This window comes from Rattus rattus, chromosome 1 (genome assembly GCF_011064425.1).
Source record: "Rattus rattus isolate New Zealand chromosome 1, Rrattus_CSIRO_v1, whole genome shotgun sequence".
Lineage (NCBI taxonomy): Eukaryota > Metazoa > Chordata > Mammalia > Rodentia > Muridae > Rattus > Rattus rattus.
The window spans coordinates 32,565,475-32,709,240 of NC_046154.1; the positions used below are offsets into that span (position 1 = coordinate 32,565,475).

At 50.5% G+C, this 143,766-nt stretch overlaps 1 protein-coding gene across 1 annotated transcript; it reads right to left on the reverse strand.

The window, feature by feature from the left end:
- Positions 1–26,206: 26,206 nt before the first annotated feature.
- Grik3 (glutamate ionotropic receptor kainate type subunit 3) lies at positions 26,207–109,702 on the reverse strand. The gene is made up of 15 exons (XM_032898210.1): positions 109,532–109,702; positions 98,846–99,103; positions 91,802–91,983; positions 89,832–89,885; positions 81,290–81,463; positions 80,181–80,324; positions 75,438–75,545; positions 72,122–72,235; positions 63,820–64,023; positions 48,565–48,788; positions 43,972–44,090; positions 41,462–41,679; positions 30,625–30,847; positions 29,886–30,136; positions 26,207–27,238 (listed from the first exon to the last, which is right to left on the reverse strand). Exons 1-15 carry the CDS (start codon positions 109,665–109,667, stop codon positions 27,044–27,046), a joined length of 2,604 nt encoding a protein of 867 aa, XP_032754101.1. The 5' UTR covers positions 109,668–109,702; the 3' UTR covers positions 26,207–27,043.
- Positions 109,703–143,766: the final 34,064 nt, after the last annotated feature.

The window sequence follows — 143,766 nt, forward strand, 5'->3', positions numbered from 1 at the left end:
GTTGTCAGTGCTCAGGAGCCACCCACGACTCTCCTGTCTGACATACAGGATCTGGAAAGTCCTCTCAGGAAGTCCTCCCAGGAAGTCCTCTCAGGAAATCCTCCCAGGTAGTCTTCCCAGGTAGTCCTCCCAGGAAATCATGTTTGTGCACAAGGCCAAGCAATGGCCTGGCTCAGGAAGGGAGTGAAAGGTGGCATGGCATTGTCGCCTACTGCAGACTTCTGTTCTCCAGGGCACAAAGCAGGATGGTGCTTGCCCAGAGCCTGCTCTAGGGGTAGTCACATGACTCTGTCCCAAGAATGGTCTGTAATAGCTATTCTTTTGGTTCTGAATGAGTGAGGTTATTGAGTACACAGCAAACAAAATACAAGAATAGGTGGTGAATGGCAGACAGAAGCAGGGGACAGACAGCTAAACATAGTCTGCTCAGATGAAGAGCTAAACGTCATCTGCTTGGGTGCTCAGAAATCTAGAGATGACCGAGGAGCAAACGAAAGCTTATGGCATCAGATCAGGAGCAAACACCCAGCAGAATCTGACTGTCCCTACAAAAGGGGTCTTAGAGAACACTGGAAAAAAAACATGTTCACATTGGAAGTGTGTGGGGTCTCCTGAGCCAGCTTCTTGTTGAGCTCAGACAACACATGGCAATTTACCAGTGTGAGCATTGGAGCAGGGATGGGGACGTGAAGCTGTGTGTGTGTGTGTGTGTGTGTGTGTGTGTGTGTGTGTGCAGGTGCGTGTGTGTGTGCGAGCGCACATGTATATGGGCACACACTCATGTATGCAGAGGCCAGAATTTGACACTGTTTCTTCAACTACTATTTTGTACCACAGGTCATTGGTGGTTTAGCTTCCTGAGACCTTGAAGTTGCTTGCCACCACCTATAACTTGGCCTCTGTTCACTATTGTGAGTTTATAGTTGAACCAAAGACTGTCCACCTATCACCCAGAGGTACTCAATGGTACCTCCTAAAGCCAGTCCCCTAAGTTCCCTGAATGAGGATAGACCTTGCCATATGGTCCCTCAGTCCTAGTGGGGGGTCCTGATGCCAAGTCTCTGGCCTTTCTGATGATGTGGATCATGGTGAAGGAGTATGGGATGGCCATGTAGCACCTGGCATGGGAAACAGGGAGCTACTTGGCCCCAAGGGTTTCGAGCTGGGTGCCAAGGATGGATTGGAGCCCAGTGTGTCAAGTTGCTGAGGTAGGAAGGGAATCAGGATGAACCCTAGTATCCTGTTCTTATGCTTCCAAGAAATGTCTTCAGGAAAGGTCCTTGTCACTCTGTCCCTATCTCCAGCCCTTTCTGAGCAATGTCTGCATGGGTTTGGGAGACTGAGCTTGCTTTGTTTGAGTCCCCCAAACCCCAAGACAGGCTTTCTCTATATAACAGCCTTGACTGACCTGAAACTCACTGTAGACCAGGCTGGCCATGAACTCAAAGAGATCCACCTGCCTCTGCCTCCTGAGTGCTGGGATTAAAGGTGTGCACCACTACCATCTGGCTTTCTTCTCTCCAGATGTTCTAGGAATCCAGGGCCTGAACTCAGAAAGCCAGAGGCCACCGTGTACCTTTCCCTCAAAGCTGGGGTTCAAGAAGCTTCCTAGCTGACCCAGGGTAGGCTAGATGGTGAGGTAGGGGTGGGGTGGCCAGAGAGTGGATTAAGTTCAGAAGAGTTTTAAAACATGCTAGGTTTGTGGCTTTAGGTATCCCTCTGGAAGGAAGGTAGGTTGGAAGACAAGGACAGAGGACAGGAAAGCAGTTAGGAGATGGCAGTTGGCAGGGTCTTGGTGGGAGAAGATGGCCGAGGAGTAGGAAGAAGGGCAGGGCAATCTGAGAGAGGTGTTACAACTTGGTGGAGGAGCAGTGTGAGGGGCTAAGGGTCTCTGTCCTCTCGGGACCCCATTTGATACTCCTGCCTTGCCCCCAGTCTGTCCTAGAACTCTGGTCAGCTCATGTTTGTGAGGGCTCTACATCCTCCTGACATAGCCACGAGGCAGCCATCACTAATGGAGTGGCAGTGACACAGAGACCTGCTGTATTTGTCACCCTGGAACGGGTCAGTCGCTCTCTGAACCAAGGAAGTGTGTGGGTGGCTGTTAGGACATCTTGGTGGCTGTTTTTCATGCAACCTGGATCTCAGTTTGTTGCACTTCCATAGGAAAACACCAAATGGGAGATTTGTGAAGATCAGACACTTAGTTCTCTCAGTTCTGGACTCTGGGAGTTCAAAGTCGAGGGACTGGCATTGTCTAGAAGAGCTGTTCTCTGCTTCCGAGGTGACACTTGAGGCATTGTGTCTTCAAATGGTGGAAGGCAGAGGGCATGGTGGGGAGTCTCTGCAGTGAGGACCTAAATCCAGGCACCAGGGCTCTCCCAAGACTTTGTCACCTCCTCATAATATGGCTACACCGACTGTTAAGTTTCAGTACACATATGGTGGAGAGAGAAGCGCACCATTCACTACAGCATCGGTAATCATGTGTTCTAGGGTCCTAGGGTGTCAGCCCCAGGGTCCTAGAGTCTCAAGACAGGCTGCAGATATGTGGGAGCCTCCCAAGGGGAGGGGCCTTGGACTTCAGTGCAGAGTAGGAAGCTCTGACCTTTTATGGAATGCTAACCCCCTGTCATTAATGAACACTATCCTCTGAGTCTCCAGGTATGTGTACACTTTTCAAAGCCACCTCTGTCCTCAGACTTTCCCAGTATCTTGGTTATTTCCAGCCAAAGTCATCCTCAGGCCAGGCGCGAAGCTGTAGCAGTGTGCACCTCAGAAGGATCAACTGAGGTCAGTGTGGGTGAACCTGTAACTGCTGGAGACTCCAATGATGGCCACCGAGCAGTCTGTTACCACTCCTTATGAAAGAGCCTGCTTCCACAGGGGAGGGGAGGGTCATTGTGGAAGAGCTTCTGTGCCATGGAGCCTCTCTCAGCTGCTGGATATAGTCAAGATGGCTTCTGGGCTCGCCTAGAAAGTCTCACGGCAGCTGACCCGAAGGCTGTGTGTGTGTGGCCACCATACAGAGGGGCCAAGAGAGGGTGTATGGTGGATGGCCAAGAAAATGGTTCCTTCTACTCTCTCTCTCTCTCTCTCTCTCTCTCTCTCTCTCCTCTCTCTCTCTCTCTCTCTCCTCCCCCTCCTCTCTCCCTCCCCCCCCCCTGCTTTTCTTCAGTTTGTGGTGGGAGGAACTTTTGTGCACCACCACCACTGGTTTCCAGGGAGAATTATTGCGCAGAAAGAATGGCGTGGGTGGACCCGCATCTGTACTCCCTCACCTTCAAATCCACTTGGGAAGAGGAGGTGGGTTTGGGAGGAAGCATTGGGAAGGCACAGCTCAGTGCCCACTCCTCTGGGCTCCACCCGCCTGCTAGAGAGGTTTCTGCCTTCTTTTCTTCTTCCTTTGGGGTGTATTTCACAAGAGGGAGAGTTTGGTTTCAGTGGGGCTAAGCCTAAAGACAGGAGTCTCTTATTCCTGGATTATATTTACCTCTGTGCTAATGTGGGAATTTTCATCTTCTTTGATGTGGTTCTCTTTGGAAGGGAAGGGTGTTTTGATTAATTAATTTTATTGTGTTCTCTTACGAAGCGTTGGTGTTAGGGGGTGGGGAGAAGACAACTCAATAAAATGCTTGCTGTGCAAGCATGGGCCCTACCTGAGTTTGATCCCCAAACTCACATAAAAGTTGGGCATGGTAGTACCAGGGTCTGTTACCCCAGTGCTTGGGGAGTGGACAGGAGGATCCCCGAAGTTCCCTGATCAGGTGGCCTAGCCAATGAGTAAGTTCTGCTTTCCTGCCTCAGAAAATAAGGTAGAAAGCAATCAAGGAAAGATCCGGAGTTGGCCTGGGCCTCTCCATGAATGTGCACATATGTATACCCATTTATATGCATGAGGGAGTGCTCGTGTGCACACACACACCACACCACACACAGACACCTCATGTACATAAAATCATTGGTATTGAAAGGTTTTTCATTACAAAAAAGAATAGGGTTCGTGTTTTTAAGTGAGGGATTTTTGCAAAGTGTTTGGCTTTCCATCCAGTGTCAGATATTCTGTCAAGAATTGACAGTGATCAGACTCTATCACTAGGTCCTAAGTGACAGGGAAAAACCAAACCAAACCAAACCACCACCACCAACAGTAACAACAAAGAAAACAAAAACCCAAAGCAAACACAGAAAGAATCTTCTACCCTAGATGTGGTTAGGTAGCAAGGTCAAACATGTCCCCCAGCTGATAGGAAGCCTGTATGCCATTCACTACCACACGACCTCAGATCGGGCACTTCAACAAGCTGGGGTGCACTGGGGAATCCCATTCTTGAGGTTGAGTCTGTTTTTCTTGCTTGCTGTGCAATTTTAGGACACTCATTTAACCTCTCTGAGCCTCAGCCATCAAGTTTTCCTACCCAAGAAGATTCAAGAGTCTCCATGAATCTCGCAACGCTGAGATTGCCTTAGGGTAGGTAGTGACCGGTGCGTGCCTGCTGGTGTCCCTTGGATGAAGTGGTCATCTCACCGAGGCACAGGCTGAGGGAAACACCAGGAGTCCTGAATATGGCTGCCTTCCCCTCCTCCTTTCTTTCCATCGTCTGCTTGCACTACATGCAAAAGCCCACCCTACCACCCACCACCGTGGCCCGGAATGTGCTCCGTGGAGAGCATTCAAGTCCCAGCTCCGTGTTTGTAGCAGATTTCACGCCAACGCGGCTTACCGTTTTGACACCGCCAGATCGCGCCTCTTTATTTCGTTGCGGATTTGTGGGTTTTTCCTCATAAAGTGTTTACTGCGTATGTGAAATATAATCACGGCTTTATGAATATGAACTAGATTATTTTAATGATTGCAGGTAATTTGAAACTTAAGGGCAATCACATTTCCCAGACATCTACAGCGTTTTTGGAGACACGAGTGAGCGGTTCTGAACAGCCGCGGTCGCGCACGTCTGCCCCTCTGTGGTCTCCCCGCTCCAGCCCTGTGTTACGGTGATCTGATTATTGTAATTGATGACATTAGGAACCAGGAATCGCACAGAATAATGCGGGCGCCTGTCATGCCAGAGCGCTTTTATTCATTGTCAGCGAAGTTCATAAAGTTGAAAGGGAGCATCTCCGTGGGCTGCGACAGCACAGAGAGCTGCATTCAGTCTGTAACTCACCAATAAAAAGACGAAAATGCAGAGGCCCACTTGAATGGGCAATTGAAACCAGTCCTTGGCGCCCCTCCCCCTGCCCTGGACCCCTGGGTGTTGTATTCTGCCAACCCCAGTCAACCTCAGCGGGAATCCCCTTGCCCTGGGGCCTAAGCATTATCCACAGGGACCTGACTTCTTTTGTTCCTGTCCCCAGATTTCAGCTGCTCTTTTCCAAGCGGATCCCCACCCACGCCGTTGTGGGAGACTCTCCTCAGTCTGCCTCTAGGCTGGGGAATTTTGTTTGTGACCGTTGAGGACACAAGACTGGGAGCTCTTCTAAGTCACTTCCAGAATCCTGGATCTTGCTTTTAAGGTGCAACTGAGATCTCTGTGGATTTTAAGTGTTTCCACTTTTCCCTCTCCCACTTCTTCATGTATGTGTGTGTAGGCAGGTTTGTGTATTCACAGGCGTGTGTGGGAAGCCAGAGATCAACCTTGGGTGTCATCAACCATCCGCTTTGTTTTTTGAAATAGGATTTCTCACAAGGACCTGGCGCTCTCCAACTGGGCTAGCAGACCAGTGAGATCCAGAGATCCGAACGACCCAACCTTCTGTGTCCCATTATTTTTGGCTTTTTACATGGGGGGCGGAGGATGGGAGATCGGAACTCAGATCCTCAAGTTGGTACACGACGCACTTTACCAATCGAGCCATCTCCCTTCTATCCCCACCTCTCTCCTTTGGCTCTTCCTCTCTTTTGGGTGCTGAGATGTAACCTAAGCTCTTGCACTGAGCTCTGAACTCAGCCCCATCTCTCATTTTTGTCTTACAGCTGAGCACAATAGCCAGGCATCAATTACCAACTGCCCAGCGTGCAGGTGTGGCTTTAACCCGCTCACCTAATGGATGCCTCCAAGCCACTTCCTACTGTGGCTTCCGGTATTCCCATTTTCCAGACAGAGACAGTGCGGTTCAGTAGGGTTAAACCACTTGCTAAGGATTCAAATCCAGATTTGTGTGGTTCCCAATGGCCACAAAGTAGCTTCCCTCAGAAGGCAGGAGGCAGAAAGGAAGCAGGTGCACGGTGTGGACCAGGGAAACCTGGAGAGCCTCCTGAGGAGTGGAGCTGGGATCGGGGCTTCACAGATAGACTGGAGATTTACCCGGAGCAGAGGAATTCTGCAGTGTGAGGAGGAGGGGGTAGGAAATTGTTCATCAGAAGCCCAGAATCCAGGGGAGTGCTGGGATGTTTAAGAATGGGACAGACCCCCCACCCCCACCCCAGCTACATAGCATGTGACCTTGACCAGTCGTCACTGTGAGAGAAGGACAGGAAGAAGGTATCAGGTTACCTCTCGGTCCCCCAGGCCAGGGAACAGAAGCGTCTTACAGGGCAGTCCACTAACTATAGGGAGCTGCCCCCCAGACTGCTCTTCCCCCTTCCCCTCCCCCACTGCACCATCTGCCCAGAGCCTTGTTCTGCAAGGTAACTGCAGCTCTCCAGCTCTGGGAACACGGTGAAGGCAGGATGATTTTCTTCTCCTTCCTGCTAATTTGCTGCTTCTGCTTAAGCTTGTAAAAAGTTTCTGAGCAAAACCACCGTGGCCTGCTGGAGCCCGCTGAGCCGCTGTAATTAAGCTTTGATTAGCCAGCTATAAACTCCCCTTTGGAGGCCAGCTTTGCCCTTGGAGGCCTTCTGTGGCATGACCTGGTCCTCAGGCCCCAGGACTCTGGGAACTTTCCCAGCCATCATGGCCCATGGGTGTGTATCCTCAGGAGTGGGGGTTCCCTCTCAGTATGCTCAGTCTTCTGAGACAGGCATAGCAGGGAAGAAATCCAGCCCCTCCCCACTTCCCGGAAACAAGGTGGGCAGGGGGACTGGAAGTGGGAGGAAGCCCCTGGCCTCTGTTTTATGACTGCAAACAATAGTTCTTGACCAAATCTATTTTTCTACCATCACAAGCTTGTTGCAAAGTCAGTTTTATAGGCGCACTAACCCGCCTTTTAAATTATCACCAAGTGTAATAAAAAGGCAGAAAATCATCAATTTTCCTGAGAATGTGAGTAAAGTGAAAGTTAGTTACACGGTGGCCTGGGAGCTGTGGTCCAGCTGTGTCTGTAATCAGAATTAAGGCCTGCAAGACCTCGGGGAATTTCCCGGCTCTCACTTGGGGGAGGTGAAACGGAGCAGTCCCCGCAGGGAGATGGCCAACTGAGGACTCACCTAGAGAGCAGCTAGAAGGGAGTAAGAAGGGCTCAGCCTCCAGCTCCCTGCAGCCTCACAGCTTTGAGGAGAGCCGGCTAAGATGGGCCCGGCTCTGCACCGGGAACAGGTGGTAACGTGCTGTAAATGTTTAGTAACTGGCTCTCCAAGCAAAGGCTGATGTGTAGTGTCTGCCAGGTTCTAGGCAGTAAACACTTGGAATTTCAAAGTAGCAAGTGGTGACGCCACCGAGCACAGGGAGCTGGGAAGAGGTGCAAAGCTGTGCAGGTGACATGTTTATTCCAGCCTGCACGCACACACAGGAGCACACAACCTCAAGGGCACCGGTAACGGGACAGGAGAGCATCACAATTAAGACACTGTCCTGGATTTGAGCTTTTTTTTTCTTACCTGTGTTTCTGATACAATGTATTTAACTGCAAATGAATGTAATTGAATTTTTAATCATGGCCCTGTCCAACAGCTGGCTTGAAAATTCTGGGGCAATTAATGATGGGCTCCCATGGGTTCATGTGTGCCTGCTCCTGCAGCCCCCAGAGGGGGTCTGGGAGCCACCTGCAAGACCAGCTCAGTCTGTCTTGGTAGAGTTCAACACTCAGTAAATTTGTCTGGAATTTATGAATAACAGGTGGCAGGAAATGTCTCTTGCAATTTATTTTTCCTGATGGCAGGCCTGGTTCAAAGCCAAGCAGCATTGTCTGCCTGATGCCCAGAGCTGCAGGGACTGGGCAGGTCATCCCCACCTAAGAAGAGGGAAGGAGCAGAATGGGAAGGGGTGGGGTTAGGGGTGGGGTTAGGGGTGGAGCTAGGGGTAGAGAAGGGAGGGGTGGGAGGGATTAGGAGAGGTGGAGAGAGGCAGAAATAGATACAGAGTACCCAAACACTAGACTTAAACTCTGGGAAGCTGACTTGGGACATTTGGCGTTGAGAACTGTAAGATACAATGTGAGTGACTGTGTCCGTGTGTCCGCGGCTTAAGGAAAGGAGCACCCCTACGTCATTAAAACTTGAATTGTTTTGTGGAGCCTGGTAGTCCAGGCTCCTGGAAAGGCTTAGATAGGAGGATTTTCAAGGCCTGTGGGAGCTATTTAGACAGCGCCAATACTTTTTAAAAAGCAAAATAGGGCCGAGGGGAAAAATTTTATATATATATGGCTCCGTGGTAGGTCACTGGCCCAGCACACACAAGGTCCTGGATTCATCATCCAGTATCAGACCTAAAAGGTGGGGAAATTGTTTTAAAGTGAGTAAACCTGTGGTCATTCATTACAGCAGTGAGAAAAGCTATCACACTCCTGAGACAGGCTCAGTTCCTTGTCAAGCTCTAGCCTGACTCTGACCTGCATCAGGAGACCTCGTTTGGGGTGAGGGTGGGGTGGTTTGAAGCTCTTGTTTTAGCCTTCACCTCTAGAGGTTCACCTCTCACCCCTTGAGTATTGGCTTGGTACCCCTAAAATTCAGCTCTGCTTCTTATCTCTTGAGGTTCACTTCCAAATCCCAACCAGCCACCCTCTGTCCCCCCAGACCTCTTCCAGACATTCGAGGCCAGTGTGGCAGAATGATGGGCTCTGATTTCCCAAGGTTTATAGGGTACCAGAGCCACATAGCCCCTTACACCTTATACTGGCCCTGGGAAAAGCCTGCTATTGTCATCCCTGGGAGCAGAGAATGGGTGAGCTCTTTGACCATGTTCCCTAATGATTCCCACCAAGAGGGATGGAAGTACTGAACTGACCTGAACAATTCACCAATAGTGAAAGGCACTGTCTGTCAAGCACCTAATGTCTGAACAGCAGTATGTTTCCATCTAAGGCACAGGGAAGACATCTCTTCCGCTTCATCTGTCTGTCTGTCTGTCTATCTATCTATCTATCTATCTATCTCCTTTCTTTGCCTTTTGTCCTCTCTCTTCTCCTCTCTCCCTCCCTTTATCTCTCTCTATCTCGGTCCCACCTTTCAGACAGGCGTGTCCAAGCTGGCTTGGAATACATCATATAGCCCAGACATGCCTCAAACCCCACTTCTGGTACCTACTTCTGTCTTAGTGTTTCCATTGCTGTGAAGAGACACCATGACCATAGCAACTCTTCTAAGGACAACATTTAATTGGGGCTGGCTTATAGGTTCAGAAGTTCAGTCCATTATCATCATGGCGGGAAGCCTGGCAGTGTCCAGGCAGGGATGGTGCAGGAGGAGATGAGAGTTCTATACCTTGTTCCGAAAGGAAACAGGAGAAGACTGGCTTCCAGGCAGCTAGGATGAGGGTCTTAAAGCCCACCTTCACAGTGACACTTCCTCCATCAAGGCCACACCTCTTAATAGTGCACTCCCTGGGCCAAGTGTATTCATGCCACCACATTCATGCTGAACCCCTTGCCCCAGTCTTTTGAGTACTGAAATCATGGATGTATACCACCATGCCCAATTTATCAGTTTATTTCTCTTGTATCACTGGAGAGAAAATGAGGTCAGAAAGACTATGGGAGTCAGCACAGAAGACAGAAAAAGATGATTTGAACCATACTGTGGTCCAGTTCCCCTCTTCCCCTTCCCTACCTCCCTCTCTCCCTCCCCCCACCCCAAGCTTTTCTACTTCTTGAAATAAGATCTCACTATATAGCTTAGGCTGGCCTCAAAATTCTCACCCTCCCGCCTCAGCCTCCCAAGGTTTTGGATTACAGATGGGAGCATCACCCCTAGCAGCACCGACCTGCTTTCCCCATAGTCTTTACTCCTTTGCTTCCCTCAAGCCTCACTTTGCCCCTCTGTGGGCTCAGGGCTGCAGGATTTCTCTGAGGCTCTGGAAATGCCAAGGTGTCCAAACACTATTCCTGAAGTTTCTGATGCCAGTCTGAATGAGTACCAGCTGCCTGAGAATCCACTGGGACTTCCCATTCCCAGGGTGTAGCAACCTCTTACCAAGGAGCTCTCCTTGTTCTCTTCCATATCTGGAACCTTCTCCTGGTTCCTCAGGAGATGCCATGCGTCTGGGAGTACAGAGAGCTGGACATCATCAGAGACTGGCACCACCCATAATCCGGCCCCAGCACTTCTCAGGAATGCCCTTTAAATAGCATAGGTACCTATGTCTCCCCTGCACCAGCGCAGGATGATTGCTTCCAACACCGTTGGCTGCCCTCTAATCAAAAGTGCCTCATGGGCTCTGGGAGGTGAAAATGTTCAGCATGGTGGTCTCGAGATAGGGACAGACATGGAATTCTCAGAGAATCACTGTTGACTCCTCAGGGACCCATTCCCTGTAACCTGCTCTCCTGGTGGCCTGGGTAAAAGGTTCTGCCTTCTTTATCTTGGCTGGCCTCTCAGGAAATAAAACACCATGCTCTTTCGATACAATTCTATGCTATTTTGCTTTTTACAAACGTTTCCTTTTAAATGTGTTTAGTTTTAAGCTCCTCAAATCCTGTTTAAGTACATGGGGATAAGCCTTCCATGAATAAAGCAATAAACAGAAGAATCCGAGAGCTGTGTGCTTCCTTATCCTCTGTCTTTCCCCCCTCCATGAAGCTCTGACCCACGGCAGCTGGGGCGAGGCCCTCAGTCAGGGTGAGAGGTCACTACAGACCTCAGCCTCTGGGCATCAGGCCTATCTACTGCTCGGCAAGTGCAGCCTTGAATCACAGCTGGTCTTTAGGGTCACCTGTAGGCATTTGTACCTATTCTTGGTGTCTCATTCAGTTCTCTAGATGCCAGACGGTGAGCCTGAGATGTGTCAGCGTAGCTGTTGTGACTGAGTGAGCACTCCTGGGAAGAAGGGGCTGGGGGAAGCCCAGGAGGCTGGTCCAGAGGCTAAGCAAGGAGGACGTTACAACAGAAGAGTAGATTCAGGCTGACTCTACCCATCGGGCTCCAGAACAATGGTTCTCGACCTCTGGGTTACAGTCCTTTGGGGGTAGAATGACTCTTTCATAGGGGTCGCCTAAGACCATCAGAAATCACAGGTATTTACATTATGATCCACGACAGTACAAAATTACAGTTACAAAGTTGCAACAAAAAGAATTTTACTGTTGGGGTCACCACAACAGGAGGAACTGTATTAAAGGGTCGCAGCGTTAGGAAGGTGGAGAACCATGGCTCTAGAATAAAGAGTCTATCATGTCTCATCTCAGGAAACAGGAGCCTTGCTGAGGCTGCCTTACTAGCAACTGGCTGAGCTTCCTCCAGTGACGCAGATGGGGAGAGAGAAGTGTAACCTCATGGGGATGAAGGTGTCTGTGAGGATGAGGCTAGCTCATGCCCCAGAGCACTGGAGGGATAAGCTTGCTGTGGATCAGGTAGGGGGATAGCCTGGTCTGCCATGGTGGTTCTGCGCCTATGGAAAGGAACTCTCCTGCCTCTCCCCCCAGGCCGATGAGCCTGTAAGTCAAAGCAAACGCATCTCCCTGCACATCAGCAGTTCCCAAGGTTTCTCCATTAAAGTATTCAGAGAGTGAACAGATCTTAGCTGCCAGATGCTGCTTTACCTGTGCACTGAGGCTCTGTGGTACACACCTTCCTCACAGGAAGGAACCCCCTTTTTACTCAATGAGGCTTTATCCATCCACCAGGAGCATCAACTGCCCGAGTTGTTTATGGGGGCACATTGAGGGGCAGAGGCCTATGTCCTCTCTGAGGTATCTGCCAACACCTCCCCCACGTGCATCCTTCTGGCTATGACAGACGTCTGTTCCTGAGTCTCAGAGGCCATACTACAGTCAGAGACTGGAGGCATGCTTGCTAGGATGTCACCAAATTGATGACAGCCTCTTCAGTCACAGAACAGGAGCCAAAGGGGAGACTTCGGGAACACCTCCCTCCCCAGGTTGGGCACAGTGGTGGCTTGTATTTCTGCTGTTGCACCTTGGGAGAGCATAGGACAGAAGCCAAGGAAGGAATGTAGAAATCTGAGTCAGGTTGAGAGCCAACTATGGGTCTCGGGTACAGGAAAGGGCCTGTGTCAGTGAGCATGAGGGAAGGGTCCGCTGAGCCTCATTCATGGCCAACCTCTTCGCCTTCCGGACCTGCTAGTTTAGTCAGCTCTTGTCTCTGAGGCCAGGGTGGAAGGACTGTCTCTTACTTCAGCTCAGGTTAGGCAGCAATGAGGAAGGCTCCCTGCTGTCGTAGAATCTCAAGATTGCCTTAACCCTGCAACCCCGCCATGACTGCTTTTCACAATAGAGAACAGAAGGATAAATTCATGGGAGAAATAAAGATGTCTATGCCAAGTCACTACAGGGACCGGTTGTGGTCTCAGCATAGCCTACCCTATCCCAATTAACGCAATTACTGTTTATTAATCACCTACCATGTGCCAGGTTCAGTCAGCCCTCCTCACCCATGGGTTTACCCAATTACAGGTTGAAAAATTAGAAAACAGTAGTGTCTGGACCTAACATGTAGACGGTTCCCCAGACAATACAATATCAGGATTATTGACATAGAATTTGCATAATGTATTAGGTATTGTAAGTCATGTCAAGATGATTTAAAGTCAAGAGGGGATGCATGCCAAGTCCGTGCAGACACTGTGCAACTTCACATGAGGGGTGTTGAGCATCTGCGGGTTAGACTGGGAGAATCCTGAAGGCATGACCATGGGCCCCAGGAATGATTGCATCATATTTAAATGCTTACCACACATCATCTCCCAAGTCCTTGGAGCAACATTCCAACAGGACCTATTGTCACAGAAGAGGAAATTGAGGCTCAGGGATGAAGCACCTTCCACAAGTTGTCACGTAGAGAGTCAGTAGTGGAGCTGGCTCCAGACCTGTCATTTTTACTGCATCAATTCCAGACAAGCCTGCTGGATTTTCTGCCCCATCAGGTACCCATGAGCACATGAAAGTTGTTCATAGAGTGTCCCAAACCTGAGTAAAGTCCCTGTGCTGTATTTGGTTCAAGGAAGAAGAATCAAGGGCTTTCGGCACATAATGAGTCTCTGCTCAGTGGAGTTGACTTGCTGGTAGAGGACACAGCTGGGCACAGATGTGAAGGTGGGATTGCATGGTGCAGGTGCATGGTACAGGTGCATGGTGCAGGTGTATGGTACAGGTGCATAGTGCAGGTGTATGATGCAGGTGCAGGTGTATGGTGCAGGTGCAGATAGGTACAGGTACATGGTGCAGGTGTATGTGGACACAAACATGTATGTGTGAAAGAGTGTAGCAGAGATGGTCAGCAAGGAGACAGAATAAGCTTGGAAGGGAGGAGAAGAGGACCAGGCAGAAAAAGCAAATACTTCTCCAGTAGAGATGTTGAGTATGACTGGTTTTCTTTATCCACTCAAAAGCCTCCCCCTCCCCATACGTCAGGAGGACCCCACCCACTGAAGGACTTGCTACCCCGCCAGGCCTGCTGCTGGCCATGAGCATAGCAGCATTCCTGGACTTAGTTTTGATTTTTGCTAATCCAAGGGCTGAGTCCCAAGTTGAGCCAAATAGGCAGACAGACACGTGTTCAATTCCAGATTTAACCAGTTCCCCATGGTGACCTTGAGCACGTCTTGGCTGTATGTCTTCATTTGATAAATGAAACAATCACGTTTCCCTGGAAAGCCACTTGTGAGGACTCCTGGTGAGTCCTCCCTGTCTTCCCACACTGTGACTGCTCCTGTGAAGGTCCTGGTCCCTGTTGACAAGGGCAGCCTTAGGCCTCTGCCTTTGAAAAGACCCTTCTGGGACCCGTTCCTGAATCCAGGAAGAGGTCCTGCGTGAGGGGGACTCAGGGGCCATCTGTGGGTGGCCCTGCCTTCATCTGGAAAAAAAGAACCACTTGAGCATGAAGCTCCCCCAGCCTCTCCCAGCACCACATCCCCGGAGGGAGTCACAGACCCAGTAATGTATGGCTCCATTTTTAGATGTTGCCGAATTCCATTTGCTGGAGATCTGTGTTTTATTGCCGTATCAGTGTTTCTAAATTGCACTATATTTTCTTAGCTTGATGGGAATTTACAGCACCCGGATTGGAGCAAAATTGGGCTCTCCCCGAGGCTCGGAAATCACTGGGGTCGATTGCTATGGTTGCCGTCTCCCCCTCTGAGTGTTTCTGCTAATTATTCATATTAAGAAGGAATCTGAGTCTGAGAAGGGAGGCTGGCAGGCCCACTTGGGGGAGACATCCATCAGGACTAGGAGTCGGTGGCTGTTTCCTGCAGGATCTGGGCCACCCAGGAGGAGGTGGGAGGGCCAATGTGTGGGGTGCGCAAACAAAGATGGATTCCAGGCTGGAGAGCTGGGAGAGACCCAACTAAGAGCCAGCCACGGGCCTGGCACATCCGAGGGAATATTAGACATCAGAATGCCAGGCTTAGTAACTGGAGCGGGAAGGATTCTTGCCAGAGGACCCCTTGGGTGGTCTCCAAGCGCTTCCCCATCTTCTTCATTTGCCTGCGAGGAAAAGAGGCCAAGGGACACCAACTCCATTTTACAGATGAGGAAGCTGAAGACCTAGGGGATGAAGTCACATGGTAGAGCTGAGCTTGCAAGCAGGCTGTCTGACTCTACAGAGGCGCTTGCTTCACCCCCATAGGTGGCTGTCTCTGCCTTTGGTTACTGTACAGAGAAAGGGAAGGACTGCTCTTATTTAAAGAGCTTCACTCCGCATGCGCCAGACATTGCACTAAAAGTTCCAGGCATTATCGTTTTAGAGGTGGGTGCTGGCCCATTTTATGGGCCAGGCTCAGGATGCTCCTCAAATTTGCATAGTCACACACGACTCCTATGTGGGAAAGCTGAGATTCAGCCTCAGGTGTATCTGCTCAGAACCACTCTGAGCCACCGTGTGCTCTCCTGCATCTGATGACAAGGGCTCTTCCAATGTCTGCTGAGGTAGAACGAGCTGCCTGTCTCTGGGTGGCAGTCCTGGTGCATTCTGGGAGTCAGATGGAGCTGTCTGCGGCTGACATCCAGCAGACCGCAGGTTCGCACACTGATGGCCGGGAGCTTGGGCTGCACCTGTGTTTCGAAGTCACCGTCTTTCTGGCTCCCTTCTCCCAAGGTAGCATAATATGACTACCCGGGGCATCGGACAGTGAGAGGAGAGAGTACCGGAAGTCCCAGCTGAGGCCCATCCCTCTGGCAAGTCCGGGCAGTTTATCTCACTTGGCAGTGATGCTCTGTCTAGAAGCACGTCTGACGTTCTGCGCAATAAAGTTAATGGACTTCTCCGTCGCGGAGCAGCAGCTGAATTCTCTTGGAGCAGATGCTGAGGGTTATGGATGTTCTAATTAGGAAGCTGCCTTTGGCATCGGGGGAAGGGAGGGGAGGCCGGGGATGAGGCTGCACACCCTGCAAAGACCCCCTGCTGAGGCGCGCTCCTGGAGCTCCTAGAGCCAGACCCAACCTGCTTTTTCTTCCGCTTTCATCTTCTACTTCCTTTCCAGCCTCCAAGGATCCTCCGTGAGCTGGAAATGACGGGCTGGACCAGGCAGGGTGACCACAGCCTCTCGGCTTAGAGCAACCAGCAAATGGGGTTTAGTGTCAGTGGTCAAATAAAACTTGCAACCAAGTTAATCTGACACATTTATTGATGTGCATAATTGTTATTGGGTTGCACTGCAATTAGGAGTAAATGGTAGGTCGTTCCTGTGAGCGACTGTAATTAGTAATTCACATTTTGGGGCCCAATCAAGTTTGGATCCCCTCCCCCTCCTCTCGCCCTCCCCTCCCCGGGTGGTGTGTAAATAGTTTTGCTGTGGCCTGCTTTCCAGTTCACTCCTTTGTTCGGTTAGCTTTTCATTCGCCACATCTACAGACTAGAGGCCTCAGACCGGAGTCTTCTTCCGCTGCCTACTGGATCGATGTGGGTGATTCCTCTCCCCACTTCCTACATCTGCAGTATGGGGAGAGGATCCCAGAGCTCAGAGAGTGGTGTCAGGTGAATCTTGTGAGCAGGAGAGGCATGCAGGGGTCCCAACTGACATTTTCTTATTTGTTATTACTATTTATGACAAGTCCCCTTGCTAAAGCGTCAGGCACCAAGACCTCTTAGATCAACCCTCAGACGGGAGGGGATGGGGATTCTGAGTGTCCTCTGGACACCTAGGGCTAGAAGGTCATGCAGGAGGGCACAGAGCTGGTGACACTGGGTCCTGAGACTGCTGGGTCCTCATCCTCATCCTCAGCTGGTGGATCTTGGGAAATACTTGGCCATCCTCCTCTTTCAGGAGATGAGTTGTTGGAGTTATGAGACTGTGAGTTATGGGGAATGAATGTTGCTATGTCTTGGATGTGTTTTAAGAGGTTCGTGCGTTGGGAGTCGCGGCTTTGGTGGCTAGGTTTGAGAGTGCATATGTGGAGCATTTAAGAGCTAAGTCCGTGGTAGGAGAGATGGCTCAGCGGTTAAGAACACTGGCTACTCTTCCAGAGGACCTGAGTTCAACTCTTAGCACTCTCATGGCAACTCACAACTGTCTGTAACTCCTGTTTTCAGGGATCTGACACCCTCACACAGACATACCTGCAGTTAAATCACCAACACTCATAAAATAAAAACACATAGATTATTTTTAAAAAGAGCTAAGTCTTTAGATCAGTTGGGGGAAGGGTGTACCCCTGAGAAGTTCCTGTAGGAAGATTGTTGTCAGAGCTCTCTCTGTGCCTTGGTGTTCAATGTGACATCTTGCCACCCCCTGAGCCCCAACGCAAGTCCTGCCAGTGTCGTCGACCATTATATGGCCCTCACTAAAGCCAGATAAGGCACCCAGGAAGCCTCTGAGCCTCCAGACCATGAGATCCAATAAACCTCTATTCTTTATAAAGCTCAGCCACGTTAACCTGGCTAACACACAGAGGAAACTGGTCTTTGCAGTGAAGTAAAAGGCTTCAGACACACACGGAGACTGGAACAGAGGCTCCTGGGCCCTTGAAGAAAACTTTCTCTGTACACGGAAGCAGAGAATTCTCTGGGGAGAACATGTACTCTGTTCTCATGACAGGAGCATTCCAGATTCGAGTGGGAAGGGGGCTTCTGTACCCCTTGTCCACTCGGACTCACAGACAAATTCTCTTAGAGCCCTTTAATACAGTCCTTCATGTTGTGGTGACTCCCAATCACAAAATTATTTTCATTGCTACCTCATAACTTTAATTTTGATACACAGGATTATGAATCTATCATAAATATCAGATATGTAGGATATTTGACATGGGGTCCCTGTGGAAAGGTCATTCACATCCCCTCCAAGAGGGTCATGGCCCCCTAGTTGAGAACCACTGACTTCCCTCAGATTTTTCCAGAACTTTCCATGTTGCACTATGACACGATCAGCAAACAGCCGGTAGAGGTTGAGGATTTTCCACTAGGCAGGTCTGCCCTCAACTTTCCCAACGGGCAGGCCTATGCTAAGCTCTCAAGCCTGTGTAATTGTAATTCCCAGGGCAGTGAAGTGGCTTGGCTCTGACCACCACTTGTCTAATCGAGTGTGACCTGAGGAAAGAGGGCAGTCACTAAATATAATGGTGAGACACAGGCTCGGGGCATCCCAGGGTCTGTGTGAACTGTCAGTGTCCCGAGATACTTATCTTCCTCTCCTGTTACCTAGCAATGGTTAGGCAAGATCCCAACAGCCAGTGGGAGGAGAGGCACCCACGACCCTAAGGGCTACAGTGTCGGCCTGGTAAGGAGGATCAGAAAGGTGTTAGATTGAAAGATAGCTGACCATCATTGGGAGAAGAAGTCCTGGGGGGTGAGCATACCGAGCTTCACTCTAGGACCAGCAGAGAGTAAGGAGAAAGGAGGCCATGATAGGGGTGAGGTAGAGCCAAGGAAGCCATGGTAGGGGTGAAGTAGAGGGGTGCTGCTCATCCATCCATCCACCCATTCATCAATCCATCCATCCATCCATCCATCCATCCCTTCATTGAAGACATTAGTATTTTATGCAAGAATTCCAGTTCCATCACCTTGAACAATCTACTGTCTATCCTCGGCCTCAGTTACCTCATCTGTGGAACATGTGATTGTGAGGACTGTCCACTCGGATGGCGTAAACTGCTCGTTTAGGTCCGGCCTGTCAGAAGTCAACAATATATAAGCCATCTCCAAGGCAACCAGGACAGATGACGGGGACTCGGAGCAGGGGCTTAAGTATCAAATCCTCTCACGTCTGCCTTGATTTTGGCAGGTGACTGGGCACACCCCATAGGATTGGGGTGCTTCTCCTGTGTGATGGGAATGCCTCCTCTGCTGCCTTGGGGCGTTCACATGGACAGGAAGGAAGAAATCCAAAAGCCACATTCTGACCCTCAGCTGGGCTCCTGTCCCTTGCTTCTGTGCCCAGCAGCGGGCCTAGGAGAGGAAGTCAGGGCTGGGGGATAGGATAGGATGGCAGGCTGGACTAGATCCCGCCCCTGGGGACTTCCTCTGGAAAACAGAAGCTAAGTATTTAAGAAGCATCTGTCATTGTGGAAACAAAGTTGCCAGGCCATTTTTTTTCTATTCCTATTTTTACTGCGGGTTCATTATCTTATGCAAATGAGGCCGCTGATGAGGCCTTTCTGCTGGGTGGCCCATGCTGGGACCAGCTCCACCGAGGGGATTTATTGCCTGCCTCAGCCCCACACAGGATCCAGGATGTGGAGACCCCACAGAGATGGCTTCCAGAGCAGCAGCCCCGGCCTGAAACAAACCTTCATCTGGACCGGAAACAAGGCCCTAACACGTTGAGATCCTTCACTTCCAAAGGCCCAACTGTCAACCCCGCAGGAGTCAGGCCTCTGTCTCAGATTCCCCTATATCCAGAGCCTAGCAGACTGAGTGGCCATGCCAAACACGATCTGAGGGAAACAAAGTGCAGGAAGAAACAGGCAGTGTGAGCCTGCGTCTGAGACAGTCTCGGGCAGACCTGTGTGACGCAAGAGTTCTCGACTAAAGGTCAAGAGAGCTGGGGTGTGCAGCCACCAAGTCTTCAACGTCTTTGGCTGGACCCCTGCACCAGGGCAAAGCCTCAGGCAGAGCACTGGTGTGGTAATGGTTAGATAGTGCTGACAGTGTCTGCTGTGGGACTGCTTGATCGGTGAGGAAACTGGGGTTCAAAGAGACCAACAACTTGCCTGGGGTCTGAAGGAAGAGATTCAGAGCCTCACTCAGGACCCTAGGCCTCTCCTACTCTAGAAACCAACACACCTCGCCCCCTTTCAGTCTCCCTGCTGTTCACAGCTCACCATCAGATTCCCCCCATCTCCCTGCAGCTCAGGCTTACTGACATTCCCCCACCACCTCAGCTGGCTCTAGGCTGTCTCCCGGGCTGTCTCCTCTGTGATAAACATGTTGACAGAGCACATGTTCTCCCCAGAGAATTCTCTGCTTCCGTGTACAGAGAAAGTTTTCTTCAAGGGCCCAGGAGCCTCTTATCCAGTCTCTGTGTGTGTCTGAAGCCTTTTACTTCACTGCAAAGACCAGTTTCCTCTGTGTATTAGCCAGGTTAACATGGCTGAGCTTTATAAAGAACAGAGGTTTATTGGATCTCATGGTCTGGAGGCTCAGAGGCTTCCTGGGTGCCTTATCTGGCTTTAGTGAGGGCCATATAATGGTCGACGACACTGGCAGGACTTGCGTTGGGGCTCAGGGGGTGGCAAGATGTCACATTGAACACCAAGGCACAGAGAGAGCTCTGACAACAATCTTCCTACAGGAACTTCTCAGGGGTACACCCTTCCCCCAACTGATCTAAAGACTTAGCTCTTTTTAAAAATAATCTGTGTGTTTTTATTTTATGAGTGTTGGTGATTTAACTGCAGGTATGTCTGTGTGAGGGTGTCAGATCCCTGAAAACAGGAGTTACAGACAGTTGTGAGTGCTAAGAGTTGAACTCAGGACCTCTGGAAGAGTAGCCAGTGCTCTTAACCGCTGAGCCATCTCTCCTACCACGGACTTAGCTCTTAAATGCTCCACATAGGCACTCTCAAACCTAGCCACCAAAACCCTGACTCTCAACACACGAACCTCTTAAAACACATCCATAGCAACATTCACATCCAGCTTCCTGGACAACAAGACACAATTAGCCGCTTTTCAATCTAGACTTCTAGACTCTTGGATTGCAACTCCCGTGTCTCTCCTTCCAAGCTCTTGTGCCAGGCTCAAGGGAAGGAGGCGGCTCTCACTGCAGCAGCTCTGTGTTGTCTCAGGAGCCATTCCTCAGCCACCCAGGTTGGCTTGGCTTTCTCATTTCTTCCGCTGACAGCCAAGTCTTCCTGCCTGAAATAATCACCCTGAACTGGGACATCAAATGTCCATCTCCAGAGAGTCACCCGCAGGGCCTTTTCCCTCCCAGCCGAGAATAGCTTAGGTGAGATACAATTAACCTCATCAGCTAAGACCAAAGGGACCGGATCACCTAGGGTCACAGCAGCTCAGAACCTGTGACGATGGTGTGTTATTGAGGTACATTATCCAAGAGAGGACAGGACAGAGATCAGCCAGTCTCGAGGTGACACTGTCACCCTGATGTCTGAAATGGAATCAGGAGCCTGAAGTAGCTACCCTGCTCAGAACAGGGTGTCCTTCTCTGGAGACCTGTCATCCCTGGGAAGAAGATGGCCAGCAGGGACCGCCTGTGACCTCTGGTTCTGAAGGGAGATGAGGGACAGAAAACACACCTCTGGAAGGGACCCATTTTCTAAAAACATTTATTTAAAATTTAAAACCATATTACTTCATACAGCAAACTGTGCACTTTGATATATCACAGTGTCTTAAAAAGGAAAATAATCAGATTTGTTTGGAAATTTATTTACATCAGCTTAGAATGATTGGCAAGTAACACAGTTACTATGAAACCCAAATTGTTACAAAATGTTTACAAAAAACTATATTCATAGAAATTCTGCATGTCCACAAAGGGCACCCCCTGAATGGCCCAGAGACCAGTGTGTGGGAACCTTGTTGAGTGGGAGGTGGGGGAGGGGGCGTCCAGGCACTCTGGTCTGGGTAGTGGGACAGGCCAGGGCTCTTGGAGTCCCATGGTACTGTCTTGGGGCTCAGCCCAAGAGCTGGGAGCTGAGGTCCCCACCACGGAGGCCCAGCCAGGAAGTCAGCCCAGGCAGGGATAAACTAGGGTTTCAGAGCACAGTGGCGTGAGGGCTCTTGGAGCCTCTGGTCTCTGTGGAGCCGGGACAGGACCCTCATCAGCGGCAGCTGGAGATTTAGATGCGCTTGGCCGTGGCTGCAGGAGCAGGCCTGGCTTTTAAGTGCAGATGGCCTGAGGGCTGGGGTTGAAGCAAAGGGCAGACTGCAGACCACACAAAAGCAAAGCCCAGGTCTCCTCTCCCAGCACACTCTAGAGATGCTTGGACCCAGGAAGGGGCTGAAGGCCTCTGGCAACAGACAGATCCAGGTGTGGCAGGGACAGAGGTCTGTGACCTACCTGACAGGGGCTCTCTACCAGCTGTCCTGTTGGGAGACAAGCAAGGGGGACTGGCAGACAGTAAGGGCTGTGCAAGGCCAGGCTCTGCCATCTTGAATCTCTCCGGTTCCTTGATAGCTCCCTCCCACCTTGTACCTGTCTCAGAATGAACTGGGGCAGACTCTTGGCTAGCATCTGAATCTATGCCTCTTCCTATCCTGGGAGGCCTCAGAGTTTTGGTCTATAAAAGTAAACCAGACAGCTATGGGGTGATCTGGGAGCCTCTATTCTAGAAGGCGGGAGTAGAAGAACTAGATTCATAACTAGGTTATCAGGATGCTGGATGAGCTTGTCGGAAGTGCCCTCAGGCCTTTCTCTTCAAAAGAGACACTCTAGCCATGATGTGTGGGCACCTTGCATAGGTGAGGCCTCTGCCACCCAGGATCCTCTGACATCTGGGCGATTTCAGATGCAACTTGACACCTTCTAGGTCACTCTCAGGAGGGTTAAGGGCAGGCCTGGGGAATATGCCTCCATTTCCCTCCATCTCCTCTCTAGCACTAGATACTGGGATTAGATTGTGATGTTGGCTCAGGGATCAAGGACTAGCAAGGCCGTGTTTCCCAGATATGCCTGTCTTAGACAAACTCCTAGGTGGAGACTCCTCACCCATGGCGGTCCCTTCCCTGGTTCACCTGTCAGCTCCATGCTATTCTGCCTTCTTTGACATGGTCCATAGTGCTGATGCTGGCAAGGCCCAGCTTATTCTAGAGGGCTGTGTAAACCTGACCTTTCTGCTGCAGCCCCCGTCTCTCACTGGGTCCCCACCCATACTGGCTGGGTTCTGTACACTTTGTGTGCAGACGTGCAGGTAAGGGTTGTATACACAGGGGTTGTGGGTCATATATACACTGTGCATATATATAAGCATATATATATCTTACATTCATATATATATATATAGTACAGAACATTAGCCTTCTATCTAAAACAATTCTGTGACTTCATATATACCTCAGCTCTAAAATTTCAACTCCAGAACATGGAGACAAGAGGGCAAGGCCCCTTCCACAATGGCAAGTGATTAGGCCTATTCCAGATGTGCACCCTGCCCCAACAACCTGGGACATCCAGATGTATCTTACTCAGAGTTACACAGGACTGGACCCGATTTTCAAATCTGTCCACTGGACTGGGTGGGTCCCGGATGTTAACTCCATATAGCTGTTTGTCCATGACATGAAGGCCCTTCCAGGTGGGCATCCACGCCGGCAATTCCAGAGGTGGACCATGGAGCTTGTTGCGTTCAGGTGCTGGTGCCTACAGTAGAGAATGGCTTTGGGGTGTGTGTGTGTGTGTGTGTGTGTGTGTGTGTGTGTGTGTGTCGCATGGCCTCATGCGGCATGAAGCAGCAGCAGCAGCTGCACCCCACTTTCAGCCCTCCCTGGACCAGAAAGGAAGGTAGGTAGGGAGGGACAGATGGTTCTTGGTGAACAAGGGCCTGGTCTGACTTCGGCTTTCTCTTGGAGATATTTAATCAGCATGCCCCTCCCCCCACTGCATGCCACAAGGACAGGGCCCAGGATGTGCTCTTCCAGCTGTGACAGTCCAGGCTGAGGTGGGGCAGTCTCCTACCTCAGGGATTCTAAGTCCAACTCACTGGCCAACACCTCATTTTCCCTCTTGCAAGACGCCTGCCGAGGGGAGCCACCTTGAGCCCCCACAGAGTGCTCAAATTTCACCATCTCTCTATAGCAGAGAAACCAGGTGCAGAAGGTAGAGGCAGAAGGAGGCTCATTGTCCAGAGCCTGGACAGGGTGGGTGCTGCCCCTCCACAGGGCTAGTATATGTAGGTGGAGCTCAAACCCAGGCATCGTGGTGTGAGGCATCCTTCTATTCAGGACTGGCCTTATAGGATTAGACAGAGCTGGCCAGCCAGGCACCTGCTCAGGAATGCCCCTCCTGCCCCATCCAAACCAACCTCTGTTATTTCCCATTTGCTCTTCAGAGCATCTGTCTGCTCCGGCCTCAGCTCTGTGCACCCTTTAGGGCGTTGGGACAGGTTTCCATTTGAGTGCTCTATCCCCCTCTTGATTAACTTCCCTACCTACCCTGGCAGAGACACGGCTCAGCTGGGCAGGGTGGTCTCCAGGGTGCTTGGCACTGTGTTGGTCTCTAGGACAAACACAGGACTTCAGCCAGAAGGCAAGCATTAGTCACACCTCTGGATATAAGGCTCGGGTGGGAGGGGAGATCCTGCAGCACACCACCCCTCTTCCAGGAAAACGTCTATAAACCATCCCCCTGACTGCTGTCACCCAGCCCCCCCACTGCTGTCACCCAACCCTCATTACCTCTATGAACGTCTTTCCCACCGACCACGCCCCGCCTCTTCTCTCATCACAGTCTACATATGTGCATAGCCTTAGAAGAACATGACACGTCTGCAGTGTCATGCACAAAAGCACACGTGTGATATGGACACGGATGTGGGTGTGTGTTATAAAACGGTTTTGGACAACAGAAGACAGTGGTTAAGGACTACAGTGGATGAGAACGGAGTGGACAATGGTTTCATTAGAATCCTGTCAGCAGGGGTGATTTAAAAAAAGGAAGGAAGGAAGAAGAAGCTTTCCCCTCTCAACAGGACACTCTATGAACAGCAAAGGAGAAGGCATCACCCCAGAAGGTGAGCCCCAGAAGGTGTCTCCCCATGCATTTTCCCATGAAGCCTTGGGAAAGCTGTGGCAAATGATTCCTCCCATAGCAGGCATGCAAACAAACCCTGGTACCCTGCCTCACTGATTGCTCTGCTGCCTCAACTCAGGATGCAAATTGGAATTTAGGTACATGTCTGCACATATATGGGTATGAGTACACGCACGCACGCAAGCACGCATACACTCACCTGCACGCACGCTCCATTTTTACGACTCCTCCTGTACAGTACAAACATTAATGGGCACAGCAGTCTGGTCTGCCCTCCCGTGCTGTCTTCAGGGCTCACAAGCCTGCATAGGAGTGTGTGTGCACAGGCACTCACACAAGGACCTCTGATGACATGGCTTCTCCTTTTACAAGTATTTGGCTATACTGCAGGCTGTGTATTGGCACAATCCTCTGCCATTCAGTACATAGGTGCCCCCCACTCTCACACAGACACACACTCACACACTCTCATACACATACACATTCACACACACCTTCACATACTCATACACACATTCACACTCATACACACATTTATTCATGCTTACATCCATCATATACTCACCAGAGCCCCATGTCCACATGGCTTCTCTTGTTTTTACATAGATGAGACTCTGTTGCAGGTCCTGACTGAGCTCTTTTCCTATTACACACACACACGCACGCACGCACGCACGCACGCACGCACGCACGCACGCACGCACGCACACACGCACACACGTCCTAAAGGAGGCCCTTAGTATTGCCTGCTATGGTGTCCATTATCACCAGCTCCTGAAACTCTCACACAGAAAGCAAACACACAGACTTGTGCGGCTCCTCTCTCCAGCCAGCATGGCTTTTCCTATCATTGTGTGCCCTGGGCTTGGCTGCAAGTCTCTCTTCCCCCCCTCCCCCAGTGCAGCCAGTCAGCCAGAGCTCCTGAGAACCGGCATGGTGGGAAAGATCACATGTGCCCACATGGGGGTCCCGTGATTGACTGAAGGGGTTCCTTCGCCTCTGCTGAGAAGACTTGAGATTTAGATGTAACTCATCCAAGCCTGGACCCCCTGGCAGCACCAGAAAAGTGAGGGAGTGTGGGTGACTGGTGTCCTCAGTTCTCAGTTCTCAACCCATATTGCCCACCCTGGTCCCTGATCAGAGATCAGCATCCACCCTTAGCTGTGGGGGCCCCAATGGCCCTGTCATGCTCTCTGTAAGGACACTTTTTGCCTAACCCCTCACATCTGAATCTTTCTATGACCATTACAGTTTCTAACTTCCAGAGATGGAACCACGGGTCATCTGCTCACCCCTTTGGCTGTCCCCTCCCTTGGCTTCTCCTCTGGGTCTCCCTTAAATCTCCTAAGACCATAGCTGCTCCAGAAAAGAGACCAGGGCCAGGATGGCCTTGTGTCTCTGTGTTGGGTCTTTGGTTAATCTTCCAGGAGGCAGCTACTCCTTCACTATCCTGGGGGCCTCTGGACGTCTCATATCCTGCCCCTGAAGGCTTTCTTTCTTTAGGGGGATCATTAGGTTGGGCATGCCCAAAAAGTTCTTTGGGTCCCCTCTGACTTCTCCCACCTACCCCAAAGTTAGTCTGTGCAGTGGGGGGGTGGGTGTGGGGACAGCAATTCCTCTTTTGAGGAGCTGTGGCTTGGCTCACATTTCAGCTGAGGCCGGTCTTCTCTTTTCAAGATGACAAAGGGAGGCCAAACTCAAATGGCCGGAACAGAAATCACCAGGGAGTAGATGGTAGAGAACCCAGGGTCCCTATTGCTGGCTTCTTTGCCAGTGAAGTTGTCCTATTGGTTCATGGGCCTGTGGGGTTTTCATGGAGCCCACATTTCTTCTGCAGACTTTCCAATGTCAACTGAGCCTTCGGACAATCTTTGTGAAGGAGGGCGCCTTCTTTGCTCTGTGCAGATGTGGAGGAGAATTCGCTGTGACTACGACTTTCGTTCGCATTCCTGGGGACTCTCTAAACGCTCGTGGCTCAGGGACACTGACCCGAAGCATCTGAGACGGCAGTCTCTGTCCGAGTGCCCCCTTCTCCCACGCCAACCCCCTCCTTCCCACACCTCTTCTCGTGTTGCCGAGGGGCTGCTGTCGGCGAAGCCACGTTGGGAAGGGCAGAGCCAGGTGAATAGCCCTTAAGGGCTGAAGCTTTGCTTCTGTCCAGGTATGGATGGCTGCCTTTGGGCTCCCACTGGCGGCCTCCTCAGAACACCCTCAAGGCGTTCTGAGCTGGAGTCTCTGCTCTCATGGGTGCGTGCTAGAAGGCCTGGACTTGAGGGGAAGGAGGGAGGTGTAAGAGCCATCTCTGGTGTTCCGAGGCCTCTGCAGAGCCCTGGCCGAAGTAGCTGGCTATGGAGATGGTCGGTGAGTGGAGCCTGAGAGGCGTGTGCTTCCGCTGGCCTTCACAGCTTCAGAAAGCCACAGAAAAGACAAGAGGAGATGAAGCCCAAGCAGCTAGCTGAGGGCCCATGGGTTTCCCCGGTAGGTAAGAGCTGATGGTTCACAGCCGGATGCGGGCAGCAGCTCCATCCCCAAGGCCAGCATGAGATGAGGATGTCCTTTCGGGTCTCCTTTGCCTTCCTCTGTGTGGACCGGGCCTGAAGTCCCCGCTGGACCCAAGTCTAAGGGAAGACAGGGGCTAGCGAGGTGCTGCAGCTCATGCTGTCCTTGCCCGGAAGCCTTCGGTCATTAAAGGTGTGCATGTTGATAACCGCATCTGTCTTGACCATCATAGGAGGCTGTGGCTTGTGCTTGAGACGCCGCTGGCAGGTGAGGGAGAAGCGGATCTCGTCGGCCACTGTGCTGCAGAAAGAGCGCTGGGGAGGGACAAGAGGTAGGGTGAGACAGATCCTCTCCTCCTCCTGATACCACCACAGCGCCACCCGCGCTCTTTTACACCTACATCCCACCAACGTCTCGAGCCCCAGAAAGATGACTGGGAAGTCCTCTGTAGACTGAGGGGGAGGGGCAGATGGTATCATCTTTGTGCTTCACAGAGAAGTCCACAGCAGCCTGAATGGCCTGCACTCAGAGCCTAAGGGGCTCTTATGAGCCTGCTGGGGGGATTCCACTAGACTCTAAGGTTTTCCTCCCATGAATCCAACCTCTCCTACACTAGGCCTGACCTGGAATTGGGGCTGCAGAAGCCCTTGAGACACACCTTGGGTGACCTGTTCTGGTGGGTCTTCCAACTACTGTCTCCTGCTCAGCCTGTGTCTAAGGTGGGGGCCTGGTGAATAGGTCTACTTGAGGGCCTTCTGAACATGGTTCCTGAAGCTAGCAGGGGGACAGTATAAGCTAGCATCCCCACGGGGGTTTAATGGCCATAGCTCCTAAGATCAACTACTGGGGTCACCTGGACTGAGATGGTGCCCAGTAGGGCAGGATGACGACCCAACTCAGACAGTAAGGCTGTGAAGCATCATCGATGGGGTATGTAGGTTATGGTCCAGGGGAATGGAGGCCTCTTGTTAGTGATGACAAGCCCCCTCCCTTTCCTGCTCTATGTAGGACACTGGTCTCTTCAGCCTGCCTTTTTGCATCTTGTGTTTCCTACATACAAGGCCACATGCTGGGCATGAGGCAGAGAGTGGTGGCGAAGAAGGTGAGGACTCCAGGATCTGGGAACTGTTGTCTAGCAATGGGACGGGCACAGACAAGCATGTGCATAAGAAAATCCTCCAGCCAGTCATGGCTATTATGAAGAGGCTAAAGCCATGGGGCTGGAGAACACTGGCTGCCCTTTCAAGGACCCAGGTCCAATTCCCAGCATCCATAAGTCAGCTCACAACTGTCTGTAAATTCCATTTCTAGGGGACCCGATACCCCACACAGACATAAATGCAGGCGAAACACCAATGAACATGAAATGAAAGAAGAAAAGGCTACAGCCATGATGTGGAAGAGATGAGTGGGGATGAGAAAAGGCTATTTAAGGAGGTGATATGAGTTAAAATCTACATGCCAGATGCAGCTAAGAATATGGTGTAGTTCAGGCCCAGGTAGGTGAACCGACATGTGCAAAGGTCCTGAGGCAGAAACATGCCGGGTATGTTATAGACTCAAAAGGAGTCGTGTGAGACGCAGTGAGGGGGAGGGATGGGAAAGAACCTGTAATTTAGAATTCCGTTCAGTCTTAAAAGGGATTCCTAAAGACTCTGGCAACTGCTCTTTCTCAACGTATCCTAAGTTTTAACTGTTCCCCGTTGGACATTTAGGCATTTACCCAGTCTTTTATGTTGTGGTTCATACCTAAACAAACATCCTTGCGAATTAAACAACCCATATCCTTGGCCACTTCAGACAACAGCTAGTCAGCCGCAGAGCCGGTTTCAGAGACTCAGTTTCCCCTGGAGTGGCCTTCTGGGATTATACCTTTTCAAGCTCCCCTTAGGCGGTGGCTAACTCACATAGCCAGAGCTGTCTCTCCCTTCTCTTGGTTGACTTAGCCTTGCTGGTTGTTAAACAACTCCAGTCCATTTTGATGGATCTATCAGGCACTGATTGTAATGAGCCCTCTGCCTGTGACCCAGCGGCAGCCACACTGGGCTGGGATGCTTTTGAACTTCTGCCGGGAGAGGCGACTCCCTAGCCCAAAGGCTCTTGGCTCAGGTGCACGCTTAAATCACCCCGTGGGCCTTCTGCAAACTCTAGAGTTAGGCTCCACCATGGGCCAATTAAAACAGACTCTCTGGGAGCGAGGCCAGGGTATTAGCACTTAAAACTCTCTCTCCACGCTTCTAATTTGCCACGGGACCCGGGGCTCCTGCCCCGACCGACCACGCTTGAATTAATCAGGCAGGGGAAGGCTAGCTTTACTGTTTGCACACTTGGGCCATCCCTCAGAACTTTGCTTTTTTAAAACTTTTCATTATGGAAATTTCTCAATATATGCAAAAGCAGACTGTACAATATAATGAACTCCTGGGCCTCTGTCACCCAGCTTCGACAATTACCCTGGGGGTTTTTAAGAGGGGAGCTGACATGGTTTGAATTAAGTTTGAAACAGGGGACTGGCTGCTCTGGAGCTCAGAGATGGTGGTAGAGAACCGTGGCAGGCAGGAGGCACCGGAGGCTGGGAAGTCAGCCTGGGGGTACGGGGGGGGGGCAGCCAATGTAGAGAGAAAGGATAGAGGCTTAGGAGGCCACGTGGATAGAAGGCATGGAATTAGGTTCCTTCCACCTCCAGGTTGGATTGACAGAAAAGGTGCGTCAGCAGTGTGGAGACTGGGGCATAGCTTGGGCTGCACACTGGCCTGGGACGGAGTGGAGTAGGGGCTGATGGGAAAACATGCGCTGTCAGGACAGAGGAGAGCTGGCTGGATCCTGGTGGACTGGATGCAGGGGGGTGGACAGGATGGTGAGATGAGACAGTCGGAGTGCATGCCCTCAGGAGGACGAAACCAGCTTAGTCTTGTCCTTGCCTTCCTTCCCTGTCCAACGCAGCCTCCTCCAGGGCCTCACCTGCTCCCGTTCCGCTGTCTTGCGGAGTTTGTATATAAACTCGCCCACTGCCACCAACACGGACAGGACTAAGCCGGCAGCCAGGACGATGAAGATGCCGCCAATCTTCTGGATGCCCAGAGCGCTGGCCTCCTTGTTCTCCTCCTCAGGGCACCCGCTGCCTCGCCACCACTTCTCCTTCATGATGTGCAGCTTGTCCTCCTCCTGCAGCTGCAGAATGGCGATGGTGATTTTGTCCCGGTAGGGGGAGCCTGTGGAGGGGGAGAGGCGGTCAGTGGGGGACAGTTTACCAGAGTTGCCTCTGACAGCTTAAAAAGGGGATTCCTGGGTTGGGGATTTAGCTCAGTGGTAGAGCGCTTGCCTAGCAAGCTCAAGGCCCTGGGTTCCGTCCCCAGCTCCGGAAAAAAAAAAAAAAAAAAGGATTCCTTTCTATAAGGCCCTCTGTCCACGTCCAGGTAAGGTATTTTGGTGGGGAGGGGTGTGTGTGTGTGTGTGTGTGTGTGTGTGTGTGTTGCATCAACAGGGAGAGGGCAAGGGAAGGAGGCTAGGCTGTCTCTGTCCTCGAGGCCAGGCCTGACCATGCCAGGCTTGTGTCTCTATCCCTCTGCTCCTGGCTGAGGAAACATCACCTCCCCAAGTTCAGTGACACCACTCTGGGGAGTCATTGTAAGCAGAGGGTGGAGGGGCTCAAGATCCTGTGTCTGTAGTGCAGCCCTCTCCCCTCGCCCAGCTCGCTCACCCATGGGCGTGCCGATGCCGTAGCCCTTGGAATCGATGAGGCCGCCGATCTGGGTGAGGTTGCAGTTCCTTTGTGTGATGTACTCTATGGTCGTGGACTCCATGAGCAGAGCGTAGTCGGCTGTGAGTGTCCGCTGGATGCCCTCCTCATTGTTCTTCACCAGAGCCGAGGGCTTGCTGCTCATGAAGGCCCACATCTTCTCAAAGGTGGAGATCTTGGATTTCTGGGTGGCGAGAGAGGGGAACATTTAAACCAAGAGTAATGGAGCCCCTCCCCCATGCTCCACTCCCTTTGGTCACTCAGCATGGCTCCTGCCATCCAACTCTGGGTGTATTCTGTAGGGTGGGGGAGCACCCCCATTGCATGGGTATAGAAACTGAGGCCCTAGAGGTGAGGTGGTGCTGGGCACAGTTGCAAGGCGCTAAACCTGGGGTTCAGACTCTGGCTTCCTTCCTAGTAGCCCTGGATTTTGTTTTGTTTTTTGTTTTTTTTTGCCATAGCACAAACAGTCTTTGGAACTAATTAATTAAACTTTGAGACAGGTTTGAGGCTAGCCCAGGCTGGCCTCACACACCTTAGGTAGCTGAGGGTGCCTTTAAACTTCTGATCCCCCTGCCTCTGCTTTCCAAGTGCTGGGATTAGAGGTGCGTGCCACCACATCTGGTTCGTGTGGTGCTGGGGATTGAACAGCGCTTCATGTATTCGAGACAGACATTCTGCCAACCTAGCTACAGTCTCCGTTCTCAGACTGACTTCTTCAACGTGAGTTTTCTCCAACGTCTGTCAGGGAATTAACAAGCAGAGATCTTGTTCTAAGGGCCTTATCTGTATGAACTCATCGATCGATCGCTGAGATCACATGAAGCACGTGTTATTAGTCCCATTTTGCAGATGGGGAAGCTGAGACACTGTTAAGTAATTCACCCAAGGCTATCCAGAGTTGAAATGGTAGAGCCATGTTTCATATCCAGACCCTCTGGAGACAATCCCTGTGCCTACCCATACAACTGCATTGCACCCCAGTAACCACTAGGGGGCACACGTGAAGGTTAAGCTCAGTGGAGTTTGATTCCCCATGTTACTTCAGGCAAAGCTGGCCCTCCCGTTTTTTTTGCACTCTGTGTCAGGAGAGGACTGAAGCATGGTTCTGGTCTGTTCGTAGTACTGAGAGAGACACAGTGGGAACTGCTAGCAGAGAAAAAGGCAGGTTCCTGGGAGTAGTGGCCTGCAGATCCCTGTGCTGGCTTCATGCCTGAGACCACAGGCGGGGTAGCAGCCTGGTGGGTGGGTTGCTGTGTCTGCTCTGGGAAGATTCAGGAAGGTCCTTGGGACCAGGAGAGAGGAGAGAGGGCTGTGCATAATTGTCCCTGCTGTCTGGTCGTGCTAGGTGTGCACGAACCTTCCTGGGAACTTGATGTATGCCAGCTGCCTGGTCTCAACAGAGACCAGCCCTGCCTTAGTCCCAGGGGAAGAGGTGGCTCTGAGAGCCCCATTGTATCGGCTGTTTCCAAGTCTGGCTGTGGCTTTCTGTGATGTCAGCCTGTCTGATTGGCACCCAGCCCAGCTCTGGTACACGTGACAAGATGGGTGCCCTCCCACAGGCTGGCACAGGCCTGGGGGAAGGGTAGGGGATCAGGCCATGGCTGCCAGAGCGGGCAGGGAGCCCGAGAGGAATATGTACTTTCTTCTCTCTGGGTGCTTCTGGGCTCTGGAAGGGATGGGCGCCCTGAAACTGGCGGTCAAAGTCTATATCACGCCCCAGGGAAGGAGGCCACAGACAGGAATGACTATCAGAGCGGCATGGAACCACTGAGTACTACAGAGCGTGGAATCTTTCACAAAGCCGTCGCTCCCTGCCTGCAAACTCACGTGCCTCAAAGCCAGTGCACAAAGGGTTCTGATGCACCGGATCTCTAGGCTTCACCCAACCTTTCTTCGCCGCAACCATTCCTGCTCTCTCTCAGCTGCCCCACCCCCACAGCCACCTGCCTTCTGCCCAACTCTGCAGCCGGCCACCTTCCAGTCTTCTTTCCACCTCAGCTCCTCCCCAAGTGCTCCCCTGCTAACACCTCTTCCCTCAGAGAGGATTCTCATCTCTGGTTTTTTCTGAGGCTCCAGATGTTTCTCATTTTCCAGATAATTTCTGATATGCAGATTCTCCTCTGGCAGCTTCTCCGGCCCCTCTTCCTGCTTGGCACTCGCCTTCCTTAGCACTGCCCAGTTTCTAACGACTCCTGTCTCCCGGGGGTCACACCCTTGTTCAGTCTCCTCCTGAGCGTGGGCTGGACCTCTTGGCCTGCTTTTGGATCACTCTCTGGTAGAGGTGGAGTGGCACCCCTGAGTGACAAGACTTTGTCTTCATCTCCTCAGCTCTTCTCCCAGGTGGTGGTGACAGTACTGTCACACAGAATCGATTAAGAGATCCCCATGCAAGCGACAGAGGACGGCATCTCAACTCAGTACACAGTACTTCTCTTGCTCAGTCCAGCGACCCGAGGGAAACTGAGCATGCGCTCATGCCATGGGCTTAGAGGCCATGCCTCGAGTGACTGCAGCCTTGGCTGACGGCTGGATCACAGCCCCGTGCGGAACCTCGGGCCAGAGGGCTCTCAAAACTCCACTGGATTCCTGGCCACCGAGCTGCCAAGTGACAGATGTTGTTTTAAGATGTGAAGTTTGGGGTAATTTGGTAAGCAGTATAACTAATACCCTCTTACACGCATGTTCCCAAGAGCTGCACTGTTCCTGATAGAGCTGTGTGTATAGATAACCACAAACTTCCATCCTGTAGCCAAATCATTCAAGTCCAACCAACCATCCCCACTTGGCCAGACACGTGCTCCTCAGACCTGCGTGCATGCTGGTTGTTCCGACCTGACTGCTTTTTCTCCTTTCAAAGACTCCCGCTCCTCAGCTACCTCACGTTCCTGCCTCCTGCTCCCCAAACTGTTTTCTACAGAGGTGGGAACCAGGGTTGAATGAGGCATCCAGACTCTCTTTTACCTCCTAAGGCTTTTACCTGTTAGTTCATCCACTGTTAATCCATGCATTCAATAGTCTCATGCCCCCACCATGCCTGCATATAGTCATCAGTCCAGCCAGCCCTCTAATCCACTCATGCACATATCCATCCCTTTCCTCTTCTTCTGGGCCATCTGCTCATTTCCCCTCCCCCACACTGTCCACATACTAGATATTGAGCTCTGACTCCTGGTCTAACTTGTCACCTCTATTTGCCTGTTCCTTTTACACGTGTCCATCTACTCATCCTCTTCCTCAGCGAGCCATCAGCTACCCACCCGCTCTCCCCACCTCACACCCAGCATATCCACTTGCTGCCCCCATGAAACTATCATCTATAGCTTCTTAGTCTTGGCAAATGTGACCAGTGGCCCTTTCTGTGAGCCTGCCATACTCCTGTGCCTGAGAGTGTGGTCAGAACACCGATCTGTGCCAACCCCACCGTCTACCCTCCCTTCCCTCCTATCCACAGCCCCTCAGGATGCCAACAGACATGCTTCTTTAGATCGTAGTCCAAGGCAGGGAGCTCAGTTGAGTCTGGAGGATGTACTGAGGCGGATAGGCTTTGAGGAAGACACTAGCGGATAGACGAACAAGGAAGGACATGGGAGTGCGTGGGACAGTTAAGACAGGAGATGACACCAGGAAGGAGCCTGCTGTGACCATGCACTTCAAGAATTCCACCTTCCAGTTTCAGGGTTCTGTTTTTGGCTTTTTGTCACAGAAATTCTACAATCTGCTTCCCTTAGATGTTCCTTGCTGTTCTTGACCCAGACCCTGGGTCCCATGGTCAAATACACGTGCCCACAGTCTCCTGGGACAGTTCAATGATTCTGGAGCACAACCCTGACCCCTCCTAATGACGTGTCCACCGTAGAAAGAAGCAAAGCTCCTCTCATCTCTGTGGGCCCCCATCACCACTGCCGTCACCTCCTTGGGGAGTGGAGTCCCACATGCGATGGCCCCAGAGTCATCTGTCTGTTCTGGCTCTGGTGGGAGCCTTAATAAGGATTACTGCAGAGCCAGTCACCTAAATCAATTAATGGAATCGTTTGGAGCAGCCAACACAGGGCAATCTGCCAGGATGAAGATGCGTTTTTTTTTATCAGGAAAAATTGGCAAGAAAGGAAGTTCCAGGCTCACGACTCTCCCATTTCAGCCTCCTCAAAGAAGTGAATTGATTTTCTCCAACTGAAGACACTTAATCTTGAGAATTTAACATTTCTATACAAGAGAATGTATATGGGGCTATATATGCATATATAAACACATATCTATCAGCTTTGAACGCAACTAAGTCTCAGAGAATGTGTGTAGAGAGGCAGCTGCAGTGTGATTCCAGGCGAGACTCTGGGTATTTTCCATTCTGAAGAAGAGACCTTTTCTTAGATTAATTAGCAGCCTGTCCCAGGATGGGGAGTCTTTGGCCCCACCAGAGCCATGTCCTGGAGCAGTTAATCACTTCTCCTGGTTTATTTCCGTGGGCACCAGGAGGCCTCTCTGAATGCCCTGCCCCTGCTGTTATAGTCCTAAGAGGAGCTGTGGCTTTTTCTTCAGAGGGGACCTAGAGATGAGGACTGCAGGTGTGGGTGGAAGATCACAAAGGGGTCAGCTCTACTGCGTGGACCCCTGTGTCACACTAGCTTGTCTTCAAATGCCAGCTCTTTGTGCCAACCACATCTCTGGGCCTCACCTTCCATGTCTATAAAATGGGGCCTTTAAGGGTGCTACTGCACCTGGCTGTCATCAAACTCAGCAAAGGAAGGGCCGTAATGAGCACAAAGTTCTGACCCTAAGGCTCTCTATGTGGCTGGAATTATTATTCCTCAAGGCTCCTCAATTCTCCTTAAAGCCTAGTTTTCTTACTTAGAAAGAGGAAATAATCTTCATAGTGCAGAACAGTTACGGAAAATAAGTGACACAAAATGGAGGAGGAGGTGGCTCAGTTGGTAAAGGACCTGAGTTTGATGCCCAGAGCCCACATAAAAAATATTCAGGTTTGGTGATACATGGCTTATAGTCCAATGCTAGGGAATCAAACAGGCGGATCCCTGGGGCTCACTGGCCCCAGCCTAGCCTATGTGGCAAGGTCCAGGCTAGCAAGAAAGCCGATCTCCAAACAATGGAGCCTTAGGAAGGATGCCTGTGCTGTGGCTGCACACATATGCACATAAGATTCATGCCCTTGGGAGTTGGGGATTTGGCTCAGTGGTAGAGCGCTTGCCTAGCAAGCGCGAGGCCCTGGGTTCGGTCCCCAGCTCTGAAAAAAAGAAAAAAAAAGATTCATGCCCTTGAACTCAAGGGCCACATATGCTCACTCACATAGACACACTCACATGCACACATACATACGCTCACACTCACACAGACACACACTCACATGCACACATACATACTCTCACACTCACACGCACACACACACTCAAAACAAGCACACACATCCATAAACACACAGCACACACACACACACGTGCGCATGCGTACACACATACACAAACACAAGCACACACACATGCACACACGCGTGTGCACACATGCACATTCACGCACACATGGATCGGAACCTCAAGTGCTGACAGGCCAGCCCTAGCACGGGAGATGGTGTGAGTCTGGGCGAGACTGGGAGCCAGAGCCAGCCATCGCCTCTGTGTTCCAGGAGCGGTTCTGCGGGAGTGCCAACTTGAAGATGCCAGATCGTTCACATGTTCAAGAGACTGGAGTTGTGAATATTTCCAACGCAAAAGTCTCAAGATTCCAAAATGCTGACAACCGCTTAAAATTTTTTTTTTTGCATCAAAGCAAGCAAAGGGTGGCCTCAGAATCATGTCTATGAGGTGGATGGGCCTGCGCCACCAGTTGCGTTAGTAAATAGTAAGACTATTTATTCAATGTCATGAGATGTGTCCTATAGAACAGAAAGCCCTCTAAGCTGCATCAAGGAATCCCCTCGTTAATCATCTCAGGAACTCTGTGGCATTGAGGACATCATTTATACCGTTTACAGAAGGTGAAACTGAGGTCCAGGGAAGTCTTCTGAAGCTTAGGCGTTTTCAGGGACTTCCCTACCATCCTTGAACCTTGGCTGTACCTGCTGCTTTCTCCTAGAATCCTTTCTTTTGTTTTGGAGTCAGGGTCTCACAATGTAGCCCTCACTGACCTGGAACTCTTTGTAGACCAGGCTAGCCCAGAACTCATAGAAATTCACCTGCCTCTGCATCCCCAATGAAAGAATCCTTCTAAGACCTGACTCCCTGTCTCCTCAGCTCTCTCTGTGTATGATCCTGCACATGGTCAGATAAGAGGCACACATTCTACCACAAAGCTCAGAGACCCTGGAGAAAGGAGAATCCAGGTGTCAAAGGTGCTTCCTGCTTGAGTCACCTGCCTCAGGAGGGGGGCCTGGGGACAAGATATTCCCTGGCCCTGATGCTCACTGACTCCTGGTGAATGGTCACAGGTAGGAACCAGTATCTACTTTGTCTAGGTGAGCAACTTGGGGATTGGAGCAGTAAAACAACGTGTTCAGAGACACCTATCAGAGACACCGCCCAGGACACATCCTGGTTGCTCTGACTTGAAAGCATGGTGCTTGATTGTACCAGGCTAGACCGTACTGGCGGCTGCCTGGCTTTCCCGCCCTGCTTCTGCTGTAAACTAGATCTGGGGCTGTGAAGGGAAGGAGGGCAGCAGCAGAGAGCAGGCTGGAGATACTGGGGGATGAGGTGTGGGTAGCTTCCTGAGCCCTCCAGCTTGGAGAGACATCTGCACACCTAGGGTGTGCAGGGCAGCCCCTCCATGTCCCTTCCAGGTAAGATGCTGCAGTTGAGGCATGTAAGGGGGGGATCAGCCACTGGCAGGGAGGAGGAGGAGCCCTGCTTTTGAGGATTCAGACTCCCATGCTCCCTCACTACCCCTCCCCAGCAGACCCACTGTGCAGAGCGCCCAGCTCCACCACTCAAAGAGGCCACAATCCCTGCAGAATCCCTTCCAACATTCTCTTCCTTCAAAGCCACCCAGCTCCCCTGCCAAGAGCTCACCTCCCCCACACCCTCCTTTACATTTTTGCCTACATATTTTTACAGCCAAACAGTGCTTTCAAAGGCCTCCTTTTTCATCTCCTAATTAATTTTTATCTTCCAAGACGGAAGGGAGGACAGCACAGGAGACGCTGTTTGTGATGTCTGTTGCTCCCTGACAATTCTCCCGGCAAACCTCCTTCGGAGCCAAGGGGCAGATTCTAGACACCCAGCATCCTGCAAGCAGCTGGCTAAGCTCAGGGGGCTCGGGGCCCTGATGTCCTGCTTCGTGCTGTTCCCTTCATTATGGTCTACTCTTATCCATGGGAGCTTCGTTTACTTATTTGGGGGTGTGTCCACACTTGTGTGTATGTGTGTGTGTGTGTGTGTGTGTGTGTGTGTGTGTGTGTGTGTACGCATGCATATGAAAACCAGAGGCCAATATCTGGTATATTTCTCACTTGTTCTTTATCTCTTGAGACAGGGTCTATCATTGAAGCTTTACTGATTCGCCTGGGCATTCTGGCCAGAGAGGAACAGAGGCTTTCCTCTATCTACCCCCACACCCAGTGTTTGCTAGGTGCCAACATGCCTGGCTTTTACATAGGTGCTGGGGATTCAAACTCAAGTCTTCATGTTTACGTGGCAAGATCTTTACTGACTGAGGCATCACTCTTTAGTTCTATGTACGTGTAGTGCCTAACCAGGCACGTGCTAACCACAGAAATAAATGATCTTGTTTTAAACTTGGGGTATGTGGGGAGCGCTGCCTGCTTGTTATCTGTGCTTACTACTGCTTACCTCCTGCACTGGCTCCTCCTGGCTTTACCACCTTTCAATCCTGTCCCTTCCACAGCACCAGACACCCAAACTTTATTAGTTCTCTGTGTGGCCAGTGTGCCAGGACTGTGCTGGGTTATGGACATGGCCCAACCCACCACAGCTCCATGGCAGGAAACTGATAAGAAGGACAAAAGGTAGAGGCTTCTTCCCAGTCAGGTGTGGTTCAAATCCTGGCTCTGACGGTTTTTTTTTATTTGCTGTTAGGCGAGTCAATTAGCCTCCCAGAGCCTTGCTTCCACTGCATGTAACATGTAATACTCACCTGTCTTCTAGGGCTGTTAGGAGGATGGCAGAGAAACAGGCGAAGTATGGGCACACGCCTGGGACAATGTGGCTGACTGCAGAGAAGTATTAAGGGGTCGGGGAGAATGGAAGTGGGGCTGGTGCAGCCTGGGGTCACTCTGTTGCTGTTTCTGGCAAATGAACCTTGGAGCCCCATAGTCCTGGCTGGGTAGCAGATTCAGTGTCCCTCCTCTGCCCTCCTCACTGCAGGGGAGGAGGGTGGCTGTGCAGTGGCTGCTGGATGCTGAGGACTGGGGCTCAGTGGGGAGCTGGGACTGGGCTGTGAGAAGGCAATCTGAGCATCTCTGCATGGGGGGAGGCGGGGCCTCCAATCAGCCGAGATGAGCCTGCACCGGGCTTATTTATGCCTCTTCCCTTTGATCGGGAGCCCTGCTTAGAGACTGGCTCATGCCTAATGCATGAGATGCTCCAGTAGTCAAAGGGCTGGGCTGTGGCCCGAGGACAGGGAGTGAGCAAGCAAGCGAGTGAGTGTGCATGTGCACGTGCGCACACACACACACACACACACACACACACACACACGCAAACATTCACATCCAAGCACAGATCTACATATGCACATTAGGCAGACTCCCATGCATGTCACATGTGCAGGGGCAAAATGCTCATTAACATGTGCCATCTACACACAGTCAGTCATACATGCGTGTGCATCCTGTCAGACTGACTCACACTCTTGAGATTCCAACAAGTGCCTGACACCTCTGACAACCTTTTATTTCCCCTTGAGCTCACTCTACACCGTGCCCTCCCCAGCAGATGGTGGGACCAGCTTCTATCGGCGGTAGCTGAGTGTAAGGGAAGGAAAGCCCCTCTTTCCCCTTTTCTTTTCAGTATGTGGCTGCCTCCAGCCTCAGGAGAGACACAGGGAGCTGGCAGAAAGTGCTGGGACGTGAGCACCCACGGGATAAAGGCATTTTCCACTCTAATTTCTTCCTTTATTTCCTCAGGCCCCGTTGGGGCTCAGTCCATTTCTTCGAGTTTCCAAAGAGGCAAGGGCTCAGGGATGAAGAAACAGAGCCCAGAGTAAAGGGAAACACTCAGGCTTCCAGACTGGCAGAGGGCAGCTGATTAATAAGCCAATGGATACACCCGCACAGTTCCCAAAGCCTGATGCTTCCAAGGGGTAATTAGAGGACCACTTCTCAAAGCATCCCCAGCCGAAGCCCCAGCAGCATCTGGGAACTTGTTAAAATCCCCCCTTCTCCCTCTCTCCCTCCCTCCCTCCCTCCCTTGCTCTTCCTCACTCCCTCTCTCTCCAATTCTTCCTCCACCCCTTCTCCCTCTTCACTCCCTCTCTCTCCCTCTCTCTCTCTCTCTCTCTCTCTCTCTCTCTCTCTCTCTCTCTCTCCTCTCTCCCCCCCTTGCTCTTCTACCCCCTCTCTCTCCAATTCTTCCTCCACCCCTCCTCCCTCTTCTCTCTCTCAGTTTCCATCTTCTCTCTCCCCCTCTCCCTCTCTCTCAGGTAGCTCAGGCTGGCCATGTAGCTGGGGATGACCTTGAGCTTCTGATCTTCTGGCTTCAACCCCCGAATGCTCAGATTACAGGTGTGCACCACTATACAATTGCTTTGCTGTGCTGGGATTGAACCCAGAGTTTTGCGCATGGATACCCAAGCACTCTACTTCTATATTCTCGGCTCCGAAGGCCCATCATGCTTCCACCCTAGGCCTCCTGAGTCCGATGTGTGTGTGTGTGTGTGTGTGTGTGTGTGTGTGTGTGTGTGTGTTTGGGTGTGCACAGGACAGGAGTGTGGACGGGGAAATGACATCTTTTCTGATGACAGAGGCTCCGTTGTATTCAGACACATATCCAAGTCCCAACACCACTGGCTTAGCACCTAAGTTTTGGAGAGAAGCAGATGAGGATGGGGTCCAGCTCCTCCGGATATGAATCGTCAGGTAAGCCATTGATCTGCCGTCGGCTCAGTTCCCACCCGTAGATTGGGAATAATTACAGTGCTAATCTCACACGGTTTGAGGAGGTTAACAGAGGCCAAGCAAGGAGCAGTCTGGCCCTCTGTGAGCGCCCAGGGCTACAGCTATTGCTGTTCATCTAGAAGCACACCGAACCTACCCCTTCGTGGGTTCGGCCAGAGACCCTTGACTTCAACTAGAATGACAGAAAGGGAAAACCGTGGAACTGAGCTAACACTTTCAAAGCTGGAGGAACAACAAAGTCCTGGCTCCTGTGAAAGCAGTCACCTAGGCAGGAGGAAGGGACTTTCTATGAAGACACTGGTATTCCAAGAGGAGGGGATGTGCTTCTACTCTTGGAAATGGGCAGCTCACCCACCCCAAGTCAGCCTCTGAGAGATAGATGGACTAAGACCCCAAGCCAAGAACAGGATACCAATGGTCCCAGGGCTGTCTGGGCCATTTCTCTCTTCCTGCCCTGTCCACTCTTTTCTGTCTACCCTCCTCCCATGATTCACATCCTTAGCAACTTTCAGAACTTGAGACCAATCTATAGAGCTCATCATCACAGCTCCTTAACCTCAACGGGTTTCACCAGGGAGAGGCTGAGTCTTGTGGTTAGAATCCAGGTCCTCTGGATTCTGAGTAGGGAGGGAAGGAGGAGGGCGGAGCTCCTGCTTTCAGAGAAGAGCCCAGGAAGGTGAGCGCTGGGTGACATGAGGAAAAAGAGACTCTCACCTTGAAGAAGGTCATGGTGGCCCCATCCTTGACAGCACCGTACTCTATTTTGGTCTGCTTGGCCAGGTCATCGGCAGAGTCGATGGGTGACTCCATGCGCTCCACAGTCAGGAAGGCAGCCAGGTTGGCCGTGTAGGAGGAGATGATAATGAGGGTGAAGAACCACCAGATGCCGCCAATGATGCGGGTAGACAGAGCTTTGGGCATCAGTTCAGATCCTGGGAGAACGGCAGAGACGCCTTACAATGTGTAGACCATGGGTGCCCCCAAGCCTGGGTCATGACATTACTCGACACTCCCATAGGTGCAGAGACCGTTTCCACAGATGAGTGGATCAGCCCCACAGTCCCTCGATATCACCGGAAACTTGACTGAAAAGCAAATTCTTGGATCCACCTCAAAACCAAATGAGTCAATCACTGAAGAGAGGGGAAGGGAGGAGTAAACACTGTGTTTACTTAGCCTTTCATATGAATTCCACATGTACACACGCATGCGTGTGTGCACACCCACAGATGTGCACACGCACATGCACACGCACACATGCATGATTTCAGCCTCTCCGATGCCTGTTTGTGGATCATGGTATAGGGGTCAGAACCTATGGGTTTTGGGGGAGGGGGGATCTTATAACCCTATTCCCAGTTCTCTGGGTGATCTGAGGCCAGACAATTCGCTTGTTCTGGACCCTGCAAAGGATGAAGAATTGTCCTTCCTCTGTCCCAGCCAGAGGGACAGCGAAAATACTGAGATACCGCAACGATATGATTTGAAGAGAGACGCATCAGAAATACGAGCGGTGTACCAATATGAGATTGCTGTGAGGCACTTGGCAGGAGAAGAAAAATCAACATTTTTGGAAGCTCTTTGCTGAAATATATCACTCATCCTCCCCGACCTTGGGTGTGGAGCACAATTTAGATGGAACCTTCTAACTGAAGTAATTAACTAGCTGGCTTTCAAGAGATTTAAATAGTGAGTGACTCCTGAACTTTCCAGAATATTTGGACCTGCAATCTGAAAACGTCTGCTTTGATATGGATTTTATTATTTTTTTTTCTCTCTCTCTCTCTCAAAGAAGTCACTCAGGGGAGAGTTTTTTCAAACACTTAGGTTTTTTTCCCCCTCCTAATCAAAACCATGCAGGGGATGCATCGGGACCCGGACTTTGAGGAGCAGCAGGCAGCGCTGGAGAAGTTACGGCAGCAGCGAGGGGGCTTCCGGGTCGTTCTCAACTGTCACCAAACAAAGATGATGGGCAAGGAAGCAAGGTGAGCCTTCAGGATGCTCATTAATAGCTGGGACAGATGGAGGCACTTCCCACGAAAGCTACTGTCACTTCCCGGCTGCGGGAGCCCACGGGTCAGGGGTGGAACAGGTCTGCTTCCTCCTCTGCTGTGCTCGCTGGTTCCAAGCTCCACGGTTGTTTGCAGCCCAGTGGACAGGTGTGTGATGGGCACCAAGGAGAATCTCCCCCCTCCCTCCCTCCTTCTCTCCCTCCTCCTCCCCCTCCCTCCTCCCTCCCTCCCTCCTCCCTCTGCTCTCCCTTCCTTCCCTCATTCATCTGGCGTCTTCGCCTTACCTCCCAAAGACCAGGGTTCCTGCTGGGTCTTGAGGACCAGGGTGAAGCCTCAAGTGTGAGGGACAACGGCCTTGCAGTTAGGTCCCTTGCTTTCCTATCAGGTCATCAGGCTTGGGAGCAGGTGCCTTTATCCACTGAGTCACTCTGCTGCACTCCTCCCCGTCCCCCCAACCCCACTTCTCTCCATGCCTTCCCTTGCTCCCCTGCTTTGAGACAAGGCCTCGCTCAGGCTTACTTGTCTTTGACTCACATTAATCCTCCAGTCCCAGTCACCCAAATGCTGGGATCAAGGGATACGAGCTGCCATGCCCGGCTGCTTTCTAGACATTTAAACATCTTCAGCCATTTCTAAAAGGTTCAACCCATTCTCAGGGCCAGTCAGCTTGGGGCCCTCCCTCTAAGATAGAAGACAATCTTCCTCCAGGGACACTGTCTCTGATGTACAATGGCAGAAGTCCCAGCCTTAGTCAACCTCGCCGAGCCCTGACCTAACCATGTCTTGGAGGTTTCTTAGTCTCCTCAGTCATGCTCTCTCACAGCACTGCCATGTAGAGCCTCCTGCCCAGCCTCTCTGCCTCTAGGGTACCAACCCCCAGCTGGCTTTGATCAACTTCGTTCTGCCATGGAGAAGTCACCAGTCAGCCCGGCAGGCAGCACGGTCTTGTCTATCCCAACGAGAGTAGAAGGTACTGGGAACGTATCTCACATGACACACAAGTCAGGGTGGCTGACGGTTTCAGACCCTGAGCTGGCTCTGTCTACAGCAGTGGAGCAGGCTGTGAATCAGGGGTGAGGGCAAAACCCAGGGGGCCAGCTGTGTTTCCAGCCTTTTTGATAGCTGCCTCCTTAAGGCTGCTAGCTGGATCTGGTCAGGCCCAAGGCCCCTCTGAGGAGTAAAGCTCCCTTCCGGGAGAGGGCAGACACCTACCTTGTTGCATCAGGGAGCCCATTCCAAACCAGAAGCTGTTGAGCAGCGTGAAGTTATTCTCCACCACCTCAGAGCCGGGGTTGCAGGGGTGGGCATCATACCATTCATAAGGGCTGAATCTGCAGCGTAAAGGGAAGCAGTGAGGGCAAGTTGCAGGAGACGACCGCTTAGCAACACGTTACCAGTGTGGAGTACCAACCACTCCAGAGCCCCTTTGCTTCTCGTCTGGCTGGAGCGATAGGCAAAGGCCGACCGGGACCAGGTTTTTCCTGTCCTTCACTGCCAGTGCCCTTTTCTGGTTCTAAAGTAATTCTCAATCACCTCTTCAAATTAAAAGCGTGTGTGCCCTTCTACCTTGGGAAGCCGCAAGTCATTATCCGTCTAGAAAAACCACCCCTACAGGAGCATAAAGGAAAGTCCTCAAGGATGTTTATCAAAGTGTTGTTTGCAATAGAGAGGAAAAAAAAACCTGAAAATAACCTAAATGTCCTTCAGTAGGGAGATGATTAAATAAACCATGTCAGAGCCACACCAAAATATCACACAGCCGTTAAAGAGAGCAGCGTGCGTGCATCGCGCTGTCCCCAGACAGAGAACCATTTTCAACACAGTCTAATGAAAAGAAGGCGATCGGAAATAAATACAACACAGCTGCATTTCTATAGGTTACCTTACAGAACCATTCAGCTCTATAGGTAAATGTATATGTGAATGGATATTCAGGGGTCTGGAAGTTTCCATCTATATTCCATATATATTGGCATGTGCCTGGGGGGGTGGGGTGTGGTAAGAAGGAATTTCAGCCAAATCTGTTACTTTATTTGTATGACATGGATCTTTTTGGAAATGAGAGAGTGCATTTGAATTTCTTGTATAATGACAAAAAAAACTGAAAGGAAAAGATATTTATTATAAAATATTCAAATAGTATACAAGAATACAGCGAGGAAGCCTAAGTGCCCCAGAAGCCTACCCCACGGAGAGAACAATGAGGGATTTAATTTCAGAGTTTTGTGTTTGAGTATATGAACATATGCCTGACGGGAAAAGGTTGCTCAAAGCTGCTATCCCGCACCACCCCTTCGAAGGGAGAGGATCCCCAACCGAGGGAGGGAAGCCTGGCTGACTGGCCGAGCTTTGCCTACGAATGAGTCAGCTTGAAGATGCGAGAGAGAAGCAAAGAGATGGAGAGACTTCGACGTCACTGGGCCGGCAGCTGTGTGTGCTGAGGGCTGACACAGGGCAGGGATGCAGGAGGCAAAGAAGGCCAGACAAGGCCAGGGGAGCTTGCTTCAGTTTTTAGTGTCACTGGGTCAGGACCTTTCCCAGCTCCCTTTTCAAGTGGCTGTATTGCCACCCGCTGCTCCCAGGGCTCAGTTCCACTCTCAGGAAGCAGATGCCCCATCAGATAGGGCATTTCCCTGTGAGGCTTCAAGCTGAGTTGAGGACTGTCAAAGGGGAAGAGCTGGAATTGGTTAGAGACTCTTAAATCTCCAAGAGGCTGAGGTTCAGCAGGGCAGGGCTGAGACACATTTGATGGAGGGGATGAAAACCTTTGGAGAGCCAGGCACCCGGAATAGATGCTCTGTGCAGTTCTAAGGCAGGGCCTGGGGCGTTTGGAGAGCAGGGCTTGGTGGGCGCTTGCGTTCTGGGTAGGAGAGTCCTTGCTGCAGGTCCAGAGACCCCCCAGATTTAGGGGCACTGGGTACACAATGCCTCCCTACTGAGTCTACACAGATGGGAACCTGGTACAGATCCAAGTTGGCGCCATGCTAAGAAAGCAATGGACTTTAACAGGCAGAGGCCATAGGCCACTGGAGACACAGTCGGGGGAGGGATGGACTACCTAAGGAGGCCCTGGGAGGCCCACCTTGGAGCTGAAGAGAAATTGTTAGAGATAAGGCAGCACTCATAAAATCCATGGAACCTGGGCCTCCAGCTTCCAGGTAGAAATAAAGTTTGCAGTTCAGGGAGACCTAGGACTGGTCTGCAATGATTCTCACTGGGCACCAAGAGACCTGCACTCCTCTGGGTCCTCTCCTGGCTAAAGGGCTAGGGGCAGAAGAAAGATAGGACCTGAGCAGAGCTCAGGGGTCCAGCTATCTATTTGTCTGTCTGTCTGTCTCATTAAAACTTGTATTACATTTATTTGTTTATCATATGTGTGGGCATGTGTGACAAGGCATGGATATGGGTGTCAGAAGATAATTTGCAAGAGTCCGTTCTCTCCTACCGTGTGGGACCCTGGGATACAAGTTAGGCCCTCTGGTTTGGTGTCAAGTGTATCTTTATTGGCTGAGCCATTTCCTTGGCTGTTGGTGCTACTTTTAGTGTACACACCCACATCCACGCATGCACACACACAAAGAGAGAGGGGGGCAGACAGACAGACGACAGACTAAGACATATACACACACATTAAAAAAAAAAAACCACATTACCCAAGGATGCTGTCATAGAAATTTCTATGTTGAAACTTGCTTCCCCTTTCCAGATCAGTCCCCCTAAACCAGCCTCTGCCCTGTAATCACTCATGTGTTTTAACACCACCCTACAGGTGGGCATTGAAGCTGACCCAGTTCCCACCGCTGGGGAACAAAGGTCCTGGGGGCCACCTCTGCGGCCACTGACACCAAAGGGTATCTGGGTCCTCTGGAGCTCTGCTGTGAAGACATTTTAGGTTCCAAAGTGTCACTCAGGGGCAAAGCTTTAAGAAGACAATTTCCTGGAAACAGAGCTGTTTATTCTGATGAATGCAATGGATGCCAGAAAGGCCTTTTGGCCATGTTTTCAAAAGTTGAATTTCCTCCAACCAAAGCAAGGTTCACAGCACTGGGTGCCCATTACAGTGTAGGAGAGGACTGGAACCTTACAGTGCAGAAGACAAGAGGACAGAATTGATGGTGGCTGGCAAGGGAGGTGCCATGTACAGTTAACGGGTCCTTCTTCTCTATCCAGCCTAAGCCAGCTTCACCCCACCCAGTGTACCCCACCCGGCCATCTGTGTGCACCGCAGTTTGCTGCTCCCTAATGCCCAATGCTGCCTTTAACTTCAAATGGGACCCTGCCAAGGAAAGCTCTGTGACTTCGGGTATTGACTTGACCTCTCTGAGCCTTGGTTTCATCCCAGACTAGCCTTGGGAAGGGGGAGGCTGGACTCATACCCAGATGCCTTCAGCGGATGGACGGCCCATATCTTTGTGTGTGTGTGCGCACGCACACAGGGAGGAAATGACACACATCAAACAGACAGAACTAAGGCTAGAAATGCTCCCGTCTTGGGGTGGGGGTGGGGGGTGGCTGGGAGGCCACTGGAGCTTCAAGAAAATTACGCTGAGAGCGCAGGAGAGCAGCTCGGCTTTCAAAGGCTTGTTAGACCATTAGTGAAGAGAGGGGTGAGGAAGACCTCGCCGTGAAGCTCGCTGTTGGCTGGGCTGAGCAGGCAGGGCAGCTGCAGCAGCACCCGGGCAGGCGGGCGGGCGCTGCGGCAAGGCCTGGGAGGCTGGGTGATTTTGCCTGGCACACTTTTCCTTTGGTCTCTATCTGTGCGGGAGGAGGCAGAGAGTGAAGGGAGCAGAGGGGAGGGGGGCTTTCAAAGGAAGCTCTAGAGAGAGAGGGAAAAAGAGGCGAAACACCAGGCCCTTGGATCTCAAATTGCCTCTCCAGAGAAGCTTCTCTTTACACTTTGTTAGGCTTTAGAGCAGAGAGGACCCAGGGAAAGGATGGGGTCTGGAGGGAGGGGTGGAAGCTTTGCTGGGAGGGGCTGGGGAGCTTTCGGAGGGGACAGAGCAGTGGCCAAAGACACAGACAAAACCTCAGTGAAACTAAGTGCATATCCTGGATGCGTCTGTTACTGCTTGAATAGCCTCAGTGGGTCTTAGGTGTCTTTAAGGGATGCTGTCAGAGAAAATGGAAGAGTGTCAAGGTGCGGACCAGCGTGCTCGACAAATACCGGGTACTTGATAAACATGGGCAGAGCCCGCTTCCCTGACGACTCACTTCCCACAACCACTATCAAGCATGTACCTTTTCTGTTTCTAATGAATAATGCAACGGGTAGTCAGAGAGCAAGTGCTGATTCCAAGCAGGTGGCACATGTGTGAACGAGGCAGTGTGTAAGCATGGATCCCAGGCACGCGTGCCTGGGTGCCGTGTTTCTGCATGTGGCATGTGTGTAGCGGGTGGGGATTGGTTCTTCTGCTGTGTGGACTGCCTGGATACAATTTGTTCTCCATATCTTAAGCTACTCACTAGGCCATGCAGTGCACCTGGGTCTGGTCCGCTATCCCAGGTGCTTAGCTCAGATGCATCCCCGGGCACTGGCCTGGCTCCTCCAAGTCTATTCTGGGACTGAGAGTGTAATTACCATATCTCAGTGTCACTGGCATGGACCAGAAGGAAGATTGGGTGATTCAAGCCCGTTGGGAGGGGCACTGAACATTCTTCAAGGACAAAGGATCTGAGCTGTGGGGGATGGGGGAATGTCAGGAACCATAGTAATCCAAACCTTGGGCCTTCTGAGCCACAGGGGCCTTGTCTAGCTTCCTATGCAACCCAGATTGGCCCAGAGCTTTGGCCAAGGAACAGGCTTACCTGGCAATGACGAAGAGGACACAGCTGACACCCAGGTAGGCGAGTAGCACGTACATCCAGATGTCTGGGGACAGGGGATTGAGGAAGGAGAAGACACTGGGGTTGGTGCCATTGGGTTTTCGATATAAGATGCTCACTCCGAGGGTCATAAATGGCTTAGAGAAGTCAATGGCCTTCTCTCGGACATGGGTGATGGTCAGGGGAGCCACAGCCAGATCTGCTTTCTGTAAAGACAGACAGACAAACAGATAATGAGCAAAGCCTTGGGATAGAGGTGTTGGAGAACCCACTCATGGATCATGGGTTGAGTTGGTGCCAATAGCCTTAGTCCAAGGTCATTTAACTACTCCTGTGTGTGTGCATGTGTATGTGTGTGTGTGTGTGTGTGTGTGTGTGTGTGTGTGCGTGTGTGCATGGCAATGTATGTGTAAGTGTGGAGGCTAGAGGACAATCTTGGTTTCCATTTCTCAGTTGCAACTGACCTTGTTTGTTGATTGTGACCCTCAGTCTTTAGGTGAGTGCCTGCCTCTGCATTGGAGTTCTTAAGCGTGTGCCACCACACCCGGCCTTTCCTCCAACATGGGTTTTGGGGATAGAACACAGGTCCCTAACTGAACTGTATCTCCAGCCCACTTATTTGCAGTTCGATTTCAACACTGACTGATCCTCTTAGCTGGGCCATGCCCAGGGTGTGAGGGAGGCAAGGACATCCATCAATACAGGCCAGTGTAAGCGTTGTTCTCCAGAGCTGATGGCTTTGAAGGAGAGGACTATGACGGAAACGCACAGCTTAGCGATCGACAGGAAACGAGGACCACAGGAAACCCACAGCTTATTTCATCTAGCTGCCCCCCTCTCATTCCCTTCGTGACCACTTCAGCCCACTCAAGATGGTCATTAGATCCCAAAAGCGACGCAAAAGCTAGTCAGACAAAGACAGTGCTCTCCTTGGAAACTGGGGAGATGGCTCAGTTGGTGACATGGTGGCCGTGAAAGCATGAGAACCTGTGTTTGGATCCCCAACACTCGCTACTCACCAAAGAAGAGTCCATAATCCAAGAGCTCGGGTTATAGACCCCAGAGCTCTTTGGCCAGCTAGTCTAGCCAGGTGGTCAGCTCTAGGTTCAAAGAGAGCTCCTGTCTCATAAAGTAAGGTAGAGAGCTACTGAAGAAGAAAATTCATGTTGATACATGTGTGTGTGATACACACACACACACACACACACCCACACACACCACCACCACCACCACCATCACCCTCCTCCTCCTCCTCCTCCTCCTCCTCCTCCTCCGAGGATGTGGGTAGACAAGAAACCGAGGGGGCAAGTCCAAGGCCTCACTAGCATGGAGGCAAGAGAGGGAACCCTAGAGATGGGATTTGTTAATATAGGTCATTGCATCACAAATTTCATGAGGGATGTTCTTAAGTTTGGTCTGAGGTTTTCCTGATTAATAATTTAAAAGATCCTCCCCCCTGCATCTTATCAGCAGCTCTCTTAACCTGAGGCCCCGCTACGCATGGTGCTGTCCCTACGCCTTCACGTGGCCCACAGTACCTTCTCTCTGTCTGAGTCTTCCCCCAGTCCTCAGTATTTCACACGTGCTGCCGCTTCCAGAACCTCCCTGGCAGCCTTCAATTCTTGATTCTCCTGAAGCTCACTCTTTCCCAAGGGAGGGTCGACACTGCCCAGTGTGCTCGGCTGCACGTCAGTCAGGCATACAGCTTATATGGTCACCGGTTCCTCGCATGCTAGGGCTGTGCCTGACCCACTGTTCCTTCCTCCCCTCAGAGCTCCCTCATAGGCTCTGCAATATTTAGTAGTCTTTCCTGGAGAAGGCTGCCTCTTAGGCTTCTGTGGGTATTTGTGTCTTATGTTGTGAAATAAGTTATCACTTCCCTTCCTTACATGGTCACAACTAAAGGGAAGAGGGATCCTGAAGGCCACTGTTGGTGACCCTTTGTCAGGAGGGAGCATGCTTCAGAAAGACCCTGCCAAAGCAATGCCTCTAGGCAGCCACTTGCTGGCCTGACCAGTCTATCCACCCACCAACCCATCTATTTATCCATTCATCCACTTTCCCTCTATCCACACTTCCATCTAAACATCTACTTGGCCCCCAACTAGGCCCCCCATGTATTCATCCATTATATCTATCCTTCCAGCTACCCATAACCAATTTATCCATTTATCTATCCATCTATGTATCCACCAACCTAAACACCCATCAGCCCATCCATCTACCTGCCCACCCACATTCCTACCCACCCACCCACTATTTTATGAGATCCACCAGGAACTAGAGAGACAGCTGTCACTAACATGCTCTTTGCTATTGTGGCTCCTAAGATCTAGTCGGGAATGTGGGTTTCAATCAATGTGTTTATCAAATCATCACTAACTTAGACTCTACTTATCTCCAAACAGGGATATGTACTTCAATAGAAATCGCATCAGTAGATAAGGGTTGATACATGTGAAACTCCAGTCTAGACCTCCCTGTGAATGCCCCAGGCTTGGGAGACCATGGAGATGCTCTGATATTGCTATCCTCAGTGTTTATTCTTCTCACTCCTACTCCCCAGCATGGTTACTTGGGGCCTAAAGATTTGATGAACCTCAGGATCTAGGAAAATGCCAGCAGGATGGCCCATGGAATACAAGATATCTGCCACCAAGATCGATGATCTCCTGAGTTGGATCCCTGGAACTTATATGGTACAAGTTGTCCTCTAACCTCTAAGCACAGGACATGGCATGTTACATGAGCATGTGCCTGCATGCACATACGCAAACTATAAAAATAAAGGGATAAATGTGAAACCAACCAGCTTCATGGAATATAGGGAGAAGCATGGAAAAGGCTCGTTACACTGAAACTTTTTACAGATTTTTGAGGATGTGAGTTAGAACGTGCCCGGCTTTATAGGCACAAACAAAAGGAGGGACAGGGCCATTGTCCTAACTCTTAGATGCCTCTCAGTTCACAGTTTGAACAAATGGACAAGAGGTGGGGGTGGGGGAGGCATGCTCAGAGCCAATGAAAACTGTCTAATACACAGTGATCTAGACATACTATGCCCAGACGGGATGCAGGAATGAAACAGAGACTTCATCCAGGGATCCCCTGCTTTCGATGTACACATGATTCCTGGGTAGCACAGGAGCTGAGGTGAGCACCCTGAAGGACTCCTTCCGTCATGACATTCTAGGATCTTCTGTAATGATGATGTGAGAGAGATCTAGTGGTCCTTTGAGTCTAGATCCCCGCCTTCCCTAGCCCAGTCCCTTCAGAGTACACTGTTTTGGGAGGCTCTCTTTGGCTAAGGTAGAATGCACTTTGACTCTGGCTGGTCTCTGGGTTTGCAGTGGCTTCTTCAAGAGAACACCCAAGTCCCGGGAAGGAGGTGGGGGGGGGTCCTCCTTGGACTTTTGACAGCAAGCCACATGAGATCAAGGTGTCTGTGCACCACGCTTATTCCGCAAGAATTCCCAGGAGCTGGTGAGGAAGACAGCTGGAGGCCCTAGTGTTGTCTGTCTCGGGGCCTTCAGCACCTCTTTCCCACTCTTCCTGCTTTCTGGCTCTAATAGGGTTGAGCAACGGCGGTGTCCATGGCGGTCTGTGCCTACGGCAGCGAGGTAATTGGCCAACATGACCTTCTCTAGGAGTTCAGATGAGTGTTCTCCCTTGGGCTTCAGGAAAGGCTGGTATTCTCCACTTCATTTTTGGCTTAGGCAGAAAATACTATATTTCACTGTTGGTAACGATTTCCCCGAAAAAGGCATTATTTTGTCCAACTTCCCTTGAAAGATTGGAACAGATGTCAAGCCTTCGCGGTTTCGGTTCATTACTCAGAATGAAAGGCCCAGTCTTCGAGGCTCTTCCCACTCACGCGTACTTCTTCCAGGGAGATTCGTGAAATCACAGGCTGTCAGAGCTGGACGACAGACCTTCGGGAACATCTGCTCCAACCCCACACTTTATTACGGGGGGGGAAACTGAGGCTTGGAGAAGCTGTCTATCCTTTGTTCTCAGGTTACACAAGTCACGACCATGAAGAATATTAAGCTGCCGACCCCTCCCCATATCTTCAGCCTGATAGGTGACACGTCCCTCTCCTGTCTCACTAAGGACCTTTCTGGACATCTTCTAGATGACTAGGCCAATCAGCACGCCTTCTGAGGACGCCGTTTTACTCTGTAAGCAGCTTTCCACTTACCAAGGTTTTATTGGGATGTACCCAACTCTAGTCCTGCTCAGTGTGCCTTCCCCACGTGAAGCCATTTTATTCGGTTCCAGCCCCAGATCTCAAGCTGATGACAAGACATACTTACCAACTCCAAGCTATGGATTTTGGCCCTCGGTATCCAATTATCCTGATGTTAGCCTGGCCCCTGAACTTGTTCCCATAATAAATCCTGAACCGCCTCCTTCCAGAATGGGATGGATCTTAGTTCTGGCAACTTGTCACTAATCGGTCTTCTGGTCTTCTTTTTGGCTAAAGGTCTAGTCCCCAGGACCTGGCCTCAGCTCACTCCCTGGTTTGGGTGCCTTGTTGGCACTTCCTGTTGGATTCTCCAATATGGTCACCACTGGATTCTATATGTCTATTCTCTGCCTCATGCTGGGAACCCCCAGAGTGCCTGCCTGCCCAGACAGCGAACTGTTATATTAAATAGCAAGAACTGCCATCATTACAGGATGCTGCCTACAGGCCGAGCATCACTAAGTGCCTCATGAATTCCTCCCTAGAGCCCCAGGAGGCAGCAGACATTGCCACGTTTTCGATGAAGGATTGGTGGCTGGAGCAGGCAGGAATGCTTGTTCAAGCTGGTGAGCGGCCAAGCCAGTTCTAGTCCTCAATTCACTATGACCTTAAAATCCAACACTTTACTACAGTATTGTCCACGAGTCAAGTATCGTGGGGTGAGGTGACAGAGGCAGGTAGCCTTAATTACATTCCAGTTCTGTGACTGTGACCTAATTTGGAATAAGGTCTTGCAGATAATATTCTTGTAGAACAAAGTCACCAAGTTAAGACGGCATCATACTGAATCAGGGTGGCCCCCTCTCAACGATTGGTGCCCTTATAAGAGAAGATACAGGTATATAGGGAAGAGTGTGCAACAATGGATACAGAGATGAGTGCAATGCAAAGAAGCCAAGGAGCACCAGGGGATGCTGAGAGGACGGAGCCCACTCACCTTCAGAATCTCTGAAAGGAAGCAATGCTATTGATACCCTGATCTCTCTTTCTGCCCAAGGAGACAACACATTTCTGTGGTTTGAAGGCACATGGTTTGCTGTCACTTGTTATAGCAACCCAAGAGAACTCACACACCTGTCAGCTAGACCCTGTGTAGGGTGAAGAGAGCCCTTCTGCCCTTTCCTCTTGACCCTGCTGACTGTGGCCCCTGGGCCCTGTTCTGAGCCCTGTGCTGCATTCCTGGATACATGAATGTCACCTTGACTTCTGACCACACCTGTCACTGGGGCTTTCCTGGGATTTCTTTTGTAGCATTTGATGGGGTTTGGAGTCCTATAGCTATCCAGATCCTTCTTTTGCCTCTACAGTGTCCGAGAAAACAAGCTACATGCCTGACAACCCTGAAGCGACTTGACTCATCCCAGGAGCTCTGCCTGCTGGCTACTTCCCATGTCTCTAGTATTGGGTGTTATAGCTTGGATATAAAGTATCCGCTGAAAACCTCATAAGTTAAAGACTTGTCCCAAGTTGGTGGATCTAGTCATTGAGATCTCTCATGACGGGATACTGAGTGCCTCGATCTTATTAATCCATTGATAGATTTATACTTTAATAGTGTTATTGGAAGGAGAAGCTTCACTGTGGGAGGTAGTTCACTGTGTGTGTGTGTGTGTGTGTGTGTGTGTGTGTGTGTGTGTGTATAAAGGGTATTTTGCCTTTGCTCTCTGCTCATCAGAAGCCAGGAGGCTACAAGCCTCTGTCCCATTCTCCTGTTGCCATGATGCCCTTCCTGCTTCACCACAGGGCAACAGGGCAAGTTGAGCAAGCTGCTAAAATTTCTGAAACCGTGAGCCAATACTAGTCCCCTACTGAAGTGTTTCTCTCAAACACTTGTCGTGTAAGCATAAGGACTTGAGTTTGGATCCCCAGACCCCCCACAGAAAGCCAGACTTGGCAGCATGCATCTATAATTCCCGTGCCCCTCCCATGAGATGGGAGGGAGAGACTGGAGACTCCTGGGCAGTTCATGGTCCAACTTGGGGTATTCAGCAGTGTTGACTCTGTCTCCAAGAAACTGGGAGGTGAGGACCAGCATTTATGGTTGTCCCCTGACTCCCACATGCACACCAAAGGTGTGAGTGTGTCAGCACTCATGCACGCACACACACACACACACACACACACACACGTTCACACACATACAAAAATTTTTTTGAATGTATTTCTCTGTTTATCAGTGGTGAAAAACTTGATTCACACAGGAGCATCCTCAGCTTCTGTACTTCTCCCTGAGTGCTGTTTCTCTACCTAGATGCTTGCCATCCAAGCTGAGGAAACAAGGTACCTCTTGTAGAACCTGGGTAGCAACCTGACAAAGCGTCATCTGGGCCTCCCACATGTCTGAACAGACCCGGACAGGTGTGAGTAACAACCCGAGTACCAGCTGCCAGACCCGCCTCTAAAATTCACCTCCGGAGCTGTGGCAGCCTGACGGCTGACTGAGCAATGATATGTATGCCTTTCCCAGGCCTGAGAGAGGCCCCATTCCTACTTCCATGAAGGCCCCACACTGTGCCAGCATCTATCAGGAAGAATGGCAGGTCCAGTCTGCCCCAGTCACCAGAATCCAGGATAGACAGACCATCTTCTATCACTTTGAGTCCTCTCCCAACTTCCTGATAGTGATATTAACCCAGATGGGTGGGGTCTGTCCTAGCAGAGCCCAAGGGGTATGGGACTGGGACCCCCTCTCTTTGCAGTGGGCCAGATCCCCATCATACACCCTACAGCGCCCGCTCTTCCCTGCCTTGCTCCGTGCTGCTCTGATCACAACAGAATTTTTCTTTACAAGCTATTGTTTAATCTCTGGCTTCCCTGTCAGTATATAAGCTCCAGGAGGGCGAGGATTAAGCTTGTTGCCTTCACTGAAGTACCTCTCAGGATTAGTGCAAAGCCTGACATCATGAGGAGTCTCTGGGAAATTTTGTTGGAAAAACAAACATTAGACTGTCCGCCCAAACTGACCACCTGAGTTTGAGCCCCAGGACCCACATGGTAGAAGAAAACTGACTCCCATAAGTTGTCATGTGACCTCTACATACTTGCCACACACACACACACACACACACACACACACACACACACACACACACACACACACACACACACACACACGCAGACTCGATCCTTTCTCCCCTCCTGTCTCATTGAAAAAAAATTAATGAAAAGGTCATGCTTTGTCCTTCCTCCCAGCCTAATGGGCAGATCCTGGACTCAGTTTCCCAACTCTGCATGCATATTTTTCCTGAAGTCAGAATGACTGTGACCATTTGACCTGCATTTTCCCAGAGTAGGAACTGCCGACTATGGTGGCCCTGATGGGTCAATCTACAAAACTGTTCCTCTCCCTTGATCACTCAACAGATCCCAACACAGTCTCCACCTGCTCTCAGGCTCGCTTTGGGGAGAACCTGGGAAACATCTTCAGTTCTTCAGAGCTCCCTGTCACTGCCTGAGGGCAAACTGGCTGCTGGTGTTCCTGTTGTCTGTTTTCCCTGTCTTTCCGTGAGGGGAACTTCCGTCATGACTTGCTTTGAAGTGTGTACCCTGGCTCAGGGCTCGGAATCGGCTTGGGTAGAACCTTCTCTGGCCTTGCAAACAGGGCATGGGACTCAGGCACGTGGGCCAGAAGCAAGGCCTAGTTCAGGGGAGAGAAGAGACCGCACACCATCTAAGCAGTAAGGGTGTCTCCTGTCATCTGCCACCCGTCACACCTGCAGGCTGGGCGACTAGTGCTCCCAGCCCTGTGGTCATGGCTTCTGCAGTGTCTTCACCATATTCATTACCACAGTCTGCACACTAGGGACCAGACATGATCTCATGCCCTCCTCAGGTTAACTGCTGCTGACTAAGGGGACAACAATGATATCCTTCTGCCTTGCATGAGTCTCTCAGACCTTTTTCTAGGGCAGTGTGTTCTCAACCTCTGGGTCTCAGTCCCTTCGGTAAATCTCTGCCTCCAAAAATGTTTACATTACGGTTCTTAACAGTAGCAAAATTGCAGTTATGGAGTAGTAACAGAAATAAGTTTATGGTGGGGGGCGGTCAGCATAGCGTGAGGGACTGTATTAAAGGGTTGCAGCTAAAGGTTGAGAACCACGGCTCTGGGATGGGTCACACCAAGTCCCCACTCTCTCAGTCCTCAGGATCTGTCTAGAAGCCAGAGAAGCTCTCCTGACCAGCACCTTCCGCATTTGCAGCATTAGCCTGGCTGGAGACTCAATCCAATCTCCTGCTTAGATGAACTTACTGTGGCTGGAGACACACATCCATTATCGGCTCATTTCCAATGCCAGAATGCAACATCCCGAGGCTCAGGGGAGGGACCTTGCCTGTGTTTACTTCTGCATCCACGGAATCTAGCATGAAGCATCGAGTAATAGATTTACTGAATTGCTTGACTACTGTGCACACTGGAAGGCTCTAAAGATGCCGCTCCGCAAGTCCCTCCTCAGAATGATGCTCTCAGAAGTGCACTGAGCTATGGATGGTGTCTTCTGTGACCCCCTGAGCCAGCAGACAATGTTGACAGGGAGCACTGTGGTGACCAGTAACTCCAGGACTGGCATTCTGAACAGCTCACATAAATCTGACCAGATGGGGGACAGGTATTGGAGAATCCCCAAGTGTCAACAGTCAAGTCCTCCATCTATGGTCTATGTTCAAGCCTCGGAGGCTGAGAACTCCTGACAGTTTGACAGTGGTCTCCCCTATGCCTGGCATAGCTCTGTGATTCCCCAAGTCCCCGGGGAGGGCGCTGTACCTGACTCCGAGGATGGCTGGCTGACTGGACAAGTTTCCCTGTGTCATGGTATACATCCCATACTACCATCCCTAAAAGGATCCTTTGTTTCTCATTCCCTCATGTGCGCAGGGTGGAGATCTCCAGCACTGAGAACCACCATGCACTCAGCTACAGCCTCAGCCAGCCCCCGACTGCAGCAACCTTGACTATGGCTACCCCAGTAACACCCTATGCAAGCCTGGACACCTCTTCCTTCTTCTCCAAGTCATAGATCAGACAAACATAAGTCATTGTCCTCTGTTTTGGTCTCCTCCAGGTACCCCCATCTTCTTTTTGCACCAGTGAGTGGCTAAAGCCCTGATGGTATTTTGCTTATCTGATCCATTGCTTCTTTCTGGCTTGGTCATACCCACACCTAACGACACCCCCACCCCACCCCGCCGCCCACCACTGCTGGCCTGTTATTGGTTAGGGCCGTGTTCAGAAACCCTCATACACCAATCTCATGCAGGTATGGTCTAGAAGCATCTAACCCCAGTTCGGGGGCTCTGGATAGTTCCCATGTTCACCAAGTTCAGTCCAGCTGCACAAAAGTCAGGGCCAATGCCTACCCCTGCCTGTTGTTACCACATGGGATGGTCCTAAGACACTATAGGGCTTTTCTACGGTGCAGAGTCCCAGACTGATCCACTCGCCACTGGCTGGTTGATATTGTCAATTTGATACAATCTAGAATCAGCAGGGAGACAAACCTCTGGGCATCTCTGTGAGGAAGTTTCTAGAGAGGGTTGTTTGAGGTGGGAAGACCTGCCCTGTATGTGGACAGCGCCATCTTGTAGGGTCCAGGAGTGAATGAAAAGGAGACGGCTGGCTGAGCATGGAGCATTCACTTCTCCTGAGTTGTGTACGCTCTTGACTGTGTGTGCAATGTGACCAGCTGCCTACGGTTCCTGATGCCCTGCCTTTCCTTCCATGGTGGATGACACCTACAAATTGTGAGTCCAAACCTTTCCTTCTTTAAGCTGTTTAGTCAGGTGTCTTGTTACAGTGATGAGAAAAATAACTAACCCGGTCTCACACTTTTAGCTTCTCTTGCCTGACTCTGTCTTCTCCAGTGTCACCCTCCCTAAAGAAGCCGTGACAGGCTTCTGTGTAGCGCTTCACTCTATGAGCCCAAGACGACAGTGGCGCTCAAGATCTTTGGGCTGGATGACCAGGTCCAGGATCCCTCTGCTGAGGAACTTGCCTGTCCCAGGCACTAGACCTGTTTCCCTGACCATCGTTTTAGACTATGAAGTTCTCATGTGCCTGGCCCCTGCTAGCACCTGGTTGTCTGACCCCTTTGGTGGGCCGCTCCCTAGGCTCATTTCTAGAGCGGAGAATCTCAGTAGGACACTATGTCCTTTTTGCTCCCCGCCTGCCTGCCTAACTGGTCAGCCACAGATTTACTTTGACAGCCTCTTGAGCTTGCCCAACACTCTTCAGATCTAGCTCTGAGCAATCTGCTGCCCTGACAACAGTCCACTTCTGTAGCCATCTGCTTCCCCTGCCTTAACTGCCCTGCCCCTGAAGCATTCTGACCTGTCCCGGGAGAGCTCCCAGCATGCCTTGTGTCCAAGTGTACCAGCCCAGCCTGAATGAGGTAGATTGGGCAGAGCTTCTCCTGGATACAAGAACAGGGCTTGGGTTCCAACACTCGTGCATGTACGCCAGAGTGAGGGTTGCTTACGGTGGGAAAGCAATGGGCCCAGTTGAGGTCACAGTTTTGACTTCACCAGACCTTACTTAATGCACATTTTGGATGTGAAGGTGAATCGTGGCTCACAGCCATGTCTCTGGACAGGGTGAGCAGTCCATACCCATTTATGAGACTTTCGCTCACCAATGCCTGCTTTGCATCCAGGTGCTGGACAATGGCCAAGCCAAGTGTATCAGAGGCTTCCTGTCTAGGAGAAGAGTCAAGCAGAGGGTACAGTTCCTCCAGTCTGTGTCATTTCCCCTGACTGTACTCTGTGACAGGAGAGTAGAGGGGATAGCTGGGCATGGCTACTGCTTCACAAAGGAAGGGTGGCATATCCAGGTTACCTGTGACCATTCTTTGTCCCCTGTCTTGGTGTAAGCTTATCTAGAAATCAGAGGAAACTCTATGCCATACAGCTCAGGCACGAGCCTGGCCCTGTTGACTTCCTTACCCACACTATGCTGGCTCTCCTCCTTGCCAGGGTAGGTATCCTGGGCAGTTTCCCCCTTCATCCTGACCTGGCTCCTTCCTTGTCCTATGCTAACCACTTGCTGAGAATAGGTCCTAACATGCCTCAAGTGACTCCTCTGGAGGATCTGTAGCCAGCATCTCCCCTGAGGTCCATGTTAGAATCCACCATCTGGTCTTTCATCAGTGCTCTCCCCGCACCCCCTTTCACCAAGCACAGCCTTCACGTCTCCTGGATGGGCCTCCAGCTCCTTCCTTTCCCATTGTGTCTCCCTGCTCCTCCAGGCCTCTCAGCCACATGTGCAGGCTGGCCCCAGTTTAATTCAAGAATGGAGTAATTTTCCTTTAGAGCCAGGTTGATGCTGCCCCCTGGCTCTCTTGATGTCCGTCCCTGGCTCCACATCCTCCAGTGGTGACCCTGTAGCTCTCAATACTAACATTAAGTAACTTGGCTGGGCATGTAGCTGTGTGGTGGAATGCTTGCCTAGCATGCATAAAGTCCCAGGATCCACCCCAGAATGAAAACAACAACAGCAACAGCAACAACAACAACAACAACAACAACAACAACAACAACAAACACCCCTCATTATCGCCCAAGGCTCAAGGCTCCCTCTCTTGGCTCCCTCTCCATCTGTGGCTCTCTACCGGCTTCAGGCTCTCTCCTCTCTTGGTTCTTTTCCTTCTCACTCCCCAAGTAGGCTCCTGGGTACTTGTACCAGGACATGGAAACTCTATATAGTAGGTAGGGGCTCCTGGTCTTAAAAAAATGCCAATGTTCCAAGAAAAGTGGTACCTTAATGTAGACCTTGGTGTCCTAGGAGTTGGGTTTATGTGTGTGAGCCTCCAAGGTCATCTAGGAGTCAGCTAGGGAAGGTTGAGGTCCTGGACCGCTAGGTCCTAGGTTACATGGAGCAGGATGACTGTGGCTGGATGACCTCTCTCATTGCCACCATGTCTGAGCACGGACACGTGTGATGGGGAGAGGGGAAGCTGCAACTTACAGAGTAGGCCACCTCTCCCGTGTGAATGCTCACTGCGTGCAAGCCGAGCCTAAGGCTCTGTTTTCATTTGTAGCCGGGGGAATGGAAGCCAGAGGGGTTGGCGGACTCTTCTCTGTGCGAGCTGAAATGAGCTCAACCTGGACTCTGAATCTATTTCCATCAGATTCTAGAGCTGTCAGGACTCCTGGGAGGATTGAAGGCCGAGAGGTGAGTAGAGACAGATGCCTGAGAGGGGATGAGGGGGAGCAGGCAGCAGGGACGGGGCGAGGTCAGAAGACACATGCACTTCAGTTCGCTGCTGTGCAGTGAAAAGCAACCTGGGAAAGTGAGTGTGTCTGCAGGGGGTGTTTGCACCCTCAGGTGCCCACCTCCCACAATGCTGGGTCAGCAGAATGTCAGGAAGGGTCTGCCCAGGACCTCCACGTGGACCTGTGGGGCGGGGGCAGACACTTCCAGAGGTGGGAATCCATCATCTTTCCGCCTCCATTTGGATCCCTAATAAGGAAGTAATAATATTGCCAAGTCTTTACCATGCTCTCTATGAGCTAGTGAGAAGACTAATTATCTGACGACACTAATAAATGGTTATGATGTTATTAAAAATGGCACCAAGCTAGGATTAACAGGCTCATCAATCGTAGGGAATCGGGTTTAACAAGGTCCCCTGCCTGTCACACCCAGCCTCCTGGCCTTGATGGGTACCAGGTCTCCAAAGCACCGCTCAGCAGGTCAGAGGCTGTGGATGAGGCTCCCCGTGCTTCCTCAGCAGAGGGGCGCTGAGGGTCCCTTCAGAAAGTCTGCTCTTCATAGTCTGTGGGCCACTGAGGCACAGCGGGTGGCTGGCCTGACTGCTCTACCCCTCTTACAGAATCTCCCTTCCCATTTTCTTCCTTCCCATTTCCTGTGCAAATGCTGGGTTTCAGAGTCCCACAAACAAGGCATGGGGGAGCCGGTAAAGAGGAGGCGCATCCGGTCCTGCTGGCTCATTTCCATAATAATTACAGTTATTACTAATAACAGTGACAATGCGGCCTCCCATTTACATGGAAGCCTGTAGCTCAGAAGCCCCTTCCCATTCATTGTTGTCTCCCAGCCCCACAGTGGGCAGAGGAAAATGGAGACAGTTATCGTCTTTCTCACTGTGGAGGCAGGAAACTGGAGCTTGGGGGACACAAAAGAACTCTTGAATAACTCCCACCCCCCAACGCATTCTCCAAGGATAGTTGTGAGGATAAAAGTAAGAACAACGCCACTAAGGACTGACGCTCTGCCCGCTACCGCAAGCATGCCTGCTACCGAGGTCCTCACAGCACCCCTGGGAGGCGAATTCTGTGCATATCATCCCCCTCGACAGGCGAGGGGACAGACGCATTCAGAGACTGCCCAGGGACACACAGCCACCAAGTGTCACATCAGTATGGGCTCTTCAGCGTTTCACTCTCCTGCCAGGCTTCCAGCAAACCATGTCTGACATGGTGGGCCTATGTCAGACCGCTTGTGCCTCAACTTTCCTCCCCTCCACGTGCCTCTGAGGTCCCATATGGTACTTTCACCGACATCCAGCGGTGACCAAAGCCTGGTGAGGCTGCCTCTATCTGGAGAGGCAGAGCAGTAAGGAGCCTAGGCACTAACTGGGGTCATAGAGCATTGGAGACTGTCAACTATGAACGTGTCTCCTCCCCGGCTCTGGGGACAGTGTGGCCGCTCTTCTAGAGAAATGAAGGTTCGTTTCATTTCTACTTAGGTTCAGAGCCTTAAAAGACTCCCTGGCTTTGCCTCCAGCCCACCGATCGGTATCTGAGGCTTGGCTACTCTCTCCCTCTTGCCTCAGTTTCCACTGTGGCATCAGTGGGCTGCATAAGGATGCGGGAGACCAGGTCTGAGGAGGGGCCATGGCAGGTCTAGTCCTTGCCTCCGTTAGCTGCAGGAGGATTGCTTTCAGATGGGTGTTGCTTCTGTACTGCTGAGGACCCCAAAATGGAGGTAGGGAATATCACATCTGTGCCCCGTGGGCCTGACAAACAGTACCTGGCTACTGTAAGGTAAGTCCCACACCTTCCTTATCAGCCTTGGTTGTTACTAATTATGCCTATAGACAAAGAGAAGGGGTGTGTGTGTGTGTGTGTGTGTGTGTGTGTGTGTGTGTGTGTGTGTGTGTTTGCACTGAAGAACTTCCCAGGTCACACCTCTTCTAAACATAAAGCTGCCTCTTGAGCCTCAGATCTGCTGGTCCAGAGCCTGAGCTTCAAGATGGAGAGTATGTTTGGTGTTGGCATCACATGGATACCTGTAGCCCTGTGCCCCTGTCCCAGTGCTCCTGGGGTGGGTTCTGGGGTGGGCAGTGACCTGTACATTTCACTGAAGAGGAAGCGGCTCCGAGGTTGGGTCACTTGTGCCCGTGCCCATAGCTGAAGGCCCCGATTCCCTTCTTGGCCTGTGACTTCCTTGTCCTCTTCCTCACAGTCTACAAGCCCAGCCTCCTTATCCCTTCACCCTGCATGCACGGTTCCGTACTCCCCGGGTCTTCCCCCTCCAAGCAGAGTGAGAGGTTCTTGGTGCTGCCCGGTAGGTATAGTTTTACTCATCCCTTCATGCCAGCCCCAAGCCCACTCCTTGAGTCATCTGCCGAACCGATCAACCCACACTGGCTAGAGAAGTGACAGATCAGTTTCATGTCCCTGAGTTGGTGGCATGTTTGTTTGGGGTCTTCAGTCCAGGGCTGGGATATCCTTCAAGGAGCAAACGGCCCCAAGGCTAAAGGAACTTCCCCATAGAAGGCTCAGCCAAGATGCCTTGGGAAAGCCCTCTCATCAGAGTGCCCAATATGTGCACGTAGTAGGCATGCTGGGAGGTGGACCTCCTAGGCCAGACAGACCCAGCGGAGCTGGGCACACTTGGATGGATCTTGATCAGTCCCCAAGATCCAGCCTTACACTGTCACCTGCTGGGATGCCCAGATGTTCAAACGGCACTTTACTGGAACCTCCCACCCTGTCCTCATCCCATCCTCCATGCCCAAGCTTTGGCTTACGTGGTCAATGAGTTCCTTGACCATGCCGTTCCACTGGCCCTTGTCGTCCTGTGCCCCGTACTTGCCGTCTTCCACCAGCCGGATCTCGTAGGAGAAGCCCAGGATGTGCGCCAGCTCCTTGAGCAAGTCGATGCAGTAGCCCTCAAACCGGTCATTGCCGTAAAGGGTCCTATCAGACTTGCGGAACATGACAAAAGGCTCCTCCTGTGGGGACAGAGGGAAAAGAGGGGCTAGGCTAAGTGGGCTCTGCAGCTCAGACTGGCCTTGAAATCAATAAGCAGTTAAGCATGACCTTGAACTCCTGATCTTCCTGCCTCTACCTCACAAAAGCTGGAATTATAGGCATGCACCACCATACCTGGCCCAGGCTCTTGTATGAGCCGGTATGCGCGCGCGCACGCACACACACACACACACACACACACACACACACACACACACACACACACACACACACACACATTCATTGGGTGCATGTGTGTGTATAAATAGGTACATGGGCATATGTACAAGAACATGTGGGGGGGTCAAACTCGGATGTCATTGTTTAAGTACCATCAATGTTTTCTTATTACTTTCATCCTAATAATAATAAAACGTGCATTAGACCTAGAGGATATTTTTTAAATATTCCTCCTAGCCAGTTTTGTGCCCTCACTCTTAGCACTCTGGAGGCAGAGGCAGGAGGATCTCCGTGAGTTCGAGGCCAGCCTGGTTTACGTAGAGGTCCAGGTTGGCCACAGTGACAATATCGAGACCTCATCTCAAAAAGAAAAACTGCTTAAAAAGAAAATTATTTGCATTTCTGTGGATGGAGTGTATATCATGAACAATTTTGTCCTACACTCTGTCCTGGAGACAGGGCCTATCACTGACCTGAACTGGACTGAATAAACTGGACTGGCTAGCTGTAGAACCTAGGGACCCTCATTTCTGCCTCCCCAGCACTGGGGCTGCACGGCTGAGCTGCCACCCCTGGCTTTCTGTGTGATTCTATGGGTGGAGCTCAGGCCCTCCTGCGTACTCCTTTTCATTAATCATCCCATCTCCTCAGGCCCTGGACTCTTGTCTTTCTGACACCACTTCAAATGGCTTTGCACCAACAGCCTGGAAGCAAGTCGAGGGCAAGTCTATTTTCTGAAAGCCAACGTGGTGGCTTGCAATGGCGCCTCCAGGGATGGTTCTCAGCACAAGGGGGCGGGGCTCTGCTGCTGCTGACTGACATAGGTGCCAGTGACCCAGAACTGTCAAGAAGTGGGACAGGACTACCTGGTTCTATAGTACAGGCTTTCTGCTGTACCAGTGTCCCAAGCCAGTATGAGCCTGATCTTAGGACCTGTTAGAGAATCACTCTTGGGCCCCATACTAGACCCACCGAGGCAGGAGCTGCCAGTGAGCTTCGTGTCCACTCAAGTTGGAGGGCCACGCAGCCAAAGCCCTTCATCAGGTACGGTGACTCCCCTACTTGCTCAAGATTAGACAAGTTAACAAATTAGTTAACAGACTGGACACACCCCTTCCCAATACCACTCTCTTAAGGTCCCCTCAGCACCCAAGTCAGGATCTGACAGTAAGCTAACAAGTGACAACTTCAACTGTATGTGGGATCAGCGGATCCTCAAGAAGACAGTGCGTGGGGCCAGGGATGTCTGTCCTGTGATGTCTGTCCTGTGTCAGGCGCCTCTTTCCAGGTGAAAGGCACAGAGTAAGGGCTTAGCGCCCTCTGACTTTTCAAAACCACACTCGTTGCTGTGCCACAAATGAAGAACAAGGAGAAGGCAGGAAGCTGTGGGGAGACCTGAACATCATTCAGTTGGAGATGCTTGGAGGTAACATGATCCAGATGTCCCAGAATCCAGGTCAAAATGCTAGTCCTTGATTCTGTGGACCTTAAGCACCCATCCCCCACCCACTCACAACCCCCTGTGTGGAAGTTTGGAATGGTCGAGCTGAATTTCCCCCACCCCCACATTTGTCGAATTACTACGGGTGCACCACGGGCCATTTTTTGACTCTTGCCAGTCTGTTTTGTTTAAGTCTTATTAGATGCAAAACAGATGATCACCATTTAATACATGATGAAACAGACTCAGAGAGGGTCACTACATCACCCAAGGCCACACAGCAATTGAAAATAGTTCCAAGGAGCTCAGTTTCAGATGTACCCAGCCAAGCAGCACTCCACCTGGCTCCTTTCCATTCCATCCCTAGGCTTACGACGGCCCTGAGTCCTGAGCTCAGGCTGAAGGCTACTATCTCCTCACTTGCTTTGATCTCCTAGCGCTCCTTTCTCAGTCCTGACCCATCCTCTGCCCTGGCTTGCTGGCCACCCTCTCCTACACCCACCACAGCACCAGTCTCTTGTCTAAACCCCTCTACTCCTAGCTGAGTGCTGTCCACTGACAGGATGCAAGCCCACAATAACACTAGTACTTGCATAGAGGGGTGTCTCAGCCTCTCCCCCACTGACAGGACCACTTTCTTGAGCCCTTGGGCCCTGGATGGGGTGGGAGGTGGAAGGCTCTGGTGACCATTATTGGATGTCCTCAGGAGTGGAGACCTGACAGTGTCTCAGCCCAGCTTCCTGCTATGCAGGGTGGGCTCTTCCTACCCTGGCTCCCCAGTTTCCCAGTGTGCCACCCCACCTTATAATGACCCTGCTCAGGCTTTAGGGACCTCTTCAGGGGTTTCTGAGACAGAGAGTGTACCAATCTCCAAGGGGTTCCTGACCATCCGGGGAGTCTGAGGACAATGCTTCCAAGGCTAGTCACTCGGGAACGTAGACCTTTCGGTTAGTTCCACCCTAGACCTCAGGGCCTCTGGTGCTACCCTGTAGTCAAGCAAGCAACTTAACATGGGGGAAGGGAGTACAGATGCCTCAGTCAGCTCAAGGCTGAATGAAGGTTGACCCTTTGACCCTTCCTTAGGTAATATGCCCCCATGCCCTGGAGATGGGCTGTCAGCCCATTTACCCCCGACGGATGTTCTTTGCAGTGAGCGGGCACACTTCTGTACTTGGTAGTCCTGACTTCACTCAGAGAACTAGAGAGAAGTTATCATCTTTCCCAGGGAAATCGCCAGGACCGGGAGAGATTCCCACTCCCTTCTGTAGAATGGAGATTCTAACAGAACTTATCCTAACAAGAGTAAGAATAAGATGACCCCATCTAGGAAAAGCGCTTAGTGCCTGGCAAGTGTCATCTGCCGATATTACTACTGCTATTGTTCTTATTGTCACTCATTCCTTCTTCCCATGCACTCTCTGGCCAGTTACTTCAGTGACCTTTCCTTCTTAGAGACCACACCACGCATCATCAAAGGGTAGCAATCATGGCCGCCAGCGGAAGTGGAGGGAATGGGAGTGGGAAAGCCCCTAAGACTTCTCCCTTCCTGACCCGCCCCCTCCACGCCCCTCCGCGGGCCTTAGCCTCTAAAATTAGCACTTCATTTGCAAAGCCGCCACAGCCCCAGAATCTATACATCTCCATCTAAATACGCTGCCTTCTGAGCAGCTGCAAAATGCCATTAATTTCGGGAAGTGCTTTGCGGATGGCATACATATTTAACAGCTGAAGCCCAGGGCATTAAAATGGTGTTCGCCTTAGTAATGCGTCTCCAGTCCAGCAACATTTCCTAGGGGGTAATTCTCAACTCCGAGACTACTTATTCATGGACTATTTCACAATTTATTACTGGAAATGTCCAGACAGCCAGTTCACCGGCTCCCTCAGCTGCTAATCGATTGCTCAGTGAAGGTGCCCTCAATTTCATAACTTCACGCTCTCCTATTGCTCCGGGAGAAGAGTCGTGGGACCAGGGGTAATATTTCTCCTCAACAAGTCTCTGAAAACAGGGGTTCAGAAAAATAACCTTTCCTGACTTTCAGTCACAAGGCTTCGTCTGGGTTCGCTACAATCACTTAGCAATAGAGAGAGGCCAGGCCTAGAGCTAAGCTTCTGCCAGACACAGGGCCAGGAGCTTGAAAGAGGAGGCAGGGAGAAGGCAGCTCCCAGAGAAGACAGATTCAGGGATTAGCCATCTGATAGTTGGGTCCCCGAGTGCCCTGATTCAGGCCATGTCTCCTGAGCGCACGTAAACACACAGGCAATGCGAATCACATGCTTCTGAGTTCTGTCTGCCTGACCCTGCTCGGACACACAAGTGTCCTGCTCCCGAGGCCTTCACCCCTGCTGGACAGAACAAGATAGGATGTTCAGAAACTCATTGCTCCGGTGGGAGGGCTCAGCATAGCCCCTGGCCTGGTCCTCCTGGCCCACATTTTGGTCTTGGCTTTCCCTTCTCCTGCCACAGTGTGCTGGGGGTGGGTGGGGGAGGGCGGGTCCGCGTGCCTTGCCGTTGAGTCTATGTGGGTCACGGTGTGCATACCGACTGCACTGGTGTGTATCCAGAGGCCATCCCGTGGCCCTTTCCTCGGAATTCACATCCACCCACGTGCACCCTGATTGCCACTCGCATTCACAGCCCAAAGTACCTTGAACCTTCAAAAGCAGGGCCCCAGGAGCACTCTGTGTGCGCTTGCTTCGTGTAAGCTGAGGTTTGAGTGCATGCATTTTTCATGAGAGCATAGAAGAGCAGAGCCAGAAGAGAGGCTGGGCCTGCAGGGAGGGTGCTGGGGTAGGCTTCCAGCTTCAGAATGGGGGTGGGGGGGATCTGGCTTGTGATCTGAGCATCCGGATGGCACAGTCAGACTCCCATCCATTTGTCCATTCAGGACAAGGCACCCCAAGGACTTAACCCCGAAGGTTTAGAATAGAGACCAGAAGATGGGGCTGGGAAGCTCACACAGGCTGCTGTGGCCTGCCACATCCCTGGATGAAGGGAGTCCTCCTCAAGAGGGCTCTTGTCCCCTCCAGGTCCTAGTCCCCAGGGGCTGAAGAGTTTGATGTTTCAATCCTGTGCCCTTGGTACCTGTCTGTCACTCAAAGTGTGCTTGCCTGCCTTGGCAATTCCAGGAAAGAGAGGCCAGGGCCTGTGCTCCCAGCAGGAGGTGCTGGCCCTGCACACAGGCAGCCAAGCAAGGGGCTGAGTTTCCAGCCAGGACAGCTTTCCCAGAGCCAGGCTGATCTACTCCCTATGACTTGTGTAGTTGTCCTAGGAATAGATAATAAGGCTGATCCTAGGGCCAGGAGCTGAAGACTGTGGCCAAGAGAGGGGTTGAGGGGTAGAGGTCAAGAGAGGGGGTGAGGGATAGTGGCCAAGAGAGGGGGTGAGGGGGTTGAGGCCAACCTGGAGGTTTATGTGTCTCTGAGAGCTAGGACTCTGAGGAGGTCCTGGGTGGATGTGACAAACCTTAAAACTATACAACAAAGAATAAACCCTGGGCAGATCAGGGGATGTGAGGTAGGCCCAAGAGAATGCACTGGGCTTGAAAAATGGTCAAGTGAGAATTGAATGTTCATAACACAATGTGCCCCAAATGCCAGGAATCATCACTCTGACCATGCTAAGTCTTGGTGAAGTTGAGGGCTCTGAACTTTAGAGCCATACACAGTCATACATGGTAGGCATGTTGTAGACAACTTGAGCTCACTGGGTCGTGAATATGTCATCCACAGCAATACATTGCAATGACTGCTCTCAGCCCGCAACGAGTTTATGAACATCCACCTTCTCAATCTAGGAGGTTGATGTGATCATTCCTGTCTCTTCCTTGTCAGGTAGGCCCCAGGTACAGAACAGGAGAGCCATTGTTTCAGACCCACACAGTACGTCAACAGAGAAGCCGGGACTCAACCCCAAAGTCTGTACTCTTAGCCATTGTTTCTTGGCTGTTCCTCCAGGTACCAAAGAGCTATCGGCCATTTCTACTCAGCTGAGTTGAGGCTGAGGGGCAGCAGGGCAGGTGGAACTGTGTCCAGGCCATGAGCCAAGAGAGGCTTATCTCCCCACATCCTCCTGGGGTTCTTGGGAGCCAGCCAGTTCTCCCAAGGAATGAGCCCAGCAGGTTGGGGACCAGTGCTACTATGGTGAAGAAACTGAAGATGGACTGATCGGGAGGATTGGTAGCTTGCTTGATTCAGCTCTTCTCAGGAAACAAAGCAAAACAAACAAAACAAGAAACCCCCCTGTGCCTCTCTGCAGAACAATTCATACTCTTTTATTGGGAGGAGGGGAGAGAGCTACACAGACCAGGCTGACCTTGAACTTGCAGAGATCCACCTGCCTCTGCTTCCTGAATGCTGGAATTAAAGCCAGTTCCACACTCTGGACACACGGGCGGCTGCCATTTCTATGACGTGTGACCTAGTGGCCATCCAAGGTGGGTGTGTTTTGTATCCTGCTGGGGAGTCCTCAGTTCATTATTGGGCCCTTTGGAGTCTTGCTTGGCGGTTGCGGGTCTCCACGGTGACTGTGCCCATCTCTCCTCCTCATCTCCGAAGTCACATTTCTCTCACCTCGCTTTTTTAATCTCGCCCCGCAAGAAGTGTTTTATTTATACCTCTCATTTCATGCAATTCTGTGTTTAATCTTTTACCACCTTTTTATTATTTTATTTTTACCCTTTTATATTTTGCCGTTGTCACACTTTCATCCTTTTGCTTTTTGACTTTTTTTTTGGCTTGAACATTTTCTTTTTACCTTGTCTAGCCAGCGTTGTAAATTATTTAATTTTTCGTCTTCCTTAATATCTTCCCTTTTAATCTCTCCTCCTTTACCTCATTTTCTCTTTATTAGTTCCCGCTAACCTTTCTGTTTAGCTCTCCTCTCGCTGTCCCCCATCTTTCCTATTTTTAATCCATGTCCACACTCCTTTAATGGCTCATCAGTCTCCCTGAAATGCCTGGGTGCTTTTTGTTTATTTTTATCGTTTATATTTTCCATTAGCTTTCCTCCTGCTCCTGTTGAGGTTTTTTTTTTTTTTTTTTTTTTTTGACTTAACAGCTTTGTATTTGTCTCCTTAATAAGTGGATCCCTAAAGACTGGAAGGGCATACGACTATTTGGAAGACTCCTTGGGTCCTTGCCCTGACAAAGGCAGGATTATACCTCCCTGGTTCTCTTCTTCCGGCTCTATCTGCAGCTGGCCCACGATACCTATTCAGTTTCTATGGTCTTTAATGGGATTTCTCAGTGACCATGACCCTGGGGGCTAGAGAGGAGACGCACTGGCTAAAATGCCCCTCAACACATAGAGTAGTACTCCAGAGTCCTTGAGATTCCTAGAAGAATGGTGGCATTTCATAGTTTCTTCCCTGCTTCATGGTCCCCCTCCTCCCAGCCACTGAATACATACACAGTGAGTCACACTAGGCAGGAGGATGGTCTCCTATAGCCTGGTTGAATTGCCTCAGTTGGGGAGTCAGGGGAAGCCACCCCCATCCAAGCACCATGGAAAGCTCCCAAGCCTCACCCATGGAAGGCTTCCTTAATCTTAATGGACCAAGATTGCTTTTGTGAAGAGGAACAAATCCAGGTATCCGAGTATGGGTCTTACAGATTTGTTTGCTATGCTCTAAAAGATCTACTTGTACCAGAATTGTCCCCAAAGGGTTCAGCTTCTGCTTGGCTCCGGTGAGGCTCCTTTCTCCGGGGAGGGCCTGCTCTGCAGCCTCCTAGAAGGCAGCCAGTCACACATGAAGAAGGGGTACAGCACAGGTCAATAAGGAGAGCAGTGGCTGCAAGCTGCAAGGTGCAGGGAGCCTGGGAGAGCCCACAGGCCACTTCCTGATTGAATCAGAACAGTTCACGAAGAGAATAGAAGTCATAGAGAAGGAGTCTGGCTGAACTGTTTCAGCTCGGGAGGCAGGTGGGCGTTACCCGAATCTAAGCATCATGGAAAGATGAGGCCCATTGGCTCATTACGGAGAGAGGCTGGGATGTAGCTCTACTCACAGGGAGAGGTCGCAGCCCCTGGCTCTCAAGATTTATAAACACTGCACAGTGTGGCATGGCTCCTGGGGCTCTCAGGTGTGGCCATAGCCCCTGCCACTTCTGGAGGGGCTCATAGTACCTGCTCCAGAGAAGAGCCTTGGCCCTGGGTCCTCCGGTGGGAGAACAGACCCCTAGTTGTGATGAACAGTGAAGTCTCTTTTGTGGTCCTACTAAGAAAGCACATGGCACAAACAGCAAACATGGCCTTCTCTTGGGGGACAGGAAGAGGTACCAACTTTCCTTTAAGAGCTTTCTGAACCTCCCTTCAAGTTTCTACTTTCTTTTGATCCACTTTGCTACCGTGCTCTGGTCTCCTGAGAGCCTCCTAAGGGGTAACCAAGATGTGACAGGTGGGAATGGAGTGGTCTCTCAGGACAGATGGCCCTTCCAGGGGGGCCCGAGGCTCTTACCAGCAGAGTGGTGACGATGAGTGACCTGTTGGTCAGAGAGTCGGTGACATTAGGACCTCGGCCTTTGGCAACCTCAGTGATATTGAGACCGTCAGCTGGACTCCACACCCCAACCTGGATGGACAGACAGACAAAAAACAATGGGTTCTGAGTCCTTCCTTTCTCCTCACCCACAAGGCCAGTGGTCACAGCCGCAGCCGTTGTGATTGTGTGTTCTGAGGGTACAATTCTGACAACAACCCTGCTGCTCTCCCTCCTCTGAGGAGACTCTGAGGTGTGAAGTTTTTCCTTTTCCTCTCGCAGACAAAGTCTCAGCTGAGGAGAAATGCAGAGGAACTGCAGGGAGCTGGAGAAGCAGAGCCAATGCCCAGCAGGGATGGAAGGGCTGAGGCTTCCTCCTGAAGGAGACACTGGGCACCCCGCTGCTTACCCAATGGGCCTCTTCCAGACCAGACACCTGCAAAGCCTGGACCTCCCCAGAAGGAAGGCAACACTCCCATTGGGATGAGGGAGAAGCACCCCACATGTGTATACTAAAGGAGGAGCTGTGAGTGAACAAGCAGCAGGTGGCCCTCAACGGGGAGCTGTTGTGAGTGACAACATAAGACTAGTGAACCTCACGTGGCTTTCCCCCTAAAGTGGGCAGAAACCCTGTTACCATGAGAACTCCTCACAGCATCCTTATCAATATCAAGTCGGAGGCTAAAGGATGGAGAGATAGGGCTTAAGTCATCTCAGGGTCGATAAGATGGCTCAGCAGGTAAACCTCATGCCGCCAAGCTTGATGACCGGGGTTCGATCCCTGGGACCCGCGTGGTAGAAGGGCAGACCTGGCTCCTGAAAGTTGTCCTCTGGCGTCCACAGGTGCACAGTAGTGGCTCGACTCCACACACGCACACACAATGAATAAATAAACGCGATACATTTTTTATAAGTCATCCTAAAGCCCTAGGCCTCTTGCAGGTGCATTCTGAGCAAACTTCCCAGCTGGGCCTCATCTTGGCTCCTCTCTCTCAAGGAAGGCATCAGCACGCCCACTCTGTCCTTGGCCCAGTTGGGGGTACTCAGAAAACCTAATCAATTAAACAGAGAGGCCAAGTGCAAACAACCCACTCAGAGAGCTGTGCGACAGATAGCAGGGAGATACGTAATTATGCTTGGGTAATTCTGCCTTAATCCTCCCAGAGCCACCGGCTGGAGCTAGCTGGATCAGCTCTGACCCAGCTTAGCAAACAGAAGGAGGCAAGGGGAGGCTGTGGCTGTGTTGAGGGCTCAGCATGCTCTCCGCCTGCGCCTGCGTGGACCACTGGGGCCACAAGGAAGGAGGCAGGCGGATGAGAGTGAAGAGGCTCTTTTCTAAAGTGGGCCAAGTTCAGTGCGGAGGCGCTGAGCAGAGGCCTGGGTGTTGAGCAGGAGGGTGAATTGCAGGAGGCCCTCGGCAAGCAGAGGTGGGTGAACAGCAAGGAGCTTCAGCCTTCAAGCTCTTCTAAGCACTGGCTGAGTGTCCTGGTAGATTCTAGGCGTAGTGCAGGTTAAAGAACAGGAAAGAGGTTCTCTGCTCACGGGCTCAGGTGGCTATGACTGGGAGCCTCTAGTGGGCACCAGGCAAGCCAACCTCTATCCAGGGATAATAGAGTTTTCCTTGAGTATTAGCTACGGTCAATTTGTACCAGCTGCCTGGAGGGCTGTTGGGAGATAGATGCTGCAGGGTGGGCTCAGATGGAAAGAGTGCTCCAGTGATCAATTACTGATGCCTGCCACGGGCACAGGAGCGGAAAGCGGTGGCGTGTGTGCCATCTATCTACTATCCCTAGAATTTGATGCTGTCCCTGGAGATGAGTGGCTGAGAGAGGAAAGCTAGGACAACTACCTGCCAGCATGTCAGCCACGGTACTGCCCAGGAGGAGGCTGCTGTCCAGCACTGTGAGCTTAAAGAAAGATTGTGGAGTCCATGGTGTATGCCTGGGGCTAGAACAGTGAGTGGGCCTCACTGATCCTAGGAAGGGCCCCTGCCCTTGGGAATTGATGCACGCCTAGCATGAGGTGGCTGTGTATGAATCGTGAGGGTTCCTGGTCACCTCTCCCCTGTAGAGTGATTGGAGGACTCAGAAGAGAGTTGGAGAGTCACAGCCACGAGTATACGGAGGCTAATAGTCAGGTCCATGCCTGGGGCAGGATCCCAGATAGCACTTTGATGGTTGGGGCACTAGGGTGGGAAGATACGTTTAGGAGGGCAGGACCATGAGTCAACTGTGAAGTACTTCAGGAAGCTGAAGAGACTGGGTTGGGTGGGGAGGCCAGCTGAAGAACTTCTCAGAGTCTAAAAGGCCCTAACGAGGGCCTCAGCACACACTAGCTTGGAAGTGGGAAGCCACATGCAGGGTGGAGCTGGACTTGGTGACGTTCCATCTGCACGTACATTTAGGACGGATGAGGGCTCAGGATGCACGAGAGTGCGAGGTAAGGTAGAGACGGGTGTTACGGTGACCCTCTGTAGAGGCTGAACCGTGCATGCAGGAAGGAAGGATGGGAGTCGGCCCTAAGGCCCAGTGACAGCAGAGGGTCCTGCAGCCTCCTGGCCACTGCTCTCCATATCCTATAAATGGCACATCTCAGGTGGCTCTCAGTGGACCAGCTGTGGTGGGATAGGTGTGGCTGAATTGTTGGCTTGTCCAGATGCTGTAAACTGGGGCCTCAGGTTGAATCCCCTTCCTGGCCCAGCACCCTGACTTTTGTCACAGGCCTCATTACAACATTTCTATGTTGGTTAGAGGAGAGGCTCCAAGTCCAGATAGGTTTGCTTTCTTTGACCAAACATTGGAATCAGTGGTCTGAGAAACTGGAATTTGGGGAGCTCAGACCCCAAGCACTTCAACCTCTCTTTGAGGTAAGGAGTTTCTCAGTCTCCCAGACAAGCAATCTCCCTGTATTTGCTTAAATGCCTCCAGGGGCTGTGAACTTGCTGCCCCAAGTAGGCAATCTGTGGAGGTTAGAAAATTTAGCCTAAGAACAAACATGGCCTTATCTCTGACCCCTTCAGGGTCAGTTTGTGCCACAAGTCCTTGATTGTGCTTTCCTGACAGGCCTAGATCACAGACTGAGGTCATAGGTGTCTGGTGTAGCTAAGCCACTGAGATCAGCACCCTCAAGTGTAACAGGACCCTACAGTCTCCTCTGGCCCACAGCTCTGCAGAAGCCATACTGGATCACTGAATTTCAAGGGCGTGTCTGCAATGGCTCTTGCCCCTCAGCCCGCAGGCTGAGGCACTTCCAACATCCCTGGCCCTCTGCTGAGCCTCCACGGGAACCCACGCACCTTCTCGAGGCCATCTTCCTTGAGGCTGATGATGTCCAGATCAAAATCAGTCCGCAAGCCACTGGTTTTGTTGAAAACAATCCGTCCAGTTAATCCTTCCCATTGAGCCTGAGGAGGGGAGAGGGCAGAGCGGCAATTCCTCGGGCTCATAAATCATCATTCAGTACAACTGTACAATGCTTCATTTTAATTACTCCTTGCACTGATACTGTTCCCCCAAGACCATGATTAATTAATAATCACCTCCATCATTGCTCGGGCTGTGGTGCGAGCCAGCGATTTCCATAAATTCTATTACGCTCTTTAGCCAGCTCTACACCTGCACCGTCTCGTGTACAACATCGATCTCGGATGCGCTCAAATGAGCCCCCGCCTCGGAGCCCTGGGAAGGGGGAGCCCGTGTCAGATCCCTGGAGAGGGCCGGGGAGGCAGGCGAGCAGAGCTGGAGCACAGGAGACTCACCAAAGGCTCTGGTTACAAAGCCCCGTCCTTGAGACATTGACCCCAGAGACAAAGTCCCTCAACCTCCTGCCTCAGCTCCATGCCATGGTTGAGAACCCTGGGGTCCAAGTGCTGGGGTCAACTCCAGTGACCATGAATACTCTCTGCCTCAGTCTCCTCAGCTAGAAAATGGGACTAATCATGGTATCCATCTTTCTAAGATGCCGTGAGAGTAGAAATGAGCCAGGAAACCCAGAGAGAAGGCCTGGATAAATAGCCGTTTCTGTTTCTTTGTTGTTATTAACAAAAGAGGCAGATCAGGTAGTGTAGATGACCTTCTAGACCAGGGTGGGACAGCCTGAGCGAGGCCTGTCTGTGCCTGTGAATAGGTGATTAACCACTCCTTCCTGTTCAGGGGAAGAACTGCTACCTTCAGGTTCGTCACTGTTGGAGATTGCTCTAGACTGTCTCTTTCCCGGGAAGTCTCTGAGCAACCATTCTTTGTGCACACGTGTGTGTGTGTGTGTGTGTGTGTGTGTGTGTGTGTGTGTGTGTGTGGTGCACCTTCTTCTGTGTGTTTGTACATGTGTGCCTGTAGAAACGTGTGCATGTGTATGCAGATGTGTGTGGAGGTGAGAGGTCAATGTTGAATGTTGAATGCCTTTCTCGGTCATTACTTATTTAAAGTAATAAAAATTATTATTACTATCATGAATGTGTATTGCATACACATGTGTGGGTGCCCACGGCTGTTCGGAGGGTGTAGGCGTCATCCTCTATCACTCTCCACTTTATTCTCTTGAGACAGGCTCTCTCTGAACATGAAGCTTGCCCTTTTGTCTAGGGTAGCCAGCTGATCAATACGCTCCTGGGATCCACCTGTCTCTGCTCCTCCATGACTGGGCTACAGGCACGTGCAGCCATACCTGGCTTTTATGTGTGTGTTGGGGATTTGAACTCGGGTCCTCGGAATTGCAGAATAAGAGCTCTTGCCTGCAGAGCCACCTCCCCAGGGCTTTCATCTTATATTTTTGAGAGCGTCTCTCCCTGATTCTGGAGCTCACAGATTCGGTGAGGGCTGGTAGGCCAGGGAATTCTATAGATTCGTCTGTCTGCGTTCCCAGCACTGGCGTTACAGATCTATGCTGTGCTCAGCTTTATATGTGGGTGCTGGGGACTCGAACTTCAACTCCAATGCTTGCATATCAGGCACTTTACTGCTGGAGTCATCTCCCTAGACAGAGAGGTGATTCCGTAAGACACAACCGGGTGTTTGTATCACTTAGCTTCCCCAGTGGCCGAGAGAGCTGGCCAGGTGAGGATCATGATTCTCATGTTACAGATGGGAGCCATGGGACCAGGCCTGGAGGGAGACAGTATTGGGAGCTCCAAAACATGTACTACAAAATAGGCAGAGCCAAGCTAGACATCTGGCCCTGGAGCCTCACCCCTTGATTTGGACCCCTTCCTTATTCTTTCTCCTTGGGGCTGTTGCTGGTGGGTATTTTGCAGATAGAAAAGAAGACCCATCATACATACATGAGGTCTTCTGGGAGTGCATAAAGGGGATCAGGAAATAGGGAGACAGCCAGTGGTGGCCGGGAAGTGGGGAGGGTGTTGTTTTTCAGCCAGGCTTGTGAGTGAGGGAATGAGGTGTCCAGAGGACAGGGGTGGGAAGCAGGAGGTCTGAATGCCCATATCCTGCTGGCTGAGCACTGACTTGGACAAACCCTACACTCTGAGCCAGGCTCCTGGGCTCTCCCAGGAATGGGCCTCAGTACCAATCACATTTCCAATTCCCAGGCCTCGGAAACTGATCTTTGAATCTCAACTAAAGGCCTAGAGGATCTGCCTGTTCTTGGGCAGTTTGGAATCCCTGTGGACTTTTCCAGATAATGGTATCTGGTTTAGAGGCAGGAGGATTGTGAATTCCAGGCCAGCCTGGCTACTTCCTGAGACTCTGTCTGTCTCAAGCCATCCTCTGCCCCACCTAAAAAGTAGATGGACGGAAGGTGTTCTAACTCAGAGGCAACACCCTTCAGCCTGAGAGGCTGCAGAACTTAGGAAGCTTGATCCAGCTAACAGCCCACTGGTATGCAGGCCCTAAGAGGTGGGTGTAGTGCCCAGTACCATGTCTATGTGTGTGATCATGACTAAGTACGATGGGTTATCGCTTTTCCTTTGTGGGTCCTTGGGCAAGGCCAGTCTCCAGGAGGAAGTTTACAGCAGAGAGTTACAACCCGACCCTTAGGGAGCCCCTTGAACTTCCATTGTGACCCTGCAAATTGGGCATCATCATTGTCTCCATTTCCCGGATGTAAATACGGTAGTTCAAAGATAGACTGAGACACTGAGGAAACAGTTCAGTTAGTAAAATGCCTGACACAGAAGCCAGAGGTCCTGAGTCAGATCCCTAGTGCTCACATAGAAATGTCAGATGTGTTTCTGGATGTCGGTAACCCTAGCACTGGGTGTGCGTGGGGTGGAGACAGTGGGATCCCCAGGGCTCACTGTACAGCTAGCCCACTGTGGAGGCCAGGTTCAGTGAGAGACCCAGGCTCAAAAATGCCAAGGTAGATGTTATAGTGGAAGATACCTGATATATACCTCTGGTCTCCACATGAACATGCACATCTGTGATGCACACACACACACACAGAGAGAGAGAGAGAGAGAGAGAGAGAGAGAGCTGGGAAGCTGGGCACCAGGAGGACAGAGATTAAAAGCCACATCAGAGGAGGTGAACAGCTCTGCTGTGACTTCACAGGGAGGCCCAGATTTCCTCAGGCTGGCTTCCCCATCCTCTGGCTTCCATCTCTGCTGAGGCCCACACCTTTAGGCGATCCACTGGCCCCCAGGGAAATCTCAGCAGGTGTCTTCAGCTGCCTTGCTTCTGCAGAGGAGGCCTTCCCTGCCTGTCAGCTCCAGAGGAATTAAATGCCAGCAGGTGCGGCCTGTCTGTGGGCGGGTGGGCAGGGGCAGGGCAGGGAGCCACGGGCAGCTCCTCCCCGTGACATTTCCCAGCCCACCCGCCCCCTTCTAGCAGCGGCTCAGGACTCGCTAAATGAAAGATGCTTCACACGCTCTGAACTCCGGCCTGGTATTTTCCAGCTCCTCTCGGAAATGCCAAGTCTTTAAAATGATTTACTGTCACGCAGTCAGACAGAGAGATGGGCAACTTGGAAACGGACAAAGGGAAGACTGGACTCTGCGGGGTACCTGGGTTCCGAAAGTGTCCAGTTATAGAAAGGACATGGGCATTTCATGGCTACCCTTGCCGGGCCCCCATGGCACTAAGGAGAACAGAAGGAATTCTGTAAGAGATAGGAGTGTCCACCCCAGCCTGGGTAGGAGAGCCCCAGGAGGGGGAATGGGACTTCTCTCCTAGGCTGGGCAGTGGGTAATCTGCTTCCCTTGGGCACTCATGGCCAAGCCTCATGCTTTACAAGTGGCAAGGGGTAAAGAGGTGGGGTCCCTGAAGCAGTGTTGGCTGCAGGCTCTCTGGCTAGGACCCAGTCCCAAAAGGATGGTAGAGTGACAGATGATGGGGACCGAGAAAAATCAGAGCTGTCACACCTGCTGTGCCAGGGGAGGGGCACAGTCCTGAAACCAGCCCTCAGCCAATGGCTGCCAGTAAATGGAAGGACTCCAATGCGCGTGCGCGTGTGCGCACACACACACACACACACACACACACACACACAGAGAGAGAGAGAGAGAGAGAGAGAGAGAGAGAGAGAGAGAGAGAGAGAGAGAGAGAGAGAGAGAGTGTCTGGACCTTCGTAGAGGGCTTCACCTGAGTCCCTTGGTGTTGGTCATGATCACCCACTCAGTCTAGCCCAGGATAGCCCTACCCAGACCTCATCCTTTCTAGCCTTGTCTTCTTGCTAGTTACCGAGACTAGATACTGCTCAGGCCCTGGGTTTCACTCTGTCTTCCCAACAATTCTGAGCTGAGGAACAGAGAGTTGGTCATCTCACTCCAAGCCACTTAGCCTGTGGCAGTACATTGGCACGTGAGGTCCTGTGTGTGTTTGTCTACAGACGGGAGTCATAAGCCCTGTGTCCAGGGTGACAGCAGGGAGAACAGTGACAGGGAGAGAAGGTACTTCCATCCCTTGGACTTCTCGGTGCCCTTTGAGGCCGGAGAAACTGAGCCACAAAGATGTGAGGTGACCTGCCCCAGACTGTATGCAGCAGAAGCCGCTTCTGTCTGAGCCCCAAACCTGAACACTCCAGCCCTCCGCCTACTTCTGAGCCCTGGAGGCCTCGGGGAGCATCCTTTGAGGGGAGGAAGACTCACCTCCTTGATGAAGTTCATGAAGCGGCCACCGAAGCGCCAGGCCTTGTGCCGATGGCACTGCAGGGAGTTCACAGTCATCTGCGGCGCTCGCTGGTAGCACACAGACACAATGTGGACCGCATCGTAGAGCAGGGCTGCATCGGTCTGCAGAGGGCACAGACCTGACTGAGGGCTGTTACCATTGCATCTCAGCTCCTCTCCCACTACAAGCTCATGATGCCCTGGGGAGGGAGCAGGCCCTCAGGCCCAGAGAGCCCTGTCCTTTCACCTGAGGACGGGTCAGCCTCAGTGGCCCTATTAGTCTATGGATACCTCTCTACTACCCTCTTCTCTGCAGCCACGGCTCTCTCTCCAGACCCTCTGCCCAACCCATCACCTAATCCCACCCACTCCTCATTCCTTTCTTGCCTTCCCAGCCTCACATCTGCCCTTCACAATCCAAATCCATTGTCTTTTGCTCCTTTTCCTGGAAGACATTTTTTTTATTAATCTTTCCATTCATTTACATCTCAAATGATATCCCACTTCCTGGTTACCCCTCCACCAGCCACCCATCCCACATCTGCCCTCCCCCTTCCCTTTGCCTGTATGAGAGTGCTCCCCCATCCACCTACACTCTCCCACCCCACCACTCCAGTATCCCCTACACTGGGGTATCAAGCCTCCCCGGGACCAAGGGCCTCCCCTCCCATTGCTGTCAGGCAAGGCCATCCTCTGCTACATATGTATTTGGATCCATGGATCCCTCAGTACACTCCTTGGTTGGTGGTCTAGACTCTGGGAGAACTGGGTGGTCAGGCCAGCCTAGATTGTTTGGAAGCCATTTTTAATCAGCCCTTGCCTCTATTAGAGGGAGCCCTTGGCCATGGGAACTGTAGTCCCTGGGGCTCTGGCTGATAAATGGAGGTTCTACTACTAAAGGTCCTCAGTGACTAGCAAGAAGTCTAGAAAGGACGAGGTCTAGGCAGGTCTTGAATTGTTCTATGGGGAGAGGGAAGGAAAAGAAGGAAGTGTGGAAGGAAGGAGAGAGAAAGGGAACAAAGAAAGGACTGAGGGATAAGGAGGGAGGGGGAGCTCCTGGGGTCCATCTGTCCATCTGCCTCCTGTACCATCATCACTCCATCCAGCAGGCCTGACTCTGCCCGGGGAGCTGCCTGTAGCCGCTCCATGGACCACTTCTCCACAATGGCTGAGACATGGGGGTTGTCCACGTTGAGTATGCGGAACCCAGTCAGGTTCACTCCCGAGTAGCGGTAGGGTTCCAGGTCTAGCGCATAGAGATCCTAAAGAGAGAGGAGAGAGCTTGATGTGGTTAAGGGGTTTCCCAGCTCCCCCCTCACCGTCTGGACCTGGGTACCCCTGGGCTTGAATTGTGGCTCCCCACAGAGCCCTATGCATGAAAGGTGACTGCGGTACCCACAGGAGGATTGGACGAAGAGTCCATTTGGATTTCCTGAGACTAACCTCACATGCCGACTATGGGAGCCATAAGCCTGTTTCTTCGTCTACAAAATGGGGATCACTCCCCTTTAGAGAAACCAGAGGAACTATCTCAGGATGGGAGGATGAAGGGTACTCGGCCTGGGCATCTCCAAGTGACACTGAAGGAGACAGGAAGGCCAGAGTATTTTTTTTCCTTCATAGATAGGTGAATGGGGGCCAAAGGAGTCCACTGCCTTCTCCCCTGCTCTTTCTCATGGCTCAGGGCCTTTTCACCCTCCCTCCTAGGAACAGATTTCCAGAGGACTCTCCATGGTAGATGGGAAGGCCTTGGCTGACAGCCCAGGAGTGCAGGATACACAGCCCAGGCAGGTCTGGTCCCTCTTGCAGTCCCCCCCACTCTGGACAAAGGGCTGATGAGGCAAGGAGCCAAGAGGCAGGGGAGTGGGATTAGCTGGCTGCCCCTTAGCAGAGAAGAGAGCCTGTGGAGAGGTAGTTAGCCTTCACAGGAGCCACACAGAGCACTGCAGGTTCAAAGTGACTCCAAACTCAAAGACACACAAGAGAAACATCATGGTCTTTCCACACACGAAATAGTTGCTTGTAGGTCACCAGGGCTTCCTAACTTTGCCGGGCTAGGAACTGCTGTTAATGCTGGTTAAAGCCCAAACTTGTGATTAACATGAGATTTGTGTCTGGCACAAAAAGGTCATCCCTAAGGCTGTGGTTTTATCGCTTTGCAGATTAATCAATCTTGTGTGTAACCTGCCCGCTCTACTGTATGTCCCTTAAAACCCCAATATTCACATCATTCCTCAAATGCCCTGCTTCATGCCCAGGCTGTTCCCTTCTGACTTAGAAACATTCGATCTACTATTACTTCAGGCCGAGGTTTTGATTTTCAAAAATAAATACTTGGATAATGCAGACTGACTGCAAGCCAGGACTGGGGAAACTGAGTCCCTTCTCTGTTCTTTCTCACTTCACCAAGCTACTTTTTTATATTGACCTGAAGCCCACCCTGCTTGACCCCTACCCCAGTGCTAGTCTCTGATCATCAAAAGAGCTAACAGGCTGGAGCCCGCGGAGCCAGACCTCACACAGTGCTTGGGTGTCCTGTGGTCTCTGAGATACTCCTTTTCGGTGCTAAACTCCTGCTCCTCCTGCATCCCCAGGAGGACTCTTTTTTGGAAGGCATTGCATGTGTTCATCTCTCCTTCGCAGAGAAGAGGAACTCAGGCAAGAGAGTATCGTCCTAACCTGCCCAAACAAGTAGGGCCAGCCTTCTGAGACCACAATCATAGCGTGAATTCAACCAATCATAGCCTGCTCTCTGTAGTTCCACATGTACATAGGTAATGACTGCTCATGTATATTGAATATTCAGGCTTTCTTTCTCACCATAATTCCATAACAATACAGTGAACCGCCCGGCACTTACATTGTATTGTGCACTGTGAGATATCTAGAGCTGATGTGAGGAGGATACGAGCACAGATTAGTGATATGTAAAGACGACACAATTTTATACCAGAGACTTGAGCATTGTGCTGTCTGGCTTCATGTCACCTTGACACAGGCTAGAATTATCTGAGAGGAAGGAGCCACAATTGAGAAAATGCAAGTCTATGGGGCACTCTCATGATTAATGATTGAGGGAGAGGATCGAGCCCACAGTGGGTGGGGCCACCCCTGGACAGGTGGTCCTGGGTTTTATAAGGCTGAATAAGCCATGAGAGCAAGAATGCCAGGAAGCAGCACCCCTCCGTGGCCTCTGCGTCAGCTCCTGCCTCCCAGTTCCTGCCCTGCTTGAGTTGTTGCGTTGACTTCCTCCATGACAGACTGAGATGTGGAAAAGGGCGTGGAAAAAGAAAACACCCTTTCCTGCCCAAGTTGCTTCGGGTCACGGTGTTTCATCACAGCCATAGAAACCCAACCTGTGGCAAGCATCTCCAAGGGGGTCCTGGAGCCACCCCACCCCAACTGTGAACGCTATGAATACCAAGGGACAACTCGCTATACGGCCTTGCTTCTAGGCCAGTGTGTATGATGGGGAGGAAGTTGGGTAGGAGCAGAGGATGTAGGGAAAGGAGTCAACACCAGGATGGCCAGAGGGTGTCTAAATGGTACCAATCTCAGTGGAGAGTGAGTTTGGGGACCATCACGCCATTTTTAACTTTCAGAGCAACTTCTTACTCATTTTCTAAATAAGGAAAGAGCGCCGGGGTGGGGTGAGGCTTGCTGAAGAGGGACCTGAGCCTCAAGAGCTCTGCCCTCAGCAACACTTCAAGCAGTGTCGGGTTAGGCAGGTGAGGAAGGCTTCCAAAGGAGTTCGGCCAGCTTCCTGGTCCGCCCACTGTTCACTGGCTCTCCCATCATGCTATAATGAAGACTAAGGGTCTTCACTGGAGGCCAGCGCCATGTTCCCAGACTCCCCAGCCCACAGAAGGGTGAGCTAGAGAAACTCTTTTGCATGAGGCTTATTGGGACTATGGCATTCCACCCCATGACCTGCTCGGAAACTCAACCTCTGTGTCTTGCTTTCCGACACCCATCCCCAGTTTTCACTCCACCGAGGCTGAAGCACCTCTGCCCTGCCCCACCTTCCCAGGCTTCTTGTCCTATGCCAGGTGCTTTTGTACACATCCCAGCCACTGGACAGGGGTGGCTCAAAATATCTGCAGCTGATCTTTTCGACTCAGACAGGCAGCAATTCTCCCTGGAAGTGTCTCCATTGCTCCTTTACTTACACGCAAGTCTACTAACGATCCATCTCTGACACGGGGACCCTGGCTTCCCTCCTAACAGGCAGCGACTGTGAAGGTCTGGGGTCCGACATCCTTATGAATTCCTAAGCATTCTTGACCCCCGTTGTGGAAAGAAGTGTCAGCCAGACTAGTAAACTCCTGAGTGTTTCAATGTTTACCTCCTCCTTGGAGGAGGCTCTCTGTGAGGACATAAGTTGGGAGTAGTATGGTGAATTGCCTGGGAAGGAGGGTGAGCTGCTGATGGAAGTCTGCTTCTAGACCTAGGCCTAAGAGCCCCTTCCAGGAAGGCCAGGAGAGTGAGGCAAACTTTTGCTTTGCAGCGGTGTATGCAAGCTTGGGGCTGGAGCTGGGCTTCTGGCACCATGTCTGATGCTCACCCTTCTCAGCACGAGGCTCTCCCAAGACTTGACAGAGGCTAAAATAGTAGCCTTCCCAGGGCCTCTGACTCAGTTTACCGATCTCTGGGCCCAGAGGGCAAGCTGACTCAGTATGAAAGATGGCATCTCTGCTTTGGTGGGGACCAGTGGTTCTCAACCTGAGTCAAGACCTTGAGGATGGCATATGAGATATCATGTATATCAGATGTTTACATTATGATTCAAAACAGTAGTGAAATTACAGTTATGGTGTAGCAATTCTATGGTTGGGGGTCACCACAACGTGAGGAACCGTACTCAAGGGTTGCAGCATTAGGACGGTGGAGGGCCACCGGTGGGGAGTCTCACATGCTAGTGAAACTGCTCCCCCTGGTCCCTAGCTGCAGTAGGGAGTGTGGGGAGGGGGGTTGCTTTCTTTTTTTCATGGCTGTGACAAAATCCCTGTCGGACCAGCTCAAGGAAATAAAGGTTTATTCCAGCTTCTGGTTATGGACACTTGGATCCCGTCATAGTCAGGGGAACGGAGGAAAAGCAGTTGACACTGCAGAGGTGGGAAGGTGCTGAAATGAGTTCATACCATGGTGGACCCGGAAGCAGAAAGTGTGGCAGGAACCAGGGGCTGTGTGTGACCCTGATGGACCTAGTTAAGCAGCTGGCCCTACCCCCTAAGGTCCCAGAGCCTCCAAAAATACTGCCACCTTGAGGCAGTCAGAGACAGTCTAGATGTAAGTTGTAATGAGTGGCAGGGCCTGGAGTCCCTCCCTCCATGTTGGTCTTCCCGTCTGGGCTTCCAGTGACACAGGGCACCCCCATCCCTGTGGTATGAGGGCAGTGACATGGAGAGCCGGAGAAGAGGCCTCTTTGTGTAGCTCTTGTTTTCGTGTTTTTTTGTTCGAACTGCCCTGGGCCAAGACCCTAAGTGCTCAACACGGTGAACTGTGGGCAACTCTGCGGCTTGGCAAAAAGTTGCATTTCCGATGCCAAATGTTGACACACTGAATTCACTGTCGACTGGGGACCTTTTAGAAACATTCAGCATAACATAATAGACTAATTCATTAGCACCCCATGGGTCTGGATGGGAAGAAGCCGATGCTCGGGAAACATGGCCTCAAGGAACGACAGATGAAAATATCTTTCCCATGATGTAACTGTTATTGCCGGGAAGTGGCATTAATTGTGATTGCTTATCTATTAATTTATTATAATTCTCTCTCTCTCTCTCTTTTCACCTCCAGGCTCTTACCTACACATGACATGCACACGGGGCTCAGCTGGGGATGATTAGCACAGGGTTATCTGGGAATGGCTCAAAGCTGCCTGACATCGATAATGGCAGCTGGGGTAATTAAAATGTCTTCTGCGTGGGAGAAGCGACTTTGGAGAAATTTTTCGAGGGGGAAAGGTTGATGATGCGTGTTTCCTAAGATAAATGCCAAATACCACTGCCCTTCCCAGTGTAGCCAACCACTGACCAATGGGCATGAAAAGGAAGAGTCACGAGGTAGAGCCCTGAGCCAACAGGGCTGGGAGGAAGATCCTGAAGCTGACAACAGGCTGTGATCGAGGGACGAGGACTGAGGGGAACTCAGTGGATGCCCTGACCCACGGGGGGTGGGGAGGCAGTGTACTGGGATTGTCCAGGAAGATGCCTCCATAAAACCACATATCCCTGGAAGGGCCTGGTACCCTAGGCCTCAGAAAGGGGCTAGAGGAAGAATGGTGCCCTAGAGCAGCCACAGGCCAGACCCAGAATAAGAACTTAAACCTCTATCACGGATCTGTCATGTGACAAGACAAGTGCCATTTTCCTATCATTTGGTGCGGAACAGATATCACACTCTCTCCCCTAGTGGCCTGGAAAGGGAAATCAGAGGATGCAGGCAAGGTCCTAAGTATGGGCGCTGCTGGAATTCATGAAAGCTCTGTTTACCCCATTAGTGCCAGTCACCATGCTGGACCATAATGGCCAGACATCCTGAAGAGTCTACCTGCCAGAGGAGACTAGGGACTCCGCAGTGACAGTTGTCAGCAGAGGGCTTGGCATCCGGAGCACTTGCACTGGGGAAAGATCTGGCTGTCTGCCTGTCGCTGAGTTATCTCTCTGAGACTCAGTTTCCATTTTTCTAGAATCATAGCTCCCTTGAGACTTGTTTTGAGGGATGGAGGACACACAGGAAGCAAAAGCAGGAGGTGCTTAATGAGTTAATTTGACCCTTCCGTGGTTGTAAATGCCAAGTGTTGTTCCAAGCATCTCCCACTCTCAACGCTTTGGACACTCACCCTTATCCAGTGACAATGTTATTGTCAATGTTTTACAGATACAGGCTTGAGGCAAAGAGAAAGGAGGTACCTTGTCTAAGGAACTGAAGCATCTTTTTTTGGTGGTGTTGTGTGAGTGGTATGTATATGGTGTAAATGGTGCATACATGTTGTTGTAAAATTATAAAAATAGGCTGTCTTTTACCCCGCTAGGTATGGCACTGTAGTGCCCCAAGATATCTGATAGATATCTTGCCAGAAGCACACATCCCAATTCTGTGGCAGTCCAGGGTCTCTAGCTGCGCACACTCTCTTGAACTTAAATCGCTACATGAAGAACACACAACACAATAACCTCTGATCCAATTGATAAGATACAATTGCCCACCTAAACATACAAAGCCCTGTACACATCCATCCCTTAAGAACATTCATAACGACCTGCAAATACACAGAGTGGAATCTTAACGTCAGCCTCCATGTTCTCTCCACAGCTACCCTGCTGTCTCCTCCTGTCTCTTCCTCCTTTCCGTTCCCATCTCCTCCCCTTCCCTCAAACTTTTCTCCAGCCCATCCTTCCTTCTTGTCCAATGACAGGCCTCATTCTATCTTGTACCTGTGACATCATCCCACACATACACACATGTCTGTGCAGAGACCCGAGGAAGACGTTGGGTGTTCTGATCTATTGCTGTCCACCTTATTCCCTCGAGACAAGGTCTCTCGCTGAATGTGGGGCCAGGAAGCCCCAGCAATCTCCTGTCCCCAAATGCTGAGGTTGAAAGTGTGCAAACCACGCCCATCTTTTTATGTGGGTTCTGCAGATTCAAACTTGGTTCTCACAATCGAGCAGCGAGTGCTGATCGATCCACCTCCCCCTCCAAATGAAGCATCTTAATCCCAAATCAGACACACCAGAGTCCATGATCTTAACTGCCTGTTGCAAGTGATGATGAGAACTGAGCTTCCTGATTGCAGTCTAATTTGTATGGCGGCCATTCATCCACTCATCTCCCTCTCAGGCATCACAGAGCACCTGCTGGGGGCCGGGCACTCCAGCACCGCAGACAGCCTTGCTCACAGAGGGAAGTTTCAGAACTTATGTGTGAGCTTTGCGTCGGGTCGGGCCCATCCCTGTTCATCCTCCCAGCTCGGAACTGAGGAGCTCAGCGTTTGCTGATGGCTGTCGGGTAAATGAACAGCTGCATTAGAGAAGCAAGATCTAGGATGCTCGGGGTACCGCAGGGTGGTAGACGAGAGGTGCTAGAATGCCTTTTCTGAGACCTTTGATCTCGACATCCACGGACAGCGGCATGGCTACAGAGGCACCAGTAGAGGTGGGGCCTGGGAGTGCTACCATCTCTAGTCTTGGTCTGGAGCCCCAGCAGGGATTGAGCACCTTGTCCTAACACCCTGATGACTTTCTAGGACACAGACTGGTGGGAAGTGACTGGGGTGAGGTGGGGCCTTAGGAAGAAAGTATCTGGTCTCAGCCCCCAGCCCCTGTCTCCCTAAGGTGCTTTCATCAGGTGTCCAGGTCTGACTCACAACCAGCACGATGGCCAAGCTGGCCATGAGCTCTGCATGGGCACAGGGTGCTGTGAATGGAGGCTGTGTGGCCATCAGGGTGTTGTGGTGATGATTCTGTGCTGGAGAGAAACCCTTGCTGGCAGCAGTGGCTCGCTGCTGAGGTATAAATCTGACAGTGGCTGACTGGAAGCTAAGAACACAACCCAGAGAGCTGTGAGGACATGGCTGGCTCTCCAACTCCAGTGTGAGGCAACCCTAACACATCACGGGAGAGCTAACCTGCATTCCGGCCTTTGCTTACACTCTTCTGTGTGGAATATCCTTCCTCTCTCCCCCGACCGCTGGTGCGCTCCTATTGATCCTTCAAGGCCCAGCTCAAGCACCTGCTTTTCTAGAAACCCTAACTCAAGCATTCCATCTTCTACCAGCCCTACGACTCCCAGTATCTCTTTGTGCTGTTGCCCGAGGTCACAAACCAGCTGTATCCAAGCTCGACATGAAGAGGAAGACAGAATGACCAGCTCGGTCCAGACCCTGGGTGAAGAACAGGAACAAATCATCTAGAAGGTGGTAGGGGTGAGGGCTACAGGTCCCTGAACGGGGATGGCAGGGAGGGAGGATGCGACTGGCCCCAAGGTTTGGCAGCTCAACGCCGGTGCCCTCTTTGTCACAGGATGCCATGATTCTGCTGATCTCAGACCACAACTAATTATTCTAATGGGTTTAAATGGCCTTAAATGTTCTCAGAGTTTGGACGGGACCCATCTGGAGCCGGCAGGTGGGCTGGTCCCAGTGACTGCAAGGGGCTGAGTTCAGCATGGATGGTGCAGGATCCAAGGTGGTCATTCTAGGTGTCCTGGGGGGCCTTTGGCAGATGTGGGTGGGAGGGCAGTCTCTGAAGAGTGGCAAGGCCAGCTCTACACCAACTCCACTCTCGCCCCTGGTCCTAATCAGCTTACCAAGCCTCCCAAGAAGGTAGAAACCCATTTTGCAGAGGAAGAAACTGAGGCATGAAGGGCTGGTGACTTACCCAGGGCCCCCACAGAGAAGCTCTTCTCCACTGTGGCTCCAGAGGTCATGCCCCTGCCTTTTCAAAGGTGGGCGGGTCACAAAGATTTCTTTGTGGCCTCACCTGGGGCAACACCGAGAGCCTCAAGAAGGTTTGGTTCTCTTCAACTCTAGCACCTTCCCCAGCAGGCTGGCCCAGGCCCAGATCAAGCAACCTTCACTCAAGGAGGTCCCACCCTGCCTGGCAGGACCCGGAGGTACATTACCAGAGTGGTGAAGATGAAGTGGTAGTATTCCGTCATCATGCCCATCGCCATGGCCTGTGGGGAAGCAGAGTGTCAGCTGACAGCGCGGAGAACCCTGGGAGCCCTCCACTCACCGGAGCAGGGGAGCTGGGGGACAGGCTGTGGGCTGTGTGAGATTGTCTACTCATTAGGGTGAGACGTTGGGTAGGACACCAACTGCCTGGCAGACAGCAAGGTTCCTGCCTCAATGTTTAGAAAAATCACCTCGGGGGGGGAGTTTCCAGTGTGCAGTTTGGGGCCACTTTCTCCAAAAGTCCCCAGTTCTGCAGGCAAGCGAGGAGACGTCCAGCTGTCTGGATTTTTCAGTCTGGACCTGTCACTCAGACGGAAGCTTGGGCTGCCTCAGGAGCCTGGCTCTGCATGGTTGAGCTCCCCGAGTGAGCCAGGCTTGAGAGGGATGTCCCCAGCATGAGTGTCCCCCAGGAGCAATGACACCTCCATGCTTCCCTGAGCCCATCAGGTCACATGACATACCACACACTCCTCTGGGGGTTCTTGCACAGCGGCAGGAGGACTCTGTGTGATGATGTATCTTGTGTGTTTTATTAGAAGTCTGTAATCTATAACACTAATGACCGTAATGCATTTTCTACAGAGTTCCTCAGAAAGCAGGACCCACCAAGGGCTCTGGAGGAAAATGTCACAGGGTCAAATATACCTTGAACTGCTGCATGTTCTCTGTCACCCTCACTGCACTGGGAGGGCTGGAAGGATGCCAGCAGCCAGGAAAGGCCTCAGCCTCTTTTAACCCACGTTTAGCTCAGTCCAGGGTCCTCGTCTAACTGTTTTCCAGTCAGACAGACCTGGGGCTAATCTGAACTCCTAGCAGGAAGACCCCGGCTGGCGGCTCTCCCTTTAGCCCTGGTCTCTTCACTTGTCAACCATCTGTAATAATAAGGCCCTGGTTTCAGGGTCACCGAGGAGGGACAGACACCCGCTGAGTGACTCCTAGGTAAGGCAATGTTCTGACTATCATTCTGTCACACATGAGGGGGAGAGAGGGGAAGCCCCAGGGCAATGCAGGGATCCTCCACAGGGACAGGAGGCAGGCCCAATGCCAGAAACACCATCTCTGTTGTCCTGTCTCACTGATGCCCCCAGAGCTGTCTGAGGTGGGATTATGAATGAACTCTGTTCAGAGGAAGTAGTGATGGTGACTCTCTCACGTAACATGGAAGAGGAGAAGCAGGACAATAGGAAAAAGATCTCCCGCCTGCCCCTTAGGTAGGATGTCATGTATCCCCAGCTGATCTTGAACTTGTAGTGTAGCTAAAGATGACGTTGAATTTCTGAGTCTTCTGCCTTTACCTTTGATTGCTAGGATTACAGGCACGTGCCACCGTATGTGGATTGTGCGGTGCAGGAGGCTGAGCCTAGGGCCTTGTGTATTTTAGGTAAGCAGTCTATCCAATTGAGCTAGATCCCTAAGACTCACGCACTCTATGTCTCTTTCTTAACACCACACATCGCTACGTAGCCCAGGCTGGCCTTGAACTCATGATTCTCTTGCTTTCGATGTCAGTGGACCATGCAGGATGAAGAACCACCCTCTTCTTCCTCCATCATGGCAACACTCAATGCATTAAGAGTAGCAGCAAGTGTCACAGCTATGGGGACTTAGTCACTGGGAGGGGCAGCGAGACATCTGGGGACTGCACTGAGAAGCCAAGGCCCTCTGTGTACCCAGGGCACCCCATTGCCAGCGTTCTGTTCTCATGCCTGCCTCTCGGTAGCCTGGTGGAGGCAGGCTAGGAGGCAGTGTTTATTCTGGGGAAGTCTGACATGACATGGAACTGGAGTAAAAGGACCATTATACTGTTGGTATGACTGAGGCACATAGAGTCACAGTGGCTCCCCCAAGGTCTTCCTGCCGGCTGGAAAGACGGCCAGGGTGCTCCCTCCCCGGCTCAGTTAAGTGCTCACCCACCTACCTGCTTGAGGATCTGGGCTGCCATGGTGTGACTGCAGTCAAAGATGATACGGAACTCCCGGCCCCGCTTCATCTCTTTGAGCAAGGGGCGTGAGTCATCGGAGTCGATGGGGAGCTGGCGAATCTTCAGGCGGATGTTGTACCTAGATGGGGCCATGATGAGCTCCTGCAGCCGGATGAGACCTGAGGGGCCCGGAACACAGAAGACACACATGTACACGCATGCACAAACCATCTCGGGCCTCAGATGCCTGTGTTAGCCTTCCTTGTTTGCTCCGTTCAGAAACAATTCCCTACCCTCAAACAACCCCCATAGCCACGCCAGCTTAGGAGCTCTTCCCTTATCTGCCTCTGCCTGGCCCCCATTTCCCCTTAGTCTGCCATGACTAGAGCACCATAGTCCCTGGCCCAGGGCCTCGACACTTAGGGAGAACTCAAACAACATTTTTGTAATTGGACAGACTTACTGTTTTCCTCTCCCCACACTGAAAAAAAAAAATCTATCCTCCACCTTGGCATTTTGTAAAACCACTTAATCTGTGGACTTCCAGGGAAAACGGAATGTCACTTCCTGGAGACAAATGGCTTGCTTAGGTCTAATTAAGTCCATTTCCTTCCCTATTTCAAGCTCTGTTCTTGCTGACTCCTCTGTGGGTTCTGGGAGGGAAGCTGCTTACGGCTCTATTGCTCCTACCCATGCCCACTGATGGAGGGGCCGAACCAACAGATGGGTGCTCCCTCCCTCTTGGCCTTGTGCCTTCAGCCCAGGCTCAGTGGCTGCACCCTCTTCACATACTTGTGTCCAACCCCCCACTCTCATATCCCAGTTTTCCTTGGGATAAATAAATAGGAGATGTGCCCCCCCCACTCCCCGCTCCCACCCGAACTCTGAGTTGATGTGACTCAGGGAGGATCCATCCCAGTTCTGGGAGTAAAGCCCATGGCATCAACACATCCTCTGGTAAAAGGAACAGTAGTTCTGAGATTAATTAGTGCCAGGTAAGAAACCTGCACTATCTTTCTGCAAATAAAGAAGGTGTAAGTCTGGGGTCACCACGTGTAACCAGAGATAAGATCCATCAGAGAATGGGGAGAAACGTGTCCTGATGACACGCATGTGAACGTCTAGGTCAAACAGTACTGTAACTGAGGCTGTCCTCCCAAGTTTTCATAAAGGCTGCCCGTAAGAACCACACACATGCACACATACATACCCGTTTAAGCTAACGTGCACTGAATTAACGTTTGTAGTCAGTGGTTACAATGTTTCCTATCTGCACTGAACTAACTTTTGTAGTCAGCTGTTACAATGTTTCCTATCTGTGCAGCCTCTCCCCACTCTGACGGTCTACTCTAGAATCCTTCCACTGCAATCCCAGTTTCCAAAGCAGTCCCCAGGACCCAGTCTAAGCCCACCCAGTTCTCCCTTTCCTTCGGGTTTTCTTCCACCAGCCTCCTGGGCCTGGGAACCAACCCTCTCAAAGAGCCTAGGTTCTGGATGCGCAGGTGGAAGAAGTCTGGTTTCAGCAGGTTTCTGAGCTCCTAACACCTTCCTAGGCAATGGAGGGGATCAGTAGACTTCAGCCAAGGAGGGGCCATAAGCTATTCTTATCTCGCCCAGAAGCCCAACTTCGCCAGCAGTTCTGGGATCTCCCACTGTTACTGCTGGCCTCTCAGACCTATTACCTGAAGGCTTCCATGCCCACCACACTCCTGCCCGCTCCTTTTCCTGACCCTGTTCAGCATTACCAGGCCTGTGTGCTCTGGAGACCCAGATCATGAGGACAGGGACAGGTTAGATGCTGGAATGGAAGCCACCAGGGCCGGCTTGTCAGCCAAGCACATCACCCCATGTAATGCATAACGACCCACATTCTCTAGCAGCAAATGTCAGACTTCCTTCCCATCAGTGTAGTCCCCGAGGAGACTGTGGCTCCTCCTGGCCCACCTCCAGAGGACCGGGCTGTCTGTGTTTGCCTGAGACCAAGCTTTCTTTTGCCTGTCTCCTTAATCAATCCCTCCCAGAATATCCACACTGAATCACGGTTGTTGGAACGGTGTGTTTTTCACTTATGAAGCACTTCTGTGCGCATACCCCCATTTAACCATCTCCGTCCGGAGCCAGGGAGGCACGCAGAACCTGGGAACCTTCAGGCTGGCGGGATAGATGAGGAATAAGAGAGCCATGGAGGTTAAGGGACCACCCCTAATTTTGAAGCAGGCCACAAATGGGATTGGGTTTTGAGAAACAGTGTTTCGCCTTCTAAGCAAAGACCTTTTTTTCCACCCCAAGGCTCTTTTCCTCCCTAAGCCTTTTCCTTTCAGCCCTGGCAGGAGTCTGTACACAGACTGGATTAAGAAATGGAAACATGTCGAGGCTCAAAGGTCACTCCTCCACAGTCACTCTCCTTGAGGCTACTACTGTGAAACGGAGGAGCCAACCTCCTCACCCCTCCCTAGCTCCATACCCTTTGCACGGTGCTGGGCAGTGCCCGCCCACCAGGCTCAACTCCGTCATTTGGTTTGGTCGGCGAGATATTAGCAGGCAGGATGGAACCCCACACTGGCTGATTCTCTTGCTCCTTGGCCATAGTTAGGACAACAGTGCCTGCGTGAGCCTGCTGGAGGACAGCAACACAGGGAAGAGAGCCAAGGCCAGCCTAGAGCTACCAGCAGGCAGGCAAGCAAGCTAGCCGAAACCAGAGGAGCAGCTGGCCAGGCCCAGTAAGCCACTGACCTTGTGGACTCAGGAGCTAAAGAAATGTTTGTTGTTTTAGGCCACTGAATTTTGGGGGAGGGCATTGTTACACAGCTTATTTTAGAAAGGGCTAACAGATGCATCCTCGGCTGGCATGCCAAAAGAAGGCTGGCGATGTGCCAGTCCTCATGACTGTTCAGAACCAGCCAGTGGCACTCTTGCTCTCATTTGACCGTGCCTTGGAGTAGTGGGCATGGGCTCCACAGACTGAACAAGACTGTCTTCTAGAAGGTGCAGAGGCAGATCCATCTTGTTGACAAGGGCTGAGTCACATTAAGACCATCTCCTTCCTGCTTGGGGTCCTGGCCTCTGAAGTGACGTCTGGTGCAGCAGCAACACTTGTGTGCCGAGGAGGAGGAGGAGGTCAAGAGGGTATAATAATGTCCACTCAGCACTCTGACCTTGTCAAGCTGCTAAATAAGCCTTAGAAATGTCCAGCCCACACCCCTTAGCCACACAAAACGAAATAAAGTGGCGACTGCTTAAACAGATTTGAACTGGGTCCCAACAGCTAAACCATGGACATAGTCCTGTCCCCAACAAAGCCAGAGCTGGCCGAGTCCATTGTGCTTCCCACCACATGGTGGTCCAGCCTGGGGAAATGTCTTGGTTAGAGGGCTTCTGCTTCCCACTGTCTATTTTTGAATGCTGTGTTCTTCAGGGCAACTCTGAATCCTAGAACCCATTGTTTTCTTGACTAAACCCCTTATCTCATTGCCTCTGCTCTAAGTACTTTTTAAACTGAACTGAATTGAGACAAATTGAAAATCAAACTGAATTAAATGCTAATGAAATACTGTAAGAAAAAAAAGTATATTGGGCACTGGGAAGGTGAAGAAATGAAGTCATGGCTGTCCCACTTTTTCTCTTTGGAACGGTTAATCAGATTACAGGAGAGTGGGGTTACTGGGATGCATCTCGGTGGTACGGCGCTGGCCTAGAGTGCCCAAGGACTTGGGTTGGATTTTTAGCATCTTGTACAAGGGGAAAAAAACGGAGGGGAAGATATCATCTAGAAGTCACTGTCAATTCCAGGCCATCAAGGCTGAGGATCAAGTGACAAGGATCTGTGGGTAGAGCTGGGGCTGAAAGACCAGAAGCTCCAGGCTTAACCGTGAGCTCTGCGTGGTGCCACTAGCATGGCGCCTGCTAACCTCTTTGCAAAGCTATGCCCTCCCACCTCACCCATCCTGGAAGCCCTGAGCTCCTGGGTAATGACTCAAGCCAGCATCGGCTCTGCCCACTCTACCATCCTGTCCACATCTGTTTCTTCTCGTCTGCTCCCAAGTTCTCTTCGAGCAATCCCTTGAAGTAAATGAAGTCTGGCCCCCTTTGTTCCTTTGGGGTCCCAACTCCACCCCCAGCTTTTTGCTCTGTTTCCAGCCCTCCTCACACGCTGCTCTCTGGGGTGTCTGAGGAAACTCGGTTTTCATTATCCCAGGGCCACATTCCTCAGCACTCAGTGGTGCTCATTACTCACAACATAAAGTCTGAAGCCTGAGGCCGGATGTCAGACCTGCACAGCCAGGTGAATCCAGTCTGTGCTGTTTTCCCTGCTCACACTCCACACTTAGGCTGGCTTCTCCAAACCACCCCCCGCCCCACCACCGCTGCTCCCCCTGCTCCCCCACATCACCCCACCTCCTCTACTCACACTGTCCCTTTCACCTGCTATGCCCGTGACATGCCCTGTTCTGTCCATCTATCTTCAAGGCCCAGGGCAAATCTCTCCCCTTCTCTGGTAAACCAGCACATAGCAGTCAAGGACACAAAGCTCTCTCCCAACCCAGGTGTCTGGAGCTCTGTCATTGCCATTTGACTCTCAGCTCCGATGGCCAAGCGTCACCCGTGCCCTAGAGCCGGGCATCTGCTCTCCTAGAATATGATTAAGTCCTCAAAAAAAAAATAGGGTTGTGGCACCTTCATTTCTGCACCCTTAAACCATTTCTTGCAAGGCATATTAGAGTTTAATTCCGGATGATTTCAACTCACCCCAAGTCAGGTCAGCCAATGCTTTTAAAGTGTCCATGTTGTGTCAACCCCTGTGCTAAGTCCTAGAGGCACAAAGAACCTACGGTCTGGAAGCAGAAACGGGTTCACAGACAAATGTTTTTATAGAGGCTCTCAACCTGTGGTTGCTACCCCTACAGGGGTCCTCTGATCAGATATCCTGCATATCTGCTCTTTACATGACAATTCAGAATAGCAGCAAAATTATGGATATGAAGTAGCAACGAAACCATTTTATGGTGGTGGTGGTGGTGGCGTCACAACAGCATGAGGAAGTCTAGTTAAAGGGTCCCAGCATCAGGGAGGTTGAGAACCACTGGTTTAGATAAGACCACCATGTTGCAGGGAAGTTAGAGGGGACTGGACACTGTGGAGTGTTGCCCGGTGGTGACAGAGCCTCAAGCTGGGATCTCAGGGGACAGCTTCTGAGGACTGCATGTAAGTCTGCAGCTGTTTATGGGACTCTAAGATGGACAAACAGTATCCTGATCATTCTGTCTGTGGGCTTCCATGCTGCCACTCCTGGCCCCCATTAGGAGGTAATCAAGAGCTAACTCAGAGCTGCAGGTAGCCGAGTGCTGGAGGGCTTTTTAAGGCTGGATGCTCTACCTCTTGATACACACAGGAGAGCCAGGCCAGATGGGTTAAAGTGACTCGCCAAGGTCACTGTCTCTGAAGAGGCTGGGCTAAGAATTGTCTTGAGATTCAAGTCTTTGGGGGTGGGGTGGGGGGGAGAGGGGGCGGGACTCCCTTGGTGCTAACTAACACAGTGGCCTTGGGCTCAGACAGACCTGAAGGATAGTGCGGGCTGTGATACTAGCGGCTGACAGTGGGCAGGGTCTGTTACCTTGCTGAATCGGTTGCCTTGTTTCTGATTTACCACCACGTAGGGTCACTGAGAGATTTGTGAAAATAAATGAGATGATTCTGGCACTCCTTGACTTGTGTGGTGCACACTGCAGTCTCTCCTGTGCACACATCTGGAGTTCTGCCTGCTCTGTCTTCAGAGAGTGAACCTCCCAAAAGGTGGCTGAAGATGAAGGTGGCTTGGCCAGTGCTTCTCCTCTCCCGGCCCTCCCTTGTTCACCCGTAATGCACATTTAGCCAAGACAGTGGCCGGGGATTTGACGCAGATCACAAGGTCCAAAGGAAAGATCCAGAATGTTGGCTGGATCCCCTAGTGACTATCTGTTCTAAGCTCACCCCAAAGGGTCCAGGACTTGGGTAGTAAAGGGTAACACACGATACTAAAGAAAGTTCTGGAAGTAAGTACCATGGTAGTTTTAGATGGCTGGGCAGGACTGGGCTAAGCAGGCTGGGTGAAGAGGAATGTGTGTTGATATGACTCCAGGTGGGCAGGCAGGGCACATGTGCCAGACCAGTGCCTCTGCACCAGGGAGAGGGAGGGAGGGGGAGAGGGCAGGGGAAGGGGGAGGGGAAAAGAGATGGGAGGGAGTCCAACATCAGCTGAAATTCAGAGACCAGGCATTTCCTTCCTCCTCCCTAGAGGATGAGACCCAAGCCTGGAGCCCATTTCTACAGGCCTGGCTTAGCTGGGGTCCGCAGTCATGTCAGTAGACAGGAAGCAGGTTTAAGAGCACAGTTCTACATGAGTGTCTGAGGGAAGGCAAAGAAATGGGGGCGGGGTGCTGTGTGCAGGTGTGGGCAGGATCAGTAGCTAACCTTCCCCTGACTTCCATCCAGGCTTCTAACATGCGTTCTTCCCTCTTTATTCCATAGCTTCCCCGTGAGGAGCTGAGGGCACAGACTGGCAAGTTAGCCAGCAGGCAGGAGAGCTGGGATTTACACACAGCCCAGACACACTGCACAGCAGGTCACCCTGAGAGCAAACTGCGAGCAAACTGTGAATGGGTGCAGAGAATACACGCCTCCTGCATTTGGGAGGGTAGGGAGGTAAGAGTGTGGGCGGGTGTTGGGTGGCCATGAAAGTGTTAGCCCAGGTCAATGCTCAGCACGCATGCGCCAAGCACAGGTCTCAGAGCTCTGCTGCAGAGGATGATGCAGGCGTGCGGGGCAGGGGAGTCAGGTGTGAGCCAGACTGGGGTTGAATAAGGTGTGCATGACTGCTGTGGGGGGTGGGGTATAAGGGACCCCAGGGAGCAAGTGTCAGTATAACTGGTTGCTGTTGGTGTCTGGTATACAATGGGACTTTCTCTTCAGAGACAGCTGTGCTAGGCAAGCAGACAACACTAATCTTGGGGCTCTGCTCCCTTACCCTTACCCCCTACCCAAGCCTTGGCAGGTCTAGCCACCCACCTGTACTGTCATCATAGACTACGGTGGCTGACCGCCACTTGAGGGACTGGACCAAGTCGAGGATGGCGTGGCTGAGAGAGGCGTAGTCGGGGTAGAGGTTCACGTAGAAGGTGTCCTTGTTGTCCAGGGGGTGGTGCTTCCAGCGCAGTTGGATGTGAGGAACCTCCAAGGCATTGCAGATGGACTGGACGGCATTGGTGCAGGAGCCCTGGGATGGCCCAAAGATGGCTACCACACCGAGCGCCAACTGGTCACAGGCTACAACAGAAGAGGGTGACACGGGGTCAGTGAGGTGCTATGTGCACTGGGAGTGGGCAGTGATTTTGAGATTCGCATAGACCTGTGGGGAAAAGAGCCAGAGGAACCCTGAGGGGGTGTATGTGTGAGGCCAACTCATAAGTCTCAGTTTCTCCATCTGAGCAATGGGGTTGTAACAGTCACTCTCCTTCATCTGACACAAGGGACGTAAAGAGAGATAATTATAAGGCCAGTTGTGGAGCGCACTGGCCCAGTAACCATGCTACTCAACCATGATGTCTTTGTAAGTGGCATCACAGCTTCCAGATAAACAGGAAGCAAACAACTACTGACTGGGGACTCCAGCTTAGCCTTCCATCCTGGCCTGCTCCCTAAGATCTGATATGAACATCTCCCTTTTCTTTCAGTGATATCATCTGGATATTCAAGATGCTTCTTAGACCTCTGTCTATCTTCATTTCTGTTGCAGTGATAAGACACCTTAAAAGAAACTCAGGAGAGAAAGGGTTTCCTTCAGCTCACAGTTCCCAGTTCCAGGTCCATGGTAGTGGGGAAATCCTAGCAGTGACTTCAGACAACTACTTGCATCACATCCACTGTCAAGAGCTGAGAGAAATGAATACATTCATATTCACTTGCTTGCCTGTGTTCAGTTCAATTTCTCTTACACAGTTTAGGAGCCTCTGTCTAGGGAGTGGTGCCACCCACAGTGGACTGTGCCTTCCCACATCTATTAACTTAATTAAAACAACAGACATACCCAGAGGCTAAGCAGGTATAGATGCTACCCTACCATGCCCACCTGAGCCAAGGCACCACTGTCATTTTTCTGCATTAGATGTCAGCCACCCTCCTTGTCATCTCTTCAGAATTTTAACAGCCAGAATGAACCTTCTGTGTGGCTCTACTTACTGCAACTTTTCTTCACCCCTGTTCCTAGGATCACAGCTACTTCCCTACTCTATCTCTCACCCTTGTCTTTGTCCCTCACAGCCTTCCCGCTGACTTCCAGGACATTCCCCAAGCCCAGTGAGAACACTCACTCATTCCCTGAGCTATCCATCTGACCCTCTCCTTTCCCCCAGGTCTCTGCATCTGCAAGGTTTTATTAGGGAAGCCATCACTGCCCAGCCTTTAATAGTAGCTCAAATCCCCACACCCCCTAAGCACTATACCCCATGGAGACTTTGCTTTAAATATCCTCCAAAACTAAATACTGCAGCGTTAGGAAGGCTGGCACATTGTTAAACAAATTTTCTGTTTATCCTCCTACCATGATGAATGCGGCAGTCCCCATTCCATCACTCCTCTTTTACATACAGGCATGCACAAGCATGGTGCATGTGTGTGTACCACTACCCCCACCAAATGTTGATAACTTTTTAAAAAAAGAATAGACAACTTTGCTAGGATGCTCAGACTGAAGACTTGATGGAATGACTTGTGTCATTCCCCTGCACTGCTCCAAAAACCCTGCCTCATGGGTCTCCATTCTGCTCTGACCTTGAAACAGGTTACCAAGGCTGCAGCATACCTTCCATCTGTACAGTGTGCCCCTTTCGTGATGCTCCTGTCCTGGACCAAGGGCTGAGCATCAATGTTTGACTGAGACAGGGGGCAGCAGACCAGGCACAGAGTGTATGGTGTAGAAGCTAGTGTTGAGATACTGGTGTTGGTGCAGAGGACAGTTCTGGTGATAGAGATGTCAATGGCACTACAGTCACAGAGATGGAGCCAGCAAGGATGGAAAGAGATGTGAGTGGACAGAGAAGGGGAGCTAGGAACGGTGCTGCAGCGGAACACAGTACCAGTGGGATGGGGCTGCTGGGGACCACAGCACCAGTGGGATAGGGCTGCAGTGGACCACAGCACCAGTGGGATGGGGCTGCAGTGGACCACAGCACCAGTGGGATGCAGGGACCACAGTGCAGTGGGATGGGGCTGCAGTGGACTACAGTACCAGTGGGATGGGGCTGCAGTACCAGTGGGATGGGGCTGCAGTGGACCACAGCACCAGTGGGATGGGGCTGCTGGGGATCACAGTACCAGTGGGATGGGGCTGCAGTGGACCACAGCACCAGTGGGATGGGGCTGCTGGGGATCACAGTACCAGTGGGATGGGGCTGCAGTGGACCACAGTACCAGTGGGATGGGGCTGCAGTGGACCACAGTACCAGTGGGATGGGGCTGCAGTGGACCACGGTACCAGTGGGATGGGGCTGCAGTGGACCACGGTACCAGTGGGATGGGGCTGCAGTGGGCCACGGTACCAGTGGGTGGGGGCTGCAGTGGTCCACGGAACGAGTGGGGGGTGGGATGGGGCTGCAGGGGACCACAGTACCAGTGGGATGGGGCTGCAGTGGACCACAGTACCAGTGGGATGGGGCTGCAGTGGACCACAGTACCAGTGGGATGGGGCTGCAGTGGACCACAGTACCAGTGGGATGGGGCTGCAGTGGACCACGGTACCAGTGGGATGGGGCTGCAGTGGACCACGGTACCAGTGGGATGGGGCTGCAGTGGACCACGGTACCAGTGGGATGGGGCTGCAGTGGACCACAGTACCAGTGGGATGGGGCTGCAGTGGACCACAGTACCAGTGGGATGGGGCTGCAGTGGACCACAGTACCAGTGAGTGGGATGGGGCTGCAGTGGACCACAGCACCAGTGAGTGGGATTGGGCTGCAGTGGACCACAGTACCAGTGAGTGGGATGGGGCTGCTGGGGACCACAGTACCAGTGGATGAAGATGTTGTCATAGCAATGATGGAGGTGATGGCAATAGAGGCAGAGATGGAGGTGACAGCCTGGACAGGGGTGACAAGAACTGTGGTGCTGCCGTCTGTGGTGGTCAAGGGTGATAGCAATATTCACACTGGACCCCATTCTCCCAACGGTGCAGAGCCTAGACCTATGTGGGCTCCTTCCCCATCTCCACTTCTTCTTTCTGTGTCCCATCTCTACATCTGTTTTCTAGTCCCTGCATGTTTCTTCCAGCCTCTGAGGAGCCTCCAGGATGGGAGAGCTTTCCTATCCACCAGGCCCAGGACAGGGGTTATCATGGCAGCGACAACAGCAGCACTGCTTCCAGATGTTTCCAAGGCGGCAGCCAACCTGGTCCTGGCAGTCCTGTGCATACACCGCAGTAATTACATTATTTGTGGCTTCAATTTTGAACCCATTTTCTGGTCGTTTTACAGTAACGTGATGGTTTGCAGTCATTGTAGGAGGCCCCAGCCTGAATACATCCCCCCTTCCTTGGCAATTGTAGTTATAGCTGAAATTATCCCAATCAATTTGTGTCTTAAAAGGCATTGAGCCACCCAGAGAATAAGTGCAGGCAGAGGAGTCCGGGGAGCGCTGGGTCGATTCCAGCCTGCTCTGGACAGGCTTGGAAGGAAACACAGTGCTTTCTGGGCTGCTGGCTCGGAGCCTGCTTGGCAGACTCTCTTCTTTTAATTTTCCACAAAACATTTCAAAATAAAGGCAATAGTGAAAGTTCCTTTTAATGGGGAAAAGGCCTCCTGGGCCTCAAGCAGGAGGAAGGACTGATTCAGCCGGAGCTGCTGGGGTAGCAGGTGCCAGGTTTTGTGTTGCTGTGTCCCCTTGCCCCACATGACTTAAGGTGGCTGGGTCCAGCTCAGGGGGTGGGAGGGAATGGTGGCGGCAATTTCCATCTGGAAACAATTGATTATCACTGGATTCCTCAGAATTAGGCCTAAGTGCATCTTCTTGGAAGGGTCCTAATGAAGCTTCTAAGGAACGCAGCCTAGAAAATCAAAGAGCAAAACAAGTACAGGCCAGAGGGGAGCGCAGCTCCCGGGGAAGACGGGGGATGCTGTGGGAGTTGGTCTAGAGAACTGCCTGGGACCAACAGACAGCAGACAGAGCTGCTTCCATCTGTGGAACAGGGTGGATGGCTGACAGGTTTGAAAAACCGAGAGAGAGGCCACAGACTAAAGTACCCCCTGCCTACATCTCTGTCTCTGTCTCTTTCTCTCTGTGTCTCTGTGCCTCTGTGTCTGTCTGTCTCTGTGTGTGTATGTGTGTATGTGGGCCATGTGTGTGTGTGGTGGTGTGTGTGTGTGTGTGTTTGTGTGTGTGTGTGTGTGTGTTTGTGGTGTGTGTGTGTGTGTGTGTGTGTGTGTGTGTGTGTGTGTGTGTGTGTGTGGTGTGTGTGTGTGGTGTGTGTGTGTGTGTGTGTGTGTGTGTGTGTGTGTGTGTGTGTGTGTGTGAGTGTGTGTGTGTGTGTGTGTGTATGAGTGTGTGAGTGTGTGCAGGTGTGTGTGCATGTGTGTATGCTAGAGTGTATGCAAATATGTGTGTGAGTGTGTGAGTGGGTGGGTGGATGTGTGGTGTGGGTGTGTGTGTGTGTTTGGGAGTGTGTGGGTGTGGTGTGTGTGGGTGTGTTTGTGAGGTGTGTGTGGTGTGTGTGTGTGAGTGTGTGTGTGTGCGTGTGCGCACGCATGTGTTGGAACCCAGAGCAACATGCCAGAGAAGCTCTCTACCACAGGGCTCCACTCCTACGTGAGTCTGTTCCTTTATGGCTGATTAAAATCCCATTGTCTAATTATGGGCCAATCTGTCTGTCTCATGTAGACGGTCCCTTTGTCCATCTTCAGCTTTTTGTTTTTAACAGAAGAATGGGTAAAGAGAGAAGAGAGACATCCTTCTGGCACGAGGCTCGGCAGATGTATAGATACACCCAAGCATTGCTTTGGGTGTCGTGCCCAAGAAACAAATCACAACAGTCACGTCTCAACCATGCACAGAAAATCACTTAAGACAGATCAGAGAGCCATACACAAAAGACACGACCACAGAACTCCTAGAAGAAAACAAGGGAGACTGTGTTTAGGATAGACAAGAGACCTCTCAACCAGAACACACAAAGTGCATTATTAACAAATCAGACTTCCTACAATTAAGGACTTTGCTTCTCACACACGAGATATAATTGCTAACAGAGTATTAAAGACAACCCCACACATAATTAATACAGTACATATAGAAATGTATATATTCACACTGCCCCAAAATGGCTCTTATCAGAATATGCAAAGAACTCCTTTAAATCAACAAGGAAATGACAAACAGCTCAATTTTAAAAAGGTCACTGAAAGGTTCTAAAAAAGAGAAAAGGAATATTCAAATGAGTTATTCAACATTCAGATTAGCAGAGTGAAGCATGTTAGGTCTTATGGGGCAAGGGGACACGGAAGCACAAAATCTAGTGCCTGCTACCCCACCTGTTCTGGCTGAATTAGTTCCTCCTCCTGCATGGAGTGCCAGGAGGCCTTTCCCCATTAAAAGATATTTCCGCTGCCTCATCATCAGATAGATATGTAAGAAAATCACAATAAGACAACCACTTCACAAATCGAGCAGAGTGGTCAAAGTCTTAAAACGTCTAACTGCCCTCCCTGCATGTCGCACAGAGGTAGAGCATCTGTCAGCCTTGTGCATTGCTGTGGGAATGCAGACTTGTGTGACCACCTATGAAACTGTCTGGCTGTACATGGTGACCTCATACTTCAACTCCTAAACACAAACTCGACGAACTGGGTATCCCTGCCCTGGAAGATAAACACCTGGCTGTTCACAGAAACACTGCATTAGGAACTCCGGAGTGGGAGCGACCTAAGGAATCACAGAGAGTGAGGTGTGGTTTTCAAAAGGTCTGAGTCCTCTAGTGGAATGCTGACCTAAGCACAGGACTGAGGAGTGCTGCCCGTCCAACCGTACAGACGACCGTCAGGCACAGGGTGTGAGACCCAATAAGTGATGCTCAAAATACAGATACTGAGTGATTCTGACCCTGGGACCTCCGAGGCCAGGCCAAGTCAGTGCATGGCAACAGCACAGAGCGGTGGCAGCCACACATAGGTAGCATGGCCACATGGGCCTAGACGAGCTTGCCTGGTCTCTGGCTTGATCTGGGTGCCAGGGTGCTGGCTTGATTTGGCTTAGACAGGTTTGTTTCTTCTGAGTACTCTCTGGCCAAGCCAAGGTTGTACTCTCCTCTCCTGCCTCATTTCCTGAAGTTTCCAGGTCTGGGACCAGATTTCCAGACATAAAGACAAATGGAAATCTTGCAGTAGCAGGGACCGGCCCCCTCAGCCTTTCTCAGCCTGTGATCCCTAACTTCTGCCACACGGCAAATGCTCACCCAGGGTTACTCAAGTGCATAGACTGGCCATCATACAACATGCCCCCTGCTTGCCAGGTTACCCTCCCCATACTGTTTCCAACCATCCTTCAGAGCACCATTTAGACACCTCCTACTCCAGGAAACCCTCCGGCTAGTGCCTCCTTCTATAGTAGCTGTTGGTCCTTTGACGAGACTTCTTGATATCTTGGCTGTGACCTGTAGAGGGTGAAGGTTCGTCTCCCACTGAGATTATCAGGAGGAATCTAACTGAGTTCAGCACACCAGGAATTCGTTCATACTTTTCTCTCATTTGTATATTGGATCAAACCATTAGTAGTGGCATTGGGCACCCTAGGTGTAGGTACAGGATAGGTGAGCTGGTTAGTTTTGTCAACTTTACCTAAACTAGAGAAACCTGGGAGGAAGTTAATAACAACTATGTAACTGCCCCCATCAGACAGGCCTGTTGTCTTGATTGATGATGTAAGAGGGCCCAGCCCACTGTGGGTGGCGTCGCTCCTGGAAGGTGGTCCTCTGTGGTTTAAGAAAGCAGGCTGAGCGCAGAAAGAGAGACAGTAAGCGTGGTTTCTGCTTCAGCTCCTGCCTCTGATCTCTGCCTCGGCTTCCCTCTGAATTGGATTTGATCAATGCTTTTAGCACAGCAACATAAAGCAAACTAAGTTATGTAGTAGAGTAACGAAACATTAACAGTAGCCTAGTGAAAGAGACAGAAACACACACATCCTCACACACACCCCTTCCCACAGTCACGAAGCATCACTAGTTAGACGGCATACCCCCTGGGCTGGTGAACCTATGAGGACCTCTGATGTGACTCCAGCCCTCGCTGAGTCCCAAAGTTTCTGTGAATAGATCTGATCCTATATGTAGTCATTTGAGCGTGGCAGGAAGACGGATCCTTTGCTTTTCTGGTGCCGGTGGCAGGGTAGGTTGGGAACAAGCAAAAAGACCAGAGGTGGGGCTCCAGACTAAGCTAGGGTAGAATAAAGCTCGTGAATGTCAAACAGAACAGCTCAACACCTTGGAGCCTCTGACCTTAGGCACACATGATGGGTGTGTGTGTGTGTGTGTGTGTGTGTGTGTGTGTGTGTGTGTGTGTGTGTGTGTGTGTGTAGGGATAATAGGGAAAGCCCTGTGGGAGTTGAGCCCTGCCCTGATGGCCCTGTGGGTGGCAAACAGGAACCAAGTGTACCCAGAGCCAAATCCCACTGTTTAGAGTGTCAGACACAGTCCGGGGCATTTAACAGAGGCACCATGTCACGTCGTAGGGGACTGAGGCATTTTGTCCAACACGGATGAGGTGGGAGTTGCTGGGAAGCCAGCTTGGACACTCTGGCTCTACAGCCACACTCTGCAGACTTCCTGTGCTCGGAAGCCCCACAGTGGGGCTTTGGAAACAGAGCCATGAACAGGTAGCATCCTGGCCTCTCTGCGCCTGGCAGCCCAGGAGATCAAATGGCCTGAAGATGAGAAACTCTTTTGAGAGATGGGCGAGCCTCAGCCAGCATAACAGACACAGATGATGTTAACCCCTAAACTCAGTTTATAGGGGCCCGAGACAACGTTTCTTAGGTTCTCATGGTTCATTAATTCACTCAACAGTCACTGCGCTGAGCAGTTACTGTAGTCCCTGGCCCTTCAGGTGCCCCAGGAATAGATCAGATATCTGAAGAAAGTGTCCCCTTCAGTGATATGAGGGAGAAGAGAAAGTACATTAAAACACAACGATTTAAGTAAAAATTGTGATATGAGCTTTGATGGGCTATGATATCACATTTCGGAAAAGATGACCTAGTCATTTTGGAAATGAGATTCCGTAGGCTCGAGATCTTTAAATGGTTCCATGGAAATCTGAGGTTCTATGGAAGCTATTTCCAGTTATCTAAGCCTTTAAGTTGAATTTGAATTAAATATATATGTAAAAATATAGTTCAGATATGCAGTCTCCCTCAGGATCTGCAGGGAATTGGTTCCAGGACCCCCTGCAGATAGCAGACTGGCAGATGCTGGGTCCCTGGCGCAGAGGGGCTTGGTATTTGCATATATCTTCCACACACTGTGCCTTATGCTCTATAGTCTCGAGACGCCTCGTCCCACAATGCAATGCAAATGCTCTGTAAATAGGCGCTGTGCTTATTGTTTGGGGAAAATGACACAGAAAAGTCTATATATGTTTAGTACAGAAGCAATGTTTTTTTTTTCTTTTCTTTTTTCTTCCCCGGAGTATTTTTTTGGCTCCTGGTTGAAGGGTCCATGAGCCTGGAGGGCTCACTGTGTGTATGAACACGCAAATGGGTGTATGCATAGGATCTGTCTTTTAAAAGACACTAAAACGGGGCTATAGAGATGGCTCAGCAATTATGAGCACTGGCTGTCCCAGCAGAGGAGCTGGGCTGCGTTCCCAGCAGCCCCACAAGAGCTCACGATCACACTCCCTTTCCAGGGGGATTTGACACCCTCTGCTGGCTTCTGCAGGCGCTGCATGCATGTGGCGCTCAAACCTACATGCAGGCAAACGCTCACACACAAGAACCAAAAACAAGTAAATCGTTTTAAAGAGAAAATAACAAGCCAGGCAGTGGCGGTGCACGTCTTTATCCCAGCACTTGGGAGGCAGAGGTGGGGGGATCTCTGGGTTTGAGGCCAGCCTGGTCTACACAGTGAGTTCCAGGACAGCTAGGGCTACACAGACAATTCCTGCCTGGAAAAGCGGCAAACCAATCCAAACCAAAACAACAGAAGGATTATAATGAAAAACCCATTGTGCACCCGGCATGCTATATAGCACACTGGAGACTGGCTGCTCACCCAGGCACTGAGAAGTAAACGACTGTCCTGCGTGCTTGAAGACCCTGGGCAGTGGAATTTAAATGTGTGTGCTAATTAGCAAAGATATGGGGAACATCCGGTTTTTTTTAATAATTTTACTTTTCTTGGATGTTTTATGTATTTACATTTCAAATGTTATCCCTTCCCCCCTTCTCCTGTACCCTCTCTCCCCTCCCCATGTTTCTATGAGGATGCTCCCACTTCCACCTCAACGCCCTAGCACTTCCCTACATTGGGGAATCGAGCCTTCACAGGACTAAGGGCTTTTCCTCCCACTGATGCCAGGCAAGGCCGTCCTTTGCTCCACATGCGGTTGGAGCCATGGGTCCCTCCATGTGTACTCATTGGTTGGTGGTTTAGTCCCTGGGAGCTCTGGTTGGTTGATACTGGTGTTTTTGCTATGGTGGTGCAATCCCCTTCAGCTCCTTCAGTCTTTTCTCTAATTCCTCCATTGGGGTCCCCGTGTTCAGGCCAATGGTTTTTTCTTATTTTTGTAAGGATTCAGGTGTGGGACAACTTTGACTGCACACATCACACCCTGCCTTTGTGAGTCAGGACTTTCTAGTGAGTCTGCAGACAACAGAAAGCACACACTTATATGACTACGGGGGGCGGTGTCAGACTTGAGGGCTCGTCTGGAGGCTCTGGGGTCAGGTTGCTGCAGGCCCTGAGCGGCCCGCTGTGCTCATACAGTCTTTACGGCAGGCAGATGGTGCGCTCTCGGGCTGTATCTGCTTTACACGTACGCGACCTACGGCTGTTTCAGCTGGACGCCAGTGAGAGATAAAATAAGTTCCGTAGCAAGGTGGCTATGGTTACTAATAATGAGGCGCACATTCGAAGTAGCTGAAAGAGAGTGTTTTCAGCGTTCTTACCCGAAAGAAATGATAAATGCTAGAGATACGTGCTAGATGTAGTGGATGTGTGAGCTCCTCCGATTTGAGCAATCCACGAGGCACACACGTATCCAGACAGCACATCCTATACCGTAAATAGTTTTAACATTGGCCCATTAATAAAGCTCATAGAAATGAAAAATGGAGTTTGGATCGGAGGTCCTTGAGACCTTTGTTGACTTCCTCTCAGGTAATCTCAGCCCCTCTCTCCCTTTCTTCAGTTTCCAGGCACCCTTCCTAGTCTCCTAGCATCTCCCTGTGTAGCCCAGGCTGACCTTGTGTTTGCTCCATAGCCCAGGGTGGCCTGGAGCTCATGATCTTCCCACGACTTCACTACGGTTGGCATTACAAGCTACAGCACCAGGCCTGGCTAGCCTGGACCATGCCTGGCTAGCCTGGGACTTCCTCACAGGCTCCACCCCTACTCCTGGGGGATGGTACAGCCTGATCTAAACTGAGACAGAGTGGTGCCCCCGAGACCAGGTGGGAAAGGCTCCCCCACGCCCACACAGTGAAGATCTGCTCACTCACCCTTCTTGGTGGCCTCAAAACTGTCATGGAAGTGAATCCTCTGAATGTCGTAAGTCAGGGTCGTGTTGGGCAGCAGAGTTCTGTTCCTGTTGATGATGTTGGCAGAAAACCGAAAGGCGTGTTCCTCAGCGTTCATGACCTGGGCGTTGGGACCGTCCGCGTACTCAAAGATTCCTCCTGTGAGAGATGACAGAGCTGCGTGTGGGAGGAGGGATGGGGAGGGAGCACGGGTGCTCCGCTCAGGTTTTCCAGTCGAGGCCTCTCACCCCATCGTTCAATACCATCCTGGGTAATTCCCATGTTCAAAAAGTATACGTTTTACCCAACTAGCAAATCCCCGCTAGCAAAATCTGACAGGCCCGAATAAGATTACCAACGTAATACTGCTATGAAAATGCTTAATAGAGTTTTGGCGAGTAGAGCCTACCAGAATATTACAAGGCTAACATACCATGACCACATAGTTTTATTTCAAGAATGCAAGACCAGCTCAATATACAGGAATCCACGGATCCCATCCCACCACATCAATAGTTCAAAGGAGACGGAAATACGATTCACTTGCAAAATTCAGGAAGATGTCTCATGAAAAGTCAGCGTTTACCGCCATTAAGAAAAAAATGTCTAGGAAGACATTGGCGGGAGAGACACTCCATTCACACGACAGTGGCTCATCTCAGCCTTAATATCACACTCACTAATGCTAACGAAGCACTAAAGGCCTCCTTGTCAAAGGAAAAATTAAGAAAGAAAAAGTGTTGGTGAAGATTCACAGTGCTCGCCACTAACCAGAAGAAAGAGACTGGAAGTGAACGGAGAGGCTCGGCTCCAGCAAAGGTGCAGGCTACCTTTGCCCATGATGTAAATATTAATGTGACTGTACCCACCCCCCGTTGCTGGCTCTCAGCTCCCTCCGCTCTTTCCCAACCACCCCCACCCCCGATTTCATGATTTTTTTTCATGCTCTGTATGGGTCTTGCACAGGTGGTCACGATGGCTGAATGTTCCTGATGACCACACCACAGCCGTAAGTCAGCGCTTCACGGCCCGCCTCCCTGCCCTCTGGCCCTTACTGTCTTCCCGCTTCCTCCTCAGCGACACTCCCTGGGCCTCAAAGGAGCTGTCTCATTAGGGCGGAACGCTCAGCAGACACCTGTTCTCAGCGCTTTGGCCAACCATGAATCTCTGCTTTGACCACTGCGTAGAGTCCACGGAGGCTTTGCGGACCGACATTGTAATTTATGGGTGTAAGCAGGAAAAGGCGGAAGGCGGTTGAACTGCTTGAGCATTTATCAAGTCATCGGCGGTAGATTTCACCTGGAACGCCTGTGACAGCCCTTGCTGTGAGGTTTTGGGCAGCTTTACAGCACCAAGCATATATTCCTCCCGTGGAACATGCCTCAGATCCAATCAGGAATTGGCGGGATGCCCCGGAGAACCAATGCTACCACCGTACCAGTGGGAGCAATAGGCAATCAATTGATCAATCAATTAATCAATCCCCAACCACAAAGACAGGCGAGAGCGGTCACGGAGAATTAAATAGCTAGTCACCACTTTCATTTTGTTTTGTTTTATTTTGTTTCTACACAGGGTTTCTCTATATCTCTGGCTATCCTGGACCTCTCTCTGTAGACCAGGTTGGCTCTGAACTCAGAGAGATTCTCCTGCCTCCGTCTCCCAAGTGTTGGGATCAAAGACATGTGCCACCACCACTTGGCTGCTTAGTGCCTCTTTTATATCAGGGAGAGCTCACAGGGAAACTTAACAGCATGGGGTTGTTAACATCAGCACGGATCTCAAACAACAGATAATAATGCAAACACAAACATGCAATTCCAATATTTCACAGATGAGGAAAACAAAGAAAACACCTTCAGCAGGAGAGATGACCAAGCCGGAGGTGGTGGCGCACACCTTTGATCCCAGCACTCAGGAGGCAGAGGCAGGAGGACCACTGCGAGTTTCCAACATGCCAGGGGTACATAGTAAGACCCTGGTGGGGGTCAGTGAAACGAACCGAGAGACAGAGAGACAGAGAGACAGAGAGACAGACACACGTAGCCCCGATGCTGCTGCTCCTTGGAAAGTTAAGTTTTGGGTCTCAGTTTCCTCCAAGTCATTTCTCAGTTTACTTCAACTCGAGTCACAACCACAAAAAGACTTCTCTTGTGCTTGGAAAAACGACTCTCAAACATGAAAGCTGAACATTAGATAAATGACTGAAAAAAAAATGTCTTTACAGAATGATGAAAGGTGACTTGTATTATTATCAGATTTTAAAATATATCATTAAGCCGAAATAATTAAAACAGTGTTGTAACGGCGTCGGAAGACAGGGAGGATCAAGAGGACGAGATAAAAAGCCTTAGAAAGAGCTCAGGCAGAGACAAGTATCTAAAACATGAATGAGAAGGGTGGTTCCCAGCAGCAAAAAATATGAATTATTCATTAATTGTGTCCTGACGATTATTCTATTATTTGGGGATTTCAGGGTTTTTTTTTTTTTTCTTTCTTTTCCATACAAGGACTGAACCCTAGGGCTTCAGACATGCTGGGCAAGTGCTCCACCACTGAGCTACGTGCCTGGCTCTCTGGATTCCCATCTTCATAAATTACAAGAAAATAAGAGGATGGTGAAAGAGAACACTATAAGATTGCCAAAAACAGAAAATGTGGACGAATAGCAAATAATGTTGAGGTGGAAGAAGCCTGCCCAAGCATTTCAATAAAGTCAGAAAGTGTGGGGGAAAGCCTGGTTACTTCGGGGAAGTAACATTAGACTTCTCTGCCCCGAAATCGCCATGAACAACTTTGAACAGCAAGAGACTAACCATGGACAGCAGCATAGAAGTCAGTGTCATTATCAAAAGCACTTAGCGTCGGCAAAGCCCGACACCCTGGTGCAAGCAGGACGAATGGGTACTCCATTAAGAAAAAAAATGCTCTCAGTGGATGGCGATAGGTGTCACCTTTCCTCCTGATTAAATAAACCCTTCCTGTTGAAATCAACAAGACGCCAGTGTAGCTCATCTGATGGGCAAAGGGAGAAGGCAGAGGAAAACACACGGGCACCTGTTTCTTTGTTGGCAGACGGGGAAAATGGTGCACACTGCTTTTCATAATGACCGTGTATGGAGAACATCTAGAAAAACCCAATCATGCGTCTCTCCGTGGAACTGTAAACCTTTCGCAATATGACTCCTCATCAGAGAAACTTCTCTTTGGAACAGACGGAGGCCGTGACGGAAGATGACAACCAATCAAAATGCAGAGTTGTGGAGCTCAGCCACAGTGAATACAACCTCAGCGCAGCTCTTGCCCCTAGAGCTCAGAGATCCTTGCAGAAGAGGAGACAGAAAGAGTCAGAGGTCCAGGAGGTCGTGTCTCTGAGGAATGTCAGAGAAGCTAGACCCAAGACATTCCACAAACATGAGCGTCTCAACAAGACCCGGACAAGCTTGCCGCCTTCTCAGACACGCTAACATGGAAGAAGGAACTCTCTCCAGGCCTCCGTGCTGGACAGGAAGCACAGGCAACCAAGGAAGGCAGAGAGCAGGAGAAATAGTCTTCCTCAGAGAAGGTACCAGATTGGCGATCCAATAACAGTCAGCCCTTGAAACATATATATATATATATATATATATATATATATATATACACACACACACACACACACACATATATATATATAAACATATATATATTATATTACATGGACTGAACAGGCTGCATTTCTATATTTAGGAATATATAAGTGTGAAGTGTTCATGAGTGCGTACATGTGTGTGTTTCATGTATATAATATATAATAATATACAATATACAATATATAAATTATACAATATATAATATATAATATATTACATGGACCAAGCAGGCTGTATTTCTTTATCTAGGAATATATAAGTGTGAAGTGTTCATGAGTGTGCACATGTGTGTGTTTCATGTATATAATATAATATACAATATATAATATATAAATTATACAACATATAATATATAATATATTACATGGACCAAGCAGGCTGTATTTCTATATTTAGGAATATGTAAGTGTGAAGTGTTCATGAGTGTGTACATGTGTGTGCTTCAGTATATAATATATAATATACAATATATAAATTATACAATGTATAATACATAATATATTACATGGACTGAGCAGGCTGTATTTCTATATCTAGGAATATATAAGTGTGAAGTGTTCATGAGTGTGTACATGTGTGTGTTTCATGTATATAATATAATATACAATATATAATATATAAATTATACAATATATAATATATAACATATAATATATTACATGGACTGAGAAGGCTGTATTTCTATATTTAGGAATATATAAGTGTGAAGTGTTCATGAGAGTGTAGTTGTGTGTGTGTGTGTGTGTGTGTGTAATTAAAGGAAAAGAGACCATGAATTTGAGAAAGACCAAAGAAAGGACATAGGAGATGTGGAGGGAAGAAAGAGAAGGGGGAAATGATGTAATTTTATTATAATTCTCTGAAATTATTTTTTTAAAGGTTTTTGTTGTTATTGTTTTTGTTTGTTTTTTGGAGACAGGGCTTCCCTGTGTAGCCTTGGCTGTCCTGGAACTTACTTTGTAAACCAGGCTGGCCTCGAACTCAGAGATCCCCCTGATTCTGTCTCCCGAGTGTTGGGACTTAAGTCACGCAGCACCACGTGCAACTATTTTCAAAAGTCATAGCAATGTGGAAATGTCTGTGATGTGTCTGCTGCTGCAGTTTTGAGGAAATGCTGGAAGGGAAGAAGAATGGAACGGGATCGGGTGGGCTTGAGCCGCTGGGCAAGGGGAACCGTTGCTTACCTAATACTGCCATGTGTTGTAGATAAGCCTTTATTTCAGTAATGAGCTTCCTTGAAATATTGCCTGTGCTCCACAAAATTGACCTGTTTTGGGTACACGGTGGTTCTGAGAAAGAAGTCATGCAAGCAGGCCACAGCCCGATTTCAAACTTCTCCACTGTCCCATAATAGCCATTTCACTGTTTGCCCCAGGGAACCACTGATTTGCTTTTTGTCTCCATTTTTTTTTCCTGAACATTTCATGCAAATGGAATCACATAGTGGATGTTTTTCTGGGTCTGGCTTCTCGTGCTCAGTATTTAGGTTTATCAATGGTTAGCACATATCAGTACTAACTACCATTACTGAGCATCAACGAACCTCATTTCCTTTATCCATCTGCCACATTGCTTCCATTATTTGGGAAAACTAAAAGAAAAAAAATGTGGCTTCCAGTTTCTGGCTGACCACATGAAAAGCTTGGATAAAACTCACTGCACCATCTAATGACTTTTCTTGAGTCTGTATGCATGAAGCCCCAAAGCAACCATTTCCTCCAAAACTGGCCAGAATATCACAGTATATTGATTGAATCCTTAATGGAAAACGCAGACTTATGTGCTTAAATACTTGGCTTCCAGTTGGGAGCGCTGTTCTGGGAAGCTGTGAAATCTTTTGTATAGATATAGGGCCTAGCCATCCGGCATTGGACCACAGAGACAGGGCTAGAAGGTTATAGCTGGGCCCAGTTCCAGCCTGAGGTTTTAGCTTCCAGGTTCCTGATCTGACCCAGAGATATAACAAGCGATCTACCAGCTCCTGCCTCCAGAGATGGAGTTCCAGATTCTGAGCCTCCTCCACCATGAAACTAAACCAAACATAAAGCCTTCTGTGAGGAAAGTCTGCAGAAGTAGGGAGGGACCCGGGAGCAGAAACCATCATGAGCTCCAGTAGGAAAACACTAATTGCAATGGACACGTTGTTGGAGACCCACTGTAGATAAGCCTGAGGGACAAAAGCTTCAGTGAACACCGTTTACCAGGTCCCCACATTTCTGGGTTCCACCCCCTCGCCCCTGGAGCCTTTCCAGGTTCTCATAGTGAATGCTGGGGTGGAGAAATTCCCCTGTGTATTCAACAGTGGAAGGCAGCAGGGACGATTTTAAAACATGTCAAAGATTTTTCTTCTTCCTTACAAGGTCTCTCTCAAGGGAAATTAGTTGACTGGATCCTAAAATGCTGGAGCTTGAGGAGACCTGATGGACCCGAGGGGAAGGAGATTCAGACTCTTCATGCTTCACCGGGGGGTGGAAAAGAGAAATACTTGGGAGGCGTCGCTGGTCCTGGAGGAAAAGCTCAGGCTCACTAAATGACTCATCCTGGGTCTGGGATGGTGGTCAGCAGGTAAAGTGTCTGCTTCACAGTGGGAGGACTAGAACTCTGATCCACAGCACCATGTCAGAGCCAGGAGGGAACACCGTTCACCTGGAATCCCAGCACCGAGAAGGGAGATTCCTGGAATAAGCTGGCTAGCTAGAGCCAGAGAGAGGATCTGCCTCAGGGAATGAGGTGAGAGGTTAGGGAAGACTTTGTACATCAGCCTTGAGTCTCTACATGTGTGTGCATGTGTGTGCAAGCATGCCTGTGGGGCACATACCTGCACATGTGTCTACACATGTGCACACACAGAAAACAAAATACAAAAGGAAAGGTCATCGAAGGGGGAGGGGAGACTGAAGGGGAAGAAGGAAGAGAGAGGGAGAGAGAGAGAGAGAGAGAGAGAGAGAGAGAAGACTGAAGAACATCACACACACATACTAGCAAAAAAAAAAAAAAAAGCACAAGGATCAGAATCAAACTCAGAGATCATAAGCATGTTGGAATTGTCCCACTAGGAATTCAGAACAAAATTTGTGACAATATCCTAAAGGGCTCTCGTAGCGAAGTGGACAATGGAGAAGATGATGAACTTCCGAGAAAGGAGATTAAAAAAGAATGGCAGAGAACAAAGCTCGGTGACAGAAACAAAGAAGCTTGGCACAGGCCACTGGCAGGCAGACTGGGAGCCTGAGGAAGCCTCAGGAGAAACATGCAAAGGCAAAAACCGAAGGTAGGTCACGGGGAGGAGAAAGCCAAGGGACGCAATATCTGAGAACCTCAGGTTTCAAATGAAAAGGGGGGGGGCAGCAGGGGAGAGTTGTGAGAAGAAAAAACAATGAAAGCAATAATTGCTGAAAATGCTCACAAATTAATGTCAAACACTCAACCAAAGGTACAGGATGCGTGGGAAGCATCATTCAAATGACCCCTGACCTCCAGTCACACCACACTGTTTTCAAATAGCAGAAAGGGAAAAATTAAAAAGAACCCTGCCAGGTTGGAGAGATGGCTCAGTGGTGAAGAGCACTGTCTGCTCTTCCAGAGGTCCGGAGTTCAATTCCCAGCAACCACATGGTGGCTCACAACCATCTGTAATGGGATCCGATGTCCTCTTCTGGTGTGTCTGAAGACAGCGACAGTGTTCCCATATACATTAACAAAAAGAAAACAAAAAACTAAAACCAGAATCCTGTCAGAATAAGAATCCTGTCAGAATACAGACTAGCAAAGATGGGAATTATACTTGACATCCCTAGACCACCTTGTTAAGAAAAAAGTGGAGTGAAATATTTAAACCACAGAAGGAAATAAGCACCAACCCAGAAAGAAATAGCAACTAAAATGAAGGGAATTTATTTACAGGAGACCTGCACTTCAGGAAACGTACAAAGACAGTTAGAGAGAGGAGGAAAATGATGTAGGTCAGAAATGGGGACCAAAACAGAGAATGAAAAACACTAAGGAAAAATTAAGTGAAGGCGAAATTATTTTTTTTCTCATTCTGAACTGATTTAAGAAATAACTGCTTATTTGAAATAGTTAAAATCACACACACACACACACACACACACACACACACACACACACACATTTATAAGCCAAATAAATGACATCAGAGCCGTCAGGATGGAAGGGAGAATTGCCATAAGAAGGTGCTAGCTTGTTCCTTGGGAGAGAGTGTGAATTAGCTGTAAATGTGCTTTAAGAACTGCAGCAACCACTAAAGCAGTGGCTCGTCTGCCACCGGTGGCTCGAGACCCCTTCTGGGGGTGGGAGTGGGTTGAACGATCTTTCATGGGGTCGCAGATCAGCCTATCCTGCATATCTGATATTTACACTACAATTCTTATCAGCAAATGAAGTAATAACAAAATAATCTTATGGTTGGGTGGCGTGGTGGTTTGACTAGGAATGCCCCCCCCCATTGACTAATGTGTATTAATGCTTGGCCCATAGGAAGTGGCATTATCAGGAAGTGTGGACTTGTTGAAGGAGGTGTGTCACTGTCAGGGGAGGCTTGGAGCTCTCAGATGCTCAAGCTACACCCATTGTGGTGCACAGTCTCCCACTGCCTGCAGATCAAGATGTTGAACTGCCTGCTACTCTAGCCCCATATCTGCTTGCATGGTGCCACGTTTCTCACCATGATGACAATGGACTGAACCTCTGAACCTGTAAGCCAGCCCCAACTAAATGTTTTCCTTTATAAGAGTTGCCTTGGTCACGGTGTCTCTTCACAGCGATAGAAACCGTAAGACGGAGTCATCACAACACAGGGGACTGTGTTAAAGGGTGACAGCTATAGGAAGGTTGAGAAACTCTCCTTTAAAGAGAGAGTACAGTTGATACTCTAAGAGATGGAAGGTTCTAGAATCATACAACTTGTTTGATTAAAGCAAAAGACAGAGAAAGAGTAGAAAACTAAAATATGACAGCCAGGGTAGCAGACAGAAAATGGTGAGAAACATGGAATTATTATTATGAAATTTGGCTTTAAACATTGGTGTCTCAAATGCATCCACAAAAGCAAGAAAAAGAAATAGACACCTGAATTAGAAAGGAAAGAATAATATCACCTCTATGTGCAGATATGATTTTGCATGTGAGAAATCTTTCATAAAATACCTTAGAAAGCAAGTTATGTAAAGTAGAATATTACGTCAAGATGGTAAAGTTAATAAAGATTAATAATGAATCATCTGAAAGAAAATTATAAATACAACTCCACCTCCAATGTCATCAAAAGTATGGAAATGTATCCATAAGATCTAAAAAAATTTTAAGTTTTGATAATGTATATATGCATGCCCAAGTGTGTACTCGTGCATGGGCACACACACACACACACATGTGCAAATATGCTAATGGCGGTAAAGTTCAGAAGAAGTTGTCAGATCCCCTGGGGGTGGAGTTAGAGGAGGCTGTGAGACAGCCCATATGGATGTAGGAACCAAACTCCAGTCCTCTGCAAGAGTGGTATGCACCCCTGACCACTGGTTGTCCCTCCAGCCCCCATACTAATAATTTTTAAATAGTGAAATACTTGTAATTTGACTTAAGCAAAGAAATAAAAGACTTTGATGATGAAAATACAAATTATTGCTGAACCAAGTTAAAGAAAATGTAAGTAAAGAGAAACACACCCTATGGGTATGGGCAGGGCATCGTGATATCAAGGTATCAGTACTGCCTCAAACAGTCTATGGAGTCAATGCAATCATAACCCCAGTGTTTATCTGTTGTTGTAAAAACAGAAAAATCATCCTAAAATCAACACAGACACTCAACTCTGAATAACCAAAACAATCCTCGCAAGGAACAAATTTAGAAAACTCTCAGCTCCTAATTTCAAACTTTCTCCTTACTAAATATAAAGTCTAAAACCAGACTCACTGAAGGAAATAGGGTCAAAGCAGGAGCATTGCGGCATCGGATTGGGCGGTGGTTTACTTCGATGCTAACAGCAAAAGCATTGGCCACAGAAGATAAACCAGACAAACGGAACTTCATGAAAAAAAGTATGCATCTAAGTACACAATCTAGAGAGTGAAACGTGGCTGGCGAGATGGCTCAGTGGTTAAGAGCACTGACTGCTCTTCCAGAGGTCCTGAGTTCAATTCCCAGCAACTACATGGTGGCTCACAACCATCTGTAATGGGATCTGACGCCCATACATATGTCTGAAGACAGCTATAGTGTACTCATACATAGAGAGTGAAACGTAACCCGGAGCTTGGGGAGTGTTTCCCAGTCATAACGAACAAGAGATTGATATCCAAGGCAAACATCGAGCTTCTAAAACACCTAAACAAAAACCTCACTTAAAGCTGGATGCTTTGGGCCTGGAGGATGGCCCAGGGGTTAAGAGCACTGACTCCTTTTCTGGAGGACTGGCGTTCATTTCCCACAAGGCAGCTCTCAACCATTTGTAACTAATTCCAGGGGATCAAATACTCTTTTCCGGCCTCCCTGGGCCCTGGGCACACAAATGCTGTGCACATACATTTGCAGGCAAAAATACTCCTATACAAAGTGAAATGAATAAATCTGTTTTTAAAAACCTGGATGATAAGATTTTAAGGCTCCACGCTCCTCCCGATGCTCCCCCACATGGGGCTCATCTGCTAAAGTCTGATACACAGCTGGTGATGCTAATCTGGCTGAAACCTTTAGTGGGTGTGACCTTGCTGGAGGATGTGAGTCACTAGGGTGAGCCCCTGGGCTATATATTGCCTTTGCCACTTCCTGAACCCTCTCTGCTTCCTGTCGGCCATGGTGTGGACTGCTTTGCTTCACCATCACACGCTCAGCTTCACCTCGGGTCCACAGCAATGGAATCAACCAATCATGGACTGATATTCTGAAACTCTGAGCCAAGACCACGCCTTCCTTCCTTAAGGTGTTTTCCGTAGCATGGAAATAAAAACGGGGTCTAGAGAGATGGCTCAGTGGTTAAGAGCACTTGTGCCCTTCCAGAGGATCTGGGTTAGGTTCCCAGCACCCACATGGTGGCTCACAACCAACTGTAACTCTAGTCCCAGGGGAGTCAATACCTTCTTTTGGTCTCCATACTGCATGCGCATAGTGTGCAGACATACATGTAGGCAGAACACGAATACACATAGTCCTGGCTAGATTTATGCCAGCTTGACACAAGCCATAGTCATCTGAGAGATGAGAACCTCAACTGAGAAAATGCCTCCATAAGATTAGGCTATAGGCAGACCTGGAGGCCATTTTCTTAATGCGTGATCGATGTTGGAGGGCCTTGTCCATTGTGAGCAATGCCTTCTGTGGGCTGATGGTCCTGGGTTCTCTAAGGAAGTAGGCTGAGCAAGCCAGCGAGCAGTGCCCCTCCATAGCCTCTCTAAGCTCCTGTCTCTCTCAGCCTCTGCCTCTGGGTTCCCGCCCAGATTGAGTTTCTGCCTTGGCTTCTCTCAATGAGCTGTGATTTAGGATATGAAAGTCAAATAAACCCTTTCTTTAACAAATCGCTTTGGTTGTGGTGTTTTATCGTAGCAATAGAAACTCCAATTAAGACGCGCATAAAATAAAAATAAATGTTTAAAATATATATAAAAAATCTATGAATAAATAAGGACAGGAAGTCTGACTGACAGAGTGGATAAAAGGTTTGAACAGGCACTTTGCTTTTCCAGAGAAGATACAGAAAGGCCAACAAGGTACCTGAAAAATGTTCGACATCACTAATCTCTAGGGAAATGCAAATTAAAATCACAGTGATGCAACTGTCTCACACTCCTTAAGACAGACACTATTGAAAATCCTCCTGAATGGTCCAGAGGAATGGCTCAGCTGGTTAACACTGTTGTCACCAGCATGGCGGCCACCTGAGCTCAATCCTCAGGATCCACGTGGTGGGATGAAGAACTGACTCCCACAAGTTGTCCTTTGACATCTGCATGTGTGCACCGTGGAATGCACACACACACACACACACACACACACACACACACACACAGACAATACACAACTAAATGCAATTTTAATAATAAAATAAATGCAAAAGTGCATTTATGAAGAAATGAATTAGATAAAGAGTTGGGAAAATTAGAACTCATGTATCCTGTTGGTAGAGATATAAACGGTTCAGCTACCCTGTAGAGCAGTATTTCGGAAATAGAATTATTACATTAGGATATGGCCCAGCCATTCCATGCATGGGAATAACGTGGGCAGAGATATAACATCTGTACAACCGTGTGAATAGGCGTTTTACATACGATAGTAAAAACACAGGGACAAGCCAAGCTGTACACCAGAAGAAGAGATGTTAAGCAGTCTGTGGTACCTATATGCCGGAGAATATTATTCAGTGATAAGAAAGAATAAATTCCGACACATGCTATGACATGAAGACATCATACTATGTGCTATTAGACCAAGAATACAAACACTGTAGACTGCTTTCCTATACACCAGCAAGAAAAGGTGTGACTTGAAAAATTAAAAAAAACCCATGATACTGTCTACATTAGCAATCAGAGAAAAGAAATATTTACTAAATCCAGAAAATTTGTATCGGATCTATTTGAAGAAGACAACAAAATCAAATCAAAGGCATAATTCAAAACATGGAGCAGATCTTTGCCACCGGAGCAAAGACAATGAAGAAGACACGGATCACATATGTCTGGACATCGATGTGCAAAACAAAAAGATCCGGACATGGCTCCTACATCTTCCCCAAAATAAGAAGAGTCGTGTGACCTATGATACCCGAGAAAGTCGCAAGAACGAGGTTCAGACTTGGCTGTGGCAATGGCTTTTTAATATAACATCAAAGGCATGCTCCATAGAACAAAGGCTTGATGGGCTGGACTCAATCAAAATTAAAATTGTGCTGCAAAAGGCACTTAGAAGAGTGGAGAAAAGCCATGGGCCGGATGCTTTCAGGAAAGGACTGTTACCCAAAATGCACTTGAAATTAAGAAGAAAAAAAATAAACCATAAAAACGGGCCAAAGACAGGAACAAGCAGCTCAGCACAGAAGATGCACAGAAGATGAGCCGGCTGAGAAAGGACGCTGCGTCCTAGAGCGTCCTCGCAATGGAGGTGGAAACAATGGTTTATGAGAATCGCCAAAATCCAGAGCACTGGCTGGGATGACTCATCCTCACTGTCACTGTCAGCTTGCCTGGATTTAGAACCACCTGGGAGACACACCTCTAGATGTAGGTACCTTCGAGGCACCAGAGGGTGTTAAGAAGAAAGGACCTGCAGGGCAGCGGTGGTGGTGGGCACACACCTTAAAATCCCAGCACTCAGGAGGCAGAGGCAGGCAGATCTCTGTGAGTTTGAAGCCAGCCTGGTCTACAGAGAGAGTTCCAGGACAACCAGGGCTATTATGGAGAAACCCTGTCTTGAAAGAAAGGAGGAGAAGGAGGAAGGAAGGAAAGGAGGAAGTAGAGGAGGAGGGGGAGGGGAGGAGGGGGAGGGGAGGAGGGGGGGGAGGAGGAGGAGACCTAAACCCGGTAGACGCCATTCTTTGGCTGGAGCCTCTGACAGAATAAAAGGGGGAGAAGAACGACTGGAGCTGAGCCCTAACATTCTCCTCTCTCTGCTTGCTGACACTAGGGGAGCTCTAACCACTCATCGCATGTCACTACCATGCCTGCTGTGCCACGGTGGGCCACATCTCAATCTGCAAGCCAAAACAAGCCCTTCTCCATTACGGTGCCTCCTGTCAGATATTTAGTTACAGCAACAAGAAAGGGAAGATTAAACCCTGCAGTAGCAAACACCGGTGGACGCTAGGAGCAGCAGACACAGCCATGGATGGAGGGGACGAAGAACTCTGATGCCAGCTGCTTACGAGCCTCAATATACTCTTTTCAAGGTCTCATTCCGTGGCCTGGGACTCATTACGTAGCTCAGGCTGGGTTCAAACTCATAGCAACCCAACAAGAAAATCAAACACATGCTTGTCGTTCAACCCTGCGGCTGTGCTCTTTGGAATTTACCCAAAGGCGCTGGCAACCTAAGTCCGCCCAGAAGCCTGTGCAAAGGTGTTTACAGCAGCTTTATTTAAGACTGATTAAACTGGGAGGCGACCAGGATGCTCTTCACTGGGTGAATGGACAAAGAAGTGGGGACATTCACACAGTGAGAGGTTAGTCCACGCTTAATATCAAACCATGTACCGACCAGAAAGACATAGAAGAAACTTAGGTGCAGTTTACACAGAGAAGCCAGCCTGGAAAAGGTGCAAACTGGATATTCCAGCAGTATTCCAGGAAGGGATCATGTGCAGATAGTAAAAATGGTCAGTGGTCACCGGGGGTTGAGGGGAGAGAGCTGCACAGGAGGAAGCACAGAGACATTTGTAGAGCACTGAGACAGCTCTGCATGACACTGCAGTGGTGAACTCGTGCCACTATGGGTTTGTCAGAACCGTAGTATATAGTGTTCAAGACTGAAAGCGAACCTTACCCTGAATCACATGCTGAGACAGCGTGTCGGTGCAGGTCCAGCACTTGGAAGGAACATACCACTCCAGTGCCTGGCGATGGCCACGGAGGAGGCTATGAGCATGTATGAGCAGGGGGCATGGGAAATCTCCATGCCTTTTGCTCCATTTTGCTGTGAGCTGAAAACACCTCCCTCAATTTAAGCCTATTGAATAGAGGAACCAAGGGGCACAGCAGGGTGTCGTGGGGTAGTTGGGCTAAATGCTTACTTTGCAATCATGAGTTCAATCCCTGGATGCCTTGTAACAAACGACAAATACTGCATGCCAAAACTGAAGGTTTGATGGTGCTGGCTTGCAATGCTCATCTTGGGAGGCTGAGATAGAAGGACGTAGCCAGACCACTAGGTAAGTTTCAGGCCAGGGAGGAAGCTTGTGTAAAGAAGGTGGACAGCCCCAGAGGAACGACACCTGGGTTCCTCCTCTGACCTCCACGTAGACACACAAGCATGTGCATGTGTGTGAACATAAACACACACATACCCCGACCAATAACATAATTAAGAAAATAGATTTTATTAAATGTCTTAAGATTAATAAATAAATTTATAAATAGTTAAATAGATAAAATTAATTAATTAATTAATAATAAATAAATATTAAAATAAATAAAGAAAAAAGGAAATCCAGGGAAACAGCATGTTAGAGAGTAAAGAACAAATCCATCCCTTCACAGAGGATGCTAGCCCACCAGTTTTAACACCCGAGGGCACACGCCTGTGAACCCGTGCGAATGAGCGCAAACCTTCTCACACAAGCATGAAACCAGATGAGAAGAAAAATGGCGAAGGGTCATTTTCTCAGAGCAGTCACCTATGGATGGTTGATTTCCTTCCTTTCTGCCTCTCCGGAAAGTTCTTCACTGAGCGCGTACGCGCACCACTTCTAATGAGGAGTCACCACACCACTGTGTTTATGCGCTTAATTGGTCAATAAGTGGTCCAAAAGTGCCGTATGGCACAGTAAATCCATGTCTAAATGCATTGAGGTATAAGGATATCTTTATGAAATATTAAAAATTAGAATCCCCTCAATGTCCCAAAGCAAGAGCTTTCTCGGTATATTAAAACCCACCTGCACAGTGAAGCAGGCCCTGAGCGTAACAATGAGGAGACAGAATGCTGAGATACAGAGAAATTGCTTTAAAATACAGGAGGCGTGGAAGCCTGGGGGAGGGGTGCGTAGGGCAGGAGAGGCTGCGGGCCCAAAGAGGCAGCCACGTGAGGGACACACGCAAACGCAGCTGGTTGATCTCTCTAGAAGCATGACACAGTCTTCATGATAAACCTCCTTTAAGGTTACATCAGGAAAGACACAGTTAACATTACTCAGAGTGGCCGAGGAGAGGCCTTAGGAGGAAACCTCTCTTGCAGTGACAGCTAAGGGCCGTTTTCATTCCCAGCACTAGTGTTAAAGAGAGGGAGGGGGCGTGGCTTTGTTCCTGTAACCCCATCACTGGAGTGGAGCAAAGGAAGCAGGCAGGGAGACCCTAGGATAGCTTGGACCGGCTGGCCCCCAGCCTAGCCAAAAAATCCAAACAGAACAAAACGACAAAAATCCGAGTTCCAGGTTTAGTGAGACACACCTGACCACTTATTTGACCTCCATACACTGATGCACACACATGTCTAACACACACACACACACACACACACACACACACACACTACTTCAGATGATACTTCTTACAACTCCCTTAAACACTCAAGGAAATCAGATGAAAAGGAGGCAGGTAAGCCCAGAGCGCACTCAAGGGCCAGCATACGAATAACCCCAAACAGACAGCCCTTCCTGTGCCATGGTCATAAACAGCAAGGAATTGCGAGGAATAAAAGGGACCCTACTCACAAAAGCAACAGGAAAAAAAAATAGTAAAACGCTTTACAATAAATGTGCAATTCCTCCATCAAGCCAAGTACGAAACTTTACTGGGGGTCATAAAAGAAGACTTGAATAAATGGGGAGACATAACTTACTCCCGGAAGGGCTGGCTCAATATTGTAAAGATGTCAGTTCTCTTCAAATTAATTTATAAATTTAATACGATTCCAATTAAAATAAAAAAGGACACACCAGAAGGACACACACCGAAATGTTAACAGTGGTACTTTCTAGAAAGTAAAGAAACGTAATGGAACGTGTGCTTTTGCCGTTGTTTGGCAAATCTTCAGTGGCGAGGAAAGGCTGGGAGAGTAGGAGAGGTTTTAAAACGCTCTTAAAGAATGTTTAATAGCACAGAGGGCAGCCATCGCCTTCCCTCAAAACGCTGCAAATAATATCATATGATACTTGTTTATCAAATGAAAATCAGGTTTAAAATATTTATAGCTACAGAAGGAAAAAAAAATGGAAGGTTTTGTATCCAAATGTTACGTTCCATTAAGTCTGGGTGCAAGGGGTTGATGGATTGTTTTGATCTTCCTGTTTTCTGAAGTTTTCCAAATCGTTTATAGCAAATATGTACTGTTGTTTCAAAATATTTGTACAAAGTGCATGTGTGTGTGTGTGTGTGTGTGTGTGTGTGTGTGTGCGCGCGCACATGCACTCGCACACGAGCTGAGGAGATGGCTCAGTGGGACAGAGCACTTGCTATGCTGGAATTTGAGTCTCTCATCTACGTGCAAAGCTGGAGCTGTGACTCCATTGTTGCAAGCATGGGGTGGCAGAGGCGGGGATCACTAGAGTTTGTTCTGGGCTCAGTGGGGGACCCTGTATCAGGGGAATGAGCCCGAGACTGACTGCAGAACACAGGAAGTCAGTCCTCTTCTGGCCCCTGCACACCCATGCACATATATGCTAAATACAAAAGCAGACAAGTGGATTAATACCAAGTAAGATGTTTTTCAAAGCCAATTAAAAAAAAAAAAAAAACAATCACAGTACTTCCGAGGCAGAGGCGGGCAGATCTCTCGAGGTGATAACAGCCTGGTCTATAGAGTGAGTTCCAGGACAGCCAAAGCTACATAGAGAAACCCTCTCTAGAAAAAAAGAAAACCAAACAGACGAAACAAAAGCTCCTAGTCTGATTGTTTCGAAAGGAAAACTCTCAGTGCACATCCTAAGGCTATGGGACACAGGCCTTTTCCACAGGACTCCACAAAGGCTGAGACTACGCCTCCATTATTCAGTTCTGTGAAAACCTGCTGACATCTGTCCTGTGCCAACCCACCACCGGACCCTCATCATCGTGGGTCCTGTTTTCCATGGCTGGCCACGACCAGCGGGCAGCTGGCATGTACGTGCTCCATTCTTACACACAACAGTAGAAATATTCCCCATTCAGGCTGCAGAGACAGAATGCCTTGCTCAGACCCAGGCACCTCCATCAGAGAGAGCTCCACCATGTTCCCAAGACTTGCTTTTCCATGTGCAGAGCAGGGTGCACACCCAAAGCTTGACTGCTCCGAGGAAGACCTATACCAGCAAAGCCGAGAGTGTTGATGTGCTGAGGACTCAAACGGCAGCCGTTACAGGAGGAAACAGTATGATTTAGACAAATGAAAGGGATTTGACTTTCCATATCCCAGGGCAGGAGTTGACAGTCTTTTCTTGTAGATGTCTGGAGAGCAAACATTTCTGCCTTACTGAGCCAGCCAGTCTTCGTTGCAGTGACCAAACTCTATCATGAAGACACCTCCAGAAACCAACGGATGTTTCAATAAAATACCAAACCTTAACTGAGGTTACCTCATTCCCTCCCTGGTTCCCCGGCTTCCACTTCCTCTAACCTACCTTGCTCATCCCTCCACTCTAGAAACATCATAGACCTGAATCCATGGTTTCTGACCTACGGGCACTTTGAGGGGAGGTGCCGACTGCACATCTCTTTAGTTGGGGGAGGAGAAGGGCTCTAATCTCATACACACACAAACAGTCAAGAGTCCCCTTCTACCCTCTCCCTTCTTGGTGTACCCACCCTCTGCAGAACTGGGTTTCAGAAGCCCAGGTGTCTGGTGGGCTGGGTTCTGATCCAAGCCCCGCCCCTGTGGGGCCACAGGCCCCGCCTCTATGGAGCACAAGCCCCGCCTCTGTGGAGCACCAGCTCCTTTGGGCTTTGGCTTCTGAAGAGTGCTCCTGCCCCACTTGGAGACAGCTCCCCGATTCCCCTGGCTCATCTCCATTCTCTCCCTTCCCATACATTCCTCACGAGCAGTATTTAAGGAGGCTAATAAGTAGGTTGGCACCGTTGATTAATGCACAATCTTAATCATGATTGCATAGTGTAATTGGCATTAATTTGAAGAGCCAGTTCATTATGAAAATAATTGTCACTGCTTTCTGCTTTAATAAAATGGAGCAATGACACCAGGGCCGCCAAGGAAATGGGGTAGGGTGAGTGTCTGTGTGTGTGTGTGTGTGTGTGTCCACGGGTGGCTTGAGACACAGCTGGGACACTGTCTTCAAATAAGCTTTTTCTTGAAAGCCCAGTGTGCAAAATAAAGGGCAGTCCTGACAGAAACTGGTTGTGCAAGAGGAACACACTCAGTCCCAACCCCCTTTGTCACACACTCCTGAAGACCTCTACAGCCCTGAGAGACAGAGCCCTGTCTTGTACAAGAGAAAGGAGAGGTCCGGGAGCACTAAGTATATTGTTAGTACAACTAAGTGCAAACTCTCTTCTGCCAACAAAGGCAGAGATGTCGCAAGGCTGACTCCTGCCAGTTTTTGAGAGGCAGGAGTTAAATCTTCAGGGGTTTTTGAACTCAGAGCTTATACTGCTGGCAGGCAGCTTGAAGGCAGCCAAAGCGAGCGAATCCACACCACAGAAATCAGCAGAGGCTACCAAAGGGGCTTGCTCTGTGGACAGTGCTTCATCAGCAGGATGTTCTTCAAGGCCGAGAAGGCAGGGGGTCACAGCCTCCAAGCAGCTCTGCAGCTATGGGTTGTTCCACCCTACATGACATATAAAGCCCTCTCACCCTTCACCCTTGTCCCACAGTAGGAGGGACAGAATTCTCTGAGTCCCTGGACAGCCGTCTATCTCGTGCCTTCCTCCTTCGGTATGTGAGAACATGTATATTAGATTGGTGTGGGTATGTTTGTGGGTGTGTGCACATGTGTGTTTGTGTGCATATGGAAGCCCCAGGACAACCTCCGATGTCTTTCTCAGGAGCACTGTCACCTTATTATAGACAGGGTCTCCCATTGGCCCGGAACTCATCAAGCGGGTTCAGCTGATTGGCTAGCCAGCTCGGGGCTCTGCTGGTCTCTGTCTCTTCATCACTGGGTGTGTTGGTTTTAATAGGAATGGCCCCGATAGAGTCATGTGTTTGAATGATCAGTTTTTAGGGAGTGGTGCTATTAGGAGATAGGGCCTTGTTGGAGGAAGTGGTGTCACTATGGGGGTGGGCTTTGAGGTCTCCTATGCTCAAGCTATGCCCAGTGTGGTTGAGTCTCCTGCTGCTGCCTGTGGATCAAATTGTAGAGCTCTCAGCTCCTTCTCCTTCTCCAGCACCGTGTCTGCCTATATTCCCCCATGCTTCTCACCATGATGATAATGGACTAAATCTCTGAAACTGTAACCTAGCCCCAATGAAAGGTTTGCCTGTGTACAAGTTGCTGTGGCCATAGTGTCTCTTTGCAGCGATGAAACCCTATCTAAGACACTGGGATTATAAGTACATGCCTTCTCGCATGTGTTTGCATACTCTTTGTGTTTGCACGGCAAGACTCTTACTGGCTGAACTCTCTCCCCAACCCAGTTCCTAGATTTTCAAGACTGCCTTTTAAACCCTAAGAATGCACCCATTGTGGTAGGGTGTCTTGAAGACGTTATGAGAGCATAGCCAAGTTGGCTATAACTGCAGACGCCATCATAGAAGACTACTGTTGGCTCTGCATACCTTATTGCCAAGACTAGACCCACTACTCTATCTCTCCGCCTCCCTGTAACCGAGATGGCCCCAGAGAGTCTCCAGGAACTTGGGATGAATAACAGACCCCCTCATTGAGGTTTCTCTTTACTTTGGCCTTTGCAGAAGCAGCTGAGCCAACAGGTCCCCTAGCACAGTGAGCCTGAGAGATGCAGACATGGCCTGCAGCAAGCTGTCTAGCAGCTGGGCCCAGGGGAGACGCACGTTTCCTGCATTTACCCTGGGACTGGTTCGTCCTCAGGCAGCAGCCCTACGCCTTCTATCCAAGTGACTTTGTTCTCTTTCTGAAGTTTCTCTGGTGTCCTAGACATTCCCCGAGATGCTGATCAGTGAGCTTTTCACCTACTCCTCTTTTCTAAGCTCTTCTCTCCCTGATCCAGACGCCTTTCTCCCTGCCAGAGCCCCCGCAGCACTTTGTACCATCATGACCTGGGAGAGTCAGGCTCTGATCTCAATCAGGCTACCCTTTGTGCCCACTCGGAGTTGGGGTGAGGGGGTATGTACCTGACAACTTGCTTTTGGGGCCTCTCTGTGCCCTTGTCTCTGTGGGAGGAGGGGTAGCAAAGAGAAGGATACAGTGACTGGCTTTCTCTACTGGACCAGCATAGATGATGCTGACTGACAATAGTTTGTCGAGTTTATGATGGTGTGAGAGCAAGACAGGTTGAGTAGTAACTGTTTTGGAATTTTGACCTTGGCCTGGCATAGCAGTACCCAGCACCATACTCTCGTGATACGAGAAGCAACGAGTGGCAGTTGTCAGCTGCACTCATCGACAAGAGGGAAATGATTGATATACCAGTGTCCTACGTGCTCGGCGTCAAGTCAGTGCGGAAGGGTTCACGCAGATGATGCCTTTCCAATGTGCACTTACAATGGCCCCATCAGAAGTCACGGGGTGTCTGTCTGTATGTGGTTTAGAAAGGCTGAAAACACCCAGCAGAGAGTTCTGGGGATTGTTCTGGAAAAGGTGACGAGATGTATGTCTCTCTTTCCATTCATTCATTCATTCATTCATTCACTCACTCACTCACTCATGCGCTCACTCATTCATTTGCATTTTCATTCACTACCCAGCTAATTACTGGCCACAACTCTGAGCAGGTGGGCACAGTGCAGGTACTAGGTGAGTATGAACGATAAAAGCATCCCCGCACTGCAGGAGCTCAAGGCTCTGACAGGAAATGGCTGTGGGCTGCAAATAAAGCACTCTAAGGGCTCAGACTTTCCTGTAATGATTGCTTGAAGCAGCAGGGGACTCAGAAGAAACAGGGCTGTGGCCGTTATAGGAGAAGCAACCTGTGACTTGCCCTGAGTCCAGATGTGGGAGGAGTACGGCAGCCAGGTACAGGGAGGCTGGCCTTGGTCCAACTCTGTGAGAAGGGCTTGTGTTTCCGCAGGGCCAGTAGGGAGAGACGGAAGGAGGATGGAGGATGGAGGTGTGTGCTATAGGAATTGCTGTTGTAGAACTGGCCAGAGGTGGGTAAAGGTGGGGAGTGGGCTCTGGAAAGGGAAAAAAGGTGTGTAGAAGATGAAACCATGGCTTAATTGAGGACATTACACAGTTAAGTCACCTTACACTGGTGCCACCACTCCCCCACCCACATGACCTTGATCAATTTCCTCTGTGGCCTCGTGTTTCTGTTGCTTTGTCAGAAATGGGAACACCGGTGCTGCTTACCACAGAGCAGTATAAATCAGCAAACAGGCTCAGTCAGGTCTCGGTAAGAGTGGGAAATTACAGTTATAGAGACTGAGGGCCTTCGCCTGCGATTCCGGTATCCGGAAAAGCTGCATTTCAGTTCTGAGGAAGGTCTGTGCCCGCCCCTAGAGTCCCAGGGGGGTACTCCTGATTGAGTCCTGGGGCCTGGTGGCAGTTGTTTTAATTGATCTGGTGTTATGCGGAGCTTTGTCTGTACAACTCAGGGACACAGAAGTCAAATACAGCGACATCGACCACGTCAAGAAGATGGCTGCGGGCTCCTGAGCTGCCCAGAGACCCTGATGAGGGATGGGCTGTCATCAGGCGGAGCAGCCAGAGCCTGGCTGCTGGGGAGGGGGCTGCACCAGGTGCTGCGGAGGGACCTGGGGATCGGTGAATGTCCTTGCCCGAAGGCAGCAAGATTGGAGATCTAGAACTATCACATGGGTCTCCTGGAGACAAGCGGGACATCTACCTCCCTAACAGAGCAGCCCCATAGCACACCCTCCTGCAGGCTTGCAAGGAGTTGAAAGACTGAACCTCTCCTGAATGGCTTGGACCTCCTGTCCGGCCTCATCCCTTCAGTCCATCGAAGACCACTCTTCTCTCTCACGGTCCTCATCACTACCACCACCCCCAACTCTGCCCTTTGCCTCATGATTCTCTTCAGCGTGAATGGCCCTTCCAACTCCCCAGTCACCCTCCCTACCCCAGCTCCCGATTCTGTTCCGAGCCTGGATGGCATTCACTGCTTTCCTTTGTCCCACCCGGAGGCCATCTGCAGACATCAGATCTGCACCCTTTCACATTCAATATCTCTGACCTTCTCTAAGAAGCACAAGGCCTGCTTGGCCAGTGAGGGGGCAGGTTACAAGTGCCAGCCACTGACCAGAAGGAGCTTCAACCAGGAGGTGCAGGATGTGAACAGACATGCGGCCACTAGTCCCCAGGGAGATCTGTGCAGAGCAGTTTCTCGGAGGTCCCAAGGAAATGGTACCCAGCGCAGCAGGAGTCCCTAGTACTGTCCACAGCTCACAGGCTCTCCTGACTCCTTTTCTTTCCTACCCTGGCCTCCCTGCATCTCAGGGTGCTGCTTCCGGGGGTCATTCTCCAGATAAACTCTCAAACCCTCACCCTTGTCTGAATTAGGGGATCCCCTGAGCTCTGAGGGACTTTCCCTATGTGGCAACACTCTGTGGAGACAGGGTGTGTGCCCCACTGCACTCCCTCTCTATTTACTCTACGGTTGTCTGTCATCTGTAGGGTGAGACCTACACTTTTGTCATTCAGGTACCTCCCCATCTTTCCCAGGGTCTAACACACTAGCAGAGAGGCTATCAAAGCACATTGTTAAGTACATGCTCAAACACACACACAGGCACACACACACACCACACCACACCACACACACACACACACACACCACACACACACACACCCCACACACACACACACACCCCCACACACACACACACACCACACACCACACACACACCCACACATACACACACACACACACACACACACACACACACACACACACACATACACACCACACACACACATATACACAAACACATACACACACACACACACACCACACCCACACCACACACACCCTGCTGCTTGCTTTAAGAAGCTAATTCCAGTTCAGGCCTTGATATTTACATGACAAATCAGACAACACGCAAATACCCTTAGGGCCATCAGCAATGAAGACATCCGGTTAGGAGGACTGGGTTCCTGAAGTTCCTCACCCCTACCCAGCACTGATGAGGAAACCAAGATTAAGACTCACTGAAAAGACACCTTGACCTACTTCTGCTTGGAGAGGGTCAGTGACTATGGACTGACATGTGGTCAAGTAGCTACAGAGAGGCTCTGATAGTTGCTGACGGTGGAGGGAGTCGGTCTATAACCTAAGTAGCAGTATACCTGTGCTTTAAACGGGTGCCTGCAGGGAAGAGGGGCCAGCACCGAGAAAAGAGCGCTGCTCCAGTGGCCACTAGGAAACAGGAGTAGGCAGAGGTGAGGTAGGGAAGATCGGGAAAGAGAACAGGAGACTTCATCACTCCTATTCTCGTCTGTTTTAAATATCAATTGCTATGCAGGTTAAACACTTATTCAGATGCCTTTTAGCTTAAAAGCAAGCTAATTGATCTCTGGAGATCGAGAATGAACAGTGAAGAAACTGCACTAATTATAGAATCAGCTTCTACTCTATGTTTTATTTTGTTCTTCTCCGACAATGCAGCCGGAGTGACAGAAATGAGCCTGAGGGAAAAAAGAAAAACCCAAAAAACACATGTTTTTACTACTTGATGATATCCAAATACGTTCCCCCTCCTCCAACAGGGTTCCTGACTGGGAGGAGCCCCACCCCCAGGCAGGGCTCTTCTGCAAACTGCTCCCAGACAGGTGCCCTCAAAGGCGGAACCATGTGATGCAACAAAAGCCAGTGCGGTTGGTCGTCCCTAGCCAGGAACTACCAAAATTCCCTGCCCTCAGTCATGCACCCTCCAGGCCCCACCTTCTTATGTGGGCGTGGCTTGTTTGGGTGACCAATAGAGCTCAGGTTGCTTGGGCAGGGGCGGGAGCTTCCGGTCCTTTTTCTGGCAGTAGGAGACAAACATGTAGAAACTTTTTGAGTTGTGCTGTGGTGCTCAAACAATCTCAGAGTTTGAAGCCTGTTCAGAAGTCGTGCTTAGGGGTGCTATGTGACAGCTTAGGCGAAGATTTCAGAATCAGAAGAGTTTTGGAATTTGAAACACTGCCAGTCCCAAGCATGTTGGATAAAGGACCCTCGACCTATACAGCACAAGGGTGAATCTTCTGTCCTGCCGGGGAGACCTCAGGGTCCTTTGGCTTCTCTTCTCATCCCTGCCTAGGCTCTGACTCCATCTTTGAACCCCTGGAGTGGAGCAGAGATTGATCACCTCTGGCTTTTTGAAGGAACAGCAACTTCAGTAGCCACAGCGGAAAAATGAGCATGGCTTTGCTCTGCTCGCTGCGCAGTGAACCTATAAGGTGGGGAAATGCAACCCTGCCACACCGACTTGACAACCGCGGAAACCTTTTCTGGCAGATCATCTCACCGGAAAGGCGCTTTGGGGAATCGTTGTGTTCCAGTGATTTGGACAAAAGTTTTCCTTCCCCTTGCTTCTGAGCCACAAAGTCTAGGGCTAAATTCTCCTTTGTGTCAGTCTGCTCCACACACCCACCGGATGCCCAGCCTTGGGCAGAGAAGATGAAGAGGTCTACTTGTCCCCAGGGGGTACTGAGGAACCGGGGCTGATTCCCAGAGAGTTAGGAGGCTGGCTGATTTAAATGCAGCCTCCGAGCTATGATTACTCACGCGGCTCTCATTAGTGTGCCGACGCGTGTGCACACCTGGGCAGGTGTGGGCACACATCTTGCTTAGGTGGAAGCCCAGCAGGGTGGAAAGCCGGGGGAGCCAATTCATCAACCTCACGCTTTGTGCCTTTCTCCCCAGGGCCCTTGGCTGAAATAAGAGATTCTGACTTAATTATGATCATTAGCAAATGAGACTGCTTGAGTCTTCACAAGCTTGCGGCTGTTCAAAGGGATCCCCAGCGACCTTGTCATCCACTAACACCAGTGATAGAGACATCCGACCATTAGGCTCTCCCCTCACTGAAAGCTCAGGGAAGCCAATGCCTGTGGATCAGGCCATTGACCCACAGGTGCTAAAACAGTGGGGAGACCTCTACTCCAAACATCTTGCTTACTCCCCAGATCTATAAGGCGTTTCACAGTAATCTTTTTAAATTTTTTATTACATTACTTACTTGATTCTGTATGTGTATGTGTACAGGTGAAAACTCAGAGAAAAACTTGTTCTGTTCACTTCTGTTCTTCCACCATGTGTGTTCCAAGGACCTCTGCTCCTGTCCCAGAGCTTTGTGGCAAGCACCTTTATCTGCAGCAGCATCTTCCCAGCCCCAGTTCATGCTAGTATGAAAGATCTGTTTGTTACTTAGTTCTGTCTGTCTGTCCTCCACCTTGCACAATAGGTAATGAACTCCATCAGTGTGCCTGCCTGGTCTACCTATAACACAGAGGGGTCATTCCATAAGCATTGCTTGAATATGAGTGAATATGCACGAAATATACGGATTTGTATAGGTGAGCAAAACTCCAGGAAGGTAATAAGTGGATAGCAATTTTGAACCAGAGCTCCTGCCTCAGGGTGGCAGAAGGTGACACTGCACAAGGGTAAGAATATATAACCCAGGCAGGCCTTTAAGCACAGCACGCTCTCTCTCTCTCTCTCTCTCTCTCTCTCTCTCTCTCTCTCTCTCTCTCTCTCTCCTCCCTCCCCTCCCCTCCCCTCCCCTCCCCCTGTGTGTTTGTGTGTGTGTGTGTGTGATGCTCCCTCACAGAAGCATCTAGATCAGAAAACTGAACTCCTTTAGCCCAAAGCCAAAAAAACCCTTAGAGTTCTGCCTCATCATAGCCACACAGAGAGCCTAAGGCCGTTTATGACAGGGAGGGCAGCAGGTGATTTTTGCAAGGCAGGAGCTAAGGTGCAATCTCTAAATTTGCATCAGCAGCAACAGGGAAAATAAGTAGTTTTGAATGTTTTAAGATTGAGGTTTAAAGGTGTGGCTTCCTAAAATATGCATGCTGAACAAATGCAGAGGCTGGCCTTCCTGCTTCTCCTCCTGTGTGAGAGGCTGAGCAGGGAGACCCAAGACAAAGGTAGAGCCGGACAGACAAACATCAGTACTACACCTTGAGCCTGCCTTCCGAGTCTCTGCCGTTTCCATTTCATCCTCACGAAAAGCCCAGTAGGGTGGATCTTACCAGGTCTCCCTGCTTGCAGAAGTGGGAAAGAAGGCTCAGCGAAGTCAGCCATCTGCACGGAATCTCACGGGTTCTGCAGATTTGGCGGGGATGCAAGACTATCCCAGAGTGAGCTTTTCCTAAGCCCCACCCAAGGAAGGCTGGCCCCTGGAAGTCAGCCCTGAAACCCACAGCCCTCGGAATGTCGGGTTCCTTGCCAGAGGCAGTCCAAGTTTATCCTTTCTATTGCACATGGCACGTCTCCTTCCCGTCATTTCCAATGAATTCTTTTATTGCCTCGCAAGGTTATAATTAACAGCAGATAAACCTATTTCCAAGTCTAGGCGATTGAGCCGTGAGACTGAAACATGCGGACTTTCCCCCAAAATGACTGGCGGGCTGAGAGTCTCCTGATGAATGAGGCTTTTCCATGTTTGGTGGCCGCTTGTCTAGCGCCCCCTTTCCCACACAGGTGTGTCCTTGGATGGGAGGCTGTGAAGTCTGGGCTGTGGCTGAGGGACAGGCTCTAACAGGGTCAGGGTCTCCAGACCTCTGTGGACATTCAGGTCCTTCACCGTGTCACCAACTCATAGTTACAGTCAAATTCAGGTCCTGCTTCCCAAATCTACTCTGTCCTTGGGCCTGTCATCCAAGGACACTGATGACCTTCTGTGTCCCAGCTGGAAAGCATGGTGTCATCTTCACCCTGTCCACCCCTTCCTTTGTCACTGACCCTGCCACCTGCATGGCTCTCACTCTACACTTCCTGCACCAGCTTCCTCTTGTTCTCTCCCTCTCCCTGTTCCTCCCAGAGGACCAGGGCTTCATGAATCTAGCTTCCACCCCCACTCTGTCTTACCCCCCCCCCATCTCCTCATGCAATGCACCATTTAGTCACACCAGACATTTTGCTCAGCCAGGCTAAGAGCTGTCACTTCCTCGTGACCTTGCTTTTGTTTAGTCATAATGGCAACATATTGGAGCACTTTTCACACATCGGACGTCGTGCCAGATCAGATGCCTCCTGCACATCGGCTTGTTCAGCCCGGGCCATGTCCCTAAGTATTAGGCTCTCACTAACACGGACGGAAAGCTGAGCTTCCAACAAAGATGGAGGCTCACACCTAGAAGCCAGATGTGCCAAGTGTCTCCTTCCCCCAGACAACACTGATCGGTAATTGATGACCTTGTACATTTGCCCCGTGGCTTTACCCATATCAATCCCCTAGACAGTAAAGCCCTCGAGGGACGAGCTGCTCATTCTAGGCACAGAGGTAAATACATGGAGCCCATGTGAACAACTCTTCTGCAAGTTACCTTATTGATGACAGAGAGTTCACCCCACGCCTGCCGTATCGCACTGTTCGAAGCATGGGAAATGCAGCCCGCAGCAAAGCGAGCCAGGTCCTGCTTTCAAGATGGCATCTGCTTGTGCCAAGAACTGTGAGGGGAGTGTGCAAGGCGAGGTTTTGGAGAGAGGCAAGAGGTACCTGATACAGCAAGCATACCCAGTCCCTAGGCACTGCAGACAGTAGGCAAATGGGTGAATGTTCTTCATGGGCAGAAAGAGTAATAACAACCAATCACCAACAACAGGATACCCTTCTCTTGTAGATGTTATGCTCTAAGGTCAAAGGATGAAGGGAAGGGTCCAAGAAGTTCCTCACAGGAGAAGAGGCAGACAAGGCCTTTAAAGGTGAGATGCAGACAGAACAGGAGAGAAACTGCCCGAAGGGCATAGAGTACACCTTAGCTGGGTATGAAAGTCATATCCTGCTTAGTCATCGCTCCTCAAGCAAATCTTTTTCTGCCTGTGGAACCTCGACTCTGTTGTACTATGTCACCAGGCTGTCTAGTAGCTAGGTCACTGCAATACTACCTCATCTCTAGGCAGCACAGGAACACAAGAGAATGTACAGGTGGCGTCTCAGACCTTCCCACAGCCAGGACATCTGAGGTCTTCAGAAACAAGGTGACATTCTTCCTGGCAGGACAGTGATCTACAGCCACCAGTACTGAGCGGGCAACTCTGGGCTCCCAGTTCTCAACAGCAACTTGTATCCAACCCCAGGCTCTGCATGATTTTAAGTAGGAGTAACAGACCCATCTCTGAGGCTGGTCTCCTTACTGGGTGCCTTCTATGAGCTCACCCTGGCCTACCTGGCTCCTGCGTTTTATGCCTCATTTTTCCCAGAAGGACCAGAGCACAGTGGCCTGGCCCTTGGCTAGTTTGGTGCAGTACGTGCCTCAGCTACAAACCAGCTGTTACTTATCCTTCTGCAACTCAACTTTTACATCTGTGAAATGACAAATTCACCTTCCAAGACTTCTGGGCAGGGTAAAAGACGATGTTCTTGTGCCTGGCACAGACCAACTGCACCTTGCCAGTGACAGGCCCTCCTTTCTTTCCACTCTACACATGAGGTTCACAAGAAGGCTGGCCCCTGAATGTGCATGATCTGGACCCAACTCTATCTTCTGTCCATGTCTGAGACCAGAAAGCACCTTCTGTCCCAGGATAGATATCAGGTAGGTCCTGGCTTCTGTCCATTTAAACGAAGCTGAGTTACATCTTGGTACCACTTCCCTGGCACAGCAGCTCCCCTGTTCCAGCCCCGGTTCTTACTGGAGGATGTTGAACTCGGCTGCAGCCCTAGGTCTCTGTGTTCCTCTGGAAAGCAGCCACTCTACCCCATAACCATTCCCCATGCCCGCCCACTCCTGGCTTTTGCTCCAGCCACCGGCCTCACGCTAGCTGCCTGGTAATGGTTGGGGAAGTGAGCTGATGGGCAAAAAAGAGGCTCCATTGCTCTCTGGGACCAATTTGTGAATTTTCTGCGGCAGCTCTCGATCTCAGTTTCTGCCTCGTCCTTGCCTGCCTGCTGCTCTGCTCGCATATTCCTGACTGTTAGGAATCAGAAGGAGGCAGGAGAGGTGGGGATCACCCTCCGCCAGGCAGTTGGCAGGGAAAGCGAATGCTTGTTCAGAGGTGGACTGGTCTGGTCTGGGGACAGCCTGTAGAGGGCTGGAGGGCCTGAGAGAGGCACCCCATGATGGGGAGTGGGGGTGTGGGTGCAGGAGTAGACCCAGAGACATCATCCACTTCATCTGAAACCTTGCTGTCTTTGGAGCAGGTTTGGGAGCCCAGCTCTGTCCCTCCCAGCCGGTCACAGGGCAGTAGAATGGCTGACCAGGCAGCCCTCGGCCACCTGCAAGCTATGCAAGCTTCGTGATCTTTAAGCGAAGACCAAGGAAGTGATCTTAGAGTCCACAGTCCTACAAGAGCTCTTGGTAGATCACTGTGTACCTCTCCGCCATTTTCCCCCTCTGAGCAGACTCTCCAATCACAGGGTTCCACGAGGGTCTAATGAGATGCTACCATCAGCAGAGTCCCTGGAGAACAGAGCCCTTGATAAACAGCAGCCGCGTTATTTTCATTTCCATATCCCACTGATCCTGAATCACACTTTTTTTTTCATTTTAACATCCCTGAAATCGAGATGGGTCTTGCAATAGACGATAAGAAGGCACCGTGTCATAGTTTAATTGGTGGCATCTTTTTTTCCTTAGGGAAGTACATGAAAGTCTGTGCTTGCAGCTGGCAGTGTCTCCGGCTTTAAGAAAACAAAACAGCTCCAGGCAGGGGGAAATGCTCCCACAGAGGACGGGACCTGCTTTGCCCCGAGAACACTGCACCGACCCTGGACCTTATCCAGGACAAGTCCTCCGTTCACCTTGGGGACACTGGGAGCTTCCGAAAGAAGCATGCTTAGCATTCACACATCTCTCCAGGACTCAGAGAGGTCACAGGGTCATAGAACCAGGTTGTAGAATACGGCTGTGCTGTGTGCTGAAGCCCATCCAGCCCTTAAGATGACAGGAGCTTAGTGGGAAAGTGGGTTTAGCAGTGGAAGAGGCTCCCCAAGGATTGCCAGAGTTTTGCTGCTTCATGGTTCCTGGGGAAGGGGGACAGTGAATACCCCTGAAGAGAAGTGAAGGAGGTTGGGGGGTGGGCTGTCATCCCTTAACCAAGTAATTTCTCTGTTGCCTCAGCTGCTTCGACCCCCCCCTCTTGAGGAATCCCCTCCTGGAACAGTTCATGGTCCAGCAACTAGACGGCCAAGTGTGCCAGACCACATGAGTAGACCTTGGGCTGCTGGAGGCTCCTACCCTCCAGACTGGTGGTTACAAGTACGGAATGGCTCACCAAGTAACCCCTGGGCTCACCATGCTCACTCCAACTTGCAGCCTTCCTGGGATGGATCCCAGTGGTCTGGGGTCAAGAGTATTTTATCGAGGAAGGAAGAAACTCTTCCTAGGTCAAGCACCAAAGGTCTTTCTCTCTGAGCCTTCCCGGGACATCGAGAGGTCAATGACGGTTCAGATGAGCTATGTGACCAAGGACCAGCAACACGAAATGCTAGAGCTCAGAGCCACCCTTGCAGATCCTCTCCCAGCCTTCTCTGCTCCTTGAGCGGTGAGCAGTCTTCCGGCCCCTCTCATAAGCCACAGGTCTCAACCAAGCAGATATCAAAGGCACAGGTGGGAGGTGGCATTCGTCAGAAGCCATCAGGGCTGAGGCGGAGAGGAGCCATACTTCAGAGCAGCAGCCCGGGAGCGCACGTGGCACCCCCTGGCCCTCACCCTTGCTCCAAGAAACCATTAACTATGCAACATCTCATCTTGTTCCTGGGCAGCCGAGGGCTCTGAGTCACAGGAGGTGACATTACTTTCCAACAGGTAAGTTGTTCAACAGATGGGCAGTCGAGTGGCAACGAAATACATTATTAATGTTTCTGGTTAAATTAACTGATTAAAACCACCCCAGGTAAAAACGTACGTATCAGCGCTTTGCCCAACAGCAAATGAGGAATTAATGGAATATGGCTGTGTCTCCGTAATGAGACACAGACAGGGGCTGTCTGGAAAAGTTTGCTCTCTTCAGCTCAGCGGCAGGGGGTTGGGGGCAGGAGGCTGGATCTGCCTGTTAAAGAGACCTCTGCTAGATTGGCTCTGAGCAGGGCAGGAAACAGAGACCCCGGGGCTTCTTTGCGGTCTGAGAGAGCTGCTCAAAGCTTCTGCTTTTCTGGGGGCTTACATGGGGCTCGAAGCAGAAGCAGCAGGCCACTAGTCAGAGCCTAGAGCACCTGCAGAGTGGGTTTAGAGTGGGACCTGGTTCTCTCCTGGTGACTTTATATAAAGTCAGCTTGCTCACAGGGCCTCGGTTTCCTTATCTGCAAACAGGGAAAGAGAACGCAGTCATAGGGATGCTCTCGTCCAACTCTTGCTTGCCTCCTGTAGCTTCTAGGTCAGAACCCAGCGTTCATCCTAGCCTCATCCCCAGTGGATAACCTTGTGGCAGCTGAGCCCCATGTGAGATGGATGCACCTCAATATCTTCTGCCCCCACATGGCTTTGAGGAAGCCTCTGTTTTAATGCAAGCACAAGAAACCGCTCATGTGAGTGTGACCATTGGTTGAACAGGCTTACTAGATACATATGCGCACACACGTGTTCTAACTGATCTGTCTAGGCACACATACCCCACGCAAGCCTGCCTCTCAGAGTCTCACACAGCTCAGGACAAAGGTGTTGCTCCAAGGACAAGAGGATGACACGCTCAGATGGCAGACACAGTGGTAGGGCTGAGGGCCACAGGGAGGATGCTGCTGGCACAAGGGACTAAGGGCCGGTCTTCTCCTCAGTAAAAAATCAGTTCTATGCCAGGGTTTCAAGAGCTCCGGGAAGCTGTGACCCAATTCCAGCAGGAGTGAGAGTTTGCATTCATTAGCCAGGCAATCAGACCCTAACCAGGGCTTTCCTTGATCCAGAGACCCACAGTGGCTGGAGACCACAGGCCCAGAGACCCTGCCCATACTGGGTACACCAGAACTAAGTCAGGGGCAGGTGCTGGGCTGTACTGGTAGCCCCGCCCCGCCCCGCCCCGCCCCACCCCGCCCCACGCATACGTGGAGAGCTCTCCGAGGTGCTGATATCTGAGAGCGGGGAGGGATTGGCTAAGAAAAAGATGCTTTTCTCCTCTACTACTAAGTCAGCTGGCTGGGGAGAGAGGAGAGGAGGGAATGTTGGGTCCCACTGTCCTATCACAGGCCTCCGTGGCCTGGGGTGCCAAGTGCGAGAACAGGGAGGGAGGCACCAGTTAATAGCTGTCTAACAACTCCCAGCTTGCAAGGAGGCCTGCTAGGGGGTCAGCGCAGGCGAGGCGGTATCATTAGCTGTTTACCCTGAGAAAGTTCACACATTCTGAGGCCGTGCTCTCGAGCTGTCAAAAACACAGCATGCAGGGCTGGCAGCTCTGCCAAACTGTGCTCCCCAGGGCCCAGCAAAGCAAATATTTAGCAGGCGCCTGGCTCTCAAGTGTACGCGCACACACCTATTCATGGGGGGGGCGGGGGGCACACATGCCAGCACACAGTTAAGGGCTGTGCAGACTTACTGGCCAGATACACAGAAACCGGGGCCACACATACCACGGACACACAAGTGTATTCGCAGGCCAATAGCATGCTGTCTTACAATATGAAACAGTCACTATGTGTCGGAATCCTCTCCAAGAGCACGCCGACACACATCTGATCACTCAAAGGCACACGGATGCTGACATTTACATGCACAGACTCAGACTTGCACACATGTGCATTCACTGACGTATTCTCTCACATTCATACATTTATGTCCCCCGCACAACAAGCCCAGAGCAGAGGGCTCCCAAGCTCTTTCCTCCCAGCAGCTGGACTGGCCCCCAGACATGTCCTTAGAGCCCTTCTGTAAGCTGTCTAGCCTCTGGTCAGACTACCTTAGCTGACGTCTATGACAGCTCCTGGCAATCATGGAGAGGCCGATGGGGATCACATCCAGATGGTAGCAAGACGCCCCAGATGTTGTGTGGAAACAAACAAGCCTGCTACAATCTAGAACTTGGCTCCATCTTGGCCCAGTGCAGTGCCCCTCCCCGTAGGCTGGGAATACACTGTCACAAATGCAGGCAGGGTGGCACTGTCACAAGCCAAGCGTAGTCGAAAGAGGGTTCAGCTCTGGGATCTGGATTTCTTAGCAGCCTTGGCCACACCACAAAGGCTCTCTGAAGCCCTTGGTCCTAGCAGTGCTGAGAAAGTGAAACTGTGCAGTGTTTGGGGGGTGGGGAGCGCGCACCTGTTGGAGGACTCTTGAGCAACACTCCACTTTCTCAGCCCCAACTAGCCTGGCCACTTAGGTAGCTGTGGCCAGACATGCAGCCCCACCCCCACCCCAAGGAAATACTGAACTCCCACCCTTGAGAGTCTCACTTACCGGCCTACCTTTGTACTGATTTTCAAGGTCACCGTTTCCCAGTTCCCAAGGTTAATGCTGTACCCAGAACAGACCTACACCAGTTTTTCAAGGTCATTGCCCTCTGACACCCAAAGACACAGCATGTGGGTTTCAGACATCATTAGCTAGAGATCCTCGAGACCATTCTCTGAAGACCTCTAAGGTCACAGGGACTCTTAGATTCCTGGAGCCCCACTTCTACTTCAGGAAGGCTCTCCCTGGCTTCTGCCCTTTGCGCCCCCGGTGATCTTGACAGGACAGTAAATGTCTGATCAGAGCCAACTTTGTGATCCTCTGGTCAGCATCGCAGAGCAGACAGAGACAGGGAAGCACACAGGAGA

Bases quoted from the DNA above. Each gene is read 5' to 3' on its own strand.
- Grik3 (XM_032898210.1), bottom strand. From the start codon at position 109,667: ATGAACGCTGAGGAACACGCCTTTCGGTTTTCTGCCAACATCATCAAC. The intron at 89,886-91,801 runs GTAGGTGGGTGA...GCTTCCCCACAG, and splicing joins CAGCCCAGATCCTCAAGCAG to GCCATGGCGATGGGCATGAT. The intron at 72,236-75,437 runs GTGCGTGGGTTC...CTGTCCATCCAG, and splicing joins AGGAAGATGGCCTCGAGAAG to GTTGGGGTGTGGAGTCCAGC.